Source organism: Phasianus colchicus, chromosome 31, assembly GCF_987193195.1.
Source record: "Phasianus colchicus chromosome 31, bPhaCol1.hap1.1, whole genome shotgun sequence".
In the NCBI taxonomy this organism is placed as follows: domain Eukaryota; kingdom Metazoa; phylum Chordata; class Aves; order Galliformes; family Phasianidae; genus Phasianus; species Phasianus colchicus.
In genome coordinates, this window is record NC_143466.1 from 2,276,982 (window position 1) to 2,395,550 (window position 118,569).

Here is a 118,569-nt window from a genome sequence, read left to right on the forward strand (position 1 = left end):
CCCCATAGAGCCACACAGGACCCCATAGAGCCCCATAGGACCCCATAGACCCCATAGAACCCCATAGGACCCCATAGAGCCCCATAGGACCCCATAGACCCCATAGAGCCCCACAGGACCCCACAGAGCCCCATAGAACCCCATAGGACCCCATAGAGCCCCATAGGACCCCATAGGACCCCATAGATCCCATTGGAACCCATAGGACCCCATATGTCCCCATAGGAACCCGTAGGACCCCATAGAGCCCCATAGGACCCCATAGACCCCATAGGACCCCATAGAGCCCCATAGGACTCCATAGACCCCATAGGACCCCATAGGACCCCATATGTCCACATAGAGCCCCATAGGACCCCATAGAACCCCATAGGTTCCCATAAGGCCCCATAGGACCCCATAATACCCCATAGGACCCCATGTGCCCCATAGATCCCCATAGATGCCCAGAGGACCCCATAGGACACCATAGGACCCCATAGATCCCCATGGGAAACCATAGGACCCCATAGAACCCCATAGGTTCCCATAAGACCCCATAGAACCCCGTAGGAACCCACAGTTCCCCATGTGCCCCATAGATCCCAAAACGACCCCATAGGAACCCATAGAAACCCATAGGACCCCATAGAGCCCCATAGGACCTCATTAAACCCCATGTGCCCCATAGATCCCAAAACGACCCCATAGGAACCCATAGAGCCCCACAGATCCCCTTGCGCCCCATAGATCCCCATAAGAACCCATAGGACCCCATAGGATCCCATAAAGACCCATAGGACCCCATGTGCCCCATAGATCCCAAAACGTCCCCATAGGAACCCATAGAGACCCATAGGACCCCATAGGACCCCATAAAACCCCATGTGCCCCATAGATCCCAAAACGTCCCCATAGGAACCCATAGAGCCCCACAGATCCCCTTGCGCCCCATAGAACCCCATAGGATCCCATAGGACCCCATAGAGCCCCATAGAGCCCCATAGGACCCCATTAAACCCTGTGTGCCCCATAGATCCCAAAACGTCCCCATAGGACCCCATAGGACCCCACTGGACCCCATAAGAACGGATAGAGTCCCATAGAGCCCCCATAGATCCCCATAGGACCCCATAGGACCCCATGTGCCCCATTAGACCCCATAGAGCCCCATAGGACCCCATAAAACCCCATGTGCCCCATAGATCCCAAAACGACCCTATAGGAACCCATAGAGCCCCACAGATCCCCGTGCACCCCATAGATCCCCATAGGAACCCATAGGACCCCATAGGACCCCATAGGATCCCATAGGACCCCATAGATCCCCATAGGACCCCATAGGACCCCATAAAACCCCATGTGCCCCATAGATCCCAAAACGACCCCATAGGAACCCATAGAGCCCCATAGATCCCCTTGCGCCCCATAGATCCCCATAGGACCCCATAGATCTCCATAGAGCCCCATAGAGCCCCATAGGACCCCATAGGACCCCATAGAGACCCATAGGACCCCATAGGACCCCATGTGCCCCATAGATCCCAAAACGACCCCATAGGAACCCATAGAGCCCCACAGATTCCCTTGCGCCCCATAGGAACCCATAGGACCCCATAGAATCCCATAGGACCCCATAGAGCCCCATAGGACCCCATAAAACCCCATGTGCCCCATAGATCCCCAAACGACCCTATAGGAACCCACAGAGCCCCACAGATTCCCTTGCGCCCCATAGATCCCCATAGGACCCCATAGGACCCCGTAGGACCCCATAGATCCCCATAGGACCCCATAGACCCCATAGGACCCCATAGGACCCCATATGTCCTCACAGAGACCCATAGGATCCCATAGGACCCCATATGTCCCCATAGGACCCCATAGGATCCCATAGGACCCCATATGTCTCCATAGGACCCCGTAGGACCCCATATGTCCCCATAGAGCCCCATAGGACCCCACAGATCCCCATAGAGCCCCATAGCAACACATAGAACCCCATATGTTCCCATGTGCCCCATAGAGCCCCACAGAGCCCCATAGAACCCCATAGGACGCCATAGAGCCCCATAGGACCCCATAGGACCCCATAGATCCCATTGGAACCCATAGGACCCCATAGAGCCCCATAGGACCCCATTAAACTCCATGTGCCCCATAGATCCCAAAAGGTCCCCATAGGACCCCATATGTCCCCATAGGACCCCATAGAGCCCCATAGGACCCCTTAGGACCCCATAGGACCCCATAGGAACGCATAGGAACCCAAAGATCTCCATAGGACCCCATAGAGCCCCATAGGACCCCATAAAACCCCATGTGCCCCATAGATCCCAAAACGACCCTATAGGAACCCATAGAGCCCCACAGATCCCCATAGGAACCCATAGATCCCCATAGGACCCCATAGGAACCCATAGGACCCCATAGGACCCCATAGATCCCCATGGGAAACCATAGGACCCCATAGAACCCCATAGGTTCCCATAAGACCCCATAGAACCCCGTAGGACCCCACAGTTCCCCATGTGCCCCATAGATCCCAAAACGTCCCCATAGATCCCCATAGAGTCCCATAGGACCCCAAAAAACCCCATGTGCCCCATAGATCCCAAAACGACCCCATAGGAACCCATAGGAACCCATAGGACCCCATAGAGCCCCATAGGACCCCATTAAACTCCATGTGCCCCATAGATCCCAAAAGGTCCCCATAGGACCCCATATGTCCCCATAGGACCCCATAGAGCCCCATAGGACCCCTTAGGACCCCATAGGACCCCATAGGAACGCATAGGAACCCAAAGATCTCCATAGGACCCCATAGAGCCCCATAGGACCCCATAAAACCCCATGTGCCCCATAGATCCCAAAACGACCCTATAGGAACCCATAGAGCCCCACAGATCCCCATAGGAACCCATAGATCCCCATAGGACCCCATAGGAACCCATAGGACCCCATAGGACCCCATAGATCCCCATGGGAAACCATAGGACCCCATCGAACCCCATAGGTTCCCATAAGACCCCATAGAACCCCATAGGACCCCACAGGACCCCATGTGCCCCATAGATCCCAAAACGTCCCCATAGATCCCCATAGAGTCCCATAGGACCCCAAAAAACCCCATGTGCCCCATAGATCCCAAAACGACCCCATAGGAACCCATAGAGCCCCACAGATTCCCTTGCGCCCCATAGGAACCCATAGGACCCCATAGAATCCCATAGGACCCCATAGAGCCCCATAGGACCTCATTAAACCCCATGTGCCCCATAGATCCCAAAACGACCCCATAGGAACCCATAGAGCCCCACAGATCCCCTTGCGCCCCATAGATCCCCATAAGAACCCATAGGACCCCATAGGATCCCATAAAGACCCATAGGACCCCATGTGCCCCATAGATCCCAAAACGTCCCCATAGGACCCCATAGAGCCCCATAGGACCCCATAGGACCACATAGGACCCCATAAAACCCCATGTGCCCCATAGATCCCAAAACGACCCTACAGGAACCCATAGAGCCCCACAGATCCACTCGCGCCCCATAGATCCCCATAGGACCCCATAGGACCCCATAGGAACCCACAGGACCCCATAAGAACCCATAGAGACCCATAGAGCCCCCATAGATCCCCATAGGACCCCATAGGACCCCATAAAACCCCATGTGCCCCATAGATCCCAAAACGACCCCATAGGAACCCATAGAGCCCCATAGAGCCCCTTGCGCCCCATAGATCCCCATAGGACCCCATAGATCTCCATAGAGCCCCATAGAGCCCCATAGGACCCCATAGGACCCCATAGAGACCCATAGGACCCCATAGGACCCCATAGGACCCCATGTGCCCCATAGATCCCAAAACGACCCCATAGGAACCCATAGAGCCCCACAGATTCCCTTGCGCCCCTTCGGAACCCATAGGACCCCATAGAATCCCATAGGACCCCATAGAGCCCCATAGGACCCCATAAAACCCCATGTGCCCCATAGATCCCCAAACGACCCTATAGGAACCCACAGAGCCCCACAGATTCCCTTGCGCCCCATAGATCCCCATAGGACCCCATAGGACCCCGTAGGACCCCATAGATCCCCATAGGACCCCATAGACCCCATAGGACCCCATAGGACCCCATATGTCCTCACAGAGACCCATAGGATCCCATAGGACCCCATATGTCCCCATAGGACCCCATAGGATCCCATAGGACCCCATATGTCTCCATAGGACCCCGTAGGACCCCATATGTCCCCATAGAGCCCCATAGGACCCCACAGATCCCCATAGAGCCCCATAGCAACACATAGAACCCCATATGTTCCCATGTGCCCCATAGAGCCCCACAGAGCCCCATAGAACCCCATAGGACGCCATAGAGCCCCATAGGACCCCATAGGACCCCATAGATCCCATTGGAACCCATAGGACCCCATAGAGCCCCATAGGACCCCATTAAACTCCATGTGCCCCATAGATCCCAAAAGGTCCCCATAGGACCCCATATGTCCCCATAGGACCCCATAGAGCCCCATAGGACCCCTTAGGACCCCATAGGACCCCATAGGAACGCATAGGAACCCAAAGATCTCCATAGGACCCCATAGAGCCCCATAGGACCCCATAAAACCCCATGTGCCCCATAGATCCCAAAACGACCCTATAGGAACCCATAGAGCCCCACAGATCCCCATAGGAACCCATAGATCCCCATAGGACCCCATAGGAACCCATAGGACCCCATAGGACCCCATAGATCCCCATGGGAAACCATAGGACCCCATAGAACCCCATAGGTTCCCATAAGACCCCATAGAACCCCGTAGGACCCCACAGTTCCCCATGTGCCCCATAGATCCCAAAACGTCCCCATAGATCCCCATAGAGTCCCATAGGACCCCAAAAAACCCCATGTGCCCCATAGATCCCAAAACGACCCCATAGGAACCCATAGAGCCCCACAGATTCCCTTGCGCCCCATAGGAACCCATAGGACCCCATAGAATCCCATAGGACCCCATAGAGCCCCATAGGACCTCATTAAACCCCATGTGCCCCATAGATCCCAAAACGACCCCATAGGAACCCATAGAGCCCCACAGATCCCCTTGCGCCCCATAGATCCCCATAAGAACCCATAGGACCCCATAGGATCCCATAAAGACCCATAGGACCCCATGTGCCCCATAGATCCCAAAACGTCCCCATAGGACCCCATAGAGCCCCATAGGACCCCATAGGACCACATAGGACCCCATAAAACCCCATGTGCCCCATAGATCCCAAAACGACCCTACAGGAACCCATAGAGCCCCACAGATCCACTCGCGCCCCATAGATCCCCATAGGACCCCATAGGACCCCATAGGAACCCACAGGACCCCATAAGAACCCATAGAGACCCATAGAGCCCCCATAGATCCCCATAGGACCCCATAGGACCCCATAAAACCCCATGTGCCCCATAGATCCCAAAACGACCCCATAGGAACCCATAGAGCCCCATAGAGCCCCTTGCGCCCCATAGATCCCCATAGGACCCCATAGATCTCCATAGAGCCCCATAGAGCCCCATAGGACCCCATAGGACCCCATAGAGACCCATAGGACCCCATAGGACCCCATAGGACCCCATGTGCCCCATAGATCCCAAAACGACCCCATAGGAACCCATAGAGCCCCACAGATTCCCTTGCGCCCCATAGGAACCCATAGGACCCCATAGAATCCCATAGGACCCCATAGAGCCCCATAGGACCCCATAAAACCCCATGTGCCCCATAGATCCCCAAACGACCCTATAGGAACCCACAGAGCCCCACAGATTCCCTTGCGCCCCATAGATCCCCATAGGACCCCATAGACCCCATAGGACCCCATAGGACCCCATATGTCCTCACAGAGACCCATAGGATCCCATAGGACCCCATATGTCCCCATAGGACCCCATAGGATCCCATAGGACCCCATATGTCTCCATAGGACCCCGTAGGACCCCATATGTCCCCATAGAGCCCCATAGGACCCCACAGATCCCCATAGAGCCCCATAGCAACACATAGAACCCCATATGTTCCCATGTGCCCCATAGAGCCCCACAGAGCCCCATAGAACCCCATAGGACGCCATAGAGCCCCATAGGACCCCATAGGACCCCATAGATCCCATTGGAACCCATAGGACCCCATAGAGCCCCATAGGACCCCATTAAACTCCATGTGCCCCATAGATCCCAAAAGGTCCCCATAGGACCCCATATGTCCCCATAGGACCCCATAGAGCCCCATAGGACCCCTTAGGACCCCATAGGACCCCATAGGAACGCATAGGAACCCAAAGATCTCCATAGGACCCCATAGAGCCCCATAGGACCCCATAAAACCCCATGTGCCCCATAGATCCCAAAACGACCCTATAGGAACCCATAGAGCCCCACAGATCCCCATAGGAACCCATAGATCCCCATAGGACCCCATAGGAACCCATAGGACCCCATAGGACCCCATAGATCCCCATGGGAAACCATAGGACCCCATAGAACCCCATAGGTTCCCATAAGACCCCATAGAACCCCGTAGGACCCCACAGTTCCCCATGTGCCCCATAGATCCCAAAACGTCCCCATAGATCCCCATAGAGTCCCATAGGACCCCAAAAAACCCCATGTGCCCCATAGATCCCAAAACGACCCCATAGGAACCCATAGAGCCCCACAGATTCCCTTGCGCCCCATAGGAACCCATAGGACCCCATAGAATCCCATAGGACCCCATAGAGCCCCATAGGACCTCATTAAACCCCATGTGCCCCATAGATCCCAAAACGACCCCATAGGAACCCATAGAGCCCCACAGATCCCCTTGCGCCCCATAGATCCCCATAAGAACCCATAGGACCCCATAGGATCCCATAAAGACCCATAGGACCCCATGTGCCCCATAGATCCCAAAACGTCCCCATAGGACCCCATAGAGCCCCATAGGACCCCATAGGACCACATAGGACCCCATAAAACCCCATGTGCCCCATAGATCCCAAAACGACCCTACAGGAACCCATAGAGCCCCACAGATCCACTCGCGCCCCATAGATCCCCATAGGACCCCATAGGACCCCATAGGAACCCACAGGACCCCATAAGAACCCATAGAGACCCATAGAGCCCCCATAGATCCCCATAGGACCCCATAGGACCCCATAAAACCCCATGTGCCCCATAGATCCCAAAACGACCCCATAGGAACCCATAGAGCCCCATAGAGCCCCTTGCGCCCCATAGATCCCCATAGGACCCCATAGATCTCCATAGAGCCCCATAGAGCCCCATAGGACCCCATAGGACCCCATAGAGACCCATAGGACCCCATAGGACCCCATAGGACCCCATGTGCCCCATAGATCCCAAAACGACCCCATAGGAACCCATAGAGCCCCACAGATTCCCTTGCGCCCCATAGGAACCCATAGGACCCCATAGAATCCCATAGGACCCCATAGAGCCCCATAGGACCCCATAAAACCCCATGTGCCCCATAGATCCCCAAACGACCCTATAGGAACCCACAGAGCCCCACAGATTCCCTTGCGCCCCATAGATCCCCATAGGACCCCATAGACCCCATAGGACCCCATAGGACCCCATATGTCCTCACAGAGACCCATAGGATCCCATAGGACCCCATATGTCCCCATAGGACCCCATAGGATCCCATAGGACCCCATATGTCTCCATAGGACCCCGTAGGACCCCATATGTCCCCATAGAGCCCCATAGGACCCCACAGATCCCCATAGAGCCCCATAGCAACACATAGAACCCCATATGTTCCCATGTGCCCCATAGAGCCCCACAGAGCCCCATAGAACCCCATAGGACGCCATAGAGCCCCATAGGACCCCATAGGACCCCATATGTCCTCACAGAGACCCATAGGATCCCATAGGACCCCATATGTCCACATAGAGCCCGATAGGACCCCATAGAGCCCCATAGAGACCCATAGAACCCCATAGGTTCCCATAAGGCCCCATAGGACCCCATAATACCCCATAGGACCCCATGTGCCCCATAGATCCCCATAGATGCCCAGAGGACCCCATAGGACCCCATAGGACCCCATAGATCCCCATGGGAAACCATAGGACCCCATAGAACCCCATAGGTTCCCATAAAACCCCATAGAACCCCGTAGGACCCCACAGTTCCCCATGTGCCCCATAGATCCCAAAACGTCCCCATAGAGTCCCATAGGACCCCAAAAAACCCCATGTGCCCCATAGATCCCAAAACGACCCCATAGGAACCCATAGGAACCCATAGGACCCCATAGAGCCCCATAGGACCCCATTAAACTCCATGTGCCCCATAGATCCCAAAAGGTCCCCATAGGACCCCATATGTCCCCATAGGACCCCATAGAGCCCCATAGGACCCCTTAGGACCCCATAGGACCCCATAGGAACGCATAGGAACCCAAAGATCTCCATAGGACCCCATAGAGCCCCATAGGACCCCATAAAACCCCATGTGCCCCATAGATCCCAAAACGACCCTATAGGAACCCATAGAGCCCCACAGATCCCCATAGGAACCCATAGATCCCCATAGGACCCCATAGGAACCCATAGGACCCCATAGGACCCCATAGATCCCCATGGGAAACCATAGGACCCCATCGAACCCCATAGGTTCCCATAAGACCCCATAGAACCCCGTAGGACCCCACAGTTCCCCATGTGCCCCATAGATCCCAAAACGTCCCCATAGATCCCCATAGAGTCCCATAGGACCCCAAAAAACCCCATGTGCCCCATAGATCCCAAAACGACCCCATAGGAACCCATAGGACCCCATAGAGCCCCATAGGACCCCATAGGACCCCATAGGATCCCATAGGACCCCATAAGAACCCATAGGAACCCATAGGAACCCATAGGACCCCATAGGGACCCATAGGAACCCATAGAGACCCATAGGAACCCATAGGACCCCATAGGAACCCATAGGAACCCATAGGAACCCAAAGATCTCCATAGGACCCCATAGAGCCCCATAGGACCCCATAAAACCCCATGTGCCCCATAGATCCCAAAACGACCCTATAGGAACCCATAGATCCCCATAGGACCCCATAGGAACCCATAGGACCCCATAGATCCCCATGGGAAACCATAGGACCCCATAGAACCCCATAGGTTCCCATAAGACCCCATAGAACCCCGTAGGACCCCACAGTTCCCCATGTGCCCCATAGATCCCAAAACGTCCCCATAGATCCCCATAGAGTCCCATAGGACCCCATAGACGCATAGGACCCCATAGGACCCCATATGTCCTCACAGAGACCCATAGGATCCCATAGGACCCCATAGGACCCCATAGGAACCCATAGGAACCCATAGGACCCCATAGGAACCCATAGGATCCCATAGGACCCCATAGGACCCCATAGGAACCCATAGGAACCCAAAGATCTCCATAGGACCCCACAGAGCCCCATAGAACCCCATAGGACCCCATAGAGCCCCATAGGACTCCATAGACCCCATAGGACCCCATAGGACCCCATATGTCCTCACAGAGACCCATAGGATCCCATAGGACCCCATATGTCCCCATAGGACCCCATAGGATCCCATAGGACCCCATATGTCTCCATAGGACCCCGTAGGACCCCATATGTCCCCATAGAGCCCCATAGGACCCCACAGATCCCCATAGAGCCCCATAGCAACACATAGAACCCCATATGTTCCCATGTGCCCCATAGAGCCCCACAGAGCCCCATAGAACCCCATAGGACGCCATAGAGCCCCATAGGACCCCATAGGACCCCATAGATCCCATTGGAACTCATAGGACCCCATATGTCCCCATAGACCCCATAGGACCCCATAGAGCCCCATAGGACAACATAGACCCCATAGGACCCCATAGAGCCCCATAGGACTCCATAGACCCCATAGGACCCCATAGGACCCCATAGGACCCCATATGTCCTCACAGAGACCCATAGGATCCCATAGGACCCCATATGTCCCCATAGGACCCCATAGGATCCCATAGGACCCCATATGTCTCCATAGGACCCCGTAGGACCCCATATGTCCCCATAGAGCCCCATAGGACCCCACAGATCCCCATAGAGCCCCATAGCAACACATAGAACCCCATATGTTCCCATGTGCCCCATAGAGCCCCACAGAGCCCCATAGAACCCCATAGGACGCCATAGAGCCCCATAGGACCCCATAGGACCCCATATGTCCTCACAGAGACCCATAGGATCCCATAGGACCCCATATGTCCACATAGAGCCCGATAGGACCCCATAGAGCCCCATAGAGACCCATAGAACCCCATAGGTTCCCATAAGGCCCCATAGGACCCCATAATACCCCATAGGACCCCATGTGCCCCATAGATCCCCATAGATGCCCAGAGGACCCCATAGGACCCCATAGGACCCCATAGATCCCCATGGGAAACCATAGGACCCCATAGAACCCCATAGGTTCCCATAAAACCCCATAGAACCCCGTAGGACCCCACAGTTCCCCATGTGCCCCATAGATCCCAAAACGTCCCCATAGAGTCCCATAGGACCCCAAAAAACCCCATGTGCCCCATAGATCCCAAAACGACCCCATAGGAACCCATAGGAACCCATAGGACCCCATAGAGCCCCATAGGACCCCATTAAACTCCATGTGCCCCATAGATCCCAAAAGGTCCCCATAGGACCCCATATGTCCCCATAGGACCCCATAGAGCCCCATAGGACCCCTTAGGACCCCATAGGACCCCATAGGAACGCATAGGAACCCAAAGATCTCCATAGGACCCCATAGAGCCCCATAGGACCCCATAAAACCCCATGTGCCCCATAGATCCCAAAACGACCCTATAGGAACCCATAGAGCCCCACAGATCCCCATAGGAACCCATAGATCCCCATAGGACCCCATAGGAACCCATAGGACCCCATAGGACCCCATAGATCCCCATGGGAAACCATAGGACCCCATAGAACCCCATAGGTTCCCATAAGACCCCATAGAACCCCGTAGGACCCCACAGTTCCCCATGTGCCCCATAGATCCCAAAACGTCCCCATAGATCCCCATAGAGTCCCATAGGACTCCATAGACCCATAGGACCCCATAGGACCCCATATGTCCTCACAGAGACCCATAGGATCCCATAGGACCCCATAGGACCCCATAGGAACCCATAGGAACCCATAGGACCCCATAGGAACCCATAGGATCCCATAGGACCCCATAGGACCCCATAGGAACCCATAGGAACCCAAAGATCTCCATAGGACCCCACAGAGCCCCATAGAACCCCATAGGACCCCATAGAGCCCCATAGGACTCCATAGACCCCATAGGACCCCATAGGACCCCATATGTCCTCACAGAGACCCATAGGATCCCATAGGACCCCATATGTCCCCATAGGACCCCATAGGATCCCATAGGACCCCATATGTCTCCATAGGACCCCGTAGGACCCCATATGTCCCCATAGAGCCCCATAGGACCCCACAGATCCCCATAGAGCCCCATAGCAACACATAGAACCCCATATGTTCCCATGTGCCCCATAGAGCCCCACAGAGCCCCATAGAACCCCATAGGACGCCATAGAGCCCCATAGGACCCCATAGGACCCCATATGTCCTCACAGAGACCCATAGGATCCCATAGGACCCCATATGTCCACATAGAGCCCGATAGGACCCCATAGAGCCCCATAGAGACCCATAGAACCCCATAGGTTCCCATAAGGCCCCATAGGACCCCATAATACCCCATAGGACCCCATGTGCCCCATAGATCCCCATAGATGCCCAGAGGACCCCATAGGACCCCATAGGACCCCATAGATCCCCATGGGAAACCATAGGACCCCATAGAACCCCATAGGTTCCCATAAAACCCCATAGAACCCCGTAGGACCCCACAGTTCCCCATGTGCCCCATAGATCCCAAAACGTCCCCATAGAGTCCCATAGGACCCCAAAAAACCCCATGTGCCCCATAGATCCCAAAACGACCCCATAGGAACCCATAGGAACCCATAGGACCCCATAGAGCCCCATAGGACCCCATTAAACTCCATGTGCCCCATAGATCCCAAAAGGTCCCCATAGGACCCCATATGTCCCCATAGGACCCCATAGAGCCCCATAGGACCCCTTAGGACCCCATAGGACCCCATAGGAACGCATAGGAACCCAAAGATCTCCATAGGACCCCATAGAGCCCCATAGGACCCCATAAAACCCCATGTGCCCCATAGATCCCAAAACGACCCTATAGGAACCCATAGAGCCCCACAGATCCCCATAGGAACCCATAGATCCCCATAGGACCCCATAGGAACCCATAGGACCCCATAGGACCCCATAGATCCCCATGGGAAACCATAGGACCCCATAGAACCCCATAGGTTCCCATAAGACCCCATAGAACCCCGTAGGACCCCACAGTTCCCCATGTGCCCCATAGATCCCAAAACGTCCCCATAGATCCCCATAGAGTCCCATAGAACCCCAAAAAACCCCATGTGCCCCATAGATCCCAAAACGACCCCATAGGAACCCATAGGAACCCATAGGACCCCATAGAGCCCCATAGGACCCCATTAAACTCCATGTGCCCCATAGATCCCAAAAGGTCCCCATAGGACCCCATATGTCCCCATAGGACCCCATAGAGCCCCATAGGACCCCTTAGGACCCCATAGGACCCCATAGGAACGCATAGGAACCCAAAGATCTCCATAGGACCCCATAGAGCCCCATAGGACCCCATAAAACCCCATGTGCCCCATAGATCCCAAAACGACCCTATAGGAACCCATAGAGCCCCACAGATCCCCATAGGAACCCATAGATCCCCATAGGACCCCATAGGAACCCATAGGACCCCATAGGACCCCATAGATCCCCATGGGAAACCATAGGACCCCATCGAACCCCATAGGTTCCCATAAGACCCCATAGAACCCCATAGGACCCCACAGGACCCCATGTGCCCCATAGATCCCAAAACGTCCCCATAGATCCCCATAGAGTCCCATAGGACCCCAAAAAACCCCATGTGCCCCATAGATCCCAAAACGACCCCATAGGAACCCATAGGACCCCATAGAGCCCCATAGGACCCCATAGGACCCCATAGGATCCCATAGGACCCCATAAGAACCCATAGGAACCCATAGGAACCCATAGGACCCCATAGGAACCCATAGGAACCCATAGAGACCCATAGGAACCCATAGGACCCCATAGGAACCCATAGGAACCCATAGGAACCCAAAGATCTCCATAGGACCCCATAGAGCCCCATAGGACCCCATAAAACCCCATGTGCCCCATAGATCCCAAAACGACCCTATAGGAACCCATAGATCCCCATAGGACCCCATAGGAACCCATAGGACCCCATAGATCCCCATGGGAAACCATAGGACCCCATAGAACCCCATAGGTTCCCATAAGACCCCATAGAACCCCGTAGGACCCCACAGTTCCCCATGTGCCCCATAGATCCCAAAACGTCCCCATAGATCCCCATAGAGTCCCATAGGACCCCATAGACGCATAGGACCCCATAGGACCCCATATGTCCTCACAGAGACCCATAGGATCCCATAGGACCCCATAGGACCCCATAGGAACCCATAGGAACCCATAGGACCCCATAGGAACCCATAGGATCCCATAGGACCCCATAGGACCCCATAGGAACCCATAGGAACCCAAAGATCTCCATAGGACCCCACAGAGCCCCATAGAACCCCATAGGACCCCATAGAGCCCCATAGGACTCCATAGACCCCATAGGACCCCATAGGACCCCATATGTCCTCACAGAGACCCATAGGATCCCATAGGACCCCATATGTCCCCATAGGACCCCATAGGATCCCATAGGACCCCATATGTCTCCATAGGACCCCGTAGGACCCCATATGTCCCCATAGAGCCCCATAGGACCCCACAGATCCCCATAGAGCCCCATAGCAACACATAGAACCCCATATGTTCCCATGTGCCCCATAGAGCCCCACAGAGCCCCATAGAACCCCATAGGACGCCATAGAGCCCCATAGGACCCCATAGGACCCCATATGTCCTCACAGAGACCCATAGGATCCCATAGGACCCCATATGTCCACATAGAGCCCGATAGGACCCCATAGAGCCCCATAGAGACCCATAGAACCCCATAGGTTCCCATAAGGCCCCATAGGACCCCATAATACCCCATAGGACCCCATGTGCCCCATAGATCCCCATAGATGCCCAGAGGACCCCATAGGACCCCATAGGACCCCATAGATCCCCATGGGAAACCATAGGACCCCATAGAACCCCATAGGTTCCCATAAAACCCCATAGAACCCCGTAGGACCCCACAGTTCCCCATGTGCCCCATAGATCCCAAAACGTCCCCATAGAGTCCCATAGGACCCCAAAAAACCCCATGTGCCCCATAGATCCCAAAACGACCCCATAGGAACCCATAGGAACCCATAGGACCCCATAGAGCCCCATAGGACCCCATTAAACTCCATGTGCCCCATAGATCCCAAAAGGTCCCCATAGGACCCCATATGTCCCCATAGGACCCCATAGAGCCCCATAGGACCCCTTAGGACCCCATAGGACCCCATAGGAACGCATAGGAACCCAAAGATCTCCATAGGACCCCATAGAGCCCCATAGGACCCCATAAAACCCCATGTGCCCCATAGATCCCAAAACGACCCTATAGGAACCCATAGAGCCCCACAGATCCCCATAGGAACCCATAGATCCCCATAGGACCCCATAGGAACCCATAGGACCCCATAGGACCCCATAGATCCCCATGGGAAACCATAGGACCCCATAGAACCCCATAGGTTCCCATAAGACCCCATAGAACCCCGTAGGACCCCACAGTTCCCCATGTGCCCCATAGATCCCAAAACGTCCCCATAGATCCCCATAGAGTCCCATAGGACCCCAAAAAACCCCATGTGCCCCATAGATCCCAAAACGACCCCATAGGAACCCATAGAGCCCCACAGATTCCCTTGCACCCCATAGGAACCCATAGGACCCCATAGAATCCCATAGGACCCCATAGAGCCCCATAGGACCTCATTAAACCCCATGTGCCCCATAGATCCCAAAACGACCCCATAGGAACCCATAGAGCCCCACAGATCCCCTTGCGCCCCATAGATCCCCATAAGAACCCATAGGACCCCATAGGATCCCATAAAGACCCATAGGACCCCATGTGCCCCATAGATCCCAAAACGTCCCCATAGGACCCCATAGAGACCCATAGGACCCCATAGGACCCCATAAAACCCCATGTGCCCCATAGATCCCAAAACGACCCCATAGGAACCCATAGAGCCCCATAGAGCCCCTTGCGCCCCATAGATCCCCATAGGACCCCATAGATCTCCATAGAGCCCCATAGAGCCCCATAGGACCCCATAGGACCCCATAGAGACCCATAGGACCCCATAGGACCCCATAGGACCCCATGTGCCCCATAGATCCCAAAACGACCCCATAGGAACCCATAGAGCCCCACAGATTCCCTTGCGCCCCATAGGAACCCATAGGACCCCATAGAATCCCATAGGACCCCATAGAGCCCCATAGGACCTCATTAAACCCCATGTGCCCCATAGATCCCAAAACGACCCCATAGGAACCCATAGAGCCCCACAGATCCCCTTGCGCCCCATAGATCCCCATAAGAACCCATAGGACCCCATAGGATCCCATAAAGACCCATAGGACCCCATGTGCCCCATAGATCCCAAAACGTCCCCATAGGACCCCATAGAGACCCATAGGACCCCATAGGACCCCATAAAACCCCATGTGCCCCATAGATCCCAAAACGACCCCATAGGAACCCATAGAGCCCCATAGAGCCCCTTGCGCCCCATAGATCCCCATAGGACCCCATAGATCTCCATAGAGCCCCATAGAGCCCCATAGGACCCCATAGGACCCCATAGAGACCCATAGGACCCCATAGGACCCCATAGGACCCCATGTGCCCCATAGATCCCAAAACGACCCCATAGGAACCCATAGAGCCCCACAGATTCCCTTGCGCCCCATAGGAACCCATAGGACCCCATAGAATCCCATAGGACCCCATAGAGCCCCATAGGACCTCATTAAACCCCATGTGCCCCATAGATCCCAAAACGACCCCATAGGAACCCATAGAGCCCCACAGATCCCCTTGCGCCCCATAGATCCCCATAAGAACCCATAGGACCCCATAGGATCCCATAAAGACCCATAGGACCCCATGTGCCCCATAGATCCCAAAACGTCCCCATAGGACCCCATAGAGACCCATAGGACCCCATAGGACCCCATAAAACCCCATGTGCCCCATAGATCCCAAAACGACCCCATAGGAACCCATAGAGCCCCATAGAGCCCCTTGCGCCCCATAGATCCCCATAGGACCCCATAGATCTCCATAGAGCCCCATAGAGCCCCATAGGACCCCATAGGACCCCATAGAGACCCATAGGACCCCATAGGACCCCATAGGACCCCATGTGCCCCATAGATCCCAAAACGACCCCATAGGAACCCATAGAGCCCCACAGATTCCCTTGCGCCCCATAGGAACCCATAGGACCCCATAGGAACCCAAAGATCTCCATAGGACCCCATAGAGCCCCACAGATCCCCTTGCGCCCCATAGATCCCCATAGGACCCCATATGTCCCCATAGGACCCCATAAAACCCCATGTGCCCCATAGATCCCAAAACGACCCTATAGGAACCCATAGAGCCCCACAGATCCCCTTGTGCCCCACAGATCCCCATAAGAACCCATAGGACCCCATAGGAACCCATAGGACCCAATAGGAACCCATAGGAACCCATAGGAACGCATAGGACCCCATAAGAACCCATAGGAACCCATAGAGCCCCATAGATCCTCTGGTACCCCATAGATCCCAAAACGCCCCATAGGAAACCATAGAGACCCTTGAATGTTCACTTGTGGGGCAGAGGTTCACTTGTGGGGCTGAGGCTCACTTATGGGACTGAACTTCACTTAAGGGGCAGAAGTTCCCTTGTGTTGCTGAGGTTCACTTGTGGGGCAGAATCCCCACTTGTGGGGCAGAATCCTCACTTGTGGGGCAGAATCCTCACTTATGGGGCTGAGCTTCACTTGTGGGGCAGAATCTTCACATGTGGGGCTGAAAACCCACTTGTGGGGCTGAGCTTCACTTGTGGGGCTGAAACCCCACTTATGGGGCAGAATCCTCACTTGTGGGGCTGAGGTTCACTTATGGGGCAGAATCCTCACTTGTGGGGCAGAATCCTCACTTGTGGGGCAGAATCCTCACTTCTGGGGCTGAGCTTCACTTGTGGGGCAGAATCTTCACATGTGGGGCTGAAAACCCACTTGTGGGGCTGAGCTTCACTTGTGGGGCTGAAACCCCACTTATGGGGCAGAATCCTCACTTGTGGGGCTGAGGTTCACTTATGGGGCAGAATCCTCACTTATGGGGCAGAATCCTCACTTATGGGGCAGAATCCTCACTTGTGGGGCACAATCCCCACTTGTGAAGCAGAATCCTCACTTATGGGGCAGAATCCTCACTTGTGGGGCACAATCCCCACTTGTGAAGCAGAATCCTCACTTATGGGGCAGAATCCTCACTTATGGGGCAGAATCCTCACTTGTGGGGCTGAGCTTCACTTGTGGGGCAGAATCCCCACTTATGGGGCAGAATGCCCACTTATGGGTCAGAATCAACACTTATGGGGCCGAATCCTCACTTATGGGGCAGAATCCTCACTTGTGAGGCTGAGGTTCACTTGTGGGTCTGAACTTCACTTATGGGGCTGAATCCCCACTTGTGGGGCAGAATCCTCACTTATGGGGCAGAAACCTCACTTATGGGGCAGAATCCCCAGTTATGGGGCAGAATCATCACTTATGGGGCAGAATCGTCATTTATGGGGCGGAATCCTCACTTGAGGGGCAGAATCCCCACTTATGGGGCAGAATCCCCACTTATGGGGCAGAATCCTCACTTGTGGGGCTGAGGTTCACTTGTGGGGCTGAACTTCACTTATGGGGCAGAATCCTCACTTATGGGGCAGAATCCCCACTTATGGGGCAGAATCCTCACTTATGGGGCAGAATCCTCACTTATGGGGCTGAGGTTCACTTATGGGACAGAATCCTCACTTGTGGGGCAGAATCCTCACTTGTGGGGCAGAATCCCCACTTATGGGGCAAAATCCCCACTTATGGGGCAAAATCCTCACTTGTGGGGCAGAATACCCACTTGTGGGGCAGAATCCCCACTTATGGGGCAAAATCCTCACTTGTGGGGCAGAATCCCCACTTATGGGGCAGAATCCCCACTTATGGGGCGGAATCCTCACTTATGGGTCTGAGCTTTACTTATGGGGCAGAATCCCCACTTATGGGGCAGAATCCTCACTTATGGGGCAAAATCCTCACTTATGGGGCAGAATCCGCACTTATGGGGCAGAATCCTCTCTTATGGGGCAGAATCCCAACTTGTGGGGCAGAATCCCCACTTATGAAGCAGAATCCTCACTTGTGGGGCAGAATCCTCACTTATGGGGCTGAGGTTCACTTATGGGGCAGAATCCTCACTTATGGGGCAGAATCCTCACTTGTGGGGCAGAATCCCCACTGATGGGGCAGAATCCTCAATAATGGGGCAGAATCCTTACTTATGGGGCAGAATCCCCACTTATGGGGCAGAATCCCCACTTATGGGGCTGAATCCTCACTTATGGGGCAGAATCCCCACTTATGGGGCAGAATCCCCACTTGTGGGGCAGAATCCTCACTTATGGGGCAGAATCCTCACTTATGGGGCTGAATCCCCACTTATGGGGCACAATCCCCACTTGTGGGGCTGAGGTTCACTTATGGTACAGAATCCCCACTTATGGGGCAGAATCCCCACTTGTGGGGCAGAATCCTTACTTATGGGGCAGAATCCTCACTTATGGGGCAGAATCCACACTTATGGGGCAGAATCCTCACTTGTGGGGCAGAATCCTCACTTATGGGGCAGAATCCCCACTTATGGGGCTGAATCCCCACTTATGGGGCAGAATCCTCACTTATGGGGCAGAATCCCCACTTGTGGGGCAGAATCCTCACTTGTGGGGCAGAATCCCCACTTATGGGGCAGAATCCCAATTTATGGGGCAGAATCCTCACTTATGGGGCAGAATCCTCACTTATGGGGCAGAATCCTGACTTATGGGGCTGAATCCCACCTTGTGGGGCTGAGCTTCACTTATGGGGCTGAATCCTCACTTATGGGGCAGAATCCCCACTTATGGGGCTGAATCCTCACTTATGGGGCACAATCCCCACTTGTGGGGCTGAGGTTCACTTATGGGGCAGAATCCCCACTTATGGGGCAGAATCCCCACTTGTGGGGCAAAATCCTTACTTATGGGGTAGAATCCACACTTATGGGGCAGAATCCCCACTTGTGGGGCAGAATCCTCACTTATTGGGCAGAATCCCCACTTATGGGGCAGAATCCCCACTTGTGGGGCTGAATCCCCCCTTATGGGGCAAAATCCTCACATATGGGGCGGAATCCGCACTTATGGGGCAGAATCCTGACTTATGGGGCAGAATCCCCACTTATGGGGCAGAATCCATTCTTATGGGGCAGAATCCCCACTTGTGGGGCAGAATCCTTACTTATGGGGCAGAATACTCATTTATGGGGCAGAATCCTCACTTGTGGGGCAGAATCCTCACTGATGGGGCAGAATCCCCACTTATGGGGCAGAATCCACACTTGTGGGGCAGAATCCTCACTTATGGGGCAGAATCCTCACTTGTGGGGCAGAAACATCACTTATGGGGCAGAATCCCCACTTATGGGGCAGAATCCTCACTTATGGGGCAAAATCCTCACTTATGGGGCAGAATCCGCACTTATGGGGCAGAATCCTCTCTTATGGGGCAGAATCCCAACTTGTGGGGCAGAATCCCCACTTATGGGGCAGAATCCCCACTTGTGGGGCAGAATCCTCACTTATGGGGCAGAATCCTCACTTATGGGGCTGAGGTTCACTTATGGGGCAGAATCCCCATTTATGGGGCAGAATCCTCACTTGTGGGGCAGAATCCTCACTTATGGGGCTGAATCCTCACTTGTGGGGCAGAATCCCCACTTATGGGGCAGAATCCTCACATATGGGGCAGAATCCCCACTTATGGGGCAGAATCCTCACTTATGGGTCTGAGGATCACTTATGGGGCAGAAATTTCACATGTGGGGCAGAATCCTCACTTGTGGGGCTGACGTTCACTTGTGCGGCGGAATCCCCACTTATGGGGCAGAATCCCCACTTGTGGGGCAGAATCCTCACTTATGAGGCTGAGGTACACTTGTGGGGCAGAATCCTCACTTATGGGGCTGAATCTTCACTTATGGGGCGGAATCCCCACTTATGGGGCAGAATCCCCACTTGTGGGGCAGAATCCTCACTTATGGGGCTGAGGTACACTTGTGGGGCAGAATCCTCACTTGTGGGGCAGAATCCTCACTTAGGGGGCAGAATCTCCACTTATGGGGCAGAATTCCCACTTGTGGGGCAGAATCCACACTTATGGGGCAGAATCCTCACTTATGGGGCACAATCCTCACTTGTGGGGCAGAATCCCCACTTATGGGGCAGAATCCCCACTTGTGGGGCAGAATCCTCACTTATGGGGCACAATCCCCACTTGTGGGGCCGAGGTTCACTTATGGTACAGAATCCCCACTTATGGGGCAGAATCGCACTTGTGGGGCAGAATCCTTACTTATGGGGCAGAATCCTCACTTATGGGGCAGAATCCACACTTATGCGGCAGAATCCTCACTTGTGGGGCAGAATCCCCACTTATGGGGCTGAATCCTCACTTATGGGGCAGAATCCCCACTTATGGGGCTGAATCCTCACTTATGGGGCAGAATCCCCACTTATGGGGCAGAATCCACACTTGTGGGGCAGAATCATCACTTGTGGGGCAGAATCCCCACTTATGGGGCAGAATCCTCACTTATGGGGCAGAATCCCCACTTATTGGGCAGAATCCACACTTGTGGGGCAGAATCCTCACTTATGGGGCAGAATCCCCACTTATGGGGCAGAATCCTCACTTATGGGGCAGAATCCTCATTTATGGGGCTGAATCCCCACTTATGGGGCAGAATCCCCACTTCTGGGGCTGAATCCTCACTTGTGGGGCAGAATCCTCACTTATGGGGCTGAATCCCTACTTATGGGGCAGAATCCCCACTTATGGGGCAGAATCCTCACTTATGGGGCTGAATCCCACCTTGTGGGGCAGAATCCTCACTTATGGGGCTGAATCCTCACTTATGGGGCAGAATCCTCACTTATGGGTCTGAGGTTCACTTATGGGGCAGAATCCTCACTTATGGGGCAGAATCCCCACTTATGGGGCAGAATCCACACTTGTGGGGCAGAATCCTCACTTGTGGGGCAGAATCCCCACTTATGGGGCAGAATCCCAATTTATGGGGCAGAATCCTCACTTATGGGGCAGAATCCTCACTTATGGGGCAGAATCCTGACTTATGGGGCTGAATCCCACCTTGTTGGGCTGAGCTTCACTTATGGGGCTGAATCCTCACTTATGGGGCAGAATCCCCACTTATGGGGCTGAATCCTCACTTATGGGGCACAATCCCCACTTGTGGGGCTGAGGTTCACTTATGGGGCAGAATCCCCACTTATGGGGCAGAATCCCCACTTGTGGGGCAAAATCCTTACTTATGGGGTAGAATCCACACTTATGGGGCAGAATCCCCACTTATGGGGCAGAATCCTCACTTATTGGGCAGAATCCCCACTTATGGGGCAGAATCCCCACTTGTGGGGCTGAATCCCCCCTTATGGGGCAAAATCCTCACATATGGGGCGGAATCCGCACTTATGGGGCAGAATCCTGACTTATGGGGCAGAATCCCCACTTATGGGGCAGAATCCATTCTTATGGGGCAGAATCCCCACTTGTGGGGCAGAATCCTTACTTATGGGGCAGAATACTCATTTATGGGGCAGAATCCTCACTTGTGGGGCAGAATCCTCACTGATGGGGCAGAATCCCCACTTATGGGGCAGAATCCACACTTGTGGGGCAGAATCCTCACTTATGGGGCAGAATCCTCACTTGTGGGGCAGAAACATCACTTATGGGGCAGAATCCCCACTTATGGGGCAGAATCCTCACTTATGGGGCAAAATCCTCACTTATGGGGCAGAATCCGCACTTATGGGGCAGAATCCTCTCTTATGGGGCAGAATCCCAACTTGTGGGGCAGAATCCCCACTTATGGGGCAGAATCCCCACTTGTGGGGCAGAATCCTCACTTATGGGGCAGAATCCTCACTTATGGGGCTGAGGTTCACTTATGGGGCAGAATCCCCATTTATGGGGCAGAATCCTCACTTGTGGGGCAGAATCCTCACTTATGGGGCTGAATCCTCACTTGTGGGGCAGAATCCCCACTTATGGGGCAGAATCCTCACATATGGGGCAGAATCCCCACTTATGGGGCAGAATCCTCACTTATGGGTCTGAGGATCACTTATGGGGCAGAAATTTCACATGTGGGGCAGAATCCTCACTTGTGGGGCTGACGTTCACTTGTGCGGCGGAATCCCCACTTATGGGGCAGAATCCCCACTTGTGGGGCAGAATCCTCACTTATGAGGCTGAGGTACACTTGTGGGGCAGAATCCTCACTTATGGGGCTGAATCTTCACTTATGGGGCGGAATCCCCACTTATGGGGCAGAATCCCCACTTGTGGGGCAGAATCCTCACTTATGGGGCTGAGGTACACTTGTGGGGCAGAATCCTCACTTGTGGGGCAGAATCCTCACTTAGGGGGCAGAATCTCCACTTATGGGGCAGAATTCCCACTTGTGGGGCAGAATCCACACTTATGGGGCAGAATCCTCACTTATGGGGCACAATCCTCACTTGTGGGGCAGAATCCCCACTTATGGGGCAGAATCCCCACTTGTGGGGCAGAATCCTCACTTATGGGGCACAATCCCCACTTGTGGGGCCGAGGTTCACTTATGGTACAGAATCCCCACTTATGGGGCAGAATCGCACTTGTGGGGCAGAATCCTTACTTATGGGGCAGAATCCTCACTTATGGGGCAGAATCCACACTTATGCGGCAGAATCCTCACTTGTGGGGCAGAATCCCCACTTATGGGGCTGAATCCTCACTTATGGGGCAGAATCCCCACTTATGGGGCTGAATCCTCACTTATGGGGCAGAATCCCCACTTATGGGGCAGAATCCACACTTGTGGGGCAGAATCATCACTTGTGGGGCAGAATCCCCACTTATGGGGCAGAATCCTCACTTATGGGGCAGAATCCCCACTTATTGGGCAGAATCCACACTTGTGGGGCAGAATCCTCACTTATGGGGCAGAATCCCCACTTATGGGGCAGAATCCTCACTTATGGGGCAGAATCCTCATTTATGGGGCTGAATCCCCACTTATGGGGCAGAATCCCCACTTCTGGGGCTGAATCCTCACTTGTGGGGCAGAATCCTCACTTATGGGGCTGAATCCCTACTTATGGGGCAGAATCCCCACTTATGGGGCAGAATCCTCACTTATGGGGCTGAATCCCACCTTGTGGGGCAGAATCCTCACTTATGGGGCTGAATCCTCACTTATGGGGCAGAATCCTCACTTATGGGTCTGAGGTTCACTTATGGGGCAGAATCCTCACTTATGGGGCAGAATCCCCACTTATGGGGCAGAATCCCAATTTATGGGGCAGAATCCTCACTTATGGGGCAGAATCCTCACTTATGGGGCAGAATCCTCACTTATGGGGCTGAATCCCACCTTGTGGGGCTGAGCTTCACTTATGGGGCTGAATCCTCACTTTTGGGGCAGAATCCTCACTTATGGGGCACAATCCCCACTTGTGGGGCTGAATCCCCACTTATGGGGCAGAATCCGCACTTGTGGGGCAGAATCCCCACTTGTGGGGCAGAATCCTCACTTATGGGGCAGAATCCCCACTTATGGGGCAGAATCCTCACTTATGGGGCAGAATCCCCACTTATGGGGCAGAATCCTCACATATGGGGCAGAATCCCCACTTATGGGGCAGAATCCTCACTTATGGGTCTGAGGTTCACTTATGGGGCAGAAATTTCACATGTGGGGCAGAATCCTCACTTGTGGGGCTGACGTTCACTTGTGGGGCGGAATCCCCACTTATGGGGCAGAATCCCCACTTATGGGGCAGAATCCTCACTTATGGGGCAGAATCCCCACTTATGGGGCAGAATCCTCACTTATGGGGCAGAATCCCCACTTATGGGGCAGAATCCTCACTTGTGGGGCAGAATCCCCACGTATGGGGCAGAATCCCCACTTATGGGGCAGAATCCCCACTTATGGGGCAGAATCCTCACTTATGGGGCTGAATCCTCACTTGTGGGGCAGAATCCTCGCTTGTGGGGCAGAATCCCCACTTATGGGGCAGAATCCTCACTTATGGGGCAGAATCCCCACTTGTGGGGCAGAATCCCCACTTATGGGGCAGAATCCTCACTTATGGGGCAGAATCCTCACTTGTGGGGCTGAGGTTCACTTATGGGGCAGAATCCTCACTTATGGGGCAGAATCCCCACTTATGGGTCAGAATCCCAATTTATGGGGCAGAATCCTCACTTATGGGGCAGAATCCTCACTTATGGGGCAGAATCCCCACTTGTGGGGCTGAATCCCACCTTGTGGGGCTGAGCTTCACTTATGGGGCTGAATCCTCACTTATTGGGCAGAATCCCCACTTATGGGGCTGAATCCCCACTTATGGGGCAGAATCCTCACTTATGGGGCACAATCCCCACTTGTGGGGCTGAGGTTCACTTATGGGGCAGAATCCCCACTTATGGGGCAGAATCCCCACTTGTGGGGCAAAATCCTTACTTATGGGGCAGAATCCACACTTATGGGGCAGAATCCCCACTTATGGGGCAGAATCCTCACTTATGGGGCAGAATCCTCACTTATGGGGAAGAGTCCTCACTTATGGGGCTGATTCCCCACTTGTGGGGCAGAATCCTCACTTATGGGGCAGAATCCCCACTTATGGGGCAGAATCCCCACTTGTGGGGCTGAATCCCCCCTTATGGGGCAAAATCCTCACTTATGGGGCGGAATCCGCACTTATGGGGCAGAATCCTGACTTATGGGGCAGAATCCCCACTTATGGGGCAGAATCCATTCTTATGGGGCAGAATCCCCACTTGTGGGGCAGAATCCTCACTTATGGGGCAGAATCCCCACTTCTGGGGCAGAATCCTCACTTGTGGGGCTGAATCCTCACTTATGGGGCAGAATCCTCACTTATGGGGCTGAATCCCCACTTATGGGGCAGAATCCCCACTTATGGGGCAGAATCCCCACTTATGGGGCAGAATCCTCACTTATGGGGCAGAATCCCCACTTATGGGGCAGAATCCCCACTTATGGGGCAGAATCCTCACTTGTGGGGCAGAATCCTGACTTATGGGGCTGAATCCTCACTTATGGGGCAGAATCCCCACTTATGGGGCTGAATCCTCACTTATGGGGCAGAATCCCCACTTATGGGGCTGAATCCTCACTTGTGGGGCAGAATCCCCACTTATGGGGCAGAATCCTCACATATGGGGCAGAATCCCCACTTATGGGGCAGAATCCTCACTTATGGGTCTGAGGTTCACTTATGGGGCAGAAATTTCACATGTGGGGCAGAATCCTCACTTGTGGGGCTGACGTTCACTTGTGGGGCGGAATCCCCACTTATGGGGCAGAATCCCCACTTATGGGGCAGAATCCTCACTTATGGGGCAGAATCCCAATTTATGGGGCAGAATCCTCACTTATGGGTCAGAATGTCCACTTATGGGGCAGAATCCTCACTTATGGGGCTGAATCCCACCTTGTGGGGCTGAGCTTCACTTATGGGGCTGAATCCTCACTTTTGGGGCAGAATCCTCACTTATGGGGCTGAATCCCCACTTATGGGGCAGAATCCTCACTTATGGGGCACAATCCCCACTTGTGGGGCTGAGGTTCACTTATGGGGCAGAATCCCCACTTATGGGGCAGAATCCTCACTTATGGGTCTGAGGTTCACTTATGGGGCAGAATCGTCACTTATGGGGCAGAATCCCCACTTATGGGGCAGAATCCTCACTTATGGGGCAGAATCCTCACTTATGGGGCAGAATCGTAACTTATGGGGCAGAATCCCCTCTTATGGGGCTGAATCCTCACTTATGGGGCTGAGGTTCACTTATGGGGCAGAATCCTCACTTATGGGGCAAAATCCTCACTTATGGGGCAGAATCCTCACTTATGGGGCAGAATCCTGACTTGTGGGGCAGAATCCCCACTTATGGGGCAGAAACCTCACTTGTGGGGCAGAATCCCCACTTATGGGGCAGAATCCCCACTTATGGGGCAGAATCCTCACTTATGGGGCAGAGTCCTCACTTATGGGGCAGAATCCTCACTTGTGGGGCAGAATCCTCACTTATGGGGCTGAATCGTCACTTATGGGGCAGAATCCCCACTTGTGGGGCAAAATCCTCACTTCTGGGGCAGAATCCCCACTTGTGGGGCAGAATCCTCACTTATGGGGCAGAATCCCCACTTATGGGGCAGAATCCCCACTTATGGGGCAGAATCCCCACTTATAGGGCAGAATCCACACTTATGGGGCTGAATCCTCACTTATGGGTCTGAGGTTCACTTATGGGGCAGAAATTTCACATGTGGGGCAGAATCCTCACTTGTGGGGCAGAATCCCCACTTATGGGGCAGAATCCCCACTTATGGGGCAGAATCCTCACTTATGGGGCAGAATCCCCACTTATGGGGCAGAATCCTCACTTATGGGGCCGAATCTTCACTTATGGGGCAGAATCCTCACTTATGGGGCAGAATCCTCACTTATGGGGCAGAATCCCCACTTATGGGGCAGAATCCTCACTTATGGGGCAGAATCCCCACTTATGGGGCAGAATCCTCACTTATGGGTCTGAGGTTCACTTATGGGGCAGAAATTTCACATGTGGGGCAGAATCCTCACTTGTGGGGCTGACGTTCACTTGTGCGGCGGAATCCCCACTTATGGGGCAGAATCCCCACTTGTGGGGCAGAATTCCCACTTGTGGGGCAGAATCCCCACTTATGGGGCAGAATCCTCACTTGTGGGGCATTATCATCACTTGTGGGGCAGAATCCTGACTTATGGGGCAGAATCCACACTTATGGGGCAGAATCATCACTTGTGGGGCAGAATCCACACTTATGGGGCAGAATCCTCACTTATGGGGCACAATCCTCACTTGTGGGGCAGAATCCCCACTTATGGGGCAGAATCCTCACTTATGGGGCACAATCCCCACTTGTGGGGCTGAGGTTCACTTATGGTACAGAATCCCCACTTATGGGGCAGAATCCCCACTTGTGGGGCAGAATCCTTACTTATGGGGCAGAATCCTCACTTATGGGGCAGAATCCACACTTATGGGGCAGAATCCTCACTTATGGGGCAGAATCCCCACTTATGGGGCAGAATCCTCACTTATGGGGCAGAATCCCCACTTATGGGGCTGAATCCTCACTTATGGGGCAGAATCCCCACTTATGGGGCAGAATCCCCACTTATGGGGCAGAATCCTCACTCATGGGGCAGAATCCCCACTTATGGGGCAGAATCCTCACTTATGGGGCAGAATCCCCACTTATGGGGCAGAATCCTCACTTATGGGGCCGCCCCCCCCCCCGCCCCATAAGCGCCGGCAGCCGTTTCAGTTTTGCTGGATTTTATTGGGGTTTTTTTGGGTTTTTTTGGGGTTTTTATGGCTTTCGGGGCCCCGACCCCAAAACTGCGACCCCAAAATGTTTGGGGGGGGGGGGGGGGGGGGGGTTGGCGCCCCATAAAAATTTATGGGGTCGATTTTTGGGGTCCGGGGGTCGGAGGCAACAATGGGGGGTTGTGGGGGTTTTTATGGGGTCAAATGTTTTGGGGTTTTATGGGGTCACGGATTTGGGGTTTTGTGGGGTTTTATGGGGTCACACATTTGGGGTTTTATGGGGTCACAGATTTGGGGTTTTTTAGGGTCACACATTGGCGTTTTATGGGGTCACACATTGGGGTTTTTTTATGGGGTCACACATTTGGGGTTTTATGGGATCACAGATTTGGGATTTTATGGGGTCACACATTGGGGGTTTTATGGGGTCACACATTGGGGTTTTATGGGGTCACAGATTTGGGGTTTTGTGGGGTCACACATTGGGGTTTTATGGGGTCACAGATTTGGGGTTTTATGGGGTCACACATTTGGGGTTTTGTGGGGTTTTTATGGGGTCACAGACTTGGTTTTTTTTATGGGGTTTTTGGGGTTTTATGGCATTTTATGGCATTTTTTATAGGGTCACACATTGGGGTTTTATGGGGTTTTTATGGGGTCACACATTGGGATTTTATGGGGTTTTTTATAGGGTCACACAGTGGGGTTTTATGGGGTTTTATGGGGTGACAAATTGGGGTTTTTTGGGGTCACACATTTGGGGTTTTGTGGGGTTTTATGGGGTCACACAGTGGGGTTTTTTGGGGTTTTATGGGGTCACACATTTGGGGTTTTATGGGATCATAGATTTGGGGTTTTATGGCGTCACACATTTGGGGTTTTATGGGGTCATACATTGGGGTTTTTTTATGGGGTCACAGATTTGGGGTTTTTATGGGGTTTTATGGGGTCACACATTGGGTTTTTATGGGGTCACAGATTTGGGGTTTTATGGGGTCACACATTTGGGGTTTTATGGGATCATAGATTTGGGGTTTTATGGCGTCACACATTGGGGTTTTATGGGGTTTTATGGGGTCACAGATTTGGGATTTTATGGGTTTTTTTTATAGGGTCACACTGTGGGATTTTATGGGGTTTTATGGGGTCACAGATTTGGGGTTTTAATGGGGTTTTTTATAGGGTCAAACATTGGGGTTTTATGGGGTTTTTATGGGGTCACACAGTGGGATTTTATGGCGTTTTTTATGGGGTCACACATTGGGGTTTTATGGGGTCACAGATTTGGGGTTTTTATGGGGTCTCAGAATGGGATTTTATGGGGTCACACATTTGGGGTTTTTTTATGGGGTTTTTGGGGTTTTATGGCATTTTATGGCGTTTTTTATGGGGTCACACAATGGGATTTTATAGGGTAACAGATTTGGGGTTTTATGGGGTCACACATTGGGGTTTTATGGGGTTTTTTATAGGGTCACAGATTTGGGGTTTTTTGGGGTCACACAGTGGGATTTTTATGGGGTTTTTGGAGTTTCATGGGATTTTATGGCGTTTTTTATGGGGTCACACATTGGGATTTTATGGGGTTTTTTATAGGGTCAAACATTGGGGTTTTATGGGGTTTTTATGGGGTCACACATCGGGATTTTATGGGGTTTTATGGGGTCACAGATTTCGGGTTTTTATGGAGTTTTTTATGGGGTCACACATTGGGATTTTATGGGGTTTTTATGGGGTTTTTTATGGGGTCACAGATTTGGGGGTTTTATGGGTTTTTTTACGGGGTCACACATCGGGATTTTATGGGGTTTTTATGGCGTTTTTTATGGGGTCACAGATTGGAGTTTTATGGGGTCACACAGCGGGGTTTTATGGGGTCACAGATTTGGGGTTTTATGGGGTTTTATGGGGTCACACAGTGGGATTTTATGGGGTTTTTTATGGGGTCACACATTGGGTTTTTATGGGGTCACAGATTTGGGGTTTTTTGGGGTCACACAGTGGGTTTTTATGGGATTTTTTATGGGGTCACAGATTTGGGGTTTTTATGGGGTCACAGATTTGGGATTTTTTATGGGGTTTTTGGGGTTTTATGGGATTTTATGGCGTTTTTTATGGGGTCACACATTGGGGTTTTATGGGGTTTTATGGGGTCACACATTTGGGGTTTTATGGGGTTTTATGGGGTCACACATTTGGGGTTTTATGGGGTCACACATTGGGATTTTGTGGGGTTTTTATGGGGTGACAAATTGGGGTTTTATGGGGTCACACAGTGGGGTTTTATGGGGTCACAGATTTGGGTTTTTTTGGGGTCACAGATTTGGGGTTTTATGGGATTTTATGGGGTCACACATTGGGGTTTTATGGGGTCACAGATTTGGGGTTTTATGGGGTCACACATCGGGATTTTATGGGGTTTTATGGGGTCACACATTGGGGTTTTATGGGGTTTTATGGGGTCACAGATTTGGGGTTTTTTATAGGGTCACACAGTGGGATTTTATGGGGTCACACATTGGAGTTTTATGGCGTCACAGATTTGGGGTTTTATGGGGTTTTATGGGGTCACACAGTGGGATTTTATGGGGTTTTTTATGGGGTCACAGATTGGGGTTTTATGGGGTCACACAGTGGGTTTTTATGGGGTTTTTTATGGGGTCACAGATTTGGGGTTTTATGGGTTTTTTATGGGGTCACACATCGGGATTTTATGGGGTTTTTATGGGTTTTTTATGGGGTCACAGATTGGAGTTTTACGGGGTCACAGATTTGGGGTTTTTATGGGTTTTTTATGGGGTCACACATTTGGGGTTTTATGGGGTCACACAGTGGGGTTTTATGGGGTCACAGATTTGGGATTTTATGGGGTCACAGATTTGGGGGTTTTGGGGTCACACATTGGGGTTTTATGGGGTTTTATAGGGTCACACATTGGGGTTTTATGGGGTTTTTATGGGGTCACACATTGGGGTTTTATGGGGTTTTTTATGGGGTAACAGATTTGGGGTTTTATGGGGTCACACAGTGGGATTTTATGGGGTTTTTTATGGGGTCACAGATTTGGGATTTTATGGGGTCACACATCGGGATTTTATGGGGTTTTTATGGGGTTTTTTATGGGGTCACAGATTTGGAGTTTTATGGGGTTTTTTATGGGGTCACACAGTGGGGTTTTATGGGGTTACAGATTTGGGGTTTTTTGGGGTCACACATTGGGATTTTATGGGGATTTCTGTAGGGTCACACATTGGGTTTTTATGGGGTCACACATTGGGGTTTTATGGGGTTTTATGGGGTCACACAGTGCGATTTTATGGGTTTTTTTATGGGGTCACACATTGGGGTTTTATGGGGTCACGGATTTGGGGTTTTATGGCGTTTTTTATGGGGTCACACATTGAGGTTTTATGGGATCAGAGATTTGGGATTTTATGGGGTCACAGATTTGGGGTTTTATGGGGTTTTATGGGGTCACACTTTGGGATTTTATGGGGTTTTATAGGGTCACACATTGGGGTTTTATGGGATCACAGATTTGGGGTTTTATGGGGTCACACATTGGTTTTTTTTTATGGGGTCACAGATTTGGGGTTTTATGGGGTTTTTTATGGGGTCACAGATTGGAGTTTTATGGGGTCACAGATTTCGGGTTTTTATGGTTTTTGTTGTAGGGTCACACATTGGGATTTATGGGTTTTTATGGGGTTTTTTATGGGGTCACAGATTTGGGGTTTTATGGGGTTTTTTATGGGGTCACAGATTTGGGGTTTTATGGGGTTTTATGGGGTCACACATTTGGGGTTTTATGGGGTCACACAGTGGGATTTTATGGGGTCACAGATTGGAGTTTTATGGGGTCACACATCGGGATTTTATGGGGTTTTTATGGGATTTTTTATGGGGTCACAGATTTGGGGTTTTTATGGGTTTTTTTATGGGGTCACACATCGGGATTTTATGGGGTCACACATTGGGTTTTTATGGGGTCACAGATTGGGGTTTTATGGGGTCAGAGATTTGGGGTTTTTTGCGGTCAGAGATTTGGGGTTTTATGGGGTTTTATGGGGTCACAGATTTGGGGTTTTTTAGGGTCACAGATTTGGCGTTTTATGGGGTCACACAGTGGGATTTTATGGGGTTTTTTGTGGGGTCACACAGTGGGATTTCATGGGGTCACAGATTTGGGGTTTTTGGGGGTCACACATTGGGGGTTTTATGGGGTCACACATTGGGGTTTTATGGGGTCACAGATTTGGGGTTTTATGGGGTCACAGATTTGGGGTTTTATGGGGTTTTTTATGGGGTCACAGATTTGGGGTTTTGTGGGGTCACAGATTTGGAGTTTTATGGGTTTTTTATGGGGTCACACATCGGGATTTTATGGGTTTTTTTGGGGTCACACATTGGGGTTTATGGCGTTTTTTATGGGGCCACAGATTTGGGGTTTTATGGGGTTTTATGGGGTCACAGATTTGGGGTTTTTTACGGTCACAGATTTGGCGTTTTATGGGGTTTTTTATGGGGTCACATATCGGGATTTTATGGGGTTTTATGGGGTCACAAATCGGGATTTTATGGGGTCACACATTGGGTTTTTTTTATGGGGTCACAGATTTGGGGTTTTTATGGGTTTTTTATGGGGTAACACATCGGGATTTTATGGGGTTTTTATGGGGTTTTTTATGGGGTCACAGATTTGGCGTTTTATGGGGTTTTATGGGGTCACACAGTGGGATTTTATGGGGTTTTTTATGGGGTCACACATTGGGTTTTTATGGGGTCACAGATTTGGGGTTTTATGGGGTCACACAGTGGGATTTTATGGGGTTTTTTATGGGGTCACACATTGGGTTTTTATGGGGTCACAGATTGGGGTTTTATGGGGTCACAGATTTGGGGTTTTTTGTGGTCAGAGATTTGGCGTTTTATGGGGTCACACATTGGGGTTTTATGGGGTTTTTTATAGGGTCACACAGTGGGATTTTATGGGGTCACAGATTTGGGGTTTTTGGGGGTCACACATTGGGGGTTTTATGGGGTTTTATGGGGTCACACATTGGGTTTTTTTTATGGGGTCACAGATTTGGGGTTTTATGGGGTTTTTTATGGGGTCACACATCGGGATTTTATGGGGTTTTTATGGGGTTTTTTATGGGGTCACAGATTTGGGGTTTTTATGGGGTTTTTTATGGGGCCGCCCCCCCCCCCTCCCATTTTGGGGTCGCTTTTGGGGTCCCAGTTTCGTTGGGGGGCGCCGCCCCTATGGCTTCGCTGCGGGGTCCCAGCGCCTGTGGGAAAAAGGGGGGGGGCTCCCAGTTTGGACCAGTATAAACCAGTATGGACCAGTGCCCCCCCAGAATGGCAGCCCAGTATGGCCCAGTGCCTCCCAGTATGGACCAGTATAAACCAGTATGGACCAGTGCCCCCCCAGAATGGCAGCCCAGTATGGATCAGTGTCTCCCAGTATGGACCAGTGCCTCCCAGTATGGACCAGTATAAACCAGTATGGACCAGTGCCTCCCAGTATGGCAGCCCAGTATGGCCCAGTGCCTCCCAGTATGGACCAGTATAAACCAGTATGGACCAGTGCCCCCCCAGAATGGCAGCCCAGTATGGTCCAGTGCCTCCCAGTATGGACCAGTATAAACCAGTATGGACCAGTGCCCCCCCAGTATGGCAGCCCAGTATGGCCCAGTGCCTCCCAGTATGGACCAGTATAAACCAGTATGGGATGTGACACCACCTCCCCCCTTCCCCCCCCCATGTATGGAACGAGGGGTGCTCCCAGTTTGGACCAGTATAAACCAGTATGGACCAGTGCCTCCCAGTATGGCAGCCCAGTATGGCCCAGTGCCTTCCAGTTTGGACCAGTATGGATCAGTGTCTCCCAGTATGGACCAGTATAAACCAGTATGGGCTGTGACACCCCCTCACGGTGATTCCCAGTATGGCAAACCAGTATGGACCAGTGCCTCCCAGTATGGCCCAGTGCCTCCCAGTATGGACCAGTATAAACCAGTATGGCATGTGACACCACCCCCACCCCCCTGGCGATTCCCAGTATGGCAAACCAGTATGGCCCAGTGCCTCCCAGTATGGCCCAGTGCCCCCCAGTATGGCATCCCAGTATGGACCAGTGCCTCCCAGTATGGACCAGTATAAACCAGTATGGGATGTGACACCCTCCTCCCCCCCCCGGTGATTCCCAGTATGGCAAACCAGTATGGCCCAGTGCCTCCCAGTATGGCCCAGTGCCCCCCAGTATGGCATCCCAGTATGGACCAGTGCCTCCCAGTATGGACCAGTATAAACCAGTATGGGATGTGACACCCTCCTCCCCCCCCGGTGATTCCCAGTATGGCAAACCAGTATGGCCCAGTGCCTCCCAGTATGGCAGCCCAGTATGGACCAGTATAAACCAGTATGGGATATGTCACCCCCACCCTCCCATGTATGGAACTGGTGGTGCTCCCAGTTTGGACCAGTATAAACCAGTATGGACCAGTGTCTCCCAGTATGGCATCCCAGTATGGCCCAGTGCCTTCCAGTATGGACCAGTATAAACCAGTATGGGATGTGACACCACCCCTCTCTTCCCCCCCATGTATGGAACGAGGGGTGCTCCCAGTTTGGACCAGTATAAACCAGTATGGACCAGTGCCCCCCAGTATGGCATCCCAGTATGGCCCAGTGCCTTCCAGTTTGGACCAGTATGGATCAGTGTCTCCCAGTATGGACCAGTATAAACCAGTATGGGCTGTGACACCCCCCCCCCCCACGGTGATTCCCAGTATGGCAAACCAGTATGGACCAGTGCGCCCCCAGTATGGCCCAGTGCCTCCCAGTATGGCACCCCAGTATGGACCAGTGCCTCCCAGTATGGCCCAGTGCCTCCCAGTATGGACCAGTGTCTCCCAGTATGGCAGCCCAGTATGGACCAGTCCCTCCCAGTATGGCCCAGTGCCCCTAGTATGGCACACCAGTATGGACCAGTGCCTCCCAGTATGGACCAGTATGGCCCCCCAGTACCCCACCAGTATAGTCCAATGCCTCCCAGTATGGCCCAATGCCTCCCAGTATGGACCAGTATAAACCAGTATGGGATGTGACACCACCCCCCCTTCCTCCCCCCATGTATGGAACGAGGGGTGCTCCCAGTTTGGACCAGTATAAACCAGTATGGACCAGTGTCCTCCCAGTATGGACCAGTGCCTCCCAGTATGGCCTCCAAGTATGGCCCAGTGCCTCCCAGTATGGGCCAGTGCATCCCAGTATGGACCAGTGCCTCCCAGTATGGGCCAGTGCCTCCCAGTATGGCACCCCAGTATGAACCAGTGCCCACCAGTATGGCATCCCAGTATGGACCAGTGCCTCCCAGTATGGACCAGTATAAACCAGTATGGGATGTGACACCATCCCCACCCCGCCGGTGATTCCTAGTATGGCAAACCAGTATGGACCAGTATAAACCAGTATGGCCCAGTGCCTCCCAGTATGGCCCAGTGCCCCCCCAGTATGGCATCCCAGTATGGCCCAGTGCCCACCCAGTATGGCCCAGTGCCTCCCAGTTTGATCCCAGTATGGCCCAGTGCCTCCCAGTATGGCACCCCAGTATGGCCCAGTGCCCCCCCAGTATGGCATCCCAGTATGGCCCAGTGCCTCCCAGTATGGCCCAGTGCCTCCCAGTATGGCACCCCAGTATGGCCCAGTGCCTCCCAGTTTGATCCCAGTATGGCCCAGTGCCCCCCCAGTATGGCATCCCAGTATGGCCCAGTGCCTCCCAGTATGGACCCATATGGCCCAGTGCCCCCCCAGTATGGCACCCCAGTATGGCCCAGTGCCTCCCAGTATGGCCCAGTGCCCCCCCAGTATGGCATCCCAGTATGGCCCAGTGCCCACCCAGTATGGCCCAGTGCCTCCCAGTTTGATCCCAGTATGGCCCAGTGCCTCCCAGTATGGCACCCCAGTATGGCCCAGTGCCCCCCCAGTATGGCATCCCAGTATGGCCCAGTGCCTCCCAGTATGGCCCAGTGCCCACCCAGTATGGCCCAGTGCCTCCCAGTTTGATCCCAGTATGGCCCAGTGCCCCCCCAGTATGGCATCCCAGTATGGCCCAGTGCCTCCCAGTATGGCCCAGTGCCCACCCAGTATGGCCCAGTGCCTCCCAGTTTGATCCCAGTATGGCCCAGTGCCCCCCCAGTATGGCATCCCAGTATGGCCCAGTGCCTCCCAGTATGGCCCAGTGCCCACCCAGTATGGCCCAGTGCCTCCCAGTTTGATCCCAGTATGGCCCAGTGCCCCCCCAGTATGGCATCCCAGTATGGCCCAGTGCCTCCCAGTATGGCCCAGTGCCTCCCAGTTTGATCCCAGTATGGTCCAGTGCCTCCCAGTATGGCACCCCAGTATGGCCCAGTGCCCCCCCAGTATGGCACCCCAGTATGGCCCAGTGCCTCCCAGTATGGCCCAGTACCCTCCCAGTATGGACCAGTGCCTCCCAGTATGGCATCCCAGTATGGCCCAGTACCCTCCCAGTATGGCCCAGTGCCTCCCAGTATGGCCCAGTGCTCCCAGTATGGCCCAGTGCCCCCCAGTATGGCATCCCAGTATGGCCCAGAGCCCCCCAGTATGGACCAGTATGGCCCCCCAGTACCCCACCAGTATGGTCCAGTGCCTCCCAGTATGGCACCCTAGTATGGCCCAGTGCCTCCCAGTATGGTCCAGCACCCACCCAGTATGGCATCCCAGTATGGCCCAGTGCCTCCCAGTATGGCCCAGTATGGCCCCCCAGTACCCCACCAGTATGGCCCAGTGCCTCCCAGTATGAACCAGTGCCCACCCAGTATGGCCCAGTGCCTCCCAGTTTGATCCCAGTATGGCCCAGTGCCCCCCCAGTATGGCATCCCAGTATGGCCCAGTGCCTCCCAGTATGGCACCCCAGTATGTCCCAGTGCCTCCCAGTATGAACCAGTGCCCACCCAGTATGGCCCAGTGCCTCCCAGTTTGATCCCAGTATGGCCCAGTGCCTCCCAGTATGGCCCAGTGCCCCCTGCCGTGCCCTCCCAGTCCATCCCAGTACAAACCAGTGCTCCCAGTATGGCTCAGTGGTTTTCCCCCCCGACGCCTTTTTCCCTTGCGGGAGCTTTGGGCAGCGCCAGAGCCTTCTCCTGTGGGGTCACCGCGGGGTCACGGGGTCACCGCGGGGTCACGGGGTCACGGGAGGTCATGGTAGGGTCACGGGGTCACGGTGGGGTCAGGGGGTCACGGTGGGGACAAGGGGGAACGGTGGGGTCAAGGGGTCACTGAGGGGTCACGGGGGCACGGTGGGGTCACGTTGGGGTCACGGGGTCACCACGGGGTCACGGGAGCACGGTGGGGTCACGGTGGGGTCAAGGGGTCACCGCGGGGTCACGGGGGCACGGTGGGGTCACGGTGGGGTCAAGGGGTCACGGTGGGGTCAAGGGGGAACGGTGGGGTCACGGGGTAACCGCGGGGTCACGGGGGCACGGTGGGATCACTGTGGGGTCAAGGGGTCACGGTGGGGTCAAGGGGTCACGGTGGGGTCAAGGGGGAATGGTGGGGGCAAGGGGTAACCGCGGGGTCACGGTGGGGTCACGGTGGGGTCACGTTGGGGTCACGGGGTCACCGCGGGGTCACGGGGGCACGGTGGGATCACTGTGGGGTCACGGGGTCACGGTGCGGTCAAGGGGTCACAATGGGGTCAAGGGGGAACGGTGGGGTCACGGGGTCACCGAGGGGTCACGGGGGCATAGTGGGGTCAGTGTGGGGTCACGGGGTCACCGCGGGGTCATGGGGGCACGGTGGGGTCACGGGGTCACCGTGGTGTCATGGGGGCACGGTGGGGTCACGGTGGGGTCACGGGGTCACCGCGGGTTCACGGGGGCTCGGTGGGGTCACGGTGGGGTCACGGGGTCACCGCGGGGTCAGGGAGTCACGGTGGGGTCAAGGGAGAAATGTGGGGGCATGGGGTCACCACGGGGTCACGGTGCGGTCAAGGGGTCACCGCGGGGTCAAGGGGACACGGTGGGGTCACGGTGGGGTCACGGGGTCACCGCGGGGTCAGGGGGTCACCATGGGTTCACGGTGGGGTCACGGGGTCACCACGGGGTCAGGGGTTCACCGTGGGGTCACGGTGGGTTCACGGGGTCACCGGGGGGTCAGGGGGTCACCATGGGGTCACGGTGGGTTCACGGGGTCACCGCGGGGTCAGGGGGTCACGGTGGGATCAAGGGGTCACGGTGGGGTCAAGGGGGAAATGTGGGGACATGGGGTTACTGCGGGGTCACGGTGGGGTCACCGCGGGGTCAGGGGGTCACGGTGGGGTCAAGGGGTCACGGAGGGGGCATGGGGTCACCCTGGGGTCATGGTGGGGTCACGGTGTGGTCAGCTATGGGGTCTCTATGGGGTGGCTATGGGGTCTCCATAGGATGGCTATGGGGCCGCTATGGGGCAGCTATGGGGTCTCTATGGGGTCTATGGGGTCTCTATGGGGTGGCTATGGGGTGGCTATGGGGTCTCTATGGGGCCGCAATGGGGCAGCTATGGGATCTCTATGCGTCTCTATGGGGTCTCTATGGGGTCTCTATGGGGCAGCTATGGGGTCTCGATGGGGCCGCTATGGGGCCGCTATGGGGCAGCTATGGGATCTCTATGCGTCTCTATGGGGTCTCTATGGGTCCGCTATGGGGTCTCTATGGGGCATCTATGGGGTCTCTATGGGGTTGCTATGGGGTTGCTATGGGGCCGCTATGGGGTCTCTTTGGCTGGCTATGGGGTCCCTATGGGGCGGCTATGGGATCTCTATGGGGCAGCTATGGGGCGGCTATGGGGTCTCTATGGGGTCTCTTTGGCTAGCAATGGGGTATTTATGGGATCTCTATGGGGCCGCTATGGGGTCGCTATGGGGTCTCTATGGGGTGGCTATGGGGCAGCTATGGGGCCACTATGGGGTCCCTATGTGTCTCTATGGGGTCTCTATGGGGTCGCTATGGGGCAGCTATGGGGCCGCTATGGGGCAGCTATGGGATCTCTATGGGGCCGCTATGGGGCCGCTATGGGGCAGCTATGGGGCAGCTATGGGGTCTCTATGGGGTCCATATGCATCTCTATGGGGTCTGTATGGGGTCTGCATGGGGTCTCTTTGGCTGGCTATGGGGTCCCTATGGGGCCGCTATGGGGTCGCTATGGGGCAGCTATGGGGTCTCTATGGGGCAGCTATGGGGCAGCTATGGGGCCGCTATGGGGTCCCTATGTGTCTCTATGCGTCTCTATGGGGTCTCTATGGGGTTGCTATGGGGCATCTATGGGGTCTCTTTGGCTGGCTATGGGGACACTACGGGGCGGCTATGGGGTCTCTATGGGGTCTCTATGGGGCCGCTATGGGGCAGCTATGGGGCGGCTATGGGGTCTCTATGGGGTCTCTTTGGCTAGCTATGGGGTATTTATGGGATCTCTATGGGGCCGCTATGGGGTCGCTATGGGGTCTCTATGGGGTGGCTATGGGGTCTCTGGGGTGGCTATGAGGTCACTATGGGATCTCTATGGGGCAGCTATGGGGCTGCTATGGGGCCGCTATGGGGTCTCTATGGGGCCGCTATGGGGCAGCTATGGGGCAGCTATGGGGCCACTATGGGGTCCCTATGTGTCTCTATGGGGTCTCTATGGGGTTGCTATGGGGCCGCTATGGGGCCGCTATGGGGTCGCTATGGGGTCTCTATGGGGCTGCTATGGGGCCGCTATGGGGCAGCTATGGGGCAGCTATGGGGCGGCTATGGGGCGGCTATGGGGTGTCTATGGGGTCTCTATGGGGTTTCTATGGAGTCTCTATGGAGTCTCTATGGGGTCTCTATGGGGTCGCTATGGGGCAGCTATGGGGCCGCTATGGGGCCGCTATGGGATCTCTATGGGGCCGCTATGGGGCCGCTATGGGGCAGCTATGGGGCAGCTATGGGGTCTCTATGGGGTCCATATGCATCTCTATGGGGTCTGTATGGGGTCTGCATGGGGTCTCTTTGGCTGGCTATGGGGTCCCTATGGGGCCGCTATGGGGTCGCTATGGGGCAGCTATGGGGCAGCTATGGGGCAGCTATGGGGCAGCTATGGGGTCCCTATGTGTCTCTATGCGTCTCTATGGGGTCTCTATGGGGCAGCTATGGGGCCGCTATGGGGTCTCTATGGGGTCGCTATGGGGTCGCTATGGGGCAGCTATGGGGTCTCTATGGGGTCTCTATGGAGTCACTATGGGGTCGCTATGGGGCCGCTATGGGGTCCCTATGGGGCCGCTATGGGGCCGCTATGGGGCCGCTATGGGGCAGCTATGGGGCCACTATGGGGTCCCTATGTGTCTCTATGCGTCTCTATGGGGTCTCTATGGGGTAGCTATGGGATCTCTATGGGGCCGCTATGGGGCCGCTATGGGGCAGCTATGGGGCCGCTATGGGGCGGCTATGGGGTCTCTATGGGGTCTCTTTTGCTGGCTATGGAGTCCCTATGGGGCAGTTATGGGATCACTATGGGGCCGCTATGGGGCCGCTATGGGGCGGCTATGGGGCCGCTATGGGGCGGCTATGGGGTCTCTATGGGGTCTCTTTTGCTGGCTATGGAGTCCCTATGGGGCAGTTATGGGATCACTATGGGGCCGCTATGGGGCCGCTATGGGGCGGCTATGGGGCAGCTATGGGGCAGCTATGGGGCAGCTATGGGGCGGCTATGGGATCTCTATGGGGCATCTATGGGGTCCCTATGGCGCCACTATGGGGCATCTATGGGGTCGCTATGAGGTCTCTATGGGGCGGCTATGGGGCATCTATGGGGCAGCTATGGGGCAGCTATGGGGCGGCTATGGGGTGTCTATGGGGTCTCTATGGGGTCTCTATGGGTCAGCTATGGGGCCGCTATGGGGCAGCTATGGGGCCACTATGGGGTCCCTATGTGTCTCTATGCGTCTCTATGGGATCTCTATGGGGCGGCTATGGGATCTCTATGCGTCTCTATGGGGTCTCTATGGGGCTGCTATGGGATCTCTATGGGGCATCTATGGGGTCCCTATGGCGCCGCTATGGGGCATCTATGGGGTCGCTATGAGGTCTCTATGGGGCCGCTATGGGGCATCTATGGGGCGGCTATGGGGCATCTATGGGGCGGCTATGGGGCAGCTATGGGGCAGCTATGGGGTGTCTATGGGGTCTCTATGGGGTTTCTCTGGAGTCTCTATGGAGTCTCTATGGGGCCGCTATGGGGGCGCTATGGGGCAGCTATGGGGTGGCTATGGGGTCTCTATGGGGTCTCTATGGGGCCACTATGGGGTCACTATGGGGTCGCTATGGGGTCTCTATGGGCCAGCTATGGGGCCGCTATGGGGTCTCTATGGGGTCTCTATGCGTCTCTATGGGGTCGCTATGGGGTCGCTATGGGGCAGCTGTGGGGTCTCTATGGGGTCTCTATGGGGTCTCTATGGAGTCACTATGGGGTCTCTATGGGGCAGCTATGGGGCCGCTATGGGGTCCCTATGTGTCTCTATGCGTCTCTATGGGGTCTCTATGGGGCAGCTATGGGATCTCTATGGGGCCGCTATGGGGCCGCTATGGGGCCGCTATGGGGCAGCTATGGGGCCGCTATGGGGCGGCTATGGGGTCTCTATGGGGCCGCTATGGGGTCACTATGGGCCAGCTATGGGGCTGCTATGGGGTCTCTATGGGGTCTCTTTTGCTGGCTATGGAGTCCCTATGGGGCAGTTATGGGATCACTATGGGGCCACTATGGGGCCACTATGGGGCAGCTATGGGGCAGCTATGGGGTGGCTATGGGATCTCTATGCATCTCTATGGGTTCTCTATGGGGCTGCTATGGGATCTCTATGGGGCATCTATGGGGTCCCTATGGGGCCGCTATGGGGCCGCTATGGGGCCACTATGGGGCAGCTATGGGGCGGCTATGGGGCAGCTATGGGGCCACTATGGGGTCCCTATGTGTCTCTATGGGGTCTCTATGGGGTCTCTATGGGGCCGCTATGGGGCGGCTATGGGGTGGCTATGGGGCCGCTATGGGGTCTCTATGGGGCCGCTATGGGGCAGCTATGGGCCCACTATGGGGCAGTTATGGGATCACTATGGGGTCTCTATGGAGTCTCTATGGGGCCGCTATGGGGCTGCTATGGGGCCGCTATGGGGCAGCTATGGGGCCACTATGGGGTCTCTATGGGGCCACTCTGGGGTCACTATGGGGTCGCTATGGGGTCACTATGGGCCAGCTATGGGGCCGCTATGGGGTCCCTATGTGTCTCTATGCGTCTCTATGGGGTCTCTATGGGGTTTCTATGGGGTCTCTATGGGGTGGCTATGGGATCTCTAAAGGATCTCTATGGAGTCTCTATGGGGCCGCTATGGGGCAGCTGTGGGGTTGCTATGGGGCGGCTATGGGATCTCTATGCGTCTCTATGGGGTCTCTATGGGGCATCTATGGGGTCCCTATGGGGCCGCTATGGGGCATCTATGGGGCGGCTATGGGGCATCTATGGGGCGGCTATGGGGCATCTATGGGGCCGCTATGGGGCATCTATGGGGCGTCTATGGGGCATCTATGGGGTGGCTATGGGGCATCTATGGGGCAGCTATGGGGCAGCTATGGGGCGGCTAAGGGGTGTCTATGGGGTCTCTATGGGGTTTCTATGGAGTCTCTATGGGGCTCCTGTGGGGTCGCGCTGGGGTCTCTATGGGGCAGATATGGGGCAGCTATGGGGCAGCTATGGGGCGGCTATGGGGTCCCTATGTGTCTCTATGGAGTCTCTATGGAGTCTCTATGGGGTCTCTATGGCGCCGCTATGGGATCTCTATGGGGCATCTATGGGGTCCCTATGGGGCCGCTATGGGGCCGCTATGGGGCATCTATGGGGCGGCTATGGGGCCGGCTGCTGACCTCGACGAGGACGTGCCACTGCTCGATGGGGGTCCTGGGGTTGGCCAGCATCTCGGCCCAGTGCTCGCGGCCCGGCCCCTCGGCGTCGCTCCCCACGCGGCACAACCCGATCACCTCGTTGTGCCCTATGCTGCCCCACAGCGCCCCATAGCGCCCCACTGCGCCACCCGCCGCCACCCCATAATACCCCCCCCCGACATCCCGCTGCCGCCCCATAGGCACCGCGTGGCCCATAGATGCCCCGTGTGATGTATAAAGCACGTGTCCTATTGGTACCCCATAGCCACCTCATAGCCCATATAAACCCCATAGCCACCCCATAGCCACCCCATATCCCTTATAAACCCCATATCCCATATAAACCCCATATCCCATAGCCACCCCGCATCCCATATAAACCCCATAGCCACCCCATAGCCACCCCATATCCCTTATAAACCCCATATCCCATACAAACCCCATATCCCATAGCCACCCCATAGCCCATATAAACCCCATATCTGATATAAACCCCATATCCCATAGCCACCCCATATCCCATAGCCACCCCACATCCCATATCCACCCCATATCCCATAGCCGCCCCATAGCCACCCCATATCCCATATAAACCCCATATCCCATAGCCACCCCATATCCCATAGCCACCCCATAGCCCATATAAACCCTATACCCCATATCCACCCCATATCCCATATCCACCCCATATCCCATATCCACCCCGTATCCCATATAAACCCCATATCCCATATCCACCCCATATCCCATATCCACCCCGTATCCCATATAAACCCCATATCCCATAGCCACCCCATATCCCATATCCACCCCATAACCCATATAAACCCCATATCCCATATCCACCCCATATCCCATATCCACCCCATATCCCATATCCACCCCATATCCCATATCCACCCCGTATCCCATATAAACCCCATATCCCATATCCATCCCATATCCCATAGCCACCCCATATCCCTTATAAACCCCATATCCCATAGCCACCCCATAGCCCATAGCTGCCCCATAGCCACCCCATATCCCATATCCACCCCATATCCCATATCTTCCCCATATCCCATAGCCACCCCGTATCCCATATAAACCCCATATCCCATAGCCACCCCATAGCCCATAGCCGCCCCATATCCACCCCATATCCCATATCCACCCCGTATCCCATAGACACCCCATATCCACCCCAGATCCCATAGCCACCCCATATCCACCGCAAATCCCATATCCACCCCATATCCCATATCCTCCCCATATCCCATATCCACCCCATATCCCATATAAACCCTATACCCCATATCCACCCCACATCCCATATAAACCCCATATCCTATAGCCACCCCATATCCCATATCTACCTCATATCCACCCCGTATCCCATAGCCACCCCATATCCCTTATAAACCCAATATCCCATATAAACCCCATACCCCATATCCAGCCCATATCCCTTATAAACCCCATATCCCATAGCCACCCCATATCCCATATCCACCCCAAATCCCATAGCCACCCCAAATCCCATAGCCAGCCATATCCCATATCCACCCCATAGCCCCCCCATATCCCATATCCATCCCATATCCCATATCCACCCCAAATCCCATAGCCGCCCCATATCCACCCCATATCCCATAGCCACCCCATATCCCATATCCACCCCATATCCCATAGCCACCCCACATCCCATATAAACCCCATATCCCATAGCCACCCCATATCCCATATAAACCCCATATCCCATAGCCACCCCATATCCCATATCCATCCCATATCCCATAGCCACCCCGTATCCCATATCCACCCCATATCCACCCCATATCCCATATAAACCCCATATCCCATAGCCACCCCATATCCCATATCCACCCCATATCCCATAGCCACCCCACATCCCATATAAACCCCATATCCCATAGCCACCCCATATCCCATATAAACCCCATATCCCATAGCCACCCCATATCCCATATCCATCCCATATCCCATAGCCACCCCGTATCCCATATCCACCCCATATCCACCCCATATCCCATATAAACCCCATATCCCATAGCCACCCCATATCCCATATCCACCCCATATCCCATATCCACCCCGTATCCCATATAAACCCCATATCCCATATCCATCCCATATCCCATAGCCACCCCATATCCCTTATAAACCCCATATCCCATAGCCACCCCATAGCCCATAGCTGCCCCATAGCCACCCCATATCCCATATCCACCCCATATCCCATATCTTCCCCATATCCCATAGCCACCCCGTATCCCATATAAACCCCATATCCCATAGCCACCCCATAGCCCATAGCCGCCCCATATCCACCCCATATCCCATATCCACCCCGTATCCCATAGACACCCCATATCCACCCCAGATCCCATAGCCACCCCATATCCACCGCAAATCCCATATCCACCCCATATCCCATATCCTCCCCATATCCCATATCCACCCCATATCCCATATAAACCCTATACCCCATATCCACCCCACATCCCATATAAACCCCATATCCTATAGCCACCCCATATCCCATATCTACCTCATATCCACCCCGTATCCCATAGCCACCCCATATCCCTTATAAACCCAATATCCCATATAAACCCCATACCCCATATCCAGCCCATATCCCTTATAAACCCCATATCCCATAGCCACCCCATATCCCATATCCACCCCAAATCCCATAGCCACCCCAAATCCCATAGCCAGCCATATCCCATATCCACCCCATAGCCCCCCCATATCCCATATCCATCCCATATCCCATATCCACCCCAAATCCCATAGCCGCCCCATATCCACCCCATATCCCATAGCCACCCCATATCCCATATCCACCCCATATCCCATAGCCACCCCACATCCCATATAAACCCCATATCCCATAGCCACCCCATATCCCATATAAACCCCATATCCCATAGCCACCCCATATCCCATATCCATCCCATATCCCATAGCCACCCCGTATCCCATATCCACCCCATATCCACCCCATATCCCATATAAACCCCATATCCCATAGCCACCCCATATCCCATATCCACCCCATATCCACCCCATATCCCATATAAACCCCATATCCCATAGCCACCCCATATCCCATAGCCACCCCATATCCACCCCATATCCCATATAAACCCCATATCCCATAGCCACCCCATATCCCATAGCCGCCCCATAGCCACCCCACATCCCATATAAACCCCATATCCCATATAAACCCCATATCCCATAGCCACCCCGTATCCCATATAAACCCCATATCCCATATCCACCCCATATCCCATATCCACCCCACATCCCATATAAACCCCATATCCCATATAAACCCCATATCCCATATCCACCCCATATCCCATATCCACCCCACATCCCATATAAACCCCATATCCCATAGCCACCCCATATCCCTTATAAACCCCATATCCCATATAAACCCCATATCCCATATCCACCCCATATCCCATATAAACCCCATATCCCATAGCCACCCCATAGCCCATAGCTGCCCCATAGCCACCCCATATCCCATATCTTCCCCATATCCCATAGCCACCCCATATCCACCCCATATCCCATATCCACCCCATATCCACCCCAGATCCCATAGCCACCCCATATCCCATAGCCACACCAAATCCCATAGCCACCCCATATCCACCCCATATCCCTTATAAACACCATATCCCATATCCACCCCATATCCCATATCCACCCCATATCCCATATCCTCCCCATATCCCACAGCCACCCCATATCCCATATCCACCCCATATCCCATAGCCACCCCATATCCACCCCATATCCAATATCCACCCCATATCCCATATAAACCCCATATCCCTTATAAACCCCATATCCCATATCCTCCCCATATCCCATAGCCACCCCATATCCCATATCCACCCCACATCCCATATAAACCCCATATCCCATAGCCACCCCATAGCCACCCCATATCCCTTATAAACCCCATATCCACCCCATATCCCATATCCTCCCCATATCCCACAGCCACCCCATATCCCATATCCACCCCATATCCACCCCATATCCAATATCCACCCCATAGCCCATATAAACCCCATATCCAATATCCACCCCACATCCCATATAAACCCCATATCCCATATCCACCCCATATCCCATATCCACCCCATATCCCATAGCCACCCCATATCCCATAGCCACCCCATATCCCATATAAACCCCATATCCCATATCCACCCCATATCCCATATCCATCCCATATCCCATAGCCACCCCATATCCCATATCCACCCCAAATCCCATATAAACCTCATATCCCATAGCCACCCCATATCCACCCCATATCCGACTGCCACCCCATATCCACCCCATATCCCATAGCCACCCCATATCCCATAGCCACCCCATATCTCATATCCACCCCATATCCACCCCATATCCCATATAAACCCCATATCCCATATCCACCCCATAGGCACCCCATGTCCCATAGCCGCCCCGTGTCCTTTATAAAGGCCATATCCTATTGATACCCTATAGCCACCCCATATCCCATATCCACCCCACATCCCATATAAACCCCATATCCCATAGCCACCCCATATCCCATATAAACCCCATATCCCATATCCACCCCATATCCACCCCATATCCCAGATCCACCCCATATCCCAGATCCACCCCATATCCCAAATCCACCCCATATCGTTTATAAACCCCATATCCCATTGCAACCCCATCCCCACCCCATACCCCCATATCCCCACCCCATATCCCCATCCCCACCCCATATCCCGATCCCCACCCCATAACCCACCCCATAACCCCATTCCCACCCCATATCCCCATATCTCCCCATCCCCACCCCACCCTCACCCCATATCTCCCCATATCCCCACCCCATATCTCCCCATATCCCCACCCCATATCCCCATCTCCACCCCAAAACCCACCCCAAGACCCCCAAAAACCTCCATAACCCCACACCCACCCCATGTCCACCCCATAACCCCCCCCATAACCCCACCCCATCCCCACCCCATACCCCCATCCCCACCCCATATCCCCCCATATCCCCCCCAAAACCCACCCCAAACCCACCCCATACCTCCCAACCCCCCCCATAACCCCATATCTCCCCATCCCCATCCAATCCCCACCCCAAAACCCACCCCATACTCCCATCCCCACCCCATATCTCCCCATATCCCCACCCCATAACCCCATATCCACATCCCCACCCCATAACCCCCCCCATAACCCCATCCCCACCCCATCCCCACCCCATACCCCCAAAAAACCCCCGTAACCCCACACCCACCCCATCCCCACCCCAAAACCCACCCCATACTCCCATCCCCACCCCATATCCCGATCCCCACCCCATAACCCACCCCATACCCCCATCCCCACCCCATATCCCCATATCTCCCCATCCCCTCCACATCCCCACCCCATATCTCCCCATATCCCCACCCCATAACCCCATCCCCACCCCAAAACCCACCCCATACCCCCATCCCCACGCCATATCCCCATATCTCCCCATCCCCACCCCAAAACCCACCCCATATCCCCATCCCCACCCCATATCCCCACAGTCACCCCATACCCCCATATCCCCACCCCATATCCCCATCCCCACCCCATACTCCAATCCCCACCCCATAACCCCCCCCATAACCCCATTCCCACCCCATATTCCCATATCTCCCCATCCCCACCCCATATCCCCATATCCCCACCCCAAAACCCACCCCATATCCCCATCCCCACCCCATACCTCCCCATCCCCACCTCATAACCCACCCCATACCCCCAACCCCACCCCATATCCCCATATCCCCACCCCATATCCCCATCCCCACCCCAAAACCCACCCCATACCCAGATCCCCACCCCATATCCCCACCCCATACCCCCATATCCCCACCCCATATCCCCATCCCCACCCCATATCTCCCCATATCTCCCCATCCCCACCCCATATCTCCCCAAACCCCCCCAAACCCGACCCCAAACCCCCCCCCCCGCCCACCAGCCGCAGTCCATGACGGCGATGGTGATGCTGACGTGTTGCACGCTCTCGTGCGGCACGTCCAACACCAGCCCATCCCCCATCACCCCATACCCCCATCCCCACCCCATAACCCCATCACCACCCAATCCCCACCCCATATCTCCCCATATCCCCACCCCATAACCCCACCCCATAACCCCACCCCATCCCCACCCCATACCCCCATCCCCATCCCATATCTCCCCATATCCCCACCCCATATCCCCATATCTCCCCATATCCCCACCCCATATCCCCATCCCCACCCCAAAACCCACCCCATAACCCCATCCCCACCCCATATCCCCACCCCATAGCCCCATATCCCCACCCCATAACCCATCCCTACCCCATATCCCCATATCTCCCCATCCCCACCACATCCCCACCCCATATCTCCCCATATCCCCACCCCATACCCCCATCCCCACCCCATATCCCCATATCTCCCCATCCCCACCACATCCCCACCCCATATCTCCCCATATCCCCACCCCATACCCCCATCCCCACCCCATATCCCCATCCCCACCCCATATCCCCACCCCATAACCCCATATCCACATCCCCACCCCATACCCCCATATCCCCACCCCATATCCCCATATCTCCCCATCCCCACCCCAACCCCACCCCATATCTCCCCATCCCCACCCCATATCCCCATCCCCACCCCAAAACCCACCCCATATCCCCATCCCCACCCCATACCCCCATCCCCACCCCATATCCCCATCCCCACCCCATAACCCCCCCCCATCCCCATATCCCCACCCCATACCCCCATCCCCACCCCATATCCCCATCCCCACCCCATATCCCCACCCCATAACCCCATATCCACATCCCCACCCCATACCCCCATATCCCCACCCCATATCCCCATATCTCCCCATCCCCACCCCATATCCCCATCCCCACCCCAAAACCCACCCCATAACCCCATCCCCACCCCATATCTCCCCATATCCCCCCCAAACCCCCCCCAAACCCGACCCCAAACCCCCCCCCCCGCCCACCAGCCGCAGTCCATGACGGCGATGGTGATGCTGACGTGTTGCACGCTCTCGTGCGGCACGTCCAACACCAGCCCATCCCCCATCACCCCATATCTCCCCATCCCCACCCCAAATCCGCCCCAAACCCCCCCCAAAAGCCCCCCCAAACCCGACCCCAAAGACCCCCCGCCCACCAGTCGTAGTCCATGACGGCGATGGTGATGCTGACGTGTTGCACGCTCTCGTGCGGCACGTCGAACACCAGCGCCTCGTTGTAGCTGGGGTTCAGCGTGTTCTTCTTGATCGACGTCTTCCTCTTCTTCAGCCGCCGCCCCTCCGCCATCAGCGACGCCTTCACGTACGGGTCTGCGGCCCCACAAGCACAGGGACGGCCGTCAGACCCCATAGAGGGGCATCAGACCCCATAGATGGAGGTCAGATCCCATAGAGCCCATAGAGGGATGTCAGACCCCATAGAGGGGCGGCAGACCCCATAGATGGAGGTCAGATCCCATAGAGCCCATAGAGGGATGTCAGACCCCATAGAGGGGCGGCAGACCCCATAGATGGAGGTCAGATCCCATAGAGGGGCATCAGACCCCATAGAGGGGCGTCAGACCCCATAGAGGGGCGTCAGACCCCGTTGAGCCCATAGAAGGAAGTCAGACCCCATAGAGCACATAGAGGGATGTCAGACCCCATAGATGGGCGTCAGACCCCAGAGAGCCCATAGGGAGACATCAGACCCCATAGAGGGGCATCAGACCCCATAGAGCCCATAGGGAGATGTCAGACCCCATAGGGGGACATCAGACCCCATAAAGCCCATACAGAGACACCAGAACCCATAGAGGGATGTCAGACCCCATAGAGGGCCGTCAGACCCCATAGAGGGGCATCAGACCCCATAGATGGAGGTCAGATCCCATAGAGGGGCATCAGACCCCATAGAGGGGCGTCAGACCCCATAGAGCCCATAGGGAGACATCAGACCCCATAGAGGGCCGTCAGACCCCATAGAGGGGCATCAGACCCCATAGATGGAGGTCAGATCCCATAGAGGGGCATCAGACCCCATAGAGGGACGTCAGACCTCATTGAGGGACATCAGATCCCATAGAGGGGCATCAGACCCCATAGAGGGGCGTCAGACCCCATAGAGCCCATAGGGAGACATCAGACCCCATAGAGGGACATCAGACCCCATAGAGGGGCATCAGACCCCATAGAGAGACATCAGACCCCATAAAGCCCATACAGAGACACCAGACCCCATAGAGGGGCGTCAGACCCCATAGATGGAGGTCAGATCCCATAGAGGGGCGTCAGACCCCATAGATGGAGGTCAGATCCCATAGAGCCCATAGGGAGACATCAGACCCCATAGAGGGACATCAGACCCCATAGAGGGGCATCAGACCCCATAGAGAGACATCAGACCCCATAAAGCCCATACAGAGACACCAGAACCCATAGAGGGGCGTCAGACCCCATAGATGGAGGTCAGATCCCATAGAGGGGCATCAGACCCCATAGAGGGGCGTCAGACCCCATAGAGGGACGTCAGACCCCATTGAGGGACATCAGATCCCATAGAGGGGCGTCAGACCCCATAGAGCCCATAGGGAGACATCAGACCCCATAGAGGGACATCAGACCCCATAGAGGGGCATCAGACCCCATACAGGGCCGTCAGACCCCATAGATGGAGGTCAGATCCCACAGAGGGGCGTCAGACCCCATAGAGGGGCATCAGACCCCATAAATGGAGGTCAGATCCCATAGAGGGGCGTCAGACCCCATAGAGGGGCGTTAGACCCCGTAGAGCCCATAGAAGGATGTCAGACCCCATAGAGGGGCGTCAGACCCCATACAGGGCCGTCAGACCCCATAGAGGGATGTCAGACCCCATAGAGGGGCATCAGACCCCATAAAGCCCATACAGAGACACCAGAGCAAAAAGAGGGATGTCAGACCCTATAGAGGGATGTCAGACCCCATAGAGGGGCGTCAGACCCCATAGAGCACATAGGGAGACATCAGACCCCATACAGGGCCGTCAGACCCCATAGAGGGGCATCAGACCCCATAGAGGGACATCAGACCCCATAAAGCCCATACAGAGACACCAGACCCCATAGAGGGGCGTCAGACCCCATAGAGGGGCGTCAGAACCCATAGAGCCCATAGGGAGACATCAGACCCCATAGAAGGGCATCAGACCCCATACAGGGACATCAGACCCCATAGAGCCCATAGGGAGATGTCAGACCCCATAGAGGAACATCAGACCCCATAAAGCCCATACAGAGACACCAGAACCCATAGAGGGATGTCAGACCCCAAAGAGGGGCGTCAGACCCCATAGAGCCCATAGGGAGATATCAGACCCCATAGAGCCCATAGAGAGATGACAGACCCCATAGAGAGACATTGGACCCCATAGAGGGATGCCAGACCCCATAAAGGGACGCCCGACCCCATAGAGCCCATAAGGAGATACGAGACCCCATAGACGGACATTGGACCCCATAAAGCCCATACAGAGACACCAGAACCCATAGAGGGATGTCAGACCCCATACAGGGACGTCAGACCCCATAGAGCCCATAGAGGGGCGTCAGACCCCATAGAGCCCATCGGGAGATGTCAGGCCCCATAGAGGGGCATCAGACCCCATAGAGGGACGTCAGACCCCATAGAGCCCATAGGGAGATGTCAGACCCCATAGAGGAACATCAGACCCCATAAAGCCCATACAGAGACGCCAGAACCCATAGAGGGATGTCAGACCCCATAGAGGGGCATCAGACCCCATAGAGGGGCATCAGACCCCATAGATGGAGGTCAGACCCCATACAGGGCCGTCAGACCCCATACAGGGACATCAGATCCCATAGAGGCGCGTCAGACCGCATAGAGGGCCATCAGACCCCATACAGGGCCGTCAGACCCCATAGATGGAGGTCAGATCCCATAGAGGGGCATCAGACCCCATAGAGCCCATAGAGAGATGTCAGACCCCATAGAGGGGCATCAGACCCCATAAAGCCCATACAGAGACACCAGAGCAAAAAGAGGGATGTCAGACCCTATAGAGGGACGTCAGACCCCATAGAGCACATAGAGGGGCGTCAGACCCCATAGAGGGTCGTCAGACCCCATAGAGGGACGTCAGACCCCATAGAGGGACATCAGATCCCATAGAGGCGCGTCAGACCCCATAGAGCCCATAGAGGGATGTCAGACCCCATAGAGGGACGTCAGACCCCATTGAGGGACATCAGATCCCATAGAGGCGCGTCAGACCCCATAGAGCCCATAGGGAGACATCAGACCCCATAGAGGGGCATCAGACCCCATAGAGGGACATCAGACCCCATAGAGGGGCATCAGACCCCATAAAGCCCATACAGAGACACCAGAGCAAAAAGAGGGATGTCAGACCCTATAGAGGGATGTCAGACCCCATACAGGGATGTCAGACCCCATAGAGCACATAGAGGGATGTCAGACCCCATAGAGGGACGTCAGACCCCAGAGAGCCCATAGGGAGACATCAGACCCCATAGAGGGGCATCAGACCCCATAGAGGGATGTCAGACCCCATAGAGGGGCATCAGAACCCATAGAGCCCATAGGGAGATGTCAGACCCCATAGAGGGACATCAGACCCCATAGAGGGGCATCAGACCCCATAAAGCCCATACAGAGACACCAGAACCCATAGAGGGACGTCAGACCCCATAGAGCACATAGAGGGGCGTCAGACCCCATAGATGGAGGTCAGATCCCATAGAGGGGCATCAGACACCATAGAGGGGCGTCAGACCCCATAGAGGGACGTCAGACCCCATTGAGGGACATCAGATCCCATAGAGGGGCGTCAGACCCCATAGAGCCCATAGAGGGATGTCAGACCCCATAGAGGGACGTCAGACCCCATAGAGGGGCATCAGACCCCATACAGGGCCGTCAGACCCCATAGAGCCCATAGAAGGGCGTCAGACCCCATAGAGGGACGTCAGACCCCATAGATGGAGGTCAGATCCCATAGAGGGGCATCAGACCCCATAGAGGGGCGTCAGACCCCATAGAGCCCATAGGGAGACATCAGACCCCATAGAGGGACGTCAGACCCCATAGAGCCCATAGGGAGATATCAGACCCCATAGAGCCCATAGAGAGATGACAGACCCCATAGAGAGACATTGGACCCCATAGAGGGACGCCAGACCCCATAAAGGGACGCCCGACCCCATAGAGCCCATAAGGAGATACGAGACCCCATAGACGGACATTGGACCCCATAAAGCCCATACAGAGACACCAGAACCCATAGAGGGACACCAGACCCCATAGAGGGACGTCAGACCCCATAGACCCCATAGAGGGCCGTCAGACCCCATAGAGCCCATAGAGGGACGTCAGACCCCATAGAGGGGTGTCAGACCCCATAGAGGGACGTCAGACCCCATAGAGCCCATCGGGAGATGTCAGACCCCATAGAGGGGCATCAGACCCCATAGAGGGACATCAGACCCCATAGAGGGACGTCAGACCCCATAGAGCCCATCGGGAGACGTCAGACCCCATAGAGGGGCATCAGATCCCATAGAGGGACGTCAGACCCCATAGAGGGGCATCAGACCCCATACAGGGACGTCAGACCCCATAGAGCCCATAGAGGGGTGTCAGACCCCATAGATGGAGGTCAGATCCCATAGAGGGGCGTTAGACCCCGTAGAGCCCATAGAGAGATGTCAGACCCCATAGAGGGATGTCAGACCCCATAGAGGGGTGTCAGACCCCATAGAGCCCATAGGGAGACATCAGACCCCATAATGGGCCACCAGGCCCCATAAAGCCACACCAGACCCCATAGAGACATAAGCCCCCATAGAGGGATATTGGACCCCACAGGGAGACATCGGACCCCACAAAGACCCCATAAACAGACCATGGCCCCCAGTGCCCCATTGCCCCCAGTGCCCCCCTTCCCCCATTGCCCCCATTGACCCCACTGACCCCATTGCCCCAATTGCCCCCATTGCCCCAATTGCCCCCATTGCCCCAATTGCCCCCATTGCCCCTATTGACCCCATTGCCCCTATTGACCCCATTGCCCCCATTGCCCCATTGCCCCCATTGCCCTCATTGCCCCATTGCCCCCATTGCCCCCATTGCCCCCATTGCCCCCATTGACCCCACTGACCCCATTGCCCCAATTGCCCCCATTGCCCCTATTGACCCCATTGCCCCCATTGCCCCCATTGCCCCCATTGACCCCACTGACCCCAATGCCCCCATTGCCCCCATTGCCCCTATTGACCCCATTGCCCCCATTGCCCCCATTGCCCCCATTCCCCCCATTGCCCCCATTTCCCCCATTGCCCCCATTGCCCCTATTGACCCCCTTCCCCCCATCCCCCCCATCCCCCCATTGCCCCATTGCCCCCATCCACCCCATTCTCCCCATTCCCCCATTCCCCCCTATTTCCCCCATGCCCCCCATTCCCCCCAATTCCCCCCAATGCCCCCAATGCCCCCATTCCCCCCCTTCCCCTGATTGCCCCCATTGCCCCCATTGCCCCTCAATGCCCCCAATGTCACCAATGCCCCCATTGCCCCCCTGCCCCCCCCCACCCCACACCCCCCCATTTCCCCCATTGCCCCCAATGCCCCCATTCCCCCCACTGCCCCCATTGCCCCCATTGCCCCCATTGCCCCCCATTGCCCCAATGCCCCCATTGCCCCCATTGCCCCCATTGCCCCCCTTCCCCCATTGCCCCCATTGCTCCCATTTCCCCTATTTCCCCCATTGCCCCTAATGCCCCCATTGCCCCCCTTCCCCCCTATTGCCTCCATCCCCCCCCATCCCCCCCATTTCCCCCAATGCCCCCCTTCCCCCATTGCTCCCCATTTCCCCCATTCCCCCCATTCCCCCCATTGCCCCCATTGCCCCCCTTCCCCCCTATTGCCTCCATCCCCCCCATTCTCCCCATTTCCCCCATTGCCCCCAATGCCCCCATTCCCCCCACTGCCCCCATTCCCCCCACTGCCCCCATTCCCCCCACTGCCCCCAATGCCCCCATTCCCCCCATTCCCCCCCCTGCCCCCCCCATACCGGAGTACCCGGTGAGGTCCATGGCTCTGAGGTTGGCGGCGCGGATGACGGTGACGGTGAGGCGGCCGGCGGTGGGGAGGTAACACAGCGAGAAGTTCACCTCCCCCAGCTCCGCCTTCTCCTGAAGGTCAAAGGTCAGAGGTCACCGCTGGGGTGGTGGTGGGGGGTCAACCGGGGGTCACCAAGGGGTCCCCCCCCCCCCACCCCCCCCCATCCCTACGTCCCCACTGTGTCCCCCATTGAGATCCTCAGTGTCTCCTTGTCTCCCTCCTGATCCCAGGGGGGTCACCAGGGGTCGCCAAGGGGTCACGGGGTCACCGGGGGTCAAAGGTCACCATTGGGGTTCCCCTGTCCCTACAGTGTCCCCATTGAGTCCCCATAGAGACTCCCTGTCCCCCCTTGTCCCCGTGCCCCTCTGTTCCCAATGGGGTCACCAGAGGTCACATGGGGTCACCAAGGGGTCACGAGGTCACATGGGGTCAAAGGTCACCGTGGGGAGTCCCCCTGTCCTTACAGTGTCCCCATTGAGTCCCCATAGAGACCCCCTGCCCCCCATGTCCCCGTTTCCCCAGTGGAGTAAGGAGGGGTCAAAGAAGGTCAAAGGGGGTCAAAGGAGATCACATGGGATCACCCAGGGGTCACCAAGGGGTCATGGGGTCGCTGGGGGTCAAAGGTCACCATTGGGGTCCCCCTGTTCCTACAGTGTCCCCATTGAGTCCCCATAGAGACCCCCTGCCCCCCATGTCCCCGTGTCCCCCTGTTCCCAATGGGGTCCCAATGGGGTCACCAGAGGTCACATGGGGTCACTAAACGGTCACGAGGTCACATGGGGTCAAAGGTCACCGTGGGGAGTCCCCCTGTCCTTACAGTGTCCCCATTGAGTCCCCATAGAGACCCCCTGCCCCCCATGTCCCCGTGTCCCCAATGGAGTAACGAGGGGTCAAAGAAGGTCAAAGGGGGTCAAAGGAGGTCACATGGGGTCGCCCAGGGGTCACCAAGGGGTCACGGGGTCGCCGGGGTCAAAGGTCACCGGGGGGGTCATCCTGTCCCTATAGTGTCCCCATTGAGTCCTCATAGAGACCCCCTGCCCCCCATGTCCCCGTGTCCCCCTGTTCCCAATGGGGTCACCAGAAGTCACATGGGGTCACCAAGGGGTCACGAGGTCACATGGGGTCAAAGGTCACCGTGGGGAGTCCCCCTGTCCTTACAGTGTCCCCATTGAGTCCCCATAGAGACCCCCTGCCCCCCATGTCCCCGTGTCCCCAATGGAGTAACGAGGGGTCAAAGAAGGTCAAAGGGGGTCAAAGGAGGTCACATGGGGTCGCCCAGGGGTCACCAAGGGGTCACGGGGTCGCCGGGGTCAAAGGTCACCGGGGGGGTCATCCTGTCCCTATAGTGTCCCCATTGAGTCCTCATAGAGACCCCCTGCCCCCCATGTCCCCGTGTCCCCCTGTTCCCAATGGGGTCACCAGAAGTCACATGGGGTCACCAAGGGGTCACGAGGTCACATGGGGTCAAAGGTCACCGTGGGGAGTCCCCCTGTCCTTACAGTGTCCCCATTGAGTCCCCATAGAGACCCCCTGTCCCCCCATGTCCCCGTGTCCCCCTGTTCCCAATGGGGTCACCAGAGGTCACATGGGGTCACCAAGGGGTCACGAGGTCAGTGGGGGTCAAAGGTCACCGGCCAGGGGTCCCCTTGTCCCTACAGTGTCCCCATTGACTCTTCATAGAGACCCCCTGCCCCCCATGTCCCCAATGGAGTCACGAGGGGTCAAAAAAGGTCAAAGGGGGTCAAAGGAGGTTACATAGGGTCACCCAGGGGTCACCAAGGGGTCACGAGGTCACATGGGGTCAAAGGTCACCATGTGTCCCCATAGAGACCCCCTAATGGAGTCACTGGGGTCACCAAGGGTTCACCAAGGGGGTCAGCAAGGGGTCACGGGGTCACCGGGGGTCATAGGGTCAATAAGGGGTCACTGAGGGGTCACTGGGGGTCAAAGGGGTCACGAGGGGTCAACAAGGGGTGCACTGGGGGGTCGGCAAGGGGTCACAGGGTCACGGGGGGTCATAGGGTCAACAAGGGGTCACTGAGGGGTCACTGGGGGTCACTGGGGGTCACCAGGGATCACGGGGGTCACCAGGGGTTCACTGGGGGGTCAGCAACAGGTCACGGGGTCACCGGGGGTCATGGGGTCAACAAGGGGTCACTGAGGGGTCACTGGGGGGTCACTGGGGGTCACCGGGGGTCAGAAGGGTCACCAGGGTCACCAGGGGTTCACTGGGGGGTCAGGAAGAGGTCACGGGTCACTGGAGGTCATGGGGTCAACAAGAGGTCACTGGGGGAGTCAGCAAGGGGTCATGGGGTCACCGGGGGTCATGGGGTCAACAAGGGGTCACTGAGGGGTCACTGGGGGGTCACTGGGGGTCATCGGGGCTCAGAGGGGCCACCAGGGGTCACCAGGGGTTCACTGGGGGGTCAGCAAGAGGTCACGGGGTTACCAGGGGTCATGGGGTCAACAAGGGGTCACTGGGCGGTCACTGAGGGGTCACTGAGGGGACACTGAGGGGTCGTCGGGGGTCACAGGGGTCACCAAAGGTCACCAGGGGTTCATCGAGGGGGTCAGCAAGGGGTCACGGGGTCACCGGAGGTCATTGGGTCAACAAGGGGTCACTGGGGGTCACTGAGGGGTCGCTGAGGGGACACTGAGGGGTCACCGGGGGTCACAGCGGTCACCAGAGGTCACCAGGGATTCATCGAGGGGGTCAGCAAGGGGTCACGGGGTCACCGGAGGTCATGGGGTCAACAAGAGGTCACTGGGGGAGTCAGCAAGGGGTCATGGGGTCACCGGGGGACATGGGGTCAATAAGGGGTCACTGGGGGTCACTGAGGGGACGCTGAGGGGTCGTCGGGGGTCACAGGGGTCACCAAAGGTCACCAGGGGTTCACTGGGGGGTCAGCAAGATGTCACGGGGTCACCGGAGGTCATGGGGTCAACAAGAGGTCACTGGGGGAGTCAGCAAGGGGTCATGGGGTCACCGGGGGACATGGGGTCAATAAGGGGTCACTGGGGGTCACCGGGGGTCAGAGGGGTCACCAGAGGTCACCAAGGTTCACTGAGGGGGTCAGCAAGGGGTCACGGGGTCACTGGAGGTCATGGGGCCACCAGAGTTCATGGGGTCAACAAGGGGTCACCGGGGGGTTATCAGGGGTCACACCCATTGCACACTCAGTGCTCACTCTCCCTTTGCACTGACGTTGCACACTCAGCTGATCTCCCGTTGCACACACAGCGCCCGTGGAGGATCACACCCCTCCCCTTGCACAAGTGACGCCTTCCCCTCGCCCCACAACCCTCCCCTTGCACCAACACCCCCTACCCCTTGCACCATCACCCCCCCTTGCACCAACACCGCTCCCCTTGCACAAGTGAGCCCTTCTCCTTCCCCACACTCCTCCCCTTGCACCATCATCCCCACCCCTTGCACCAATGCCTCTCTTCTCACACCAAACCCCCACCCCTTGCACCACCACACATCCCCTCACCCCACACCCCTCCCCTTGCACCTACACCCCTCCCCTTGCACAAGTGACACCTTTCCCTCGCCCCACACCCCTCCCCTTGCCCCCTGCCCTCCCTCCCCTTGCACCATCAACCCCCACCCCTTGCACCAACGCCTTGCTTCTCATTCCAATCCCCCTCCCCTTACACCATCAACCCTCCCCTTGCACCAACACCCCTCCTCCTGCACACTGACCCCCCTCCCCTCACACCAACCCCCTCCCCTTGCACAAGTGACACCTTCCCCTTCCTCACACCCCTTCCCGTGCACTCCGTCCCCCTCCCTTTGCACCAACACCCCTCACCCCTTGCACCATCACCCCTCCCCTCACCCCACACCCCTCCCCTTCCACCTACACCCCACCCCTTGCACAAGTGACACCTTTCCCTTGCCCCACACACCTTCCCTTGCACCCTGGCCCACTCCCCTTGCACCAACACCCCCACCCCTTGCACCATCACCCCACCCCTTGCACCAACACCCCTCCCCTTGCACAAGTGAGCCCCTCCCCGTGTCCCACACCCCTCCCCTCGCCCCACACCCCTCCCCTTCCACCTACACCCCTCCCCTCACACAAGTGACCCCTTCCCCTCACCACACACCCCTCCCCTTGCCCCCTGCCCTCCCTCCCCTTGCACCATCACCCCCCACCCCTTGCACGACCCCCCCCTCCCCCCCGTACCGCCGCCCCCTGCACGATGTCCCTCCATTTGGGCCTTTCGGTGCCCCCCTCGGCCGCTTCCAGCAGGTTGTCCAGCACCATCACCCCCCCCTTTGCACCAACACACACCTCCCCTTGCACCAACATCCCTCCCCTCGTCCGACCCCCTTCTGCTCACACCAACACCCCTCCCCTTGCACAAGTGAGCCCCTCCCCGTGTCCCACACCCCTCCCCTCACACCAACACCCCTCCCCTCGCACAATTGACCCCTTCCCCTCTCCCCACACCCCTCCCCTTGCACCAACACCCCCCACCCCCTGCACCATCACCCTTCCCCTCACCCCACACCCCTCCCCTTCCACCTACACCCCTCCCCTCACACAAGTGACCCCTTCCCCTCTCCTCACACCCCTCCCCTTGCCCCCTGCCCTCCCTCCCCTTGCACCAACACCCCCCACCCCTCGCCCCACACCCCTTCCCTTGCCCCCTGCCCTCCCTCCCCTTGCACCAACACCCCCCACCCCTCGCCCCACACCCCTCCCCTTCCACCTACACCCCTCCCCTTGCACAGGTGACCCCTTCCCCTCGCCCCACACCCTTTCCCTTGCACCCTGGCCCCACTCCCCTTGCACCAACACCCCCCTCCCCTCGCCCCACACCCCTTCCCTTGCCCCCTGCCCTCCCTCCCCTTGCACCAACACCCCCCTCCCCTCACCTCACACCCCTCCCCTTGCCCCCTGCCCTCCTTCCCCTTGCACCAACACCCCCCACCCCTCGCCCCACACCCCTTCCCTTGCCCCCTGCCCTCCCTCCCCTTGCACCAACACCCCCCTCCCCTCGCCCCACACCCCTCCCCTTCCACCTACACCCCTCCCCTTGCACAGGTGACCCCTTCCCCTCGCCCCACACCCCTCCCCTTGCACCAACACCCCTCCCCTTCCACCTACACCCCTCCCCTCACACAAGTGACCCCTTCCCCTCGCCCCACACCCCTCCCCTTGCACCCTGCCCTCCCTCCCCTTGCACCAACACCCCCCTCCCCTCGCCACACACCCCTCCCCTTGCCCCCTGCCCCCCTCCCCTAGCACCAACACCCCCCACCCCTTGCACCATCACCCCTCCCCTCGCCCCACACCCCTCCCCTTGCACCAACCCCCCTCCCCTTCCACCTACACCCCTCCCCTCACACAAGTGACCCCTTCCCCTCGCCCCACACCCCTCCCCTTGCCCCCTGCCCCCCTCCCCTAGCACCAACACCCCCCACCCCTTGCACCATCACCCCTCCCCTCGCCCCCTGCCCCCTCCCCTTGCACCAACCCCCCTCCCCTTCCACCTACACCCCTCCCCTCGCACAAGTGACCCCTTGCATTCACCAACCCCCTTCCCCTTGCACAAGTGATGCCTTCCCCTCGCCCCACACCCCTCCCCTTCCACCTACATCCCTCCCCTTGCACAGGTGACCCCTTCCCCTCGCCCCACACCCCTTCCCTTGCACCCTGGCCCCCCTCCCCTTGCACCAACACCCCCCACCCCTTGCACACGACCCCCCCCTCCCCCCCGTACCGCCGCCCCCTGCATGATGTCCCTCCAGATGGGCCTTTCGGTGCCCCTCTCGGCCGCTTCCAGCAGGTTGTCCAGCACCATCACCCCCACCCTTTGCACCAACACACACCTCCCCTTGCACCAACATCCCTCCTCCTGCACACTTAATCCCCTTCCCTTTCCACCAAACCCTCCGCCCCTTGCACAAGTGCCCCCTTCCCCTCGCCCCACAACCCTCCCCTTGCACCAACACCCCCCACCCCTTGCACCATCACCCCTCCCCTCGCCCCACACCCCTCCCCTTCCACCTACACCCCTCCCCTTGCACAGGTGACCCCTTCCCCTCGCCCCACACCCCTCCCCTTGCACCCAGCCCCCCTCCCCTAGCACCAACACCCCCCACCCTTTACACCAACACCCCCCACCCCTTGCACCACCCCTCGCCCCCCCCGTACCGCCGCCCCCTGCACGATGTCCCTCCAGATGGGCCTTTCGGTGCCCCTCTCGGCCGCTTCCAGCAGGTTGTCCAGCACCACCTGCCCGATGAGGCCGTGCCTGGAGAAACGCTCGAAGTCGTAGACGCTGAAATGCAGCCGGCGGGACGGCAGCTCCGCAAACGGCACCGCGAAGCTGAACGTCTCCTCAAAGTCCGGGTTCTGAGTCCGCCGGCGAACCTGGGGGGTCGGGGGGGGGCGCAGGGATGCGTCAGTTGGGGGGGGGGAAAGGGGCGTTGGGGGGGGGGAGGCGTCAATGGGGGGGGAAGGGGCGTCAATGGGGGGGGGTTGGGGGGCAGGGATGCGTCAATTGGGGGGGGGAAGGGGCGTTGGGGGGGGAGGCGTCAATGGGGGGGGAAGGGGCGTTGGGGGGGGGAGGCGTCAATGGGGGGGGGGAGGGGATGTTGGCGGGGGGGGGGGCGTCAATGGGGTGGGGGGGGTGGGGGGGGCAACGATGCGTCAGTTGGGGGGGGGGAAGGGGCGTTGGGGGGGGGAGGCGTCAATGGGGGGGGAAGGGGCGTTGGGGGGGGGAGGTGTCAATGGGGGGGGGGGTTGGGGGGGCAGGGATGCGTCAGTGGGGGGGGGAAGGGGCGTTGGGGGGGGGGAGGCGTCAATGGGGGGGGGGAGGGGATGTTGGCGGGGGGGGGAGTGGGGGGGGAACCGATGCGTCAATTGGGGGGGGGAAGGGGCGTTGGGGGGGGGAGGCGTCAATGGGGTGGGGGGTGGGGAGGTGTCAATGGGGGGGGAAGGGGCGTTGGGGGGGGGAGGCGTCAATGGGGGGGGGGTTGGGGGGCAGGGATGTGTCAATTGGGGGGGGGAAGGGACGTTGGGGGGGGGAGGCGTCAATGGGGGGGGGGAGGGGATGTTGGCGGGGGGGGGGCGTCAATGGGGTGGAGGGGGTGGGGGGGGAAGCGATGCGTCAATTGGGGGGGGGAAGGGGCGTTGTGGGGGGGGGAGGCGTCAATGGGGGTGGGGGGTGGGGGGGGAACCGATGCGTCAATTGGGGGGGGGAAGGGGCGTTGGGTGGGGGGGAGGCGTCAATGGGGGGGGGAAGTGGCGTTGGGGGGGCGTCAATGGGGGGAGAAGGGGCGTTGGGGGGGGGGAGGCGTCAATGGGGTGGGGGGGGTGGGGAGGTGTCAATGGGGGGGTCGGGGGGGGCAGCGATGCGTCAATTGGGGGGGGAAGGGGCGTTGGGGGGGGAGGCGTCAATGGGGGGGGGGAGGGGATGTTGGCGGGGGGGGGGCGTCAATGGGGGGGGGGTTGGGGGGGAAGCGATGCGTCAATTGGGGGGGGAAGGGGCGTTGGGGGGGGGGGAGGCGTCAATGGGGGTGGGGGGGGCAACGATGCGTCAGTTGGGGGGGGGAAGGGGCGTTGGGGGGAGGAGGCGTCAGTTGGGGGGGGGAGGGGATGTTGGCGGGGGGGGGGGCGTCAATGGGGGGGGGGTTGGGGGGGAAGCGATGCGTCAATTGGGGGGGGGAAGGGGCGTTGGGGGCGGGGGAGGCGTCAATGGGGTGGGGGGGGTGGGGAGGTGTCAATGGGGGGGGGTGGGGGGGAAGCGATGCGTCAATTGGGGGGGGGGGAAGGGGCGTCAATGGGGGGGGGTTGGGGGGCAGGGATTCGTCAATTGGGGGGGGGAAGGGGCGTTGGGGGTGGGAGGCGTCAATGGGGTGGGGGGGGTGGGGGGGCAGGGATGCGTCAGTGGGGGGGGGGGAAGGGGCGTTGGGGGGGGGGGAGGCGTCAATGGGGGGGGGGGGGGGCAACGATGCGTCAGTTGGGGGGGCGTGGGAATCACCGGAATCATCAGTTGGGGGGTGTGGGAACAACCACAGTCATCAATGGGGGGTGTGGGAACCAACACAGGCATCAATGGGGGGCGTGGGAATCTCCACAGGCATCAATGGGGGGAGTGGGATCCACCACAGGTATCAATGGGGGGCGTAGGAACCAACATGGCCGTCAATGGGGGGCGTGGGAACCAATGTGGCCGTCAATGGGGGGTGTGGGAATCTCCATAGGTATCAATGGGGGGTGTGGGAATCACCACAGGCATCAATGGGTGGAGTGGGATTCACTGTAGGCATCAATGGGGGGCGTGGGAACCACCACAGGCATCAATGGGGGGCATGAGAACCAAAATGGACGTCAATGGGGGGCGTGGGAATAACCACAGGCATCAATGGGGGGCGTGGGAATCTGCACAGGCATCAATGGGGGGCGTGGGAACCAACATGGCCGTCAATGGGGGGCGTGGGAATCACCAGAGCCATCAGTGGGGAGCATGGGAACCACCACACACATCAATGGGGGGTGTGGGGACCAACATGGCCACCAATGGGGGTGTGGGAATCACTGGAATCATCAATGGGGGGCGTGGGAACCAATGTGGCCGTCAATGGGGGGCGTGGGAATCTCCACAGGCATCAATGGGGGGCGTGGGGTCCAAGACAGGCATCAATGGGGAGGTGTGAGAATCACCACATGCATCAATGGGGGGGCGTGGGAACCAAAATGGCCGTCAATGGTGGGTGTGGGAACAAACACAGGCATCAATGGGGGGTGTGGGAACAACCACAGGTATCAATGGGGGGCGTGGGAATCAACATGGCCGTCAATGGGGGAGTGGGAATCACCGGAATCATCAGTGGGGGGCGTGGGAACCAACACAACCATCAATGGGGGGTGTGGGAACAACCACAGGCATCAATGGGGGGGTGTGGGTATCTCCACAGGCATCAATGGGGGGCGTGGGAATAACCACAGTCATCAATGGGGGGTGTGGGAACCAACACAGGCATCAATGGGGGGCGTGGGGTCCAAAACAGGCATCAATGGGGAGGTGTGAGAATCACCACATGCATCAATGGGGGCCATGGGAACCAAAATGGCCGTCAATGGCGGGTGTGGGAACAACCACAGGCATCAATGGGGGGCGTGGGAATCAACATGGCTGTCAATGGGGGAGTGGGAATCACCGGAATCATCAGTGGGGGGCGTGGGAACCAACACAACCATCAATGGGGGGCGTGGGAACAACCACAGGCATCAATGGGGGGCGTGGGAACCAACATGGCCACCAATGGGGGCGTGGGAATCACTGGAATCATCAATGGGGGGCGTGGGAACCACCAGAGCCATCAATGGGGGGGTGTGGGAATCACCGGAATCATCAATGGGGGGCGTGGGAACCAACATGGCCGCCAATGGGGGGGTGTGGGAATCACCGGAATCATCAATGGGGGGCGTGGGAACCAACATGGCCGCCAATGGGGGCGTGGGAATCACCGGAATCATCAATGGGGGGCGTGGGAACCAACATGGCCATCAATGGGGGCGTGGGAATCACCGGAATCATCAATGGGGGGCGTGGGAACCAACATGGCCGCCAATGGGGGCGTGGGAATCACCGGAATCGTCAATGGGGGGCGTGGGAACCAACATGGCCGCCAATGGGGGCGTGGGAATCACCGGAATCGTCAATGGGGGGCGTGGGAACCAACATGGCCGCCAATGGGGGCGTGGGAATCACCGGAATCGTCAATGGGGGGCGTGGGAACCAACATGGCCGCCAATGGGGGCGTGGGAATCACCGGAATCGTCAATGGGGGGCGTGGGAATCAAAATGGCCGTCAATGGGGAGCGTGGAAAAAACCACAGGGATCAGTGGGGGGGCGTGGGATCCAAAACAGGCATCAATGGGGGGCGTGGGAACAACCACAGGCATCAATGGGGGATGTGGCATCAATGGGGGGGGGGGTGTGGGAATCACCACATGCATCAATGGGGGGCGTGGGAACCAATGTAGCTGTCAATGGGGGGCGTGGGAACCACCACAGATATCAATGGGGGGCATGGGAACCAACACAACCATCAATGGGGGGCGTGGGAACCACCACAGATATCAATGGGGGACGTGGCATCAATGGGGGTTGTCGGAGTCACCACATGCATCAGTGGGGGGTGTGAAAACCACCACAGCCATCAATGGAGGGTGTGGGAATCACCAGAGGCATCAATGGGGGGTGTGGGAATCTCCACAGGCATCAATGAGGGGCGTGGGAATAACCACAGGTATCAATGGGGGGCATGGGAACCAAAATGGCCGTCAATGGCGGGTGTGGGAACAAACACAGGCATCAATGGGGGGCGTGGGAATCTCCACAGGCATCAATGGGGGGCATGGGGTCCAAAACAGGCATCAATGGGGGGCATGGAAACCAACACAACCGTCAATGGGGGGCATGGCATGAATGGGGGAGGTGTGGGAATCACCACAGGCATCAATGGGGGGCATGGGAACCAACGTGGCCGTCAATGGGGCATGCAGCCATCAATGGGGGGTGTGGGAATCTCCACAGCCATCAATGGGGGGTGTGGGAAACAATGCAGACATCAATGGGGGAGGGGGGTGGGAAAGAATGCAGCCATGAATGGGGTGCGTGGGAAACATTGTGGCCGTCAATGGGGGGGGCGTGGGAAACATTGTGGCCGTCAATGGGGGGGGAGAGGGGGAAGAATGCAGCCATCAATGGGGGCTGTGGGAAACAATGTGGCCATCAATGGGGAGTGTGGGAACCACCATGAGGTGTTTGGGAAACAATGCAGCCATCAATGGAGGCGTGGGAAACAATGCAGCCATCAATGGGGGAGCGTGGGAAACACTGTGGCCATCAATGGGGGGCGTGGGAACCAACATGGGGTGTGTGGGAAACAAGGCAGCCATCAATGGAGGCGTGGGAAACAATGCAGCCATCAATGGGGGGCGTGGGAACCAGCACAGGGTGTGTGGGAAACAATGCAGCCATCAATGGCGGGGGGGGGGGGGGAAGAATGCAGCCATCAATGGGAGGTGTGGAAAACAACATGGGGTGTGTGGGAAACGTTGTGGCCATCAATGGGGAGCGTGGGAAACAATGCAGCCATCAATGGGGGGCATGGGAACCAGCATGGGGTGCGTGGGAAACAATGCAGCCATCAATGGAGGCGTGGGAACCAACATGGGGTGTGTGGGAAACGTTGTGGCCATCAATGGGGGAGGTGTGGGAAACAATGCAGCCATCAATGGAGGCGTGGGAAAAAATGCAGCAATCAATGGAGGGCGTGGGAAACACCATGGAGTGTGTGGGAAACAATGCAGCCATCAATGGGGGGTGTGGGAAACAATGCAGCCATGAATGGGGGGTGTGGGAAACATTGTGGCCATCAATGGGGGAGGTGTGGGAAACAATGCAGCCATCAATGGGGAGCGTGGGAACCAGCACGGGGTGTGTGGGAAACAATGCAGCCATCAATGGAGGCGTGGGAAACAATGAAGCCATCAATGGGGGGTGTGGGAACCAGCATGGGGTGTGTGGGAAACAATGCAGCCATCAATGGGGTGCGTGGGAAACAATGCAGCCATCAATGGCGGGGGTGGGAAACACTGTGGCCATCAATGGGGGGGCGTGGGAACCAGCATGGGGTGCGTGGGAAACAATGCAGCCATCAATGGGGGGGGGGGGTGAAGAATGCAGCCATCAATGGGGGGTGTGGGAAACATTGTGACCATGAATGGGGAGCGTGGGAAGCAATGCAGCCATCAATGGGGATGTGGGAAACAATGAAGCCATCAATGGAGAGCGTGGGAAGCACCAGAGTCATCAATGGGGGGCGTGGGAAGCAATGCAGCCATCAATGGAGGCGTGGGAATTAACGCGGCCATCAATGGGGGAGCGTGGGAACCAAGCTTCCAGCAGCGCCCATTCACCACTCTGGCCCCCAATGGCCCCCATTGATACAAATCCCATTCATCCCAATGCCCCTAGTGACCCCATTGACCCCATTGACCCCCATTGACCCCAATGTCCCCAATGTCCCCCATTGACCCCACTGACCCCAATGTCCCCATTACCCCCAAGGTCCCCATTGTCCCCACTGACCCCAAAGCCCCCATTCACCCCAATGACCCCCTCTGACCCCATTGACCCCATTGACCCCATTGCCCCCAATGTCCCCCATTGACCCCACTGACCCCATTGCCCCCAATGACCCCAGGGACCCCAAAATGTCCCCAAGGTCTCCATTGACCCCATTGCCCCCAATGGCCCCTTCTGACCCCACTGACCCCAAAGCCCGCAATGCCCCCAATGTCCCCCATTGACCCCACTGACCCCATTGACCCCATTACCCCCAATGTCCCCCATTGACCCCATTGACCCCATTGACCCCAATGTCCCCTATTGACCCCACTGACCCCAATGTCCCCATTGTCCCCACTGACCCCAATGACCCCAAAACGTCCCCAAGGTCTCCATTGACCCCATTGACCCCATTGACCCCACGGACCCCAAAGCCCCCATTCACCTCAATGTCCCCCTCTGACCCCATTGACCCCAAGGCCCCCACTGACCCCATTGACCCCAATGTTCCCCACTGACCCCAACGACCCCAAAATGTCCCCAAGGTCTCCATTGACCCCATTGACTCCATTGACCCCATTACCCTCAATGTCCCCCATTGACTTCATTGACCCCACTGACCCCACTGACCCCATTGACCCCATTGTCCCCAATGTCCCCCTCTGACCCCATTGACCCCACTGACCCCAAAGCCCCCATTACCCCCAATGTCCCCCACTGGCCCCACTGACCCCAACGACCCCAAAATGCCCCCAAGGTCTCCATTAACCCCATTGACCCCACTGACCCCACTGACCCCACTGACCCCAAAGCCCCCATTCACCCCAATGTCCCCCTCTGACCCCATTGACCCCATTACCCCCAATGTCCCCCATTTTCCCCACTGACCCCAATGTCCTCACTGACCCCATTGACCCCAAGGACCCCAAGGAACCCCTGTGACCCCACTGAACCCATTGACCCCAATGTCCCCATTACCCCCAGTGTCCCCCATTGACCCCACTGACCCCATTACCCCCAATGTCCCCCATTGACCCCACTGACCCCATTACCCCCAATGTCCCCCATTGACCCCATTGACCCCATTACCCCCAATGTCCCCCATTGACCCCATTGACCCCATTACCCCCAATGTCCCCTATTGACCCCACTGACCCCAAAGCCCCCATTCACCCCAATGTCTCCCATTGACCCCATTGACCCCATTGCCCCCAATGTCCCCCATTGACCCCATTGACCCCATTGACCCCAATGTCCCCCATTGACCCCATTGACCCCACTGACCCCAATGTCCCCCATTGACCCCATTGACCCCACTGACCCCAAAGCCCCCATTCACCCCAATGTCCCCCTCTGACCCCATTGACCCCATTGACCCCGTTACCCCCAATGTCCCCCATTGACCCCATTGACCCCACTGACCCCAATGTCCCCCATTGACCCCACTGACCCCACTGACCCCAAAGCCCCCATTGACCCCATTGATCCCCATTGACCCCAAAGTCCCCTATTGACCCCACTGACCCCATTGACCCCATTGCCCCCAATGTCCCCCATTGACCCCATTGACCCCATTGTCCCCAATGTCCCCCATTGACCCCATTGACCCCATTGTCCCCAATGTCCCCCTCTGACCCCATTGACCCCATTATCCCCAATGTCCCCCATTGACCCCATTGACGCCACTGACCCCAAAGCCCCCATTGCCCCCAATGTCCCCTATTGACCGCACTGACCCTAAGGACCCCAAAATGTCCCCAATGTTCCCCTCTGACCCCACTGACCCCATTGAACCCATTGCCCCCAATGTCCCCCATTGACCCCATTGACCCCATTGTCCCCAATGTCCCCCATTGACCCCATTGACCCCATTGACCCCATTGTCCCCAATGTCCCCCTCTGACCCCATTGACCCCATTATCCCCAATGTCCCCCATTGACCCCATTGACCCCATTGACGCCACTGACCCCAAAGCCCCCATTGCCCCCAATGTCCCCTATTGACCCCACTGACCCTAAGGATCCCAAAATGTCCCCAATGTTCCCCTCTGACCCCACTGACCCCATTGACCCCATTAACCCCACTGACCCCATTGACCCCACTGACCCCATTACCCCCAATGACCCCCACTGACCCCATTGACCCCATTACCCCCAATGACCCCCACTGACCCCATTGACCCCACTGACCCCATTACCCCCAATGTCCCCCACTGACCCCATTGACCCCAAAGTCCCCTATTGACCCCACTGACCCCACTGACCCCCAATGCCAACAATGTCCCCCATTGACCCCACTGACCCCATTGCCCCCAATGTCCCCTATTGACCCCATTGAACCCATTACCCCCAATGTCCCCCATTGACCCCATTGTCCCCACTGACCCCAAAAACCCCAAAATGTCCCCAAGGTCTCCATTGACCCCATTGACCCCACTGACCCCATTGACCCCAATGTTCCCCACTGACCCCAATGCCCTGATTGTCCCCCATTGACCCCACTGACCCCACTGACCCCATTGACCCCAATGTTCCCCCATTGACCCCATTGACCCCATTGCCCCCAATGTCCCCCATTGACCCCATTGACCCCATTGACCCCATTACCCCCAATGTCCCCCATTGACCCCATTGACCCCATTGACCCCAAAGCCCCCATTCACCCCAATGTCCCGCTCTGACCCCATTGACCCCATTGACCCCATTGACCCCATTGATCCCCATTGTCCCCCATGTCCCCATTGATTGAATGGTGGGGCTGTGGGGCTGTGGGTTAGGGGGGAAATCTATGGGGCAGAGGAGAAATCTATGGGGCAGAGCTGAATCTATGGGGCAGACCCACATCTATGGGGCAGACCCACATCTATGGGGCAGACCCCCATCTGTGGCTGCTCACCTTGGTCTGGAACTTCTTCTTTCTGTCTGGCAGCAGGTAGGTTTGGACGAAGGGGTTATGGGGCAGCTATGGGGCACAGCTATGGGGCACAGCTATGGGGCACAGCTATGGGGCAGAGCCGCATCTATGGGGCCGAGCTGCATCTATGGGGCAGAGCTGCATCTATGGGGCACAGCCGTATCTATGGGGCAGAGCCTTATGAATGGGGCAGAGCCGTATCTATGGGGCAGAGCCGCATCTATGGGGCAGAGCTGCATCTATGGGGCAGAGACGTATCTATGGGGCAGAGCCAAATCTATGGGGCAGAGCCTTATGAATGGCGCCAAGCCTTATCCATGGGGCCAAGCCTTATCTATGGGGCCAAGCCTTATCCATGGGGCAGATCCACATCTATGGGGCAGAGCCACATCTATGGGGCAGAGCCGTATCTATGGGGCAGAGCCCTCTCTATTGGGCAAGCCTAATGAATGGGGCCAAGCCTTATCTATGGGGCAGAGCCGCATCTATGGGGCAGAGCCGCATCTATGGGGCAAGCCTTATGAATGGGACCCAGTCTTATCAATGGGGCCGAGCCTTATCCATGGGACCCAGCCTTATGAATGGGGCCGAGCCTTATCCATGGGTCAGACCCACATCCATGGGTCAGACCCACATCTATGGGGCAGACCCACATCTATGGGGCAGACCCCCATCTGTGGCTGCTCACCTTGGTCTGGAACTTCTTCTTTCTGTCTGGCAGCAGGTAGGTTTGGACGTAGGGGTTATGGGGCAGCTATGGGGCACAGCTATGGGGCACAGCTATGGGGCAGAGCCGTATCTATGGGGCAGAGCTGGATCTATGGGTCACAGCCGTATCTATGGGGCAGAGCCATATCTATGGGGCAGAGCCTTATCTATGGGGCAGAGCCGCATCTATGGGGCAGAGTCATATCTATGGGGCAGAGCCTTATCTATGGGGCAGAGCTGCATCTATGGGGCAGAGCCCTCTCTATTGGGCAAGCCTAATGAAGGGGGCCAAGCCTTATCTAGGGGGCAGGTCCGCATCTATGGGGCAGAGCTGCATCTATGGGGCAGAGCTGCATCTATGGGGCAGAGCTGTATCTATGGGGCCAAGCCGTATCTATGGGGCAGAGCCGTATCTATAGGGCAGAGCATTATGAATGGGGCCAAGCCTTATCAGTGGGGCCAAGCCTCATGAATGGGGCAGATCCACATCTATGGGGCAGAGCCGCATCTATGGGGCAGAGCCCTCTCTATTGGGCAAGCCTTATGAATGGGGCCAAGCCTTATGAATGGGACCCAGCCTTATGAATGGGGCTGAGCCTTATCCATGGGTCAGACCCACATCTATGGGGCAGACCCACATCCATGGGGCAGACCCACATCTATGGGGCAGACCCACATCTGTGGCTGCTCACCTTGGTCTGGAACTTCTTCTTTCGGTCTGGCAGCAGGTAGGTTTGGACGTAGGGGTTATGGGGCAGCTATGGGGCACAGCTATGGGGCAGAGCTGCATCTATGGGGCAGAGCCGTATCTATGGGGCAGAGCCAAATCAATGGGGCAGAGCTGCATCTATGGGGCAGAGCTGCATCTATGGGGCTGAGCCAAATCTATGGGGCAGAGCTGTATCTATGTACAGAGCCGTATCTATGGGGCCGAGCCTTATCAATGGGGCAGAGCCGCATCTATGGGGCTGAGCCCTATCTATGGGGCAGAGCCATATCTATAGGGCAGAGCCTTATGAATGGGGCCAAGCCTTATGAATGGGACCCAGCCTTATGAATGGGGCCAAGCCTTATGAATGGGGCCGAGCCTTATCCATGGGTCAGACCCACATCTATGGGGCAGACCCACATCTATGGGGCAGACCCACATCTATGGGGCAGACCCACATCTGTGGCTGCTCACCTTGGTCTGGAACTTCTTCTTTCGGTCTGGCAGCAGGTAGGTTTGGACGTAGGGGTTATGGGGCAGCTATGGGGCACAGCTATGGGGCAGAGCTGCATCTATGGGGCTGAGCCAAATCTATGGGGAAGAGCCGCATCTATGGGGCAGAGCCACATCTATGGGGCAGAGCCTTATCTATGGGGCAGAGCCGCATCTATTGGGCAGAGCCATGTCTATGGGGCAGAGCCGTATCTATGGGGCAGAGCATTACGAATGGGGCCAAGCGTTATGAATGGGGCAGAGCCTTATCAATGGGGCAGATCCACATCTATGGGGCAGAGCCGCATCTATGGGGCAGAGCCACATCTATGGGTCAGACCCCCATGTGTGGCTGCTCACCTTGGTCTGGAACTTCTTCTTTCTGTCTGGCAGCAGGTAGGTTTGGACGTAGGGGTTATGGGGCAGCTATGGGGCACAGCTATGGGGCAGAGCTGCATCTATGGGGCAGAGCCGCATCTATGGGGCAGAGCCGTATCTATGGGGCAGAGCCCTCTCTATTGGGCAAGCCTTATGAATGGGGCCAAGCCTTATCTATGGGGCAGGTCCACATCTATGGGGCAGAGCCGCATCTATGGGGCAGAGCTGCATCTATGGGGCAGAGCCCTCTCTATTGGGCAGAGCCTTATGAATGGGGCCAAGCCTTATCTATGGGGCAGGTCCACATCTATGGGGCAGAGCCGCATCTATGGGGCAGAGCTGCATCTATGGGGCAGAGCCCTCTCTATTGGGCAAGCCTTATGAATGGGACCCTGTCTTATCAATGGGGTCGTGCCTTATCCACGGGACCCAGCCTTATGAATGGGGCTGAGCCTTATCCATGGGGCAGAGCCTTATCCATGGGTCAGACCCACATCTATGGGGCAGACCCACATCTATGGGGCAGAGCCGCATCTATGGGGCAGAGCCACATCTATGGGTCAGACCCCCATGTGTGGCTGCTCACCTTGGTCTGGAACTTCTTCTTTCTGTCTGGCAGCAGGTAGGTTTTCACGTAGGGGTCGCTCAGCCCCCCATCTGGGTCCCTATGGGGCAAATCTCGGGCCCGCAGCACCCGGACCAGCAGCTGTTCGCTACCGTAGGAATAACGCAGCGCCACGCTCAGGCGACCGCAGGTAACGCCGGAATTGGGGGGGGGGTTTCGTAGGTCCGACCCCCCCCCAACGTTTCCGATTCCTCCAATCCCAACCCCTAAGACCCCCCCGCCTGGGGGATATAATTCCGGTTGGATTTGACCTAAAGATGTGCTTGGATCCGGCCGCTCTTCTGTTGTTGTTATTTGGGGGTTGTGGGTGGGGGGGTCCGGGCTGCTCGCTGGGTGGGATCTGGGGGGAGAAATTGGGGGGTTAGGGGGGGTCTTGGGGGGCTTATGGGGGCTTTTGGGGGGCTTTTGAGGGGGCTTGGGGGGATTATGGGGGTCTTTGGGGGGGTTCCGGGGGTCTTGGGGGGGGTTATGGGGGGTAATGGGGGTCTTTCGGGGGGCTATGGGGGGTTATGGGGGTTTTGGGGGGGTTATGGGGGTCTTTGGGGGGGGCTATGAGGGGTTATGGGGGGCTTTGGGGGGGCTTGGGGGGGATTATGGGGGTTTTGGGGGGGTTATGGGAGTCTTAGAGGGGGGTTTTGGGGGTCTTAGAGGGGGTTATAGGGGCATTTGGGGGGCATTATGGGGGTCTTGGGGGGGGCTATGGGGGGTTATGGGGGTCTTGGGGGGGTTATGGGGGGTACTGGGGGTCTTTGGGGGGGCTATGGGGGCTTATGGGGGTCTTTGGGGGGGTTCTGGGGGTCTTCTGTTGTTGTTATTTGGGGGTTGTGGGTGGGGGGGTCCGGGCTGCTCGGTGGGTGGGATCTGGGGGGAGAAATTGGGGGGTTAGGGGGGGTCTTGGAGGGCTTATGGGGGCTTTTGGGGGGCTTTTAGGGGGGCTTGGGGGGATTATGGGGGTCTTTGGGGGGGTTATGGGGGGTCTATGGGGGGCTTATGGAGGGTTATGGGGGTCTTTGGGGGTCTTTGGGGGGGTTATGGGGGGCTTATGGGGGGTTATTGGGGGGGCTTGAGGGGGGTATGGGGGAATTGGGCGGGTTTGGGGGGGTCTTGGGGGGGTCTTGGGGGGGGGTTTAGGGGGGTTATGGGAGTCTTAGAGGGGGGTTTTGGGGGTCTTGGGGGGGTTATGGGGGCTTTTGGGGGGCTTTTGGGGGGGCTTGGGGGGGATTATGGGGGTCTTTGGGGGGCTTGAGGGGGGTATGGGGGAATTGGGCGGGTTTGGGGGGGATTATGGGGGTCTTTGGGGGGCTTGAGGGGGGTATGGGAGTCTTAGAGGGGGGTTTTGGGGGTCTTGGGGGGGTTATGGGGGCTTTTGGGGGGCATTACGGGGGTCTTGGGGGGGGCTATGGGGGGTTATGGGGGTCTTGGGGGGGTTATGGGGGTCTTTGGGGGGGGTATGAGGGGTTGTGGGGGTCTTTGGGGGGATTCTGGGGGGTCTATGGGGGGCTTATGGAGGGTTATGGGGGTCTTTGGGGGGGTTATGGGGGTCTTCTGTTGTTGTTATTTGGGGGTTGTGGGTGGGGGGGTCCGGGCTGCTTGGTGGGTGGGATCTGGGGGGAGAAATTGGGGGGGTTAGGGGGGGTCTTGGGGGGGGTCTGGGGGGTTTTATGGGGATCTTTGGGGGTCTTTAGGGGGGCTTATGCGGGGGTTATGGGGATTTTGGGGGGTTATGGGGGGTTATTGGGGTCTTAGAGGGGGATATGGGGGGCTTTGGGGGGTATGGGGGGGACTATGGGGGTTATGGGGGGGTATGGGGGTCTTGGGGGGGTTATGGGGGGTTATGGGGGGTTATGAGGGTTATGAGGGGTTATGGGGGTCTTTGGGAGGGGCTATGAGGGGTCTTGGGGGGCTTTGGGGGGGGCTTGGGGGGGATTATGGGGGTTTTGGGGGGGTTATGGCGGTCTTTGGGGGGTTATGGGGGTCTTTGGGGGTGTTCTGGGGGTCTTGGGGGGGGCTATGAGGGATCTTGGGGGGGGCTATTTGGGGTTATGGGGGGCTATGGGGGGTATGGGGGTCTTTGGGGGGGGTTATGGGGGGCCTTGGGGGGCTTCTGGGGATCTCGGGGGGGGCTATCGGGGGTTATGGGGGTCTTGGGGGATTATGGGGGTCTTTGGGGGGGCTATGAGGGGTCATGGGGGTTTTTGGGGGGGTATGGGGGTCTTTGGTGGGGGTTATGGGGGGCCTTGGGGGGCTTCTGGGGGTCTTTGGGGGGCTTCTGGGGGTCTTGGGGAGAGCTATGGGGGGCTAATGGGGGTCTTGGGGGGGGTTATGGGGGGTTATGGGGGTTATGGGGGGGTTATGGGGGTCTTTGGGGGCTCTTTAGGGGGGGTTATGGGGGGTAATGGGGGACTTTGGGGACGTTATGGGGGTCTTTGGGGGGGGTTATGCGGGGGTTATGGGGGTTTTGGGGGATTATGGGGGTCTTTGGGGGGGGCTATGAGGGGTTATGGGGGGCTATGGGGGGTATGGGGGTCTTTGGTGGGGGTTATGGGGGGCCTTGGGGGGTTATGGGGGTCTTGGGGGGGGTTATGGGGGTCTTGGGGAGAGCTATGGGGGGCTAATGGGGGTCTTGGGGGGGGTTATGGGGGAGTTATGGGGGGTTATGGGGGAATTGGGGGGGTTATGGGGGTCTTTGGGGAGGCTATGAGGGGTTATGGGGGTTTTTTGGGGGGTATGGGGGTCTTTGGTGGGGATTATGGGGGGCCTTAGAGGGGGCTATGAGGGGTCTTGGGGGGGGTTATGGGGGTCTTGGGGAGAGCTATGGGGGTTATGGGGCTCTTGGGGGGGGTTATGGGGGTCTTTGGGGGGGCTATGGGGGGTTCTGGGGGTCTTTGGGGGGGTTCTGGGGGTCTTCTGTTGTTGTTATTTGGGGGTTGTGGGTGGGGAGGTCCGGGCTGCTCGGTGGGTGGGATCTGGGGGGAGAAATTGGGGGGGTTATGGGGGGGTCTTGGGGGGGTTTTGGGGGTCTTTGGAGGGCTTTGGGAGGGGCTATGGGGTGTTATGGGGGTCTTTGGGGGGGTTATGGGGGTCTTAGAGGGGGTTATAGGGGCCTTTGCGGGGGCTATGGGGGTTTTGGGGGGTTATGGGGGTCTTGGGGGGGGCTATGAGGTGTTATGGGGGTCTTTGGGGGGATTCTGGGGGGTCTATGGGGGGCTTATGGAGGGTTACGGGGGTCTTTGGGGGTCTTTGGGGGGGTTATGGGGGAGTTATGGGGGGTTACGGGGGTCTTGGGGGGGTTATGAGGGGCTTGGGGGAGCTTATGGGGGTTTTTGGGGGGGTCTTTGGGGGTCTTTGGGGGGTTATGGGGGGGTTATGTGGGGGCTATGGGGGGCTATGGTGGGTTATGGGGGTCTTGGGGGGGTTCTGGGGGTCTTTGGGGGGGTTCTGGGGGTCTTCTGTTGTTGTTATTTGGGGGTTGTGGGTGGGGGGGTCCGGGCTGCTCGGTGGGTGGGATCTGGGGGGAGAAATTGGGGGGGTTAGGGGGGGTCTTGGGGGGCTTATGGGGGCTTTTGGGGGGCTTTTGAGGGGGCTTGGGGGGATTATGGGGGTCTTTGGGGGGGTTCCGGGGGTCTTGGGGGGGGTTATGGGGGGTAATGGGGGTCTTTCGGGGGGCTATGGGGGGTTATGGGGGTTTTGGGGGGGTTATGGGGGTCTTTGGGGGGGGCTATGAGGGGTTATGGGGGGCTTTGGGGGGGCTTGGGGGGGATTATGGGGGTTTTGGGGGGGTTATGGGAGTCTTAGAGGGGGGTTTTGGGGGTCTTAGAGGGGGTTATAGGGGCATTTGGGGGGCATTATGGGGGTCTTGGGGGGGGCTATGGGGGGTTATGGGGGTCTTGGGGGGGGTTATGGGGGGTTCTGGGGGTCTTGGGGGTTTTGGGGGGGTTGTGGGTGGGTCTTTGGGGGGGTTCTGGGGGTCTTCTGTTGTTGTTATTTGGGGGTTGTGGGTGGGGGGGTCCGGGCTGCTCGCTGGGTGGGATCTGGGGGGAGAAATTGGGGGGTTAGGGGGGGTCTTGGGGGGGTTTTGGGGGTCTTTGGAGGGCTTTGGGAGGGGCTATGGGGTGTTATGGGGGTATTTGGGGGGGCTTAAGGGGGCTATGGGGGGTTGTTGGGGTCTTTGGGGGGTTATGGGGGAGTTATGGTGGCTTATGGGGGGTTCTGGGGGTCTTGGGGGAGGCATGGGGGGCGTGGGGGGGGCTATAGGGTTCCTTGGGGGGGGTTATGGGAGTCTTAGAGGGGGTTTTGGGGGTCTTGGGGGGGTTATGGGGGCTTTTGGGGGACTTTTGGGGGGGCTTGGGGGGGATTATGGGGGTCTTTGGGGGGGCTTGAGGGGGTTATGGGGGAATTGGGAGGGTTTGGGGGGGTCTTGGGGGGGTTTTGGGGGGTTATGGGTGTCTTAGAGGGGGGTTTTGGGGGTCTTAGAGGGGGTTATAGGGGCCTTTGGGGGGCATTATGGGGGACTTGGGGGGGGCTATGGGGGGTTCTGGGCGTCTTGGGGGTTTTGGGGGGGTTCTGGGGGTCTTTGGGGGGGTTCTGGGGGTCTTCTGTTGTTGTTATTTGGGGGATGTGGGTGGGGGGGTCCGGGCTGCTTGCTGGGTGGGATCTGGGGGGAGAAATTGGGGGGGTTAGGGGGGGGTCTTGGGGGGTTTATGGGGGTCTTTGGGGGCTCTTTAGGGGGGGTTATGGGGGGTAATGGGGGACTTTGGGGACGTTATGGGGGTCTTTGGGGGGGGTTATGCGGGGGTTATGGGGGTTTTGGGGGATTATGGGGGTCTTTGGGGGGTCTTTGGGGGTCTTCTGTTGTTGTTATTTGGGGGTTGTGGGTGGGGGGGTCCGGGCTGCTCGCTGGGTGGGATCTGGGGGGAGAAATTGGGGGGTTAGGGGGGGTCTTGGGGGGGGGTTGGGGTGGTTTGGGGGTCTTAGAGGGGCTTATGGGGGACTTTGGGGGGGATATGGGGGGCTTTGGGGGGGCTATGAGGGGTTATGGGGGTTTTGGGGGGCTTATGGGGGTCTTTGGGGGGATTCTGGGGGTCTTAGAGGGGGTTCTGGGGCGCTAAATGTGGGGCAGGGGGTTTATAGGGCGCCCCCCCCCCCCACCCCATAACCCAGCCCAGAGCTTCCCCCCATCTCCCACCCCATAAAACCCCACGACCCCATAAAACCACCCCACAACCCCATCAAACCCCACAACCCCATAAAACCCAAAACCCCATCAAACCCCACAACCCCAGAATCCCATAAACCCAAATCCCCCCCACAACCCCATAAAACCCCACGACCCCATAAAACCCCCCCACAACACCATCAAACCCCAAAACCCCATAAAGCCCCACAACCCCAGAAACCCATAAAACCCCATAAAACCCCAAAACCCCATCAAGCCCCACAACCCCAGAATCCCATAAACCCCAAATCCCTCCCACAACCCCATAAAACCCCACGACCCCATAAAACCCCCCCACAACACCATCAAACCCCAAAACCCCATAAAGCCCAACAACCCCAGAATCCCATAAAACCCCATAAAACCCCAAAACCCCATAAAGCCCCACAACCCCAGAATCCCATAAATCCCCAAAACCCCATCAAGCCCCACAACCCCAGAATCCCATAAACCCCAAATCCCTCCCACAACCCCATAAAACCCCATAAAACCCCATCAAACCCCACGACCCCATAAAGCCCCACGACCCCATAAACCCCCATAAAACCCCATAAATCCCCACAACCCCATCAAACCCCACAACCCCAGAATCCCATAAACCCAAATCCCTCCCACAACCCCATAAAAACCCAAAAACCCCAAATCCCCCCAACAACCCCATAAAACCCCACAACCCCATCAAACCCCACGACCCCAGAATCCCATAAACCCAAATCCCTCCCACAACCCCATAAAAACCCCAAAACCCCAAATTCCTCTCACAACCCCATAAAACCCCACGACCCCATCAAACCCCATGACCCCATAAAAACCCACGACCCCATAAATCCCCATAAAACCCCATCAAACCCCACAACCCCATCAAACCCCACGACCCCAGAATCCCATAAACCCAAATCCCCCCCACAACCCCATCAAACCCCACGACCCCATAAAACCCCCCCACAACACCATCAAACCCCAAAACCCCATAAAGCCCCACAACCCCAGAATCCCATAAAACCCCATAAAACCCCAAAACCCCATCAAGCCCCACAACCCCAGAATCCCATAAACCCCAAATCCCTCCCACAACCCCATAAAACCCCACAACCCCATAAAGCCCCATAAAACCCCATCAAACCCCACGACCCCATAAAAACCCACGACCCCATAAAACCCCACAACCGCAGAATCCCATAAACTCCAAATCCCTCCCACAACCCCATCAAACCCCACAACCCCATAAAGCCCCATAAAACCCCATAAAACCCCACGACCCCATAAACCCCCATAAAACCCCATAAAAACCCACAACCCCATCAAACCCCACAACCCCAGAATCCCATAAACCCAAATCCCCCCCACAACCCCATCAAACCCCACGACCCCATAAAACCCCCCCACAACACCATCAAACCCCAAAACCCCATAAAGCCCCACAACCCCAGAATCCCATAAAACCCCATAAAACCCCAAAACCCCATCAAGCCCCACAACCCCAGAATCCCATAAACCCCAAATCCCTCCCACAACCCCATAAAACCCCACAACCCCATAAAGCCCCATAAAACCCCATCAAACCCCACAACCCCATAAAGCCCCATAAAACCCCATCAAACCCCACGACCCCATAAAGCCCCATAAAACCCCATAAAACCCCATGACCCAATCAAACCCCACGACCCCATAAACCCCCATAAAACCCCATAAAAACCCCACAACCCCAGAATCCCATAAACCCCAAATCCCTCCCACAATCCCATAAAACCCCACGACCCCATAAAACCCCCCCACAACACCATCAAACCCCAAAACCCCATAAAGCCCCACAACCCCAGAATCCCATAAAACCCCATAAAACCCCAAAACCCCATCAAGCCCCACAACCCCAGAATCCCATAAACCCCAAATCCCTCCCACAACCCCATAAAACCCCACAACCCCATAAAACCCCACCACAACACCATCAAACCCCAAAACCCCATAAAGCCCAACAACCCCAGAATCCCATAAAACCCCATAAAACCCCAAAACCCCATCAAGCCCCACAACCCCAGAATCCCATAAACCCCAAATCCCTCCCACAACCCCATAAAACCCCACGACCCCATAAAACCCCCCCACAACACCATCAAACCCCAAAACCCCATAAAGCCCAACAACCCCAGAATCCCATAAAACCCCATAAAACCCCAAAACCCCATAAAGCCCCACAACCCCAGAATCCCATAAATCCCCAAAACCCCATCAAGCCCCACAACCCCAGAATCCCATAAACCCCAAATCCCTCCCACAACCCCATAAAACCCCATAAAACCCCATCAAACCCCACGACCCCATAAAGCCCCACGACCCCATAAACCCCCATAAAACCCCATAAATCCCCACAACCCCATCAAACCCCACAACCCCAGAATCCCATAAACCCAAATCCCTCCCACAACCCCATAAAAACCCAAAAACCCCAAATCCCCCCAACAACCCCATAAAACCCCACAACCCCATCAAACCCCACGACCCCAGAATCCCATAAACCCAAATCCCTCCCACAACCCCATAAAAACCCCAAAACCCCAAATTCCTCTCACAACCCCATAAAACCCCACGACCCCATCAAACCCCATGACCCCATAAAAACCCACGACCCCATAAAACCCCACGACCCCATAAATCCCCATAAAACCCCATCAAACCCCACAACCCCATCAAACCCCACGACCCCAGAATCCCATAAACCCAAATCCCCCCCACAACCCCATCAAACCCCACGACCCCATAAAACCCCCCCACAACACCATCAAACCCCAAAACCCCATAAAGCCCAACAACCCCAGAATCCCATAAAACCCCATAAAACCCCAAAACCCCATCAAGCCCCACAACCCCAGAATCCCATAAACCCCAAATCCCTCCCACAACCCCATAAAACCCCACAACCCCATAAAGCCCCATAAAACCCCATAAAACCCCACAACCCCATAAAGCCCCATAAAACCCCATCAAACCCCACGACCCCATAAAGCCCCATAAAACCCCATAAAACCCCATGACCCAATCAAACCCCACGACCCCATAAACCCCCATAAAACCCCATAAAAACCCCACAACCCCAGAATCCCATAAACCCCAAATCCCTCCCACAATCCCATAAAACCCCACGACCCCATCAAACCCCCCCACAACACCATCAAACCCCAAAACCCCATAAAGCCCCACAACCCCAGAATCCCATAAAACCCCATAAAACCCCAAAACCCCATCAAGCCCCACAACCCCAGAATCCCATAAACCCCAAATCCCTCCCACAACCCCATAAAACCCCACAACCCCATAAAGCCCCATAAAACCCCATAAAACCCCACAACCCCATAAAGCCCCATAAAACCCCATCAAACCCCACGACCCCATAAAGCCCCATAAAACCCCATAAAACCCCATGACCCAATCAAACCCCACGACCCCATAAACCCCCATAAAACCCCATAAAAACCCCACAACCCCAGAATCCCATAAACCCAAATCCCTCCCACAACCCCATAAAACCCCACGACCCCATAAAACCCCCCCACAACACCATCAAACCCCAAAACCCCATAAAGCCCCACAACCCCAGAATCCCATAAAACCCCATAAAACCCCAAAACCCCATAAAGCCCCACAACCCCAGAATCCCATAAAACCCCAAAACCCCATCAAGCCCCACAACCCCAGAATCCCATAAACCCCAAATCCCTCCCACAACCCCATAAAACCCCATAAAACCCCATCAAACCCCACGACCCCATAAAGCCCCACGACCCCATAAACCCCCATAAAACCCCATAAATCCCCACAACCCCATCAAACCCCACAACCGCAGAATCCCATAAACTCCAAATCCCTCCCACAACCCCATAAAAACCCACAACCCCATAAAGCCCCATAAAACCCCATATGATCCCATAAAACCTCATAAAACCCCATATGATCCCATAAGACCCCCATAAAACCCCACAAAACCCCACAAAACCCCCATAAAGACCCCATAAAACCCCCATAAGCCCCCCTACCTTCCCCCTTCCCTCTCCATGGGCAGTTCGGGCGCCCCATAGAACCCCCAAAACCCCACAAAAAACCCCACAAAACCCCATAAAACCCCAAAAGACCCCAAAAACCCCATAAGACCCCATAAAAACCCCATAAAACCCTATAAAAACCCCACAAGACCCCACAGAACCTCACAGAACCCCATAAGACCCCATAAGATTCCATAAGACCCCATAAAACCCCATAAGACCCCATAACAACCCTCCAAAGCCCCCCAAACCGCCCCAAAACCCCACAAAACCCCATAAAACCCCATAAAACCCCAAAACCCCATAAAACCCCCCAAAACCCCACAAAAACCCCATAACCCCCCTACCTTCCCCCTTCCCTCTCCATGGGCAGTTCGGGCGCCCATGGAACCCCAAAAACCCCATAAAACCCCAAAAGACCCCAAAAACCCCATAAAACCCCACAAAACCCCATAAAAACCCCAAAACCCCATAACCCCCCCCAAAAAACCCCATAAAAACCCCATAACCCCCCTACCTTCCCCCTTCCCTCTCCATGGGCAGTTCGGGCGCCCCATAGAACCCCAAAAACCCCACAAAAAACCCCACAAAACCCCATAAAACCCCAAAAGACCCCCAAAACCCCATAAGACCCCATAAAAACCCCACAAGACCCCACAGAACCTCACAGAACCCCATAAGACCCCATAAGATCCCATAAGACCCCATAAAACCCCATAAGACCCCGTAACAACCCTCCAAAGCCCCCCAAACCGCCCCAAAACCCCATAAAACCCCATAAAACCCCACAAAACCCCCCAAACCCCAAAAGACCCCAAAAACCCCACAAAAACCCCATAACCCCCCTACCTTCCCCCTTCCCTCTCCATGGGCAGTTCGGGCGCCCCATAGAACCCCAAAAACCCCACAAAACCCCACAAAACCCCAAAAGACCCCAAAAACCCCATAAAAACCCCATAAAACCCCATAAAACCCCATAAGACCCCATAAAAACCCCACAAGACCCCACAGAACCTCACAGAACCCCATAAGACCCCATAAGATCCCATAAGACCCCATAAAACCCCATAAGACCCCGTAACAACCCTCCAAAGCCCCCCAAACCGCCCCAAAACCCCATAAAACCCCATAAAACCCCACAAAACCCCCCAAACCCCAAAAGACCCCAAAAACCCCACAAAAACCCCATAACCCCCCTACCTTCCCCCTTCCCTCTCCATGGGCAGTTCGGGCGCCCCATAGAACCCCAAAAACCCCACAAAACCCCACAAAACCCCAAAAGACCCCAAAAACCCCATAAAAACCCCATAAAACCCCATAAAACCCCATAAGACCCCATAAAAACCCCACAAGACCCCACAGAACCTCACAGAACCCCATAAGACCCCATAAGATCCCATAAGACCCCATAAAACCCCATAAGACCCCGTAACAACCCTCCAAAGCCCCCCAAACCGCCCCAAAACCCCATAAAACCCCATAAAACCCCACAAAACCCCCCAAACCCCAAAAGACCCCAAAAACCCCACAAAAACCCCATAACCCCCCTACCTTCCCCCTTCCCTCTCCATGGGCAGTTCGGGCGCCCCATAGAACCCCAAAAACCCCACAAAACCCCACAAAACCCCAAAAGACCCCAAAAACCCCATAAAACCCCCCAAAAACCCCACAAAAACCCCATAACCCCCCTACCTTCCCCCTTCCCTCTCCATGGGCAGTTCGGGCGCCCCATAGAACCCCAAAAACCCCACAAAACCCCACAAAACCCCAAAAGACCCCAAAAACCCCATAAAACCCCCCAAAAACCCCACAAAAACCCCATAACCCCCCTACCTTCCCCCTTCCCTCTCCATGGGCAGTTCGGGCGCCCCATAGAACCCCAAAAACCCCACAAAACCCCACAAAACCCCATAAAAACCCCACAAAACCCCATAAAAACCCCATAAAACCCCCCAAACCCCAAAAGACCCCAAAAACCCCACAAAAACCCCATAACCCCCCTACCTTCCCCCTTCCCTCTCCATGGGCAGTTCGGGCGCCGTCTGACTGACCCTCAAAGCCCCTTCGGCTCCCGACCCCAAATCCATATAGGATCTTTCTTGGGTGGTTTCCGACCCCAAATCCCCCCTTTCCGTTTCTCCATATGGGATCCCGACGGGGTGCAGGGGGGGGGCGGTTTTTCGGCTTCCTCCTCCTCCTCCTCCTCCTCCCCCCCCTTTATGCCTCCACGGCACCCAGCACAGCTTCCAGGACACGAAGAGGGAAACCCCGAGGAGGACGACCCCACAAAACGTCACGATGACGGACAGGAGGGACACCGAGATGTCTGCGGGGGGGGGGAAAAACCCTATAAGGATCCTATAGGGTCGCATCACCCCATTGGGATCCCATTCATCCCATAGGGAACCCATAAACCCATAGGGAACCCATAAACCCATAGGGATCCCATAACCCATCCTATATGGGTCCCGTAACCCCATTGAGATCCCATAACCCTATAAGGATCCTATAGGGTCGCATCACCCCATTGGGATCCCATTCATACCATAGGGAACCCATTAATCCCATAGGGAACCCATAAACCCATAGGGATCCCATAACCCATCCTATATGGGTCCCGTAACCCCATTGAGATCCCATAACCCTATAAGGATCCTATAGGGTCACATCACCCCATTGGGATCCCATTCATACCATAGGGAACCCATAAACCCATAGGGAACCCATAAACCCAAAGGGATCCCATTAATCCCATAGGGATCCCATAACCCAGCCTATATGGGCCCCATACCCCTATAAGGATCCCATAACCCCATTGGGGTCCCATTAACCCCATAGGAGTCCCATTAATCCCATAAGGATCCCATTAATCCCATAGGGAACCCATAACCCCATAGGGATCCCATAAACTATCCTATATGGGTCCCATAACCCCATTGGGGTCCTATAACCCTATAAGGATCCCATAAACCTATATGGGGTCCCATTCATCCCACAGGAAACCCATTAATCCCATAGGGAACCCATAAACCCATAGGGATCCCATAAACCCATAGGGATCCCATAACCCCATAGGGATCCCATTAATCCCATAGGGAACCCATAACCCCATAGGGATCCCATAACCCATCCTATATGGGCCCCATAACCCCATTGAGATCCCATAACCCTATAAGGATCCTATAGGGTCGCATCACCCCATTGGGATCCCATTCATCCCATAGGGAACCCATAAACCCATAGGGAACCCATAAACCCATAAGGATCCCATTAATCCCATAAGGAACCCATAAGCCCATAGCGATCCCATAACCCAGCCTATATGGGCCCCATAACCCTATAAGGATCCCATAACCCTATAAGGATCCCATAACCCCATTGGGATCCCATAAGTCTACATGGGGTCCCATTCATCCCATAGGAAACCCATAAACCCGTAAGGATCCCATTAATCCCATAGGAAACCCATAAACCCATAAGGATCCCATTAATCCCATAGGGAACCCATAACCCATCCTATACGGGTCCCGTAACCCTATAAGGATCCCATAACCCTATAAGGATCCCATAAACCCATTGGGATCCCATAAGTCTACATGGGGTCCCATTCATCCCATAGGGAACCCATAACCCCATAGTGATCCCATAACCCATCCTATATGGGTCCCATAACCCTATAAGGATCCCATAACCCTATAAGGATCCCATAAACCCCATTGGGACCCATTAATCCCATAGGGAACCCATTAATCCCATAGGGATCCCATAACCCATCCTATATGGGTCCGGTAACCCTATAAGGATCCCATAACCCTATAAGGGATCCCATTCATCCCATAGGAATCCCATAAACCCGTAAGGATCCCATTCATCCCATAGGAAACCCATAAACCCATAGGGAACCCATTAATCCCATAGGGAACCCATAACCCATCCTATATGGGTCCCATAACCCTATAAGGATCCCATAACGCTATAAGGATCCCATAAACCCCATTGGGGTCCCATTAATCCCATAGGAAACCCATAACCCCATAGTGATCCCATAACCCATCCTATATGGGCCCCATAACCCCATTGGGATCCCATAACCCTATAAGGATCCTATAGGGTCGCATCACCCCATAGGGATCCCATTCATCCCATAGGGAACCCATTCATCCCATAGGAAACCCATAAACCCATAAAGATCCCATTAATCCCATAGGGAACCCATAACCCCATAGGGATCCCATAACCCAGCCTATATGGGCCCCATAACCCTATAAGGATCCCATAACCCTATAAGGATCCCATAACCCTATAAGGATCCCATAAACCCCATTGGGGTCCCATTAACCCCATAGGAGTCCCATTAATCCCATAAGGATCCCATTAATCCCATAGGGAACCCATAACCCCATAGGGATCCCATAAACTATCCTATATGGGTCCCATAACCCCATTGGGGTCCTATAACCCTATAAGGATCCCATAAACCTATATGGGGTTCCATTCATCCCACAGGAAACCCATTAATCCCATAGGGAACCCATTAATCCCATAGGGAACCCATGACCCATCCTATATGGGTCCCATAACCCCACTGAGATCCCATAACCCTATAAGGATCCTATAGGGTCACATCACCCCATAGGGATCCCATTCATCCCATAGGGAACCCATAAACCCATAGGGAACCCATAAAGATCCCATTAATCCCATAGGGAACCCATAACCCATCCTATATGGGTCCCATAACCCTATAAGGATCCCATAACCCCACTGGGGTCCCATAAGCCTATATGGGGTCCCATAAACCCATAGGGAACCCATAAACCCATAGGGATCCCATTAATCCCATAGGGATCCCATAACCCAGCCTATATGGGCCCCATAACCCTATAAGGATCCCATAACCCTATAAGGATCCCATAAACCCCGTTGGGGTCCCATTAATCCCATAGGGAACCCGTAACCCTATAAGGATCCCATAACCCATCCTATATGGGTCCCGTAACCCTATAAGGACCCCATAACCCTATAAGGATCCCATAACCCTATAAGGACCCCATAACCCTAAAAAGATCCCATAAGTCTATATGGGGTCCCATTAATCCCATAGGGATCCCATAACCCATCCTATATGGGCCCCATACCCCCACTGAGATCCCATAACCCTATAAGGATCCTATAGGGTCACATCACCCCATAGGGATCCCATTCATCCCATAGGAAACCCATAAACCCATAGGGAACCCATAACCCATCCTATATGGGTCCTGTAACCCTATAAGGATGCCATAACCCATCCTATATGGTTCCCATAACCCCATTGGGGTCCTGTAACCCTATAAGGATCCCATCAATCCTATAAGGATCCCATAAACCTATATGGGGTCAGATTAATCCCATAAGAATCCCAGAATCCCATACGGATCCCATAACCTGACACGACCCCATTAATCCCATATGGATCCCAGAACCCCATAGGATTCCTACTGACCCCATAGAAATCCTATTGACTCCATAGGGTTCCCATTGACTTTATAGGGTTCCCACTGACCCCATAAGTTTCCCATGGACTTTATAGGGTTCCCACCGAACCCATAGGATTCCCACTGACCCCATAGGGTTCCCATGGACTTTATAGGGTTCCCACTGACCCCATAGGGTTCCTACTGACTTTATAGGGTTTCCCCTGAGCCCATAGGGTTCCTACTGACTTTATAGGGTTTCCCCTGAGCCCATAGGGTTCCCACTGACTTTATGGGGTTCCCACTGACCCCATAGGGTTCCCACTGACTTTATAGGGTTCCCACTGACCCCATAGGGTTCCCACTGACCCCATAGGGTTCCCATAGACGTTATAGGATTCCCAATGACCCCATAGGCTTCTCACTGACCCCATAGGGTTCCCCCTGACCCCATAGCCTTCCTATCGATCCCATAGGGTTCCCCCTGACCCCATAGGCTCCCCCGACCCCACACCCCCGTGCCCCGTTATGGGGTGGCGCCGTACCGCTGTCGCCGTGGCTGCTATTGACCCCATAGGGTTCCCACTGACCCCATAGGGTTCCCACTGACTTTATAGGGTTCCCATTGACTTTATAGGGTTCCCACTGACCCCATAGGGTTCCCATGGACGTTATAGGATTTCCCCGACCCCACACCCCGTGCCCCGTTATGGGGTGGCGCCGTACCGCTGTCGCCGTGGCTGCTATTGACCCCATAGGGTTCCCACTGACCCCATAGGGTTCCCACTGACCCCATAGGGTTCCCACTGACCCCATAGTGTTCATACTGACCCCATAGAGTTCCCACTGACTTTATAGGGTTCCCACTGACCCCATAGTGTTCCTATCGATCCCATTGGGTTCCCACTGACCCCATAGGGTTCCCACTGACTTTATAGGGTTCCCACTGACCCCATAGGGTTCCCATGGACGTTATAGGATTTCCCCGACCCCACACCCCCGTGCCCCGTTATGGGGTGGCGCCGTACCGCTGTCGCCGTGGCTGCTATTGACCCCATAGGGTTCCCACTGACCCCATAGGGTTCCCACTGACTTTATAGGGTTCCCATTGACTTTATAGGGTTCCCACTGACCCCATAGGGTTCCCATGGACGTTATAGGATTTCCCCGACCCCACACCCCGTGCCCCGTTATGGGGTGGCGCCGTACCGCTGTCGCCGTGGCTGCTATTGACCCCATAGGGTTCCCACTGACCCCATAGGGTTCCCACTGACTTTATAGGGTTCCCACTGACTTTATAGGGTTCCCACTGACCCCATAGGGTTCCCACTGACCCCATAGGGTTCCCACTGACCCCATAGCGTTCCCACTGACTTTATAGGGTTCCCACTGACCCCATAGGGTTCCCATGGACGTTATAGGATTTCCCCGACCCCACACCCCCGTGCCCCGTTATGGGGTGGCGCCGTACCGCTGTCGCCGTGGCTGCTATTGACCCCATAGGGTTCCCACTGACCCCATAGGGTTCCCACTGACTTTATAGGGTTCCCACTGACTTTATAGGGTTCCCACTGACCCCATAGGGTTCCCACTGACCCCATAGGGTTCCCACTGACCCCATAGCGTTCCCACTGACTTTATAGGGTTCCCACTGACCCCATAGGGTTCCCATGGACGTTATAGGATTTCCCCGACCCCACACCCCCGTGCCCCGTTATGGGGTGGCGCCGTACCGCTGTCGCCGTGGCTGCTATTGACCCCATAGGGTTCCCACTGACCCCATAGGGTTCCCACTGACCCCATAGGGTTCCCACTGACCCCATAGTGTTCATACTGACCCCATAGAGTTCCCACTGACTTTATAGGGTTCCCACTGACCCCATAGTGTTCCTATCGATCCCATTGGGTTCCCACTGACCCCATAGGGTTCCCACTGACCCCATAGCGTTCCCACTGACTTTATAGGGTTCCCACTGACCCCATAGGGTTCCCACTGACCCCATAGGGTTCCCATAGACGTTATAGGATTCCCAATGACCCCATAGGCTTCTCACTGACCCCATAGGGTTCCCCCTGACCCCATAGCCTTCCTATCGATCCCATAGGGTTCCCCCTGACCCCATAGGCTCCCCCGACCCCACACCCCCGTGCCCCGTTATGGGGTGGCGCCGTACCGCTGTCGCCGTGGCTGCTATTGACCCCATAGGGTTCCCACTGACCCCATAGGGTTCCCACTGACCCCATAGGGTTCCCACTGACCCCATAGTGTTCATACTGACCCCATAGAGTTCCCACTGACTTTATAGGGTTCCCACTGACCCCATAGTGTTCCTATCGATCCCATTGGGTTCCCACTGACCCCATAGGGTTCCCACTGACTTTATAGGGTTCCCACTGACTTTATAGGGTTCCCACTGACCCCATAGGGTTCCCACTGACCCCATAGGGTTCCCACTGACCCCATAGCGTTCCCACTGACTTTATAGGGTTCCCACTGACCCCATAGGGTTCCCATGGACGTTATAGGATTTCCCCGACCCCACACCCCCGTGCCCCGTTATGGGGTGGCGCCGTACCGCTGTCGCCGTGGCTGCTATTGACCCCATAGGGTTCCCACTGACCCCATAGGGTTCCCACTGACTTTATAGGGTTCCCACTGACTTTATAGGGTTCCCACTGACCCCATAGGGTTCCCACTGACCCCATAGGGTTCCCACTGACCCCATAGCGTTCCCACTGACTTTATAGGGTTCCCACTGACCCCATAGGGTTCCCATGGACGTTATAGGATTTCCCCGACCCCACACCCCCGTGCCCCGTTATGGGGTGGCGCCGTACCGCTGTCGCCGTGGCTGCTATTGACCCCATAGGGTTCCCACTGACCCCATAGGGTTCCCACTGACCCCATAGGGTTCCCACTGACCCCATAGTGTTCATACTGACCCCATAGAGTTCCCACTGACTTTATAGGGTTCCCACTGACCCCATAGTGTTCCTATCGATCCCATTGGGTTCCCACTGACCCCATAGGGTTCCCACTGACCCCATAGCGTTCCCACTGACTTTATAGGGTTCCCACTGACCCCATAGGGTTCCCATGGACGTTATAGGATTTCCCCGACCCCACACCCCCGTGCCCCGTTATGGGGTGGCGCCGTACCGCTGTCGCCGTGGCTGCTATTGACCCCATAGGGTTCCCACTGACCCCATAGGGTTCCCACTGACCCCATAGGGTTCCCACTGACCCCATAGTGTTCATACTGACCCCATAGAGTTCCCACTGACTTTATAGGGTTCCCACTGACCCCATAGTGTTCCTATCGATCCCATTGGGTTCCCACTGACCCCATAGGGTTCCCACTGACCCCATAGCGTTCCCACTGACTTTATAGGGTTCCCACTGACCCCATAGGGTTCCCATGGACGTTATAGGATTTCCCCGACCCCACACCCCCGTGCCCCGTTATGGGGTGGCGCCGTACCGCTGTCGCCGTGGCTGCTATTGACCCCATAGGGTTCCCACTGACCCCATAGGGTTCCCACTGACTTTATAGGGTTCCCACTGACTTTATAGGGTTCCCACTGACCCCATAGGGTTCCCACTGACCCCATAGGGTTCCCACTGACCCCATAGCGTTCCCACTGACTTTATAGGGTTCCCACTGACCCCATAGGGTTCCCACTGACCCCATAGGGTTCCCATGGACGTTATAGGATTTCCCCGACCCCACACCCCGTGCCCCGTTATGGGGTGGCGCCGTACCGCTGTCGCCGTGCCGCGGGTGGCCGCGGTGTCGCAGGAGGTCGCTGAACTCGAGGCACTGCTGGTGCTGCGCGCGGTGGCGCGGCGTGAAACACAACTCCTGCACCAGCAGCAGCGCGCGGCGGCACACGTCCTCCTCGTAGTCACCTGACATCGCCTGCGTGTGCAAGGAGCCGCCGGGGGCGTGCGAGGGGTTGGGAGTGGGTTAGGAGCTGGGGGAGTGAGATAGGAGATGGGTGTGCTAGGAGTGAGTGTGCGAGGAGGTGAGTGAGTGTGGGAGGTGTTGAATGAGTGTGCAAGGAGCTGCCGTGGGTGTGCAAGGAGCCGCCAGGGGCGTGCGAGGGGTTGGGAGTGGGTTAGGAGCTGGGGGAGTGAGATAGGAGATGGGAGTGCTAGGGGTGAGTGTGCGAGGAGGTGAGTGAGTGTGGGAGGTGTTGAATGAGTGTGCAAGGAGCTGCCGTGGGTGTGCAAGGAGCCGCCAGGGGCGTGCGAGGGGTTGGGAGTGGGTTAGGAGCTGGGGGAGTGAGATAGGAGCTGGGGGAGTGTGCAAGGAGCTGGGGGAGTGTGCGAGGAGCTGGGTGAGTGTGTGAGGTGTTGAATGAGTGTGCAAGGAGCCGCCGTGGGCGTGCGAGGAGCCACTGGGGGCGTACGAGGGGCTGGGGGTGGGTTAGGAGATGGGGGAGTGAGATAGGAGATGGGTGAGTGTGTGAGGTGTTGAATGAGTGTGCAAGGAGCTGCCGTGGATGTGCGAGGAGCCGCCGGGGGCGTGCGAGGGGTTGGGAGTGGGTTAGGAGATGGGGGAGTGAGATAGGAGCTGGGTGAGTGTGCAAGGAGCTGGCTGAGTGTGTGAGGTGTTGAATGAGTGTGCAAGGAGCTGCCGTGGGTGTGCGAGGAGCCACTGGGGGCGTGCGAGGGGTTGGGAGTGGGTTAGGGGCTGCGTGAGTGTGTAAGGAGCTGGGTGTGCTAGGAGTGAGAGTGCGAGGAGCTGAGTGAGTGTGCAAGGAGCTGGGTGTGCCAGGAGTGAGGGTGCGAGGAGCTGGGTGAGTATGCGAGGAGCTGGGTGTGCTAGGAGTGAGCGAGGAGTGGAGAGACTGAGAATGGAGCTGGGTGTGCGAAGACAGGAGTGAGTGTGCTAGGGGCTGGGTGTACTAGGAGTGAGTGTGCGAGGAGTGATTGTGTGAGGAACAGGGTGTGCAAGGACGGGAGTGAGAGTGTGAGGAGCTGAGTGTGCCAGGAGCTGGGTGTGCCAGGAGCTAGGTGAGTGTGTTAGGAGCTGAGTGAGTGAGATTGGAGCTGGGTGAGTGTGCTGGGAGCTGGGCGTGCAAGGAGCTGAGTGAGTGTGCAAGAAGCTGGGCGTGCGAGGACCGGAGTGAGAGCGAGAGGAGCTCACTGAGTGTGCCAGGAGCTGGGTGTGCCAGGAGCTGGGTGAGTGTGCCAGGAGCTGGGTGTGCCAGGAGCTGGGTGAGGGCGTGAAACACAACTCCTGCACCAGCAGCAGCGCGCGGCGGCACACGTCCTCCTCGTAGTCACCTGACATCGCCTGCGTGTGCAAGGAGCCGCCGTGGGTGTGCAAGGAGCCGCCGTGGGTGTGCAAGGAGCCGCCGGGGGCGTGCGGGGGGTTGGGAGTGGGTTAGGAGCTGGGTGAGTGGGTTAGGAGCTGGGTGAGTGTGCAAGGAGCTGGGTGTGCTAGGAGTGAGTGTGCTAGGGGCTGGGTGAGTGTGTGAGGTGTTGAATGAGTGTGCAAGTAGCTGCCGTGGGTGTGCGGGGGGTTGGGAGTGGGTTAGGAGCTGGGGGAGTGAGATAGGAGCTGGGTGAGTGTGTGAGGAGATGAGTGAGTGTGCAAGGAGCTGGGTGTGCTAGGTGCTGGGTGTGCAAGGAGCTAGGTGAGCGTGTGGGGAGCTGGGTGTGCCAGGAGATGAGTGAGTGTGCGAGGAGCTGGGTGAGTGAAATAGGAGCTGGGGGAGTGGGCTAGGAGTGAGTGTGCAAGGAGCTGGGTGTGCTAGGAGTGAGTGAGCGAGGAGCTGGGTGACTGAGATAGGAGCTGGGTGTGCGAAGACAGGAGTGAGTGTGCAAGTAGTGAGTGTGCGAGGAGCTGAGTGTGTGAGGAACTGGGTGTGCAAGGAAGGGAGTGAGTGTGTGAGGAGCTGAGTGAGTGTGCGGGGAGCTGGGTGTGCAAGGAGCTGAGAGAGTGTGCCAGGAGCTGGGTGAGTGTGTGAGCAGCTGGGTGTGCCAGGAGCTGGGTGTGCCAGGGGGTGATTGTGCAAGAAGGTGGTTGTGTACAAGCTGGTGAGTGTACAAATAGGGGTGAGTGTGAGGAGCTGAGTGTGCACAGCAAGGGGGGGTGGATGTGCAATGAAGCGTGCAACACAAGGGTGTGCAATGCGTGAGCAGGGTGTGCGGGTGTGCAAAGTGTTGGTGAGCATCAGGGCGGGCGTGCAACAAGATGGGAAAACATGGCGTGGGCGTGCAACATGAGTGTGCAAAGTGGTGGTGCAATGCGTGCATGGGGGAGGTCCTTGTGCAAAGTGCAGCCCCTCGTGCAAGGCCCCACGATCATTGTGCACACTGCAAATCCTCATTCGAATCCCAGCCTCTTTTGCACACCCAGGACCTTCGTGCAAGGCCCGAGGTCCTTGTGCACAACCAAGCCCTTGTGCAAGCCGCACAAATAATTGTGCAGGACCTCAACCCCTTGTGCAAGGGCTCAAGAATTGTGCAAGGCCTCAGGACCTTTGTGCAAGGGCTCCATATTCGTGCAAGGCCTCAATAACTGTGGAAGCCTCCGATCCTCGTGCAAGGGCTCAGCATCCGTGCAAAAGCCCTGACCCTTGTGGAAGGGCCCAACAGTCGTGCAAGCCCCCGATCCTCGTGCAAGGACTCAACAGTTGCGCAAGGACCTGTGCAAGGGCTCTATGATCGTGCAAGCCCCTGATAGTCGTGCAAGGGCCCAACAACCGTGCAAGGCCCCACCCCACGCGGAAGGCCCCGATCCTCGTGCAAGGACTCAAGAACCGTGCAAGGACTCAATCATCGTGCAAAGGGTCAACAATCGTGCAAGAGCTCAACAGCCGTGCAAGCCCCTGATACTTGTGCAAGGACTCCATCCTCCTGCAGGGCTCAGTAACCGTGCAAGGCCCCACCCCACGTGCAAGGCCCGGATCCTGGTGCAAGGACTGAATCCTCGTGCAAGGCCCCGATCGTGGTGCAAGGACTCAATGTTCGTGCAAGGCCCCACCCCTCGTGCAAGGCCCAAATCCTGGTGCAAGGCTCCGCCCCTCGTGCAAGGCCCCGCCCCTCGTGCACGGCTACGATTCTGGTGTAAGGCCTCCATCCTCGTGCAAGGCCCGGATCCTCGTGCAAGGCCCCGCCCCTCGTGCAAGGCCCAAATCCTGGTGCAAGGACTCACCTATGGGGTGGCTGTGGGGCGGTCGGGGCGGCGCTGTTGGGGGGCGGCCATGGGGGGAGCTTTGTTTTGTGGGGGGGGGGGGGATTCCTGTGGGGCAGAAATGAGCTTGTGGGGCACGAGGGCGAAACCTCTGCCCCATAAGTGAACTCCCAGCCCCATAAGTGACCCCTCTGCCCCATAAGTGCCACCTCCAGCCCCACAAGTGACTCCTCTGCTCCATAAGTGAATCTTCAGACCCATAAGTGAACCCCCAGCCCCATAAGTGCCAACTCCAGCCCCATAAGTGACTCCTCAGCCCTATAAGCAAAACCTCAGCCCCATAAGTGACCCCCAGACCCATAAGTGAACTCTCAGCCCCATAAGTGAACCTTCAGACCCATAAGTGAAACCTGAGACCCACAAGTGCCACCTCCAGCCCCATAAGAGATCCCTCAGCCCCATAAGTGAACTCCCAGACCCATAAGTGCCACCTCCAGCCCCATAAGTGAACCTTCTACCCCATAAGTGAACCCTCAGCCCCATAAGAGAATCTTCAGACCCATAAGTGAACCCTCTGCCCCATAAGTGAATCTTCAGCCCCATAAGTGAACTCCCAGCCCCATAAGTGAACCCCCAGCCCCATAAGTGACCCCTCTGCCCCACAAGTGAGCTCTCTGTCCCATAACGGAAACCTCAGCCCCATAAGTGAACCCTCTGCCCCATAAGTGAATCTTCAGCCCCATAAGTGAACCCTCTGCCCCATAAGTGCCACCTCCAGCCCCATAAGTGAACCCTCAGCCCCATAAATGAATCTTCAGCCCCATAAGTGAATCTTCAGACCCATAAGTGAACTCTCTGCCCTATAAGTGAATCCTCAGCCCCATAAGTGCCAACTCCAGCCCCATAAGTGACCCCTCTGCCCCACAAGTGAACTCTCTGTCCCATAACGGAAACCTCCGCCCCATAAGTGAACCCTCTGCCCCATAAGTGAGCTCCCAGCCCCATAAGTGATCCCTCTGCCCCATAAGTGATGATTACAGCCCCATAAGTGACTCCTCCAGCCCTACAAGTGACTCCTCTGCCCCATAAGTAAATCTTCAGACCCATAAGTGACCCCTCTGCCCCATAAGTGAATCTTCAGACCCATATGTGACCCCTCAGACCCATAAGTGACCCCTCAGCCCCATAAGTGACTTCTACAGCCCCATAAGTGCCAACTCCAGCCCCATAAGTGAACTCCCAGCCCCATAAGTGACTCCTCAGCCCCATAAGTGACTCCCCAGACCCATAAGTGAACCCCCAGACCCATAAGCGAACCCTCTGCCCCATAAGTGACCTCCAGATCCATAAGTGCCACCTCCAGCCCCATAAGTGAACTCTCAGCCCCACAAGTGACTCCTCAGCCCCATAAGTGCCACTTCCGGCCCCATAAGTGACCCCTCTGCCCCATAAGTGCCACCTCCAGCCCCATAAGTGCCAACTCCAGACCCATAAGTGAACCCTCTGCCCCATAAGTGAACCCTCAGCCCCATAAGTGAACTCTCAGCCCCATAAGTGACCCCTCTGCCCCATAAGTGAATCTTCAGACCCGTAAGTGACCCCTCAGCCCCATAAGTGAACCCCCAGCCCCATAAGTGACTCCTCTGCCCCATAAGTGACTCCTCGGCCCTATAAGCAAAACCTCAGCCCCATAAGTGACCCCCAGCCCCATAAGTGAACTCTCTGCCCCATAAGTGAATTCTCAGCCCCATAAGTGACCCCCAGACCCATAAGTGCCAACTCCAGCCCCACAAGTGAACCCTCAGCCCATAAGTGAAACCCCAAACCCATAAGTGCCCCCAGACCCATAAGTGACTCCTCTGCCCCATAAGCGACCTCCAGCCCCATAAGTGATCCCCACCCCATAAGTGCCAACTCCAGCCCCATAAGTAAACCCCCAGACCCATAAGTGCCACCTCCAGCCCCATAAGTGAACCCCCCAGACCCATAAGTGAACCTTCAGCCCCACAAGTGAATCCTCAGCCCCATAAGTGAGCCCCAGCCCCATAAGTGAACCCCCAGACCCATAAGTGAACCCCCAGACCCATAAGTGACTCCTCAGACCCATAAGTGGCAACTCCTGCCCCATAAGTGCCAACTCCAGCCCCATAAGTGACTCCTCGGCCCTATAAGCAAAACCTCAGCCCCATAAGTGACCCTCAGCCCCATAAGTGAACTCCCAGACCCATAAGTGACTCCTCAGCCCCATCAGTGCCAACTCCAGCCCCATAAGTGAACTCCCAGACCCATAAGCGACTCCTCTGCCCCATAAGTGCCACCTCCGGCCCCATAAGTGACCCCTCTGCCCCATAAGTGATGATTCCAGCCCCATAAGTGACTCCACCAGCCCCACAAGTGACTCCTCTGCCCCATAAGTGAATCTTCAGACCCATAAGTGAACCTCCAGCCCCATAAGTGATCCCTCTGCCCCATAAGTGATGATTCCAGCCCCATAAGTGACTCCACCAGCCCCACAAGTGACTCCTCTGCCCCATAAGTAAATCTTCAGACCCATAAGTGACCCCTCTGCCCCATAAGTGCCACCTCCGGCCCCATAAGTGACCCCTCAGCCCCATAAGTGAACCCCCAGACCCATAAGTGCCAACTCCAGCCCCATTAGTGTTCCTCAGCCCCATAAGTGACTCCTCAGCCCCATAAGTGCCAACTCCAGCCCCATAAGTGAACTCTCAGCCCCATAAGTGATCCCCAGCCCCATAAGTGAATCCCCTGACCCATAAGTGAATCTTCAGACCCACAAGTGAACCTTCCACCCCATAACTGAATCTTCAGACCCATAACTGAACCCCCAGACCCATAAGTGCCAACTCCAGCCCCATAAGTGAACTTAAGTGCCCCCTCAGGCCCATAAGTGAACTCCCAGCCCCATAAGTGCCTCTCTGCCCCATAAGTGGATCCGAAGCCCTATAAGTGGATCCCCACCCCATAAGTGAACCCCCGGACCCATAAGTGAACCCTCAGCCCCATAAGTGAACCCTCAGCCCCATAAGTGAATCTTCAGACCCATAAGTGAATCCTCAGCCCCATAAGTGAATCGTCAGACCCATAAGTGAACCCTCAGCCCCATAAGTGAATCTTCTGCCCCATAAGTGATCCCCAGGCCCATAAGTGCCTACTCCAGCCCCATAAGTGAGCTCTCAGCCCCGTAAGTGACTCCTCAGCCCCATCAGTGCCACTTCCAGCCCCATAAGTGAACCCTCAGCCCCATAAATGAATCTTCAGCCCCATAAGTGATCCCTCTGCCCCATAAGTGACTCCTCAGCCCCATAAGTGAATCTTCAGGCCCATAAGTGACCCCTCAGCCCCATAAGTGATCCCTTCAGACCCATAAGTGAACTCCCAGACCCATAAGTGAATCTTCAGACCCATAAGTGACCCTCAGACCCATAAGTGACCCCCCCAGCCCCATAAGTGAACCCTCAGCCCCATAAGTGAATCATCAGACCCATAAGTCAAACCTCAGCCCCATAAGTGAATCGTCAGACCCATAAATGAACTCCCTTCTTCATAAGTGAATCTTCAGACCCATAAGTGAACTCTCTCCAGCCCCATAAGTGAACCCTCAGCCCCATAAGTGAATCTTCTGACACATAAGTGCCACCTCCAGCCCCATAAGTGAACTCCCAGACCCATAAGTGAACTCTCAGCCCCATAAGTGATCCCCAGCCCCTTAAGTGACTCCTCTGCCCCATAAGTGTAGACTGCAGCCCCATAAGTGAACCCCCAGCCCCATAACCCCCAGACCCATCAGTGCCAACTCCAGCCCCATAAGTGATCCCCAGACCCATAAGTGAATCCCTAGACCCATAAGTGCCAACTCCAGCCCCATAAGCGAACTTAAGTGAACCCTCAGCCCCATAAGTGACACTCAAAGCCCTATAAGTGGATCCCCACCCCATAAGTGAACCCCCGGACCCATAAGTGAACCCTCAGCCCCCTAAGTGACCCTCAGCCCCATAAGTGCCAACTCCAGCCCCATAAGTGAACTCCCAGACCCATAAGCGAACCCTCTGCCCCATAAGTGCCACCTCCGGCCCCATAAGTTAACTCTCAGCCCCATAAGTGAATCTTCAGACCCATAAGTGACCCCTCTGCCCCATAAGTGCCAACTCCAGACCCATAAGTCAACCCTCAGCCCCATAAGTAAATCGTCAGACCCATAAGTGAACTCTCTGCCCCATAAGTGAATCTTCAGACCCATAAGTGCCACCTCCAGCCCCATAAGTGAACCTCAGACCCAGAAGTGCCAACTCCAGCCCCATAAGTGCCACCTCCAGCCCCATAAGTGAACCCCCAGACCCAGAAGTGCCACCTCCAGCCCCATAAGTGAAATCCCAGACTCATAAGTGAACCTTCAGCCCCACAAGTGAATCCTCAGCCCCATAAGTGATCCCCACAACCCACAACTGCCACCCCCAGACCCACATGTGCCCCCCCAGACCCATAACAGCCCCCAGATGCCCCCCACACACCCCATATTCCCTCCACCCCCCCCATTCACCCCACATCCCCCCATCTCCCCCCTATTCACCCCATATCCCCCCCATTGACCCCATAACCCCCCATATCACGCCATACCCCCCCATTCACCCCATAACCCCCCCAACCACCCCATAATCCCTCCCATTCACCCCATACCCCCCCCATACACCCCATAACCCCCCATTCTCCCCATATCCCCCCATATCACCCCATATCTCCCCCATTCACCCCATATCCCCCCCATTCACCCCATAACCCCCCATTCACCCCATAACCCCCCGTATCACCCCATATCCCCCCCCATTGACCCCATACCCCCCCATATCACCCCGTATCCCCCCCATTCACCCCATAACCCCCCCATTCACCCCATATCCCCCCATTCACCCCATATCCCCCCCGTATCACCCCATATCCCCCCCATTCACCCCATAACCCCCCAACCACCCCATATCCCCCCCCATTCACCCCATATCCCCCCCCATTGACCCCATTCACCCCATATCACCCCATATCACCCCATATCCCCCCCCATTGACCCCATATCCCCCCATATCACCCCATATCCCCCCCATTCACCCCATATCCCCCCCCTTCACCCCATATCCCCCCCCATTCACCCCATATTCCCTCCATATCACCCCATAACCCCCGTATCACCCCATATCCCCCCCATTCACCCCATATCCCCCCATTCACCCCATAACCCCCCATATCACCCCATATCCCCCCCCATTGACCCCATATCCCCCCATATCACCCCATATCCCCCCCATTCACCCCATATCCCCCCCCTTCACCCCATATCCCCCCCCATTCACCCCATATTCCCTCCATATCACCCCATAACCCCCGTATCACCCCATATCCCCCCCATTCACCCCATATCCCCCCATTCACCCCATAACCCCCCATATCACCCCATATCCCCCCCCATTGACCCCATATCCCCCCATATCACCCCATATCCCCCCCATTCACCCCATATCCCCCCCCTTCACCCCATATCCCCCCCCATTCACCCCATATTCCCTCCATATCACCCCATAACCCCCGTATCACCCCATATCCCCCCCATTCACCCCATATCCCCCCATTCACCCCATAACCCCCCATATCACCCCATATCCCCCCCCATTGACCCCATATCCCCCCATATCACCCCATATCCCCCCCATTCACCCCATATCCCCCCCCTTCACCCCATATCCCCCCCCATTCACCCCATATTCCCTCCATATCACCCCATAACCCCCGTATCACCCCATATCCCCCCATATCACCCCATATCCTCCCCATTCACCCCATATCCCCCCATATCACCCCATATCTCCCCCATTCACCCCATACCCCCCCCATACACCCCATATCCCCCCATTCACCCCATAACCCCCCCCATTCACCCCATACCCCCCCCCTTCACCCCATACCCCCCCATTCACCCCATACCCCCCCCCTTCACCCCATACCCCCCCATTCACCCCATACCCCCCCTATATCACCCCATACCCCCCCCGTTCACCCCACAACCCCCCATATCATCCCATATTCCCCATATCACCCTATATCCCTCCAAACCACCCCATACCCCCCCCATTCACCCCATAACCCCCCATATCCCCCCATATCACCCCATATCCCCCCCATATCTCCCCCATCCACCCCATATCCCCCCCATTCACCCCATAACCCCCCATACGCCCCCCATATCACCCCATACCCCCCCATATCACCCCATAACCCCCCTATTCACCCCATAACCCCCCATATCACCCCACATCTCCCCCATTCACCCCACTCACCCCATACCCCCCCCATTCACCCCATATCCCTTTTTTCACCCCACATCCCCCCATACCCCCCCTGCTCACCCCATAACCCCCCAAATCACCCCATACCCCCCCACACTCCCCCCCATATTCCCCCATATCCCCCTACAATCCCCCCAAATCCCCCCATACCCCCCCCAAAACCCCACCCCCGTATCACCCCATACCCCCAATTCATTCACCCCATATCCCCCAAAATCCCCAAATCCCCTCACACCCCCCCATATCCCCATTCATCCCCCCCATTTCCCCCCCATATCTCCTCACAACCCCCCCAAAACCCCCCATAGCCCCCCAAATCCCCCCCAAATCCCCCAAATCCCCCCACACCCCCATTCATCCCCCCCATAACCCCCCATAATCCCCCAATATCCCCCATATCCCCCCCAAGCCCCCCATATCCCCATTCATCCGCCCCCAAAACCCCCCATATCACCCCACAACCCCCCCAAAACCCCCCATAACTCCCCAAATCCCCCACACCCCCATTCATCCCCCCCATATCCCCCCCATAATCCCCCAATAGCCCCCATATCCCCCCCCACACCCCCCATATCCCCCTACAACCCCCCCAAAACCCCCCACACCCCCCCAAATACCCCCACCAAAACCCCCAAATCCCCCCACACCCCCATTCATCCCCCCAATATCCCCCCATAATCCCCCAATTGCCCCCATATCCCCCCCCACGCCCCCCATATCCCCATTCATCCCCCCCGCAGCCCCCCATATCACCCCATATCCCCCCCACAACCCCCCCAAAACCCCCCATATTCCCCCCAAAAGCCCCCAAATGCCCCCACACCCCCATTCATCCCCCCATATCCCCCCCATAATCCCCCAATATCCCCCATATCCCCCCCCACACCCCCCATATCCCCATTCATCCCCCCCACAGCCCCCCATATCCCCCATATCCCCCTCACAACCCCCCCAAAACCCCCCATACCCCCCCAAAACCCCCCATATACCCCCCAAATCTCCCCACACCCCCATTCATCCCCCCCATATCCCCCCCATTAATCCCCCAATATCCCCCATATCCCCCCCACGCCCCCCATATCCCCATTCATAACCCCCCCATACCCCCAAATCCCCCACACCCCCATTCATCCCCCCCATATCCCCCCCATAATCCCCCAATTGCCCCCATATCCCCCCCCACACCCCCCATATCCCCATTCATAACCGCCCCACACCCCCCATATCACCCCATATCCCCCCTACAACTCCCCCAAAACCCCCCATACCCCCCCAAATCCCCCCATATCCCCCCAAACCCCCAAATCCCCCCACACCCCCATTCATTCACCCCATATCCCCCCATAATCCCCCAATATCCCCCATATCCCCCCCCACGCCCCCCATATCCCCATTTATCCGCCCCCAAAACCCCCCACATCCCCCCACAACCCCCCCAAAACACCCCATAACTCCCCAAATCCCCCACACCCCCATTCATCCCCCCCATATCCCCCCATAATCCCCCAATAGCCCCCATATCCCCCCCACGCCCCCTATACCCCATTCATAACCCCCCCCATATCCCCCATATCCCCCTTTAACTCCCCCAAAACCCCCCATAACCCCCCAAATCCCCCCATATCCCCCCAAATCCCCCCACACCCCCATTCATCCCCCCTATATCCCCCCCATAATCCCCCAATTGCCCCCATATCCCCCCCCTCGCCCCCCATATCCCCATTCATAACCCCCCCACGCCCCCCATATCCCCATTCATCCCCCCCACAGCCCCCATATCACCCATATCCCCCTCACAACCCCCCCAAAACCCCCCATACCCCCCCAAATCCCCCCATATCCCCATTCATCCCCCCCATATCCCTCCCATAATCCCCCAAAAGCCCCCATATCCCCCCCAAGCCCCCCATATCCCCATTCATAACCCCCCCACATCCCCCATTTCCCTCCACAACCCCCCCAAACCCCCATATCTCCCCAAATCCCCCCAAATCCCCCATATCCCCCCATATCCCCATTCATTCACCCCATATCCCCCCCACAGTCCCCCAGTAGCACCCATATCCCCCCCCACACCCCCCCATATCACCCCATATCCCCCCCAAATTCCACCCAAATCCCCCATATCCCCCCACACCCCCATTCATCCCCCCCATATCCCCCCCATAATCCCCCAATTGCCCCCATATTCCCCCCCACGCCCCCCATATCCCCATTCATAACCCCCCCCCACCCCCCATATCCCCCATATCCCCCTACAACTCCCCCAAAACCCCCCATAACCCCCCAAATCCCCCCATATCCCCCAAAATCCCCCCACACCCCCATTCATCCCCCCCATATCCCCCCATAATCCCCCAATTGCCCCCATATCCCCCCCACGCCCCCTATACCCCATTCATAACCCCCCCACACCCCCCCCATATCCCCCATATCCCCCTACAACCCCCCAAAACCCCCCAAATCTCCCCCAAAACCCCCCAAATCCCCCCATATCCCCCCAAGTCACCCACACCCCCATTCATCCCCCCCTTATCCCCCCCATAATCCCCCAATTGCCCTCATATCCCCCCCCCACGCCCCCCATATCCCCATTCATATCCCCCCCCAGCCCCCCCATATCCCCCATATCCCCCTACAACCCCCCAAAACCCCCCAAATCTCCCCCAAAACCCCCCAAATCCCCCCATATCCCCCCAAATCACCCACACCCCCATTCATCTCCCCCATATCCCCCCCATAATCCCCCAATAGCCCCCATATCCCCCCCCACGCCCCCCGTATCCCCATTCATCCCCCCCCACAGCCCCCCCTTATCCCCCCACCCCCCCCCCCACGACCCCCACATCCCCCCCCGCCCCCCTTTTCCCCCCCAATTCCCCCCCATTTCCCCCCAATCCCCCCCAAATCGCCCCCTCCCCCCCCCCCATTCATTCCCCCCGTCCCATTCATTCATTCATCCCCATCTGTTGCGGTTCCCACGGTCCGGTCCGAGCTCACCTGCGGTACCGGAACCGAACCGGGCCGAAAAGAGTCGAACGGAACCGAACCGGACTCGAAAAGGGCCGAACCGGAGCCGAATTGGACCGAAAAGAGCCGAACCGGAATGAATGGAGCCGAACCGCGGCCGGAAAGAGCCGAATTGAAACGAGCAGAGCCGAACCGAGCCGAACGGAACCGAACCGAGGCCGAAAAGAGCCGAATTGAAACGAGCAGAGCCGAACCGAGCCGAACGGAACCGAATCGAGGCCGGAAAGAGCCGAACCGGAGAGATTGGAGCCGAAAGGACCCGAACGGTTCCGAATGGTTCCGAATGGAGACAGACCGTGCCGAAGGGACCCGAATGGACCCGAATGGTTCCGAAAGGGTCCGAACGGGTCCAGGTGGGGGATGGGCACAGCCGAAGGGATCCGAATGGTTCCGAACGGGTTCGGATGGAGACAGACCGTGCCGAAGGGACCCGAATGAACCCGAATGGTTCCGAACGGGTCCGAACGGAGACAGACCGTGCCGAATGGACCCGAATGGACCCGAATGGTTCCGAACGGTTCCGAATGGAGACAGACCGTGCCGAAGGGACCCGAATGGACCCGAATGGTTCCGAACGGGTCCGAACGGAGACAGACCGTGCCGAAGGGACCGGAATGAACCCGAATGGTTCCGAACGGGTCCGAACGGAGACAGACCGTGTCGAATGGACCCGAATGGACCCGAATGGACCCGAATGGTTCCGAACGGAGACAGACCGTGCCGAAGGGACCCGAATGAACCCGAATGGTTCCGAACAGGTCCGAACGGGTCCGAACGGGTTCGGATGGAGACAGGCTGTGCCGAAGGGACCCGAATGGTTCCGAATGGGTCCGATCGGAGACAGACCGTACCGAATGGACCCGAATGAACCCGAATGGTGCCGAACGGGTCCGAACGGAGACAGACTATGTCAAAGGAACCCGAATGGACCCGAATGGTTCCGAACGGGTCCGAACGGAGACAGACCGTGCCGAAGGGACGCGAATGGTTCCGAATGGTTCCGAACGAGTCCAAGCGGGGGATGGGCAAAGTCGAAGGGATCCGAACGGTTCCGAATGGAACCGAACTGGCCCGGGGGGGGGTGGGGAGGGGGGTTGTAAGGGGAGAGTGGGATGGGGGCGGGGCTAAAGGGAGGGGGCGGGGCTTATGGGGCCTATAGGGTGCCTATAGGGGGTGCGGTATCTGTACGGGAGCACCTATAGGGAGCACTTATGGGGGGGTTCCTATATGGGGGGTCCTATAGGGAGCACCCCTATGGGTGCTTATGGGGGGGCACCTACAGAGAGCACTTTTGGGGGGGGTGGAGAGAACCTATAGACTCTATAGGTTTCCTAATCGTGGCTGTATAGGAAACCAGCATGCCCCTTAACTCCGCCCACCAACCAATAGCAGCGCATCATCTCCGATAGTCCCGCCTACCAACCAATGGCAACTCAGCACGCCGACTAGCCCCGCCCCCCGACCAACGGCAGCGTATCACCGCCGATGGTCTCTCCGACCCACCAATGGCAACGCAGCAACTCCCATTGACCCCTCCCCCAGACCAATAGCAACACAGTGTGCCCTTTAATCCCGCCCACCGACCAATGGCAATTCAGCACTCCCCTTACACGCGCTCACCACCCAATAGCAGCGCTGCAATCCGTTTAGTCCCGCCCCCGCTTCCCGGATTCCCGCCCTACCATTGGCCGGTCCGTAGCCACGCCCCTTTCCCAGGGTGCCCCGCGGCCCCCAAGATGGCGGCGCTGGCGGTGGCGGCGCTTCTGGCGGCGGTGGCGGCGGCCGCGGGGGGGGCGGGGCCGTGCCGGGGGGGGCTCGGCCTGCGGGTGAGCATTAATATTCATGAGGGGGGCGGGGCCAAGGGGGGTTCAAGGGGGGGATATGGGGACGGTGGGGGCAATGGGAGGCAATGCTTGGGGGGGGGGGGTATTGGGGTGAATGGGGGCAATGGGGGCATTGGGGGAAATGGGGGTGAATAGGGGGGATTTGGGGAATGGGGGGGATTGGGGGAATGGGGGCATTGGGGGCAATGGGGGAAATGGGGGCAATGAGGGCATTGGAGGGAATGGGGGCATTGGGGGAAATGGGGGCATTATGGACATTGGGGGCAATGGGGGCATTGGGGGCAATGGGGGCAATGGGGGCAATGGGGGGAATGGGGACATTGGGGGGCAATGGGGGCATTGGGGGCAATGGAGGGAATTGGGGGCATTGGGGGCAATGGGGGAAATGGGGGCAATGAGGCCATTGGAGGGAATGGGGGCATTGGGGGAAATGGGGGCACTATGGACATTGGGGGCAATGGGGGCATTGGGGGCAATGGGGACATTGGGGGGCAATGGGGGCAATGGGGGCATTAGGGACATTGGGGGCAATGGGGACATTGGGGGCAATGGGGACATTGGGGGGCAATGGGGGCAATGGGGGCATTAGGGACATTGGGGGCAATGGGGACATTGGGGGGCAATGGGGGCATTGGGGACATTGGGGACAATGGGGGCAATGGGGGCATTGGGGGCATTGGGGGCATTGGGGGCAATGGAGGGAATTGGGGGGAATGGGGGGAATGGGGGCAATGGGAGGTAATGGGGGCAATGGGGGCATTGGGGCAATGGGGGCAATGGGGGCAATGGGGGCATTAGGGGAAATGGGGCCATTGGGGGCAATGGGGGCAATGGGGGGAATGGGGAAACGGGGGCAGTGGGGGCATTTGGGACAAGGGGGTGAATGGGGGCAATGGGGGGAGTTGGGTTAATGGGGGCATTGGGGGCATTGGGGGCAATGGGGGCATTGGGGGTCAATGGGGGAATGGAGGCAATGGGGTCAATGGGGGGAATGAGGGCATTTGGGGCAATGGGGGCATTGGGGGCAATGGGGGCATTGGGGGCATTGGGGGCAATGGAGGAAATTGGGGGCAATGCGGGCATTAGGGACAATGGGGGCAGTGGGAGGAAATAGGGGCAATGGGGGCATTGGGGGGCAATGGAGGCAATGGGGCCAATGGGGGGAATGAGGGCATTTGGGGGAATGGGGGCATTGGGGGCACTGGGGGCAATGAGGGGAATTTGGGCATTGGGGGCAATGGGGGGAATGGGGTATTGGGGACAATGGGGGCATTGGGATCAATGGGGGCATTTGGGGTCAGTTGAGGGAATGGGGGCATTGGGGACAATGGGGGGGAATAGGGACATTGGGGACGTTGGTGGCAATGGGAGCATTGGGGTCAATGGGGTCATTTGGGACAAGGGCACGAATGGGACATCGGGGACAATGGTGGACATTGGGATATGGGGACAGAGGGACGTGGAGATGCGGGACCGTAGGGACAGACGGACGCTACCCCCAATGCCCCCATTGCCCCCAATGCCCCAATGCCCCCATTGCCCCCATTGTCCCCAATGCCCCCATTGCCCCCAATGCCCGCATTGCTGCCATACCCCCCATTGTCCCCATTGCCCCCAGCGTCCGCATTGCCCCCCATTGCCCCCAATGCCCCATTGCCCCCATTGCCCCCATTGCCGCCAATCCCGCCATTGCCCCCAATGCCCCCAATGCCCCCATTGCCCCCATTGCCCCCAATGCCCCCAATGCCCCCATTGCCCCCATTGCCCCCACTGCCCCCATTCCCCCCATTCCCCCCATTCTCTCCATTGCCCCCAATGCCCCCATTGACCCCAATGCCCCCATTCCCCCCATTGGCCCCAATGTCCCCAATGCCCCCAATGCCCCCATTGCCCCCATTGACCCCAATGCCCCCAGTGCCCCCATTCCCCCCATTGGCCCCAATGTCCCCAATGCCCCCAATGCCCCCATTGCCCCCATTGACCCCAATGCCCCCAATGCCCCCATTCCCCCCATTGGCCCCAATGTCCCCACTGCCCCCCATGCCCCCATTGCCCCCATTTTCCCCATTCCCCCCCATTGTCCCCAATGCCCCCATTGCCCCCATTGCCCCCACTGCCCCCATTCCCCCCATTCTCTCCATTGCCCCCAATGCCCCCATTGACCCCAATGCCCCCATTCCCCCCATTGGCCCCAATGTCCCCAATGCCCCCAATGTCCCCACTGCCCCCCATGCCCCCATTGCCCCCATTTTCCCCATTCCCCCCCATTGTCCCCAATGCCCCCATTGCCCCCATTGCCCCCATTCCCCTCAATGCCCCCATTCCCCCCATTGCCCCCCATTGCCCCCATTCCCCCCATTGCCCCCATTCCCCCCAATGCCCCCATTCCCCCTATTCCCCCCATTCCCCCCACTGCCCCCCAGTGCCCCCATTGCCCACAATGCCCCCCACGCTGCCCCCACAGCCCGGTGACAGCCGTGACGCCGAGAGCTGCACGCTGACGGTGACACTGGAGCACTCCTTCGATGCGGGTGAGGGACAGCGGTGTGACACCGCGTGTGCCGTGTGTCACACCGTACGTGTGCGTGTGACACCATTTCTGTCATGTCTCCCCCCCCCCCCCCCCCCAGGTGACCCCGTGCGGTTCCACAAACGCGGCGTCGTCACCTGGAGCGGGGGGGGGGACGTCAGCGTGACGCAGGTGGCACTGAGTGACCTGCAGCGCAGCCAGCTGAGGGTAAGGGGGGCAGCGGGGGGGCGATGGGGGCTATGGGGGCTTTGGGGGCACTGGGGGTAATGGGGGTAATGGGGGCATTGGGGGCAATGGGGGGAATGGGGGCAATGGGGGCAATGGGGGGAATGGGGGGGGATTGGGACATTGGGGGCAATTGTGGGAATTGGGGGCATTGGGGCATTGGGGGGAATGGGGGGAATTGGGGCATTGGGGGCAATGGAGGGAATGGGGGTAATGGGGGCAATGGGGGGAATGGGGGGGATGGGGGGGATGGGGGGAATGGGGTGAATTGGGGCACTGGGGGTATTGGGGGCAATGGAGGGAATTGGGGGCATTGGGGGCTTTGGGGGCAATGGGGGGAATGGGGGGGCATTGGGGGGAATGGGGGCATTGGGGGCAATGGGGGGAATGGGGGGAATGGGAGAGAATTGGGACATTGGGGACAATGGAGGGAATTGGGGGCATTGGGGGCTTTGGGGGTAATGGGGGCAGCGGGGGGGGATGGGGGCAATGGGGGCTTTGGGGGCACTGGGGGTAATGGGGGTAATGGGGGCATTGGGGGCAATGGGGGGAATGGGGGGGGATTGGGACATTGGGGGCAATTGAGGGAATTGGGGGCATTGGGGGCATTGGGGGGAATGGGGGGAATTGGGGGCATTGGGGGGAATGGGGTCACTGGGGGTAATGGGGGGAATGGGGGGGGATTGGGACATTGGGGGCAATTGTGGGAATTGGGGGCATTGGGGGCTTTGGGGGCAATGGGGGGAATTGGGGGCATTGGGGGGAATGGGGGCACTGGGGGTAATGGGGTCAAAGGGGGCATTGGGGGCAATGGGGGCAATGGGGGGGAATTGGGGCATTGGGGGCAATGGAGGGAATGGGGGTAATGGGGGCAATGGGGGGAATAGGGGGGATGGGGGGAATGGGGTGAATTGGGGCATTGGGGGTATTGGGGGCAATGGGGGGAATTGGGGGCATTGGGGGCTTTGGGGGCAATGGGGGGAATGGGGGGGCATTGGGGGGAATGGGGGCATTGGGGGCAATGGGGGGAATGGGGGGGGATTGGGACATTGGGGACAATGGAGGGAATTGGGGGCATTGGGGGCTTTGGGTGTAATGGGGGCAGCGGGGGGGGATGGGGGCAATGGGGGCATTGGGGGGAATGGGGGGGGATTGGGACATTGGGGGCAATTGAGGGAATTGGGGGCATTGGGGGCTTTGGGGGCAATGGGGGGAATTGGGGGCATTGGGGGGAATGGGGTCAATGGGGGTAATGGGGTCAATGGGAGCATTGGGGGCAATGGGGGGGAATTGGGGCATTGGGGGCAATGGAGGGAATGGGGGTAATGGGGGCAATGGGGGGTAATGGGGGCAATGGGGGGTAATGGGGTCAATGAGGGCAATGGGGGCAATGGGGGGGAATTGCGGCATTGGGGGCAATGGAGGGAATTGGGGGCATTGGGGGGAATGGGGGGTAATGGGGGCAATGGGGGCATTGGGGTCAATGGAGGGAATGGCGGTAATGGGATCAATGGGGGCAATGGGGGGAATGGGGGGAATTGGGGCATTGGGGGCAATGGAGGGAATGGGGGTAATGGGGGCAATGGGGGGAATGGGGGGGATGGGGGGAATGGGGTGAATTGGGGCACTGGGGGTATTGGGGGCAATGGAGGGAATTGGGGGCAATGGGGGGAATGGGGGCTTTGGGGGGAATGGGGGCAATGGGGGCATTGGGGGCATTGGGGACAATGGGGGGGAATTTGGGCATTGGGGGCAATGGAGGGAATTGGGGGCAATGGGGGAATGGGGAGTAATGGGGGCAATGGGGGCAATGCGGTCAATGGGGGCAATGGGGGGAATGGAGGGGAATTGGGGCATTGGGGGCATTGGGGCAATGGGGGAAATGGGGTCAATTGGGGCATTGGGGGCAATGGGGGGCATGGGGGGTAATGGGGGTAATGGGGGGGAATTGGGGTATTGGAGGCAATGGGGGGAATTGGGGGCATTGGGGGGAACGGGGGGTAATGGGGGCAATGGGGGTAATGGGGTCAATGGAGGGAATGGCGGTAATGGGATCAATGGGGGTAATGGGGAGAAATGGGGGGGATGGGGGCTTTGGGGGCTTTGGGGGCAATGGGGGCATTGGGAGCTATGGGGGCAGTGGGGGTGATGGGGTCAATGGGGGCAATGGGGGGAATGGGGGGAATTGGGGCATTGGGGGCAATGGAGGGAATGGGGGTAATGGGGGCAATGGAGGGAATTGGGGGCATTGGGGGCTTTGGGGGCATTGGGGGGAATGGGGGGGAATTGGGGGCATTGGGGGGAATGGGGGCATTGGGGGCACTGGGGGCAATGGGGGGAATGGGAGAGAATTGGGACATTGGGGACAATGGAGGGAATTGGGGGCATTGGGGGCTTTGGGTGTAATGGGGGCAGCGGGGGGGGATGGGGGCAATGGGGGCTTTGGGGCCATTGGGGGGAATGGGGGCTTTGGGGGCAATGGGGGCAATGGGGGGAATGGGGGGAATAGAGGGGAATTGGGGCATTGGGGGCATTGGGGCAATGGGGGAAATGGGGTCAATTGGGGCATTGGGGGCAATGGGGGGCATGGGGGGTAATGGGGGTAATGGGGGGGAATTGGGGTATTGGAGGCAATGGAGGGAATTGGGGGCATTGGGGGGAACGGGGGGTAATGGGGGCAATGGGGGTAATGGGGTCAATGAGGGCATTGGGGGCAATGGGGGCAATGGGGGGGAATTGGGGCATTGGGGGCATTGGGGGCTATGGAGGGAATGGGGGCAATGGGGGCAATGGGGGGGATGGGGGCAATGGGGGCAATGGGGGCTTTGGGGGCAATGGGGGGAATGGGAGGGAATGGAGGGAATTTGGGGGCAATGGGAGGAATTGGGGACAATGGGGGCAATGGGAACATTGGGGTCTTTGGGGGCAATGGGGCCGTCCATATGGGGCCATCCTTATGGGGCCGTCATTATGGGGCCGTCCATATGGGGCCATCCTTATGGGGCCGTCATTATGGGGCCATTATGGGGCCATCCTTATGGGGCCTTCCTAAGGGGGCTGTCCTTATGGGGCCGTCCTTATGGGGCCATTATAGGTCTGTCCTTGTGGGGCTGTTATGGGGTCATCCTTATGGGGCCGTCCTTATGGGGCCATTATGGGGCCTTCCTTATGGGGCTGTCCTTATGGGTCTGTCCTTATGGGGCTGTTATGGGGCCGTCATTATGGGGCTGTCCTTATGGGGCCGTTCTTATGGGGCTGTTATGGGGTCATTCTTATGGGGCCGCCCTTATGGGGCCATTATGGGGCCATCCATATGGGGCCGTGCTTATAGGGCCATCCTTATGGTGCCGTCCTTATGGGTCTGTCCTTTTGGGGCCGTTATGGGGCCGTCCTTATTGGACCGTCCTTATGGGGCTGTTATGGAGTCATCCTTATGGGGCCGTCCTTATGGGGCCTTTATGGGGTCGTCCTTATAGGGCTGTTCTTATGGGTCTGTCTGGGGCCGTCCTTATGGGTCTGTCCTTATGGGGCTGTTATGGGGCCATCCTTATAGGGCTGCCCTTATGGGGCCGTTATGGGGCTGTCCTTATGGGGCTGTTACGGGGTCATTCTTATGGGTCTGCCCTTATGGGACCATTATGGGGCCATCCTTATGGGGCTGTTATGGGGCCATAATGGGGCCGTCCTTATGGGGCCGTTATGGGGCCATAATGGGGCCGTAATGGGGCCGTCCTTATGGGTCTGTCCTTATGGGGCTGCTATGGGGCCGTTATGGGGCCGTTATGGGGCCGTTATGGGGCCGTAATGGGGCCGTCCTTATGGGGCCGTTATGGGGCTGCTATGGGGCCGTTATGGGGCCGTTATGGGGCCGTCCTTATGGGGCCGTCCTTATGGGGCCGTTATGGGGCTGCTATGGGGCCGTTATGGGGCCGTAATGGGGCCGTCCTTATGGGGCCGTTATGGGGCTGCTATGGGGCCGTTATGGGGCCGTTATGGGGCCGTAATGGGGCCGTCCTTATGGGGCCGTTATGGGGCTGCTATGGGGCCGTAATGGGGCCGTTATGGGGCTGCTATGGGGCCGTTATGGGGCCGTTATGGGGCCGTAATGGGGCCGTAATGGGGCCGTCCTTATGGGGCCGTTATGGGGCTGCTATGGGGCCGTTATGGGGCCGTTATGGGGCCGTAATGGGGCCGTCCTTATGGGGCCGTTATGGGGCTGCTATGGGGCCGTTATGGGGCCGTAATGGGGCCGTCCTTATGGGGCCGTTATGGGGCTGCTATGGGGCCGTTATGGGGCCGTAATGGGGCCGTAATGGGGCCGTCCTTATGGGGCCGTTATGGGGCTGCTATGGGGCTGTTATGGGGCCGTAATGGGGCCGTCCTTATGGGGCCGTTATGGGGCTGCTATGGGGCCGTTATGGGGCTGTAATGGGGCCGTAATGGGGCCGTCCTTATGGGGCCGTTATGGGGCTGCTATGGGGCCGTTATGGGGCCGTTATGGGGCCGTAATGGGGCCGTCCTTATGGGGCCGTTATGGGGCTGCTATGGGGCCGTTATGGGGCCGTAATGGGGCCGTCCTTATGGGGCCGTTATGGGGCTGCTATGGGGCCGTTATGGGGCCGTAATGGGGCCGTAATGGGGCCGTCCTTATGGGGCCGTTATGGGGCTGCTATGGGGCCGTTATGGGGCCGTTATGGGGCCGTTATGGGGCCGTAATGGGGCCGTCCTTATGGGGCCGTTATGGGGCCGTAATGGGGCCGTAATGGGGCCATCCTTATGGGGCCGCAGGCGCTGTCGGCGCAGGACGGGCTGTACCGGATCCGGGTGCCCAGCGGTGCCGGCTTCGTGTCGTCCTTCGTCAGGGCGGTCAGTGCCACCAGCTGTCCCCATGTCCCCCTGTCCCCATTGACCCCATTGACCCCATTGACCCCATTGACCCCATTGACCCCATTGACCCCATGTCCCACTGACCCCATGTCCCCATTGACCCCATTGACCCCATGTCCCCATTGACCCCCATGTCGCCATGTCCCCAACTCCCCAATGACGCCAAGTCCCCAATGCCCCCAAGGCCCCCATTCCCCCCATTCCCCCATTGCCCCCATTTCCCCCATTCACCCCAACGCCCCCCACATCCCCAATACCCCCAATGCCCCCATTGCCCCCATTGCCCCCATTGCCCCCAATGCTCCCGTTGCCCCCATTGCCCCCATTCCCCCCATTTCCCCCATTGCCCCCATTGCCCTCATTTCCCCCATTGCCCCCCTTTCCCCCAATGCCCCCATTCCCGCCATTGCCCCCAAGGCCCCCATATCCCCCATTGCCCCCAATGCCCCCATTCACCCTATTTCCCCCATTGCCCCCAATGCCCCCAATGCCCCCATTGCCCCCACTGCTCCCATTGCCCCCATTCCACCCAGTGCCTCCAAAGCCCCCATTTCCCCCATTTCCCCCATTGCCCCCATTCTCCCCATTCCCCCAGTGCCCCCATTCACCCTATTTCCCCATTGCCTCCAATGTCCCCATTGCCCCCAATGCCCCCAATGCCCCCATTGCCCCCATTGTCCCCATTGCCCCCATTGCCCCCATTGCCCCCAATTCCCCCATTCACCCCAACACTCCCCACATCCCCAATACCCCCAATGTCCCCAATTCCCCCATTGACCCCATTCCCCCCATTCCCCCATTGCCCCCATTTCCCGCATTGCCCCCAATGCCCTCATTCACCCCATTTCCCCCAATGCCCCCAATGCCCCCATTGCCCCCATTCTCCTCATTCCCCCCGTTCCCCGAATTGCCCCCAATGCCCCCATGTTCCCCATTTACCCCATTGCCCCCATTGCCCCCATTCTCCCCATTCCCTCATTGCCCCCATTGCCCCCATTGCCCCCATTGCCCCCATTTCCCCCATTGCCCCCATTGCTCTCATTGCCCCCATTCTCCCCATTCCCTCCATTCCCCCCCTTTCCCCCAATGTCCCCATTCTCCCCATTCTCCCCATTCCCCCCATTCTCCCCATTCCCTCATTGCCCCCATTTCCCCCATTGCCCCCATTCTCCCCATTCCCCCCATTCCCCAAATTGCCCCCAATGCCCCCATTCCCCCTATTTCCCCCATTGCCCCCATTGCTCTCATTGCCCCCATTCTCCCCATTCCCTCCATTCCCCCCCTTTCCCCCAATGTCCCCATTCTCCCCATTCTCCCCATTCTCCCCATTCCCCCCATTCTCCCCATTCCCTCATTGCCCCCATTTCCCCCATTGCCCCCATTCTCCCCATTCCCCCCATTCCCCAAATTGCCCCCAATGCCCCCATTCCCCCTATTTCCCCCATTGCCCCCATTGCTCTCATTGCCCCCATTCTCCCCATTCCCTCCATTCGCCCCCTTTCCCCCAATGCCCCCATTCCCCCCATTGCCCCCATTCCCCCCATTCCCCCCATTCCCCCCATCGCCCCCCACACCCCCAGTACCCCCAATATCTCCAACCCCCCTCCCTTTACCTCCCCCCCCCCCCCATTCCCCCCCCTCCACCCCACAACAGTGCTCCCTGCTGGAGTCGGGGCTGTCGGACCAGCTGACCCTGCAGCTGGACGTGGCTGGGAACGTGGTGGCCGTGGGGGTGGTGGCCTTGCCAGGGAATTGTCACGGCCGCCACGTCGGGGACAGCGAGCTGCACAGCTTCAACAGCAGCGTCACGCTGCGCCACCCGCTGCCTGCCGCCGTGTGAGTGCGGGACGGGGGCTGCTGGGGGGGGGGGGGGGAGTGGGGGCATTGGGGGCATTGGGGGGAATGGGGGGAATGGGGGGAATGGGGGGAATGGGGGCTTTGGGGGGAATGGGGGGAATGGGGGCTTTGGGGGGAGTGGGGGGAATGGGGGCAATGGGGGCTTTGGGGGCAATGGGGGCAATGGGGGGAATAAGGGGAATGGGGGCATTGGGGGCTTTGGGGGCAATGGGGGGAATGGGGGCATTGGGGGCTTTGGGGGCAATGGGGGGAATGGGGGCATTGGGGGCATTGGGGTCAATGGGGGCTTTGGGGGGAGTGGGGGGAATGGGGGCAATGGGGGCAATGGGGCCAATGGGGGCATTGGGGGCAATGGGGACATTGGGGGGAATGGGGGGAATGGGGGCATTGCGGGCAATGGGGGGAATTGGGGCATTGGGGGCAATAGGGGGAATGGGGGGAATGGGGGGCAATGGGGGAATGGGGGCATTGGGGGGAATGGGGGGAATGGGGGCATTGGGGGCAATGGGGGCATTGGGGGCAATGGGGGCAATGGGGGCATTGGGGGGAATGGGGGCATTGGGGGGAATGGGGGGAATGGGGGCAATGGGGGCTTTGGGGGGAGTGGGGGGAATGGGGGCAATGGGGGGAATTGGGGCATTGTGGGCAATGGGGGGGATGGGGGGAATGGGGGCATTGGGGGGAATGGGGGCAATGGGGGCAATGGGGGGGATGGGGGCTTTGGAAGCAATGGGGGCAATGGGGGCAATTTGGGGAATGGGGGCATTGGGGGGAATGGGGAAAATGGGGGGGATGGGGGCAATGGGGGCATTGGGGGCAATGGGGTCAATGGGGGCTTTGGGGGGAGTGGGGGCATTGGGGGGAATGGGGGCAATGGGGACATTGGGGGCAATGGGGGCAATGGGGGCAGTGGGGTCAATAGGAGGAATGGGGGCATTGGGGGCATTGGAGTCAATGGGGGCTTTGCGGGGAGTGGGGGGAATGGGGGGAATGGGGGCAATGGGGACATTGGGGGCAATGGGGGCAGTGGGGTCAATAGGAGGAATGGGGGCATTGGGGGCATTGGGGTCAATGGGGGCTTTGCGGGGAGTGGGGGGAATGGGGCCAATGGGGGCATTGGGGGCAATGAGGACTATGGGGACAATGGGGTCAATGAAGGGCAATGGGGGAAATGGGGTGAATGGGGGAGATGGGGCCATTGGGGGAATGGGGGCAATGGGGGAAATGGGGGCAATGGGGGCAATGGGGCCATTGGGGCTAATGGGGGCATTGGCTCAATAGGAGGAATGGGGGCATTGGGGGCATTGGGGTCAATGGGGCTTTGGGGGGAGTGGGGGGAATGGGGGGAATGGGGGCATTGGGGGGAATGGGGGCAATGGAGGTAATGGGGTCAAGGGGGACATTTGGGACTTTGGGGGGAATGGGGGCAATGGAGGAATTGGGAAGAATGGGGGCAATTGAGGGCAATGCGGGAAATGGGGGGAATGGGGGAAATGGGGGCAATGGGCGGAAGGGGAGGAATGGGGACATTGGGGGGAATGGGGGCAATGGGGGCAATGGGGGCTTCGGGGGGAATGGGGGGGTTGGGGGGGATGGAGGGAAGGGGGGCAATGGGGGGAATGGGGTGAATGGGGGCAATGGGGGCTTCGGGGGGAATGGGGGCATTGGGGGAAATTGGGGGAATGGGGGGAATGGGGGCAATGGGGGGAATGGGGGCAATGGGGGCTTTGGGGGGAGTGGGGGGAATGGGGGCAATGGGGGAATGGGGGGAATGGGGGCATTGGGGGCAATGGGGGCATTGGGGTCAATGGGGGCTTTGGGGGGAATGGGGGGAATGGGGGCTTTGGGGGCAATGGGGGCATTGGGGTCAATGAAGGGCAATCGGGGCAGTGGGGGCAATGGGGGCATTGGG

At 57.3% G+C, this 118,569-nt stretch overlaps 2 protein-coding genes across 2 annotated transcripts in view; one reads left to right on the top strand and one right to left on the bottom strand.

Moving 5' to 3' along the window:
* Positions 1–33,171: 33,171 nt before the first annotated feature.
* On the bottom strand, positions 33,172–96,027 carry SYT3 (synaptotagmin 3). The gene is made up of 10 exons (XM_090127614.1): positions 95,956–96,027; positions 92,550–92,706; positions 85,335–85,656; positions 74,040–74,418; positions 62,320–62,538; positions 56,100–56,220; positions 50,167–50,338; positions 42,887–43,016; positions 37,036–37,119; positions 33,172–33,243 (listed from the first exon to the last, which is right to left on the bottom strand). The coding sequence occupies exons 2-9, from the start codon at positions 92,701–92,703 to the stop codon at positions 37,054–37,056; spliced, it is 1,563 nt and encodes a 520-aa protein (XP_089983740.1). The 5' UTR covers positions 92,704–92,706; positions 95,956–96,027; the 3' UTR covers positions 33,172–33,243; positions 37,036–37,053.
* Positions 96,028–107,031: 11,004 nt separating this feature from the next.
* The window catches only part of EMC10 (ER membrane protein complex subunit 10), a 22,397-nt gene continuing 10,859 nt past the window's right edge, over positions 107,032–118,569 (top strand). Inside the window, exons 1-5 of the mRNA XM_090127627.1 lie at positions 107,032–107,140; positions 109,623–109,689; positions 109,789–109,895; positions 114,702–114,779; positions 116,455–116,636. Coding sequence (XP_089983753.1) covers positions 107,051–107,140; positions 109,623–109,689; positions 109,789–109,895; positions 114,702–114,779; positions 116,455–116,636 — 524 coding nt within the window. The 5' untranslated portion in view covers positions 107,032–107,050. The remainder of the gene's footprint in view (positions 107,141–109,622; positions 109,690–109,788; positions 109,896–114,701; positions 114,780–116,454; positions 116,637–118,569) is intronic.

Coding starts and splice junctions, on each gene's coding strand:
- SYT3 (XM_090127614.1), bottom strand. CDS start 92,703: ATGTCAGGTGACTACGAGGAGGACGTGTGCCGCCGCGCGCTGCTGCTG. Junction 50,339..56,099: donor GGACCTCACCGGGTACTCCG/GTATGGGGGGGG, acceptor GTGGGGCCGCAG/ACCCGTACGTGAAGGCGTCG. Junction 37,120..42,886: donor AGTGGCACGTCCTCGTCGAG/GTCAGCAGCCGG, acceptor GTGACCCCACAG/GAGAAGGCTCTGGCGCTGCC.